General features: G+C 41.8%; 4 protein-coding genes and 1 long non-coding RNA gene across 5 annotated transcripts in view; 4 read left to right on the plus strand and 1 right to left on the minus strand.

Annotated features, from left to right (window-relative positions):
* Positions 1–24515: 24515 nt before the first annotated feature.
* On the plus strand, positions 24516–37111 carry LOC308378411 (cadherin-20-like; the record flags this gene model as incomplete). The annotated part of the gene is made up of 11 exons (XM_080855315.1): positions 24516–24728; positions 30065–30359; positions 30591–30710; positions 32514–32681; positions 33621–33808; positions 34100–34353; positions 34662–34798; positions 35070–35191; positions 35282–35399; positions 35648–35899; positions 36582–37111. The coding sequence occupies 11 exons, from the start codon at positions 24516–24518 to the stop codon at positions 37109–37111; spliced, it is 2397 nt and encodes a 798-aa protein (XP_080711441.1).
* Positions 37112–41557: 4446 nt separating this feature from the next.
* Positions 41558–61003, plus strand: LOC308378567 (uncharacterized protein; the record flags this gene model as incomplete). Its single annotated transcript, XM_080855506.1, has 15 exons — positions 41558–41561; positions 42720–43303; positions 43645–43740; positions 45035–45268; positions 47087–47246; positions 47352–47411; positions 48248–48318; positions 50449–50700; positions 54028–54082; positions 58102–58694; positions 59014–59109; positions 59190–59423; positions 59924–60083; positions 60191–60250; positions 60477–61003. The coding sequence occupies 15 exons, from the start codon at positions 41558–41560 to the stop codon at positions 61001–61003; spliced, it is 3186 nt and encodes a 1061-aa protein (XP_080711632.1).
* Positions 61004–105549: 44546 nt separating this feature from the next.
* Positions 105550–106485, plus strand: LOC308378568 (olfactory receptor 1496-like; the record flags this gene model as incomplete). The annotated part of the gene is made up of 1 exon (XM_080855507.1): positions 105550–106485. One exon carries the CDS (start codon positions 105550–105552, stop codon positions 106483–106485), a length of 936 nt encoding a protein of 311 aa, XP_080711633.1.
* Positions 106486–118327: 11842 nt separating this feature from the next.
* On the minus strand, positions 118328–119326 carry LOC308378370. The gene is made up of 3 exons (XR_013968973.1): positions 119268–119326; positions 118877–118964; positions 118328–118461 (listed from the first exon to the last, which is right to left on the minus strand). It is a non-coding gene; the product is annotated as an uncharacterized lncRNA (long non-coding RNA).
* Positions 119327–136106: 16780 nt separating this feature from the next.
* Positions 136107–144179, plus strand: part of LOC308378569 (olfactory receptor 1496-like) — a gene marked incomplete at both ends in the record, with an annotated part of 8762 nt that continues 689 nt past the window's right edge. The window contains 2 exon segments of the mRNA XM_080855508.1: positions 136107–136248; positions 136251–136252. Coding sequence (XP_080711634.1) covers positions 136107–136248; positions 136251–136252 — 144 coding nt within the window.

Consider the following 144179-nt stretch of genomic DNA (forward strand, 5'->3'; position numbering starts at 1 on the left):
CATTCCACTCAGTGTCAAACACTTAACCTTCTATTACAGAGACAAAGACAGCACAGGAGAACGCAACATACACTAGTCAGGGAGGTTTGTGTTGGAGGTTGTGTGTGTGTGTGTGTGTGCGTGTGTGTGTGTGTCTCTGTGTGTGTGTGTGTGTGTGTGTGTGAGAGAGAGACAGAAAGAGAGAGAGAGAGAGATATTGGAGGGATCAAAAGTTTGAAGCAACAAAAATGGCAGCAAATATCGAGCTAATAAGAAAGAAATAGTAGAATGCCCCTGTTAGAGTATGGGTTTGTCTGTGTGTGGAAAGGTCAACAGGTTTCTGCTTCTCCCACAGCTCTGTGGACTTAATTATATATAATCCATTTAACTCTGACCAAGAGGCAGTGAGGTGAGGGGCTGATCTCTCAGACACTCAGTCACAAACACACACACACACACACACACACACACACACACACACACACACACACACACACACACACACACACACACACACAGAGAGAACCCAGGAGTGGTTGTCATGAACAGCAGTCTGAAGACATAGAAGTGATGCACATAGAATGAACAATACACACACAACACACACACACACACACACACACACACACACACACACACAGACGTGTACACAGTGCTGCATGTACTTACCCTTGGTCAGCCCCTGTTTAATGTGAGCCCCTGCCAGTTTATGCAGATGGTGAAACCCTAAAGGGAGTCTTACGCTTCAACCTGTGAGCACAAGTATGTCCCTATGTGTGTGTGTGTGTGTGTGTGTGTGTGTGTGTGTGTCAGTGGAAGACTGAAAACCTGACCTGCATACCTCTGAAAAAGTTGTCCTTTTCCAGCAAGACTTCCAGTGTCAGTTTGTGAATCACCATTGTCACCACAATAACAACACCATTGTCATGATCAATAACGATTCCTAATGTAGTCAATAACCATTCTTCACAACTCAACAAACCTCAACTCTTTTTTTGCAAGTGCAGCTTGTTGCCACAGGACCATAAATGCACACGTTTTAGTTTTCTATTCAGTTTACTACAACATGCTGTACAGAGCTCCTCTTTCTGTGCCTGGTACATGTGAAGTCAGGTGATCAGGTACGTTTCAAGTAATGAGTAATTTGTTCTGAATAGAGGTGTCACCTGAGTATTACAATATTACTGTAAGTTTTGTGATACTGTATCGATTCTCAAAAACACTGCATTCATTTTGAATAAATAGTTTACATACAAAGACTTAAGGCTGATTCATGCTTCCTTACGTAAGCGTAAGCGCAAGCGCAAGAGGCCGCGCAAGCCCCTTGCGCGACCCTTGCGCGACTTCTTACGTCTTGCGTGCGTCGGCCCCTTTTTCTAGACTTGCGTCATTTTTTTACGTAAGCCCTTACGCGAGCCTCGCAGCCTGCATTCTATCAACGAATGATACGAGATGAGGTTACTAAAATATTCTGCATGTCTACTCAGTTTTACAGTGCTTCCCAAGTAAAGGTTTGAAAAGAACTTCAAGCTTCAGACTTTCTGTTAGGGAACCTGTTATCTATCTGCAGAGCAAATGTCAGGCTCATACAAAAACATTAACGTGAATTACTTGATGCTAATACATAGCGCGGTGTCTATAGGATTTTCCATATACGTTAGCATTAAGCTAACGTATTTTCTACCACAGTAAAACATGCAATACTATGTGATTGTTTTTAGAAAACGAATGTTAACGAGATGAGATTACTCAAATGTAGTCTGCATGTCTGCTCAGTTTAACAGTGCTACCCAAGCAAAGGTTTGAAAAGAACTTCAAGCTTCAGACTTTCTGTTAGGGAAACAGCTATCTATCTGCCAGGCAAATGGCAGGCTCATGACAACACGCGCAACCTTTGGGAGCATGAACTGCACCGAGTAAATTTTGCGCAACCGTTAACCCCCAACGCTGTAGCATGCAGCCGCTTTTAGGGCAGACAGTGGTTTATTTTGTGTTGTGTTTAAACCCCCAGCCACTCGATAGTACTGTTGTTCTGACTGCATAAGAAAGAACATTTTTGTTAGCCCATTTTTAAAAGGTCAATTTTATGGACAGTATATGGTGGAGTGTTCTAATATTAGATGTAAAACATTGATATATATTGCCTTGCTTACAATATCGCAATATATCGTCTTGCTTACAACATCGCAATGTATTGAATCGTAACCCCTGTGTCATTAAACGTATCATATCGCCAGAATCTTGTTCTGAGGTTGGGTTCTAAAATGAGTGAATGTGTACCGGACTGGGATGAGAGAGAGGAGAGGAGAGATGGGGTTGAGACTAAAAGCAGCATGCTCTGGACAACACTTCTATCAATGTAAGAGTGCTCTCAGGTAACATGAGCATCATATGAGAACACAATAAGAGATGCTGGATGCTTTGGCCAAGAAGACAAATGGAGTTGCTGCACAACAAGTACATATCCCATAGTTTTGAGCTCTGATTCAACCTCTTGAACGGGATAATAAATGATCCATCAAATCTAAAGAAGCTTCCCCCAGCTACATGTCTGCGAATACAAATATCAGAATTCAGAATTGATATAAACTGGCACACTGGTCTTTTACTTTCATTCCAAGTCACACTTGTTAAATGCGATGTTATTTGTGAATATCTCTATCCCAATATCTAAGTGTATATCTTATAGTGATATTTATACACATTCCATCACCTGTATCTAGGCAGAATGGCCTTTGTGGTATCACAGTAAAAGCTCCCATTCTGTCTACACCCAGTGACCAATTGAACCCATGGCTGTGGCATCGGTAACACTGTGTGACCCTGGAGTCAGGCCACTGAAAGGGCATATGGATGTATGGTGTGTGTGTGTGTGTGTGTGTGTGTGTGTGTGTGTGTGTGTGTGTGTGTGTGTGTGTGTGTGTGTGTGTGTGTGTGTGTGGGAGGGTGGATGGGGTTGTTGGTGTTGCCACAGTGCTTGTTTGTTGGGGCTGCTGTCCTCAGCAGAAAGCTGACACGATGATGGGGAGTAGGTAATTTAATGTGAGCTGCCCACTCTCATTCCCAAGATCCATGGGAGAATCTTCCAAAGTATGCCTTGGACTAGGACAGCTGCAAATACACACACACAGTAACACACATAAACACACACACGCACACAAACACACACACACACACACACACACACACACACACACACACACACACACACACGCACACAGTACTGGTGCAGCAGGTTAAAGCAGTGAATAAATGTTTGGTGATGGCTCATGGGGGCAGCACAGGAGAGGGTAATATATTCAGACAAGAGCATTCCCCTCGACCCCCTACTTTGTGTTTGTGTGTGTGTGTGTGTGTGTGTGTGTGTAAGGGAGAGAGAGACTCTGTGTGTGTGTGTGTGTGTGTGTGTGTGTGTGTGTGTGTCTGTCTGTGTGTGTGTGTGTGTGTGTGTGTGTGTGTGTGTGTGTGTGTGTGTGTGTGTGTGTGTGTGTGTGTGTGTGTGTGTGTTGAGGGAGAGAGAGACTGAGTGTGTGTGTGTGTGAACGCGTATGTTAAATTCAGGAAGACAGCAGCATATTCTCTTCCCCTCATCAGCTCTGACACAGCTGAGGATATGGCCACGGGTACAAAAACAACACACACCTGAGAGTATGCTTAGAGAGAGAGCTAGATAGAGGGAGGGAGGCAGGAGGAGAGAGAGAGTGGGAGGGAGGGATAGAAAGATCTTTAGAATCTTCCTCTGTATTGTACACCACCACCCCTCTCACACACACACAAATACACTCTCACAAACAGACGCACACACACGCAATCCCTCTTCATTCTAAGTGAACAAAAGGTCAGGTCACTTGTTCAACGGAATCAACAACAACAACAACAGGAAGAAGCAATGTGTTTTCCCTTTTCCCAGAGGCTCTGTGCCACTCTCAATCTAGCCTAATTACACACAGCCCAGCTCCTCAATTAATGCCTTTTCTACTTCTTGATCTTCTCCCTCTCTCTTTCTTTCTCTCTCTCTCTCTCTTTCTTTATCATCCTCATTTTTCTCTCTCCTCTACAGCATCTCTAGCCGCTCTCCTAAACCCAATCCCCCCAAATTTCAACACAATTCTCTCTAGTTTTCTATTTTTCCTTCCATACGGCTAGAGCACAGGAGAGCAACTGGATGAGAGACAGAGAGTAAGAAAGAGAGAGAGATAGAGAGAAAGTTCAGCCCCTGAATGCACTTCTCTCCTATCTTGTTCAGCCCTTCACCATACCTCTCTCTGATCTACCCCCCTTTTTCCTGTGCAATTACATAAATTGCCAGCCATGGCTTTTTCTGTTCCCCCCCTCTGAAAAGAAAGGGCACAAAAGAGAATTGAACAGTGCTATTTTCTGTCTCTTCGCACCCTGCACTCCTCGTGTTTTGTTCGAGTTCCTTGGTCCATTCTCAGATCGAAGGGAGATAGAGACGCTCAAGAATTAGCACAATTATCCCCGTGGACATCCAGGGCATCCAGTGAGAGTTTGTTGTGCAAGAACCTGCAACATGGAGAGAGTGAGAGAGAAAGAGAAAGAAGGAGAGAGAGAGAGAAAGAAGAAAGTTTTCTCAGAACAAAGATGACCACTCCAGCACAGTGCAACAGGGCTGGTTTAATTATCTGGACATATTTCTTTTGTAGTTTGTGTTTTATAAAGGAAAAGACATGCTGAGGCTCAATTAGGCAAAAACCAACATGGGCTCACTCTCCGAACACTTACCAGGAGGAGAGAAGGTTCAATGCGTATGGATTTAGCACTGCTTGTGTGTGTGTGTGTGTGTGTGTGTGTGTGTGTGTGTGTGTGTGTGTGTGTGTGAGTGTGTGTGTGTGTGTGTGTGTGTGCGTGCATGTCTGTGTGTGTGTCTGTGTGTGTGTGTGCGCGTGTGTGTGCATAGAACAAGACAAGAAGTGGACAAATTGCTTGCCTGGGCGCCCGGGACAAGCACATTTCGAGTCGGGGCTAATTACTTCATATTCCTAATTGCCTGGCGGACAAGTTGACAAATTTGTAAATAGCTACAATTGGAAATATAGACTCAGATCATCAGATGTCTGTCCTAGTTTCATCTGCTCTCTGTAAATCCAGTCAGTGACATCAATATCCAATTAAAAAGTAGGGGAGGGATGAGGGTCAAATGCAAGCCACAACATCAAAGAGTTTTTTATCTGTGGTGATGTGTACTGTAGTGATGTTAAACACCTACAGCCAATAAGAAATGCACAATGCTCGGATTGTGGACAAAGACAACAGATTAACACCATAACCAAATGATTAATGAAATGAATAAACAGAGATGTTATGAGGAAGGGGACAAATCACTGATGAGGAAATTAATGACGTACCGGGGTGGGAATACGTAAGGGATAATGTATAGAACGCAGGTCATTGTCGGGAAAATAAGCCCCGACAGGGCGAACAGCACCCCGACGCGAAGCGGAGGGGTGTTGATTCACCGTGAAGGGGCTTATTTTCCCGACAATGACCGGCGTTCTATACATTATCCTGCTTATTATACGGCTAAAACTAAAAAAAATTACTTAACACAGTGTGTCTTTTTACAATGTATTTGTTTTTGTTATTATACGTAGTGTTAAAAGGCAGAGAAATAGTTCGCCAAAGACGTTGAACTTCAAAGACAGTTGAACATTCTTTAGAACACAGCTGCTCAACCGTCCGCTGAAACTCCCTTGATAAGTTACCGTACTACTTGCGGAGTGCTACGAAAGATGTGAATCAGAGGCAAAAAGGCCACTTTCCTTGACAGCGGTCATTAACTGCATAGCAACGGTCAGTTATCGGAAAATAGTTGACCGCAGAACGTTGGGAAGCCCCATTCAAGTGAATGGAGCATTCTACAGCATTAAGAAGAGCCGTGTAATAAATAACGCTAAACATGGCGGATATGTAACTGGAAGTCCTGCCCTGTGTTGTAGACTGCCAATCACATTCCTTGAAATGGCATAACGGACGTTTTGCCTCAACTGAATGTTCTGTTCAATTCCTACCATAGCAATAGCAACGCCTACAAATTTGGTGCATGTTAAAGGTGCATTAAGGATTAATAGCTATTCGCTAAAGGTATGGTAGCAGCTAAAACTAACGAAATCTCTTGAAATATGCTGACTTTGACATTATGACAAACTAATTACTCAACGACTGTCCTTACACAGTCAAACATCAATCATGTGCGACACAAGACTAAGCAAGACGGCAAATAAGCTACTTACTAGATCGGCAGAAGGTAATCAAAGTCAGGTCGGCGGGCATCGGCAGGCAAAACTACAGAACGCAGTTATATGCCTATCGACCCTGCTATGCCATTGGCACGGACGCAATTCTCCATATTAAAAGTCATTGTAGCGCCCCAATTTTTTTTAAGCTGTTATTTTAAGGTTAAACTGCTTATCCTAACCCTAATCCTGAAGCATAATTGTTGCATATTGTGCCTTTAACACGAAGAATACAGTCCTTGTTTTGCCTTATTTGAACTTTTCACCCCATATGTCATATTTAAACACAGTTTCACGTGATGTACTTTATGTCTGTTTGACCATCCTATATGGAGCTACAGATCTCTCCCCATTCATTTTCACAGGAGCCCGATCTCTCCCCATTCATTTACACAGGAGCCTGATCTCTCCCCATTAATTTACACAGGAGCCTGATGTCTCCCCATTTATTTACACAGGAGCCTGATCTCTCCCCAATCATTTAGACAGGAGCCTGGTCTCTCCCCAATCATTTAAACAGGAGCCTGATCTCTTCTCATTAATTTAAACAGGAGCCGGATCTCTTCCCATTCATTTACACAGGAGCCTGATCTCTCCCCATTCATTTACACAGGAACCTGATCTCTCCCCATTCATTTACACAGGAACCTGATCTCTCCCCATTCATTTACACAGGAGCCTGATGTCTCCCCATTTATTTACACAGGAGCCTGATCTCTCCCCAATCATTTAGACAGGAGCCTGGTCTCTCCCCATTCATTTACACAGGAACCTGATCTCTCCCCATTCATTTACACAGGAGCCTGATGTCTCCCCATTTATTTACACAGGAGCCTGATCTCTCCCCAATCATTTAGACAGGAGCCTGGTCTCTCCCCATTCATTTACACAGGAACCTGATCTCTCCCCGTTCATTTACACAGGAAGCGGATCTCTCCCCATTCATTTACACAGAACCTGATCTTGTTTGCCTGAAATAGCTGCCCAGGGGCGTTGCCAAGATGGCTGCCAAGTGGTGAGACTTGGTATAAATAAATGGCATTACTAACTTATCTGGTATGTGTGACACACCTAGGGTTGAAGTGTCAATACAAAAGCGGACAGAGTAGGTTTCACCATGTCCAAAGATGGTCTTTATTAAAATCTCTTAGCGGTGCAATCATCCAAACAAACACGTTCGCAAAACGTCTGCGTCAATTCCAAATCACAACTAACAGAGACAAGTCAAAGACAAAGACAAAGACAAACAACTGAACAGTACAACACTCCGAGGCTGGCCAACACCAGTGGCTTAGGTAGTGTCTGCTGCAGGTCGAATCTCTCCTGAAGGAGGAGGAGCCAGATCTTTTATGGAGACAGGTGAACCTGGTGCACCCAATCAAGGCTCATCACCTCCAATCAGCAACTGCACAGACCAGAGGGCACAAACAGAGGGTTAATGGAACACATGGAATAATATGGAACGGCACAGGCCAGCAGGCCGTCACATATGTGTGAATATGTGTGTGTGTGTGTGTGTGTGTGTGTGTGTGTGTGCGTGTGTGCGTGTGTGGGCATGTGTGCGTTTGTGTGCGTGTGCGTGTGCGTGTGCGTGTGCGTGTGCGTGTGCGTGTGTGTGTGTGTGTGTGTGTGCGTGTGTGCGTGTGTGGGCATGTGTGCGTTTGTGTGTGTGTGAGTGTGAGTGTGCGTGTGCGTGTGTGTGAGTGTGAGTGTGCGTGTGCGTGTGTGTGTGTGTGTGTGTGTGTGTGTGTGTGTGTGTGTGTGTGTGTGTGTGTGTGTGTATGTATGTATGTTATTTCATTGAGCTATGGAGGACTGCGGTAATGAAGTGGGGCTGCCCATACATTCTCCTCTGAGCAGCCAGTATTACTGCCTCATTTTTATTTCATGACTATCAGGAGATGCCTCTCCACTCAGGGAACACGCCTGCTACAGAGTCTGCCTCCTCTCCATCACTGTTTCCTCAGCTAGACTACTGCTAGATAAAACCAACACCAACACAAACAATAACAAATAAACATTTGCACATTGTTTCCCTTCTGCCCAAATGTCCGAAGATACATAGCTGATCTCCATGATTGAATGGTGAAAAAATACTATAATTGAATGTGTAAAATTCACTCAATTATTATTGATATTGAAAAAAAATACCTACCATAGGACCTACTTAACTGCAACCTAATGTTAGGCTATTGTAATGTTAGCTAATGTATCTTTTTTGTTATCTTTATGTGGGCCCATTTAAGCAATGCTATGGAATGGAATCTAAGTGCATATGTACTTCTGTTCATCCACTTTATAATGTCTACTTAAGAAAAAAGCAAGAGAAACAAAAATGGAAGTGAAACATGTCATTGTTGTTTGATATATTAAAACAGGAATGCCTACATTTATGTGAACACGTATGTGTTCTTTTAATACACTAATTCAGAGTATATTATCTAAAATATGGGTAATGGGTTTAAGCGCAAAATTGAGGTTCAAGCATTAAGACATTATTTTGAGATAAGACGGTCAATTTAGAATTCGTTCACCCGTAGTACAATGCAAACACACACACACATGCACACATTCATACACACACACACACACACACACACACACACACACACACACACACACACCATTTACACAGGCCTGGATCCACATAGTCTTCTTCTAAATCTGTTTACCAGCAATCAGCTTTTTTGTTTTGTAATTCTCCCCCCACACCAGTTCAGTGACAGCTCTGTTTAATTGCATCAGACTTAAATGTGGCAAATTGAATTAATCATATTATCCTCCATCACCTCAGAGAGTGAAGGAAAAAAAATGTGCTCCCGGACAACCATCAAGTCTGCCTCATTTAACTCCCTGCTAATCATGATCAAATGAATCTTAATCATCTTCTAATGAGTCATGATTAAGTGTGTTTTTTCCTGCGTAGTGGAGGATGTGCGTTCTCTCTCACAGTTTGTACAGACTCCGCTGGGTGTAGCCCTGGTGCTGTCAAATTGGAGTTCAGTAGTTCTCTGACTTTTTGTGCACGTACTGGGCTGACTTTGCACATGAACACCAACACACACTCTCTCTCTCTCTCTCTCTCTCTCTCTCTCTCTCTCTCTCTCGCTCTCGCTCTCGCTCTCTCTCTCTCTCTCTCTCTTTCTCTGGCATACACACACACACCCACAAACACACACACACATGCACTCACACTCACCCTTGGAGACATAATTAATAGCAACGACTCCTAGAAGTTTCCGGACTTTGGGACTCAGTCTTTTGTAGCCGGGGCAACGCTTTGGAGTACAGAGGGGTTGATTGTTTGGCGTGTGTGTGAGTGCCTGTGTGTGTATATTTGTGTGTGTGTGTATGTGTGTGTGTGTGTATGTGTGTGTGTGTGTGTGTGTGTGTGTGTGTGTGTGTGTGTGTGTGTGTGTGTGTGTGTGTTTGTGTGTGTGTGTGTGTGTGTTTGTGTGTGTGTGTGTGTGTGTGTGTGTGTGTGTATGTGAATGTTTTTGCGTGTGTTTATGTGTGTAATCTGCACTAGCAACCCTTTCATTAACCAGCGGGAGAAACAGGTGGCAGAATGTATTTGTTTTTTTTCTTTCCTTCTTCCTTTCTTTGTTTCTCTTCTTTTTCTTTCTTTCTCATGTTCTGTTTCCTTGGGAAACATAAACCGAGATGTTTGCCATTTTTACGGCAAATTATCTCTCCCTTCAAAACATTCAAACATTAACTCGCACACATGCACACAGTGAGTACCTACTTTCTCTCGAAAGAATAATCACAGAAACGGCTAACATGATCTTAGGGGCAGTAACGGAATAAAGCCAGTGTGTGTCACCATGACTGGGCGCCATGGGGTGTTTGAGCTGGGGTGTGCTTTGGGCTGTTTAAGGTGTTAGGGTTTGGAACAGAGCGTGGTTCCTTAAAGACCCGGTGTAGACAGAACAATCGAGTCTAGACAGAATTCCGCTCACTTTTGAGTCTGCAAACAAAGTCTGAAGACAAGCTTTAGTTCCACAGTGGGGTTGTATGGCCCTTGGGACAGGAGAGGAGCCATGCCTATTTTAATCAACTCTTCAGTCCCCGTGGGGGAGACGTTGCAGTGAGCGTGTGCTCTAGTGCGCGGCAAACACTTTAACTTTTACAAGTCATGCTTGTGTTGTCCACGCTTCAATGAACCTTCACAGAGAGAGAGAAAGAGAGAGAGAGTGTGTGAGAGAGAGCAACTCCTGCCACCCCCATCCCCCCACACACCCCTCTAAAGATTACACCTCCCCAAAACTAGCTGGCTTTCTCTCTGGCTATTGCATACACAACAAGTGATTTAAAAAAAATAATAATCAAACTACATACATACACTTCCATCTCACTGTAAATGATCCTCTCAGCAAAGTGTAACACACACACTGACACTCACACACACACACTTATGGGTGTGCATACACCCCCCTGCAGACACACACCACACACACACACACACCCCTTGTCAATGATACACACAAGAAAGCTTAGTTAACCACTTGTGAGTTCACAGGTTGACCCCGGCCACCCGAATACCTCGATTTTAATGGAGCACGAAAACTCACACACACCCACGACAGAAGGCTGGATCCTCCTTCTCTTCATCCACACACACCCACACACACACACACAATAACACAGACAGATACAAGCTCACACACAAACATGCATACACACATTTGCCCACACATCCCCAGCAACGTTATGCACAGAGAATAACAAGAGTAGGATGAGAATTTCTATTTTCTATTTGAAGAGAGAAAACATGTTTGCTTCCTGGGGCTCTGGATAAAATGTCCGCTCATCTTCCCCCTGTTTGTGCTTTTCATCCTTGTGTTTTTCTTTCTTTTGTGTTTTCGTTTGATGTAAATAATTAAGTCTCAGCCGCCGCATGTATAATTCAGGTCATCTCCATGTTCGACGAACAGCGTCCGCTTCTAGCGTCTATTACATTGTATGTTTTCCAGTCACTAGCTATGCACAAGGCCTGTTGATGCTTTTTTAATGAAGGATTCTATGCTGTGGGAGTGCAGTTACTTCTGTTTACATGGTGCTTGGAAAAGGTTGCATTCAGAATGAGAGACAGAGAGAAGGGAAGAGTAAGTGCGAGATAGTGAGTGAGAGACAAAGGAACAGAGAGACAGAGAGAGAGAGAGAGGGTTGGGGGGGGCTCATTCATATAGTAATTTTGTGTGTTTTTTGTGATTTTGTGAATATATGAGTGTGTACTGTTGCAGTGTGCGCGTTTTTGTGTGTATTTATGTTTGTGTGTATGTGATCTGTGTGTGTATGTATCCGTGTTTGTGTGTATTTCTGTACATGCATTTGTGTGTCTGTGTGTGTGTGTGTGTGTGTGTGTGTGTGTGTGTGTGTGTGTGTGTGTGTCTGTGTATGTCTGTGTGTGTGAGAGAGAGAGTGTGTGTGCGTGTGTGTGTGTGTGTGTGTGTGTCTGTGTGTCTGTGTGTGTGAGAGAGAGTGTGTGTGTGTGCGTGTGTGTTTTAAGGCCGCATCCCTTCCCTGTCTCCTCACATCAGTGAGTCAGGAGTGAGCATTCGTGTAACCCAGTCGGGAGAATGCCATCAAATGGCCGCTGCCACCCGTCATTGCCGTGGCAACCCCTGCCACACGCTTTACAGGGAGCTGTAGCAGGTAGCGAGTTCGACGGGCAGATGGAAAAGTTTTCAAGTGGAAAAACCCGAAGTCAATAACCTGCTCTGCAATCTAAAGACTGGGCTGTCTAGATGCTTTTCCATAACGTTGTTCAAATGCAGAGCTGAAACTTAAAGTGGAATAAATGAATAAGTAATATAGTGTACAAATGGATGGCAATTGTGTGTGGCATCTAAAATAAACACAAGCATGTGCGTCATGAAATGGCTCAGTGTGTAAACAAATGCATCATTACCGCTCCTCTGTTACCATGCCAACGGCTAAATCCACCTGTCAGTCAGCTCTCAGATACTTGGGCACCTGTCAGTCAATTAATCAGAAGATTACAGGAGATGGAAGAACCGCTCTGCTGGATAACCATCATACCTGACAAAGCTCCTCTGCACTCCTCTCTCTCCCTATCACACGTCATCTCACTCTGTCTCTGTGTGTGTGTGTGTGTGTGTGTGTGTGTATGTGTGTGTGTGTGTGTGTGTGTGTGTAATTCTCTCTCATACCTGCTCTGTCTTACCCTCTGTAACCCAGTCATTCACTCAAGTTTCAGTTTGTCTTTTTTTCTTTCTCTGTCAGTGTGTTTTTCTCTCCGCTCTCTAACACAGTCTTATATATGGGCCATTCTACCGAATTCGTGTAATATGCAGTCCCTCAACAATAAAAACTATTTACAAAACAATTAGGTATTTAGGCATAGATATTTAATTAGAAAATGTTATGGTCTATATAAACCCAATGCATTTCATGAGATAGTGATAAGCTAAATATATACAAAATCATCATTTATAGGGTACTTTCTATTGGGAAGTAGCTGTCCCCAACCCTGACATCTAAATTTCAATGCCTTTAAATAACACTTTTCAATTTTTTTAGATTTGTTTCAATGATTTAATTTCAAAGATCTTTATGATTGGGTTGAAACAGAACTTGGAATATTTAGATTTATTGTGGGTTTAATTTTTAAATCAATTTTCTATACTCAAAAAATCATGTCCCTAGTTTTCATGTCACTACCGAAACACAAGAGTTTTAGTCCATTGGCTGAGCCTGTGTTTTAGCCACGACTCTGCATTTTTGACCATGCAGTGACACTGCATCTCTGACCCTCATAGTTGAATGGTGAGTAGCTAAATCCCATAGTTTTTATATAAATGTGTTCCAAAGTCTGAAAATCGACGTGTAACCTTAAGAATTGTCACTACCGAAACGCATGTTTTCTTCAATTAAATAAACCTTTTGGGGTTTCATGGAAAATCTTATGTTTGTATGTGTGTTCACCTCTTCAAAGATGTGTTTGCATGCCGTGTGCTTGTTAGAATTCTTTATTTATGCTTAAAGTTAGCTAGAATTGTCACTACCGAAACAGTCACTACCGAAACATATGGTAGTGACCTGATGATTTCAGTAGTGACAAAATTAAATGGCAAGTAGTTCAATCCCATAATTTTTAAATAAATGTGTTGTGTGGACTAAAGGGCGGCCCAGAGCACCTTTTGGAAGATTTTGGGAGAGAAATGAACATCCATCCAACAGTGCAGTCACTACCGAAACACTGGATGTCACTACCGAAACAGTGCAGCACTACCGAAACACAGGATGTTTTGTAAAAAATTAAGTATATTGAGTAATCAACTAAAATGTTATGATACTGATTGGATTAATGTATGTTCAATTTCATCAATTAACAACTCTGGAATCAATATGATCAGTATTTTGCATTTTACAAAGAAATATTGCACTTAGATTTTGATGAATTGTATAAATTGATCTTGAAAATTTGATAAAAAATTCATTTTTATGGATTTCATTGTGAAAACCTTCAAGAAATATTTGTAAAAATACTCTTCAGAGAAGGGAAGGAAACACAATCTGAACAGGTCAATAATAACACTTTTTTACTATAGTAAATGTGATGTTTCGGTAGTGACAATTTTTGGAAGAGGAAAAACATTCCAACACATTCTGAAAATACAATATAAAAATTGACTGTTCTTTTACTAGATAAGTGTACTTTAGATATGGTACAATATACATACGGACAAAGTTTTGGGAATAAAACATAAAAAAAATCCAAATATTTCCGACCTGACTTTGCACCAATTCGGTAGAATGGCCCATATATACACACACATAAACATGTGTTTGTCTCCTTCACACGCACACACACACACACACACACACACACACACACACACACACACACACACACACACATACACACACACACACACGCACGCACACACACACACACACACACACACACACACACACACACAGACACACACACACACACGCACACACAGACACAGACGTGCACACACAGACGTGCACACACACACACACACACACACACACGCACACACACACGCACACACACACACACACACACCAGGAACCCATCAGATGGAAGGTGGAAATGACAGCTTCCTCTCTCTCCTCCTTTAATTTCCCTTTGTTTCTGGTCTCCTCCTGGGATAGAGGGATGAAAAGGAAGACAGACGTCGCCCTCGGAGGCTGAGCGGCACTTTGTAGTTGGAGGCCTTTCATTTTCCTTCTTCCCTTCTTCCTCTTTTTTGACACGTCACGTTTAATATGGAGCGAGTGCAGAAGGCCTCACCTCTCATCTCTCAGGACTCGGGCTCTCGCTCGCTCTCTCTCTGTCTTTTTACTCCTCTCTTTTCCTCTTTACTTCAATCCCTCCATCTTTCAAACTCTCACTGCTACCAAGTAGTGTAGTATGTGTTTGGAACTTATGTCCCAGGCATGTGTGTATGTGTGTGTGTTTAGGTGTAGTTAAACTTAAATATTACACAGCATATTAGCATGTCTCTTACATTTTGAAACAGCTTCTTTTTAACATCACATTACATTCATTACACTACATTACATTATAATAATCTGAGTCCCTAGCACCTCTAATTCTCCCTCAGTATTTCATGCGTATCAGTTAAGGTTCTATCTCAAGGTCGAGGAGCTGCTGGTGTGATACCTTAAAGGGACATTAACCTGCCATCAACAGCAGCCGACGTGCTTAATGGCTCCATCAAACATGGCTCCACCAACTGTTCATTGTACTGACAGCGGTCTCATTGCCGTCGCCTCTGATGTTAAGTGTTACCTCCACCCGTGCTACTGAACTCACTGTGCTAATTAGAGCTTTGGCCTTGCACACGTGCATAGTGGCACTCGGGGGATGCGAGTTACCTCCTCACACTTAGTAGCACTAGGGCGTCTCATGGGCGCAGGGCAACCTGTGTCCCTTTAAAGAGCATATCCTCCGGAGCTGATTACGTTCCGGCACATTCTAACTCTCATGTTTGGCACCAAACTGTAGCTAATCTATTTCCCACGCCAGCTCCTACTCTTTTGTGTTTGAAGAAAAAAAAAAACGTCCTCCCCTCCCTCCCTCTCTCTCTCTTACTCTATGTCTTTCACTTTAGACCCCTTCAGGCTTGAAAGAGTTGGTCTGCCATAAGCTGTACATTTTGATTTGTTCTGCCAATTACCGTCTACTACGCCACCAGCTTCCCTCACACACACAGAAGCACACACGCAACCACACACACACACAGACACACACACACACACACACACACACACACACACACACACACACACACAGGAAGCCCAGGGGTTGCTGAAATAGAATGGCAGCAGTCACAGTCAGCCCATACCCCCACCTGCGCACCTCTCACACACACACACTCCTCTCCCAGCCCCTCATAACAAAAGCAAACGGCGTGGCCTTTTTGTGGCTCCAGTGAGGCATACTCTGACAGATTGGCTGGGGCGCTAACCAGCCAGGACCCCTTGACGGAGACAAAGAGGTGGAGAGGGATCACCCACAGAAGAATGGACTGCCAAATGCAAAAAAGACATACTGAAAAGGGGATGCAAAAGGGGGGGGGGGGGGGGGGGGCAAGAAGTAAAGTAAAATAGAGGGAGGTCTGGAGGGAGGGAGGCAGCAGAGTAAAAGAGAAAAAGAGAAAAAAGAAAATTACATTGAACTGATGAAGAGAGAGAGTGACGTGGACCATCTGCCTCGCTGGCCAGCCACAGTCTGTCATCTGTGGTGTTAGAGCCCTGTGTGTTAATTAAATGGATTTGTAAGTTTCAGATGGGGGGGGCATGGGTTTCTGTTTAAGTGTGTGTGTGTGTGTGTGTGTGTGTGTCAGCATGTGTCTTTGGTGGGGGCGGTCAGACAGAGGAGCACTAGTGTGTTGGAATTTTAAACCACCCATCATTCTTCCCAAGTCATCACCTATAGTGCTGTGCTTTGCACTAAAGGGAGACTGAAACACATTTTTCTAGCATGTGTTAATAGTCATCAACACTGTTGTGGTGCAGCGCTGAAATTCTGATCGAGCTTTGCAGCTCATCCCAAGTCTCCCTTCTGCCCGTGAGTTCCAATTACTTTTCAAGTGGCTGACCTGCTTGTATGACAAACTGAAGGTTAATAACCTCCCGCCCGCTCCATAATCCGGGTGATTGTGCTGACAAATCCTGCTGCTTTGCGAGCGAATCGAGCAGCAAAATGACCTGTTTAAATCCCGATTGCATGTGGGAAAATTGTGGGGGGAGACAAACATGCTTAGTAAACCCAGGCAAGGGTGAATAGAGTGAAATAGTATGTTTATCTTTACTGTTCACCAGGGTCGAAATTGGTCTTCGGGCTCACTAGACACGAAACAACAACATAAGAAGCAAACAGGCAGTTAATAAAAGAAATACAGGGATGAGGGATTTCTTAAATGCATTTTTAGTTGCCAGAGGGAATCTATAGCGCCCTCCGGAGTTTAAAGGCGATCTACCCAAAAATGTTGACATTCTAAATTGTTGTATGATGTTTGGAAGGAAAGAATGTTCCGGTGCACTGACTTGCCTCGGTTTTAAACAGTTTGAGTTCACAGGCGGAACAAGTGGGGATTCAAAAGCAATTTATCCTACATTGCCATCATCAATATTCAGCTTTGCCTCACGTTTGCTTGGGGCCACGCCATTCGCATTACCACTTTACCGTATTAATCTCCTCTCCGAGAGCATCCATTTCACTCAGTGGAAAGGCTTTTTAAAAATTCCTCAATTTTTCCCCCCCTCTCTCTCACAGAGTTGTAGCTCCGCAGAGTGATCAGATTTGCGTGACCACGACGAATCCACAGAATGTGCACTTAGCGCACTGCCGTGTAGCTCATTTTCAGAATCTTTACGCCAATTTGGAGAGCTAATTGCTTGTCTGGTGCATGTGGGCATACGGTGATGTATAATGTGGATTTAAGCTTCGTCTCTATGGCCATAAATACCGCCCGTGGTTGGTGACTTCCCGAAGTTCATTAAAATTCATGAGTCCAGGTGATCTCTTAGAGAGGAGACGACTTTCTCCCCTCTCCACTCCCACACCCCTCTCCTCCAGGCTCACCTCCTTCCCCTGTTTTCTCCTTCACTGCTCAAGGGAATCACTGCTCTCACACACACACATACACACACAGGATGCTTTAGTCACTTCCAGAAAGCTAATGATGAAAGGAAAGGCTTTTGTGGCAGGGTAACAGACCTGATACTGTACCCTCCCTCCCTCCCTCCCTCTCTCTCCCCCCTCTTCCACTTCTTTCTTGTGTGTGTGTGTGTGTGTGTGTGTGTGTGTGTGTGTGTGTGTGTGTGTGTGTGTGTGTGTGTGTGTGTGTGTGTGTGTGTGTGTGTGTGTGTGCATGTGTGCGTGTGTGTGTTTCCCGAAGTACCCCATCTCTTCAAGAACCTAATACTCCCGGCAAATGCGTCTTTACGAGTGTGTGTGTGTGTGTGTGTGTGTGGTTGTGTGTGTGTGTGTGTGCATATGTCTTTGTGTGTATTTATTTGAATGTGGTGTGGCAGCCGCACTCCACTGAGCTAACACATAGGTCACAGCATCCCTCTCTGATTGGCTGTGTCCCAGGAGGAAGGAGGAGGGAGGGAGGCAGGGAGGAGACGACGCTGGGGAAAGTTTGCAGGAGGAGCAAGGGCTAAGTCAGAAGCTGAAGGTGACTGCTGGAGAACAGAGGCACCCGAGCAGCCAGGGGATTTAGTGAGCGTGGAGAGGACAGGAGAGGACCCGAGGAGGCAGGACGTGACAGAAAGAAGGGGACACTGAAAAAGGAAGAAAAAAACAACACCAAAGACCCGAGGGAGAAACAGACGAGGAGGCCGAGGACAAGAGAGAGAGAGAGAGAGAGAGAGGAGGAAAAGGTAAGGAGTAGAATTCTAACAGGTCCTTTTTACTTGTGTGGTGGAGCAAAGGGTCTCCTTTTCAGCTTTAAAGTCTGTGTTAGAGTGGTGGCCTGTTTAAAGGGTTAGAATAACATCTGATGTTTAGAGATGAAGAACATAACAGCGTTGCAGAATCACAGTGGCTGTCGGCAGGTGTGCTGCCGGAGTCTTTGCTTGTTGTAATCAGCAGAGAAGCAGCCCAGGCAGACATGATGGGTTGTCAGAGCCACTGGTGCAGTTGAGCCTGCAGGGTGTTGTATTGGATTGTTTGTGTTTTTGTGCTGCAGAGATGAACTTTGTCAACTTTAGTTTTTCAGGAAAGTTTTAAGGTGTGTGTTGTTCAATGCTGTTTGCAGTTGAGAATATTGTGTGTGTGTTTGTGTGTGTGTGTGTGTTTGGCTCTATGGGAAAAAACGTGGGAGTTTTTATATTTCGGGGCCTCTTGTTTAACATTCAGATCCTCATTCAGCCGTCAGTCTCAAGGGTTTAATTTTTCAAGAATCTTCACCCTCTTATTTCCTTTGGTCCTCTCGTTTCTTCTCTCTCTCTCTCTCTCTCTCTCGCTCTCTCTCTCTCTCACTCTCTCTCTCTCTCTTTTTGTGTGTTTCTCGAGAGCCATTAAGCTGTCTCCTTTCTGGAGGGGAGAAAAAAAAATGAAAATAAGTGAGGAGATTGACAAGTACGCTCTCACAGGGCACAAAGACGTTCAGGCCATTATCGATGTCAGAGCTGGCGATTAACGACCCTCAAAATGACACGCATTATTCACATCGCCTGAACACAACAACGCCAGGCCTAAGGAGACTAGAGAGCAGAGGGGACAGTTGAGGAGAGGACAGGAGGAGAGATGAGTATAGGGAGGTGGAGGATATCCGATGGGAGGAGAGAAGTTAATGGCTAGTATAAGGAGGGAAGGAGACACAAGGAGAGGAGAGTAGTGAAGAGAGGAGAAGTGGGAAAAGCAGATGATAATGAAGGGGTGAATATTGTGTGTGGAAAATACAGGAGTGGAAAAAAGTGTTGAAAGCAAAAGAGAAAAGAAGAAAATAGGAGAGGAGAAGAAGGGCTGCTGTGGAGATGTACTTAAAACAAGACTGCTAAAGAGGGAGAGAGAAGAGAGGAGTGAGGAGTTGAGAGGACAGTGTTTGTCCTCTTCACAGCAATGTTTAAGCGCTGTCTTTAAGCGGAACCTGTAGCTGGTCAAACGTCCCTATCTGAGTTCTGCAGAAAACCCTCTTCACAAGCAAACAGACAGAGGAGGCCTTTTCAAAAAAGATCCACGCTTGCTCACACGAGGCTGGTTGTCCTGGAGACTAGAGAATTTGGCTTGCGGTTTGGTGACTCTGGTAGCCAACTTTCCAAACGAAATGCATGAAGGATGACATCAGTGCCACACACTACAGCTTCTGTGGATGAGAGAGAGTGTGATGGGGAATGATTTCACTTTTCCATAAAGGACAACCCTATTCTTAAAATAGTCAAAGACACAGAAAGGGGGGACAGTAAGAAAGAAAGAAAGAAGACAGAAAGAAAAAAAAAGAAAGTAAGATCATTTCTTGTATTGTGCAGATTGAAAACAAAGACAAAGTTAGGAAAATAAAGTTTAAGTATTGCAATATGGAGGGAGGGATAGATTGCAACGAGAGAACAGTGTTTGGGAAAGATAAAACGAAAGAATTACCGAAGGATTTCTGTAATTTCTCACAATATGCAAGAAGGGAAGGGAGAGCTTCTCACACCATCTTTAATGAGGATGAGAGAGATATATATAGAGAGGGAGAGAGCCAAGGCTCAAACCTATTAAAAGTGAAATCAGAGCTTAAAAAAGAGGATGAAGTCACTATCACAGGCATACATTCAGAGGAATCCACAAAGTTAGACAAATACCTTGCTGTGAGCCAAACACACATGTGCAGACACACACACACACACACACAAACACACTGATGTGACAGATGTGATATATGAGGCACCTCTAAAGACTTGCATACTCCTACCATGAGCTAACACAGGAGCCTGCGCTGTAGGCTAGTACACCAAGGTCGCTAAATCAATCCGGAGATAAACCTCACACAAAGGTAATCATTGCAACTGCTAGGGTTTGTAGACATTTCCTTCAGAAGTATTGAGCGCCTTACTTCCTGTGTCCACTCACAGAGGGTTCTGAAACAACATGATTGACAGGTAGTGCAGGGACAAACACAACGCTGCCATTGTGGAATGTCTGACTTGGAGGAAAGCCTCACAACTAGACTAAAAGAGGACCATGCTGTTTGGCAGGAAGCAATCTTCAGTTAACAACAGATTGAGCATTTATAAAGTGCTGTAGGGAACTAGCTTTACCACTACAGTAAACTACAGCTTACTTTGATGGTCACCGTTGGATAGTATACTGTATAATTTGAGCTCCCACACACAGGTATTTTTGAGGGGCGGGTGGGGAAGAGTGGGAACAACAAACAACACCATTTTGATTCTAACATTGGCAAAACAAAGCAGAATGGCAATCCACCCACTGTGTGATCAAAATGCAATTTAAGGACCTTTAGAAGACCATTCTCACAATCGCCTCCCAGTTCCTTCATCATATATTCCCTTTAGCAATCAAAGGAAAGAAATACAGCAACAACAACTAATTTTTTCACAAATGCATAATGCAGCCCGAAGGAGTAGTCAGAGTGGTAGTATGAATCATCCACTTTGTGTTTGCAATGTTTCTTAAGGAGAAATCATTCGAGATGTTTGTGGGTCACTCGGCTCATCTAGCTGGTGGCCTGGCCTAGCCATCCTGGCCGGTCTGCCTGAGAAGGAGCGTCTTCGACGGGGTCAAAGATATGAAGCGCCACCCTGGTGGCATTATTCCCCCTACCATGCAAATCAATTGAGGTTAACAAATTGGCCATGACGCTACGCTAGCCCCCCTGGCCACCCGAGCCGTAGCGTGGGATCCCAGACTAGGGTGCCTCTTCATGGATCCTCCCCCGTTTAACGGCCCTTTTGCGGGACAGAGAGTGGAGGACACGGACATGCCGAGTGTGACATCAAGCCTTCCTAATGTGCTAACGCAACAATGCACTAATACGCTCAGGCTAACAGGCTCGGCCACCCACAGAAGCAGGGTGAGATGGAGCTGGTGTCAACACTTCTCTGATTCCACAGTGGTTGTTGGGATTGTGTGTGTGTGTGTGTGTGTGTGTGTGTGTGTGTGTGTGTGTGTGTGTGTGTGTGTGTGTGTGTGTGTGTGTGTGCGCGCGTCTATGTTTAGGGAAGTGAAACGTAGTCAGCCACCTTTTTTACAAATACACATACACATACAGACTCATGTGTTCTCTCCTGAGGATGCAGCCAGGCTGAAAATGAGACGCCTTAACAATATGGTCTTTCAGCTCGCTCTTCTCAGCACAGCTCAGCTGCTCCTACACACTTATAGTCAAATATATGCCTAAATGTATACGCAAACTCCATGTAACACACACACACACGCACACGTGCACACACGCACACGGAGAAACGCACACACTCACACACACAAACACACACACACACACAGGCTTAAATCTCCCTCCATCTCCCCTCTGGTTCTCGTCCGCTCCTTCCCTTTCCCCCGGTGAAATCAGTCCAATCTTTCTCATGACTCCTCCATTTTCTTCCCTTTTTCCTGTGTTTTCCCCTCCTTCGCCACTCTCAATTCCTTCAATTCTGCAATCAAGGGCAGAGACGGGGAAAAGAAAAGGGGTGTAGAGTAGAAAGGCACTGCGGAGAGGCAGAGCTGGAGGCGCAGCTGCCCCCGCTAACAAGTGAAAAGCCATCAGATTAGCCGCTGAAAGCTGCGTGGAATGTTTTGCCAGCACAATCATGTAGCATGTCAGCTCATTAGGCACGACAAAATGGGAGCAAATGCACGGGGTGCACGGACTGACCCCTACCATGGCTGGAGGTGTTGGGCCGATTTTAGGGGGCAACCGTGAAGGATAGGTGGAGAGGGGTGGTGGTGGGGGTGTTGTGTGTGTTCGGAGGGGGGCGGGGGTGGGGGGCTAAGCTGGTAGCTAATTTGACTTCATAATGACAAAGGGCCGTTTGAGCGGAGAAGAAAGGAGTGGGAAGGGGCTGGCACGGATGCGTCGTTTTGTCAGGGAGGGGCTCCCATGGGGACTGGGAGCTCAAAAGTAAGAGTTAAGAGAGAACCACCCCCACACCCCCACACCCCCACACCCCCACACCCTCGCCCACCTAGCCCTCACACACACACACACACACACTCATACACACACACACACACACACACACACACACACACACACACTCACACAACAAACTCACACACACACATTCATACAAACACACCCCTCCAGCCGTCACCAACTTCTCCTCCTCCCACTGCAGCCCCTGCTTTGGGACCCCTGTTCACAATGCGGCTCCGCCTCTGGCCCTGGCCCCTCTTTTGTGGCCCTTGAGTGCTGATGAAGTGAGCCTGAGATTCAGATGGAGTCCACTAGCAAACAATGAGCTCCCTCTTCAAACCCATAATGGAGTCAGAGTCTCTCTTTTTCTCTGCACTCTTTCTTTGTCTCCACCACTCCATGTTTCACTAGGTGGCAGCCTCCCCCGCCCCCGCTCTCTTTCTCCCTAATTCTTCTCCCATCTCTCTTTTTTTTCCCCGCTTTGTTATTCTCTTCTTTCCGTCTCTGTTGCTTCCTGCTTTCCAAGCATAAGAAACCTGATGGTGGTGTTTTTTGTAGTTCCGTCTACATGTGGGAGAGGAGATGCTAAAGGCTAACAGATGTTTGCATCCCGCCGGATCGAAAAGCAACAACTCTGACAAAAAAAAAAGCTAAATTCATACAGGTTTCATCTCTCGCTTTTCAGCCCCCACACCAAACCTCAGACATTGATTAAATGTAGATCGTTAACTCGGGTCGATAATGTGTGTTAAAAATGTAAATGAGTAAACAGAGGGAGTGTAAAATCTGTCAGTCATCATCACAGGAGGTTTCTGTTTCATGGATAAGGAGCTGAAGTGAGCAGTGCTTACTTTCCATAGGTCATTAAACAAATGTACTGGGGCAGCAGATGCTAAACGAGAGGAAAGATACTGAGGAAAAAGTGGGAAAAACTGGGATCTCAGATGCTGATGTTGATTACACATTTGTGTGTACCTGTGTGTGTGCGCAGCGTGTGTGTGTGTGTGTGTGTGTGTGTGTGTGTGAGGAAAAGAAAGAGTGTGTGTGTGTGTGTGTGTGTGTGTATGTGTGCTGGTCACCCTGCCAAGTGCAAGCATGTTTAACATGGTTGCAGATTGTATCTTGTAGTTGGGGAGGTGTAGTACAAGCAGAACATCTCGTTTTGGACTGGTGTGTGTATGTGTATGTGTCTGCATGTGTGCATTTGCATAATTCATGTGTGAGAATTAGAGGGCAAAAGACACAGTGGGAGAATGAGGAAGAGAGGGAATGAGAGATAAGGATGAAAGATTATGGGGGGGGAGAGAAATGGAAAGAGCAAGATGGCTCTCTTCCAAATCTTACACTCTTGTGCAGCATCATGTCTCCCTGACACAAGAGGACACAGCAGGGTTTGTGTGGTGTGTGTATTTGCATATGTGTGTGTGTGTTTGTGTGTGTGTGTGTGTGTGTGTGTGTGTGTGTGTGTGTGTGTGTGCATTTGTGTGTGTGTGATACACACACCCCTTGTTAAATCATAATCCAGTATAAGAAAGCCGCTCAGTTGCAAGGTTGGGGTCTCATTCCCATTGTCGAAAATGTGAAGGATGTGTGTGTGTGTGTGTGTGTGTGTGTGTGTGTGTGGCAGCTTATCTACATCGCCCTACAAAAAGATGCGAGTGATGAGTGCGTGTCTGTTGCTGAGGAAGTCATGCGGCGTGATGAACGGGAGGTAAAAGCCTCACATCCCAGCCCAGCGCTTAACTGCCATTCAAACACAACCTGCACAAAGCTTCCCAGTGCAAACAAACAATCAGCCCCACAGTGAACTCTCTGACAGCAGACTCACACAAGCAATCAAGGATTGTTCTGTGAGTCGTCTTCCCTCCCCCCTCCCGCCTCCCCCTTATCAGGAAGAGGTGCAGTTGAGTGTTTTGGTCTGTAGTGTAGGTTTTTAATGCCAGCCAGACATATCTGTTGATCTGATCAAAAGGTAGCTGAACCAAACGTTTATGTATTTATTTCTTTAAATTGTTGCTCTGTTTTTTTTTTCTTTCTTTTTTTTTTCTCACAGGCACAGATACTTCCCAACTACTGTCAGAACAGAACTGGTAGAGCTCAAAACAGCGTGGTGAAGACATTAAAGAAAGACACACACAAAGAGAAGAAAGAGGGAGAGAAAAGAAACCCTGTACCTGACGTGCCCATCATGGCAGACATTTTGCTGGTGAGGGGGAGGACCCAAGCACTGGTCGCCCTGCTATTCACCCTGGCAGCGTTGGCAAAAGGGCTGATGGTCCGGCAGTTGCCAGGCGACGACGGCGTGAAAGAGCTCCTGAGGAGGGTTAAGAGGGGCTGGGTGTGGAATCAGTTCTTTGTCCTTGAGGAGTACACCGGCCTGGAGCCCCTCTACATAGGCAAGGTAAGGGACACATGAAGAACACCAAGTATCTATCCCCACTCTGTGTCCATAGCAGTATGCAGTATGCAGTATGTACATAGGGTGTGGGGAATTCAAAATTGTATTCTTTTTTTGTTACTTTATAACATAACAGTAAATATAAAAATATTCACTCCGTCTAAGAGGTTATACATGTCTCGTCACTGAAAGAGGGTCTTGCCTGTGAGCGGTTATGAAAGTTGCTGGTTTCACTTTGATGACTTTGATGACATGGAGTTAACAAGGTCATTAGCATCGTCTCATAGGGATGTATAGATGTAATCAGCAGTGGCATGTTCGAGTAGGCCCCTCTACAGGTTTTGCTGCTGGTATATCTGACTAATTAGCCACTGCATAAGATATCATGTAGATCTGTGCTCAGACGCTGTCGGTCAGACTCATACAATCTGACAGTGCCAAGAACTCCCTGTGAAGTGTGCTATATACAGTACCAGTTTCTAAGTAGCTGGCAAAGCTCTAAAAAGATGAAGCGGGAAAAAAAAAAGAAATACATCATTTGATTATTTATAATTAGACATTGAGACTCATGAAACCTTTTCATATCAGTTCAGAAAAGGCTGATGCTCCGGTCAAAGCATGCCACAAACGACATGAACCTAGATGATTCATCACTTGAAGGGCTTGAACAAGCTGAAATTAGTCTTTTGATGGAAAAAATCTTTTCAAACTCATGGCCCATGAAAGCCTTTAGCAGAGGTTTCTGTAAGCTAATACCATTTCTGCGCAGTGACAGCAGATTCTTTCTGTGCACACCCCTTCAAAGTTCAGATAAAACCACGCTAACATTACATATTCAGGGCTCGACATTTACGGTTCAAGCATTTCAAATTGAGACAAGTTGCAACCATTTCATTATCCCTGTTGGACCCATTATCCCCCTGTGGCAACCACATATTCGTTGTATATTTATGATATTGAATGAAAATAAACTACATTTCTCATCTAGGTCCCACTGCACAGCATTTCACACCTATTGTACGCTATTGTAAAAACAAAGCCTAGACCACTGTTTGATTAATGATATCAATGCAAACATGGACTCAGTGCAGTTTTTTTGGATGAGGTCATGTCTTCAGTTAGTCTATGCAATACAGCCATCTTTCACAAACAACAGGTCACCAACTTATAGCAAGATAGAATTTAACTAGCCTCTTAGGCATCTTAGCATCTTTCTTCTTTTATCTTACAAATGGTTATGTAAGCAATCAAACCGACGCTTTTGTTATCACCAACAGTTAAGGTGAATTACAGTCAGACTTTAGTCTCTCTCACATATAGAATCCGCAATAATGTCAGATTACAAGCAATTAGTTATCGATAACGAATTGCCATTCTCACGTGCTTTTTAAAGTTAATGTTGACCCCTGATATTGTGCAAAAAAAGGCTACATTAATCAGCTAAAAGGGAAGGGAATTATTGTGAAAGAGTCACATCTCGGCAGGTTCCATGGCACATCGACTGGCATCTTACTATCAGTCCCTGCCCCCCTCCACCATTAGTCCCTGCCCCCCCATCCACCATCTAACTCCTTCACTTTCACCATACTCATCTTGCTTTCTATTCACTAAAGAGCCCTAATATAGTGCCTACTCCTCCATCTCTCTCTCTCTTTCTCTCTATCTCCCTCCCTCCTCTCTGTGTCTATGACAGCCTAATCCCTCTGTCATATTACCAAGAGAGGCTTTGTGGGATATGACATGTCCCAGGGAAAGAGTTCGTCCTCCTCCCTGCCTCTCTCTTCCTCCCTCGCTCCTTCCCTCCTTCTCTTTGTCCTCTGTGTTCAAACAGTGTCCCCAGGTTCAGGCCTCAGCCATCTCTGTGAGAGAGAGGGGAGGCCAGTAATTGAAAGCCTGACTATCCTCCTCTGTCTCTCACTCTCAACCTCTCTGTGTGAAGACAGGGACACTCACTGCGGCTCTGCCCTCACAGGCCATGCCATGGAGGGATGGGGGAATAGAGGGATTGCAAGGAGAGGTACGAGAGGAGAATATAAGAGTCCAGAAACTGTATTTTAAGTGGCACACAGAGAGGAGGAGAGAGAGGTTGTCAGAGAGGGTGTGTATCTGACTAATTTGAGTTCTTTTGGATACAAAAGCATGTTTTTCGACGCAATACAAACCATGTTTGTAGGCCACACATGCAATCACATACGCATAAACACAAAGAGGAGAGCCCTACATCGGAGGTGCCCACTATCTCCTGGATGTAATTGTTCCTCGAACCCTTCTGCAATCAAACTCAGAGGACACACAAACACACCACTCCAAGCCAAACCAGTATGGAAGCAGTGGTCAAACTGATTGTAATTGCAATCACAAAATGATTCACTTTCCCTGTCCTTCATTGTTATGAAAAGACAAGAAAAGTAACATTATCTAGGGTTGTCACAGAAGCATTTATCCATTTACGAGATTGAATGCTCCAACACTGGGAGGCCATGACGCCCTCCACACCACTGTGGCTCTCAAAGAGGCTCAATATCCTTTAATTTCTGTCTAATCAATTTCCGTTGAGCAGCTTTTTTGTTCACATAAAGAGAATGCAAGGCAATTATGAGACTGCAATGGGCACATCGCCAAGGACAAGACCAGGATGGGGCTTGGATTGAAGGTCGGGAAGAAGGTCAGAGTTTGGGGTTTGGAGATGAAGCTGCTTTTGCAGAAGGAAGAATGGATGAACTCATCCCTCCACACTGTTGTGTGTGGCTGGAATCTTACCCCCTTTATGATGGAGCCATGGTCGTCAGAGTCGTAATGAAGTTTAATTACTGCGGTGAGAACATTCCAGCTTTAATTCTGAGGAAGGAAGGTAGGAAAGAAAGAAAGGACAGAAAGAAAGAAAGACAAAAAAGTGAATGTCTGACTGAGCTGTGGAGAGACTTGTGTAGGTGCTCTCAGCCTCCAAACCCTCGTTCCTGCTCTTTCTTCCCATTTCTCCAGACATCACTTGAACAGACCCTTGGCCTTTGCAACAAAGGCGGTAATTGTCTGTGTTCTCTCTGTGGTAATTCCACCATGATCAGAGTTTGCAGAGGCCTTGAGGGAAAATCACATCTTTTGGGCTGATGCATGATTGTACTCCTGAGTGCTCAAAGGGGAATCGCTAGTCTGATGCTCCAGATAGCAATCAACCCTTACCCCGCCCGCAAATCACTAAATGGAAACTCTTTCATAATCAAAACAACAAAGTGTGTGTATATGTGTGTTTTTTCTTGTTTGTCTGTGTTTGTGTGTGTGTGTGTGTGTGTGTGTGTGTGTGTGTGTGTGTGTGTGTGTCTGTGTGTGTGTGTGTGTGTGTGTGTGTGTGTGTGTGTGTGTGTGTGTGCGCATGTCTATGTGTATGTGTGTGCATTTAGTCTCATTCAGATGCTATATTAGCATCAGGTCCCTTAGGGAAGTCATCAATCACCATGGTGACGGCTCGAAATGCTTTAGCTGAAGGCTGAATGGAAAATGCAGCCAGAACCGATAGGTTTTGCCCAAAAGCCCCTCGGGTCTGCGCATAGCAGGACCGGTGGTGGCACCATGCCCCAGGTTCGGTGCTTGATTAGGGAGGCTGTCAAGCTAAAAAGGCACCGGATGCCTAAAAGAGCCCGGGTGATGTAATGTAACTCTTGAGTGACAGTTGCTATGCCAACGCCAATACGTCACCCGGGTCTTTATCGCTCATAACGCGATTTACTTCAGAGCATATTGCATTGAACTTCGCTACCTGAGACCGGCTTGCTTGTATTTGAGCTACAATAAACCAACCAAAACAACCATGTACTTGATGTTTGACTTTGGTAGGAAAGTTGTTGATTCGCTAGTTTATATAAATCAAATGTATGTATCAAAGTAAGCACATTCCATCAGCTAGCTAGCTCGTGCTAGTGTCTTGTTAGCTTGAAGCTATTCATCTGTTGTTGTGTTTAAATTAAGACACTCCTTAATGTGTTGTGATTTTTAGACATATCTGACGGCACCCACAGTTACATTTGAACAAAACAGGGCATTGTTTGCACAACATTTTACTAAAGAATAACGGGGGATTGCTAGCTTTGATATGCTAGCGGACATTGCTAACTTACAGAATACCATCAGGCAGGTGTAGCTAAAACTTTTTAGTCGCTTAATATTGTGCCTAAACGGACACTTTGTACCCCGACACTTTTTGGCTATCAGTCAGAGAGTCTCAAGAGTTGTTCGAAAGCCATCAGCTACTTTTTAGTCGCTTAATATTGTCGCACAAAAGGAGGAATTGCTTTTAGCAATATAGATGCGGGGTACGCGGTGACCGGCTTACGTAATGCTAACGTTGGCATAGAAACTGTCACTCAAGAATCAACATTACGTCACCCGGGCTCTTTTAGGCATCCGGTGCCTTCTTAGCCTGACAAGGCCATTCTTCCACTGAAGTGTTGCCGGACTCACTGGCTTTCTAGGAGACGTACAGAAGCTCTCACTAAAAGGTAATTAAAAGGCCCTGGAAGACACCCATGCAGACATGTTTCTGTATTACATGAGGGCTGTGCTGTGCTGGCCTGTTGGGCAAATCCTCAGCTTGTTCTGCTATGTGAAGTGGATCTAGTACACCAGTACACCAACAACAGGCTGAACTGGAAAGGAATGTATATTGTGGTTTGAAAACATTTGAGAAAAGATGGTTGTTTACCTGTGCAACAAACTTAAACTCTGTGTCTACCTGCTGAAAGCATTTGCTTCTGAGTGAATGACCTTCTGTGCCTGTTAGGGAAATCTGAGAGTTTCTTGACACTCCTGCCAGCTGGTTCCATCTGGGGTCCTCTGAGGAGAAACAGATTCTCACGACCAAAAAGGTCTCTGTGAGCTAAATGGACCTGTGTGTACATACTGCTCAGCCTGTCTCTTCCATTTCTATACCAACTCTGCTATGCTCAAGATTTTACCAGCATCTTCCGCCTTTTCAGGCTAAACAGACTGTCAGACTCTTACCACCAGATTCTGATCTCCACCTCAGCTTTGTCAAATTAGTTCCTGCCCTCTTTTTTCCATGATTAAGCAGAAAATAAAGATTGTAGCAAAACTATTAATTAACCGATTAAATGTATACCAGTACCTAAAATGTATAAATGTAATCAGTATACCTAATGTATACCTTAAATGTATACCTTTGCTGGTCCTTCTCCAGACAAGTCGTATTGTATAAAAATACTTTTATGTGATATAACCAATGTATGGACACAGTACATACACGGGACAGTTCTTAAGGTTTACACAAGTACTACAGATACAGGGAACGGTTTTTAAGAGTATATTGCTGAACTCTTTCTACACAGCTACACTCAGACATGGACCATGGCGACGGCGACATCCGCTACATCCTTTCAGGCGATGGCGCCAACTCCACCTTTACCATTGATGACAGCACGGGGGATATCCACGCCATCCAGAGGCTGGACAGGGAGGTCAAGGCCACATATTTGCTACGAGCCCAGGCCCGCCACCGGCTGACCGGCCAGCCCCTGGAGCCCGAGTCTGAGTTCATTGTCAAGATCCAGGACATCAATGACAACGAGCCCAAGTTCCTGGATGGACCCTACCAGGCCACCGTACCAGAGATGTCTTCTATAGGTAATTCAAAGTGAGGTTATAGTAGCTAAAGGTTGTTATTGAGATTCTTCTGTACTAAAATACTTTTCTAAAGGATTCTGTTTGGTGTGTGTATTTGTGTGTCTAGTGTGTGTGTGTGTGTGTGTCAAACCTGGTCTTAAAAGAAAGATGAATCAGACATTATAACCTTCTCTTCTTATCTTCTCTCTTTCTATTATTCCTTTATCATCCACCGCTCGCTTTGCTACTAAGGGACCTCTGTAATCCAGTTAACTGCGACCGATGCGGATGACCCCACGTATGGGAACAGCGCTCGAGTGGTTTACAGCATCCTGCAGGGCCAGCCCTACTTCTCTGTGGAGCCTAAAACAGGTGTGTATGTGTGTGTATGTGTGTGTGTGTGTGTGCGTGTGCGTGTGCAATCGCGTGTTCATGTGTGTGCGTGTGAGTGTGTGTCTGTCTCTCTCTCTTCGCGTTTGTGTGTGTGCATACTCTGACTCTCTATTCGCTAGGCTATAGAATATGTGAAACCTTCTGTCTGAAATTAGTTATGGAAATGCAGCCAGGCTGTGGATGCATCACCCCCTAGTGAATATATATGTGAACTGCATGACAGTTTAACCCCAACATTCTCTCAGTTCCCTCTATGAGCTAACTTTTATAGCTACACTACGTAATGCTAACATTGCGCAGTCTTTGCACAAAATAGATTCACCTTGATGGGACTCATTTAGTCCGTGTTTATTCTCCTGTTGATGCCACTGTTGTTAGAGCAAAGCTGTGAGAGTTAATGAGTTCCCTGTGTTCCCTCTAACCAATGCCATTTAATGAATTACTGGAAACCGATTGGAATGAACACCAGTTAACAAATCCCTGAGCAGTGACTAACAAACTGAATCCCGCTCGCCCCTTATCCGATGCTTGTTAACCCAAGGTCCTGTAAAGCCTCCCAAAGCGGAGGCCATGGCTTCTCAATCAATCAAATACACATTGATCAAGCACCAGTTAGGAACACAAACGGTCTGACCCTGGCGACCCCTATAGTGACCTGGTCTTCTCACCTTTCTGTCATATCAAAATCCATCATCTCCAATCACGTGCCAACCAGTGAGCTTTTAGTGACTGTTTCGCTAAGATATGGACTGTCCACTGCGGTCCAGCTCTGTGGGGCGTGGTATGGCCTCCCAGACCAACAATGGCTACACCGGGGAGTGTTGGTTAGCTGTGTTTTTCAGCTTTGGCCGGCCGTGTCATCATAGATCATGATGAATCTTTGGCTGTCGTGTGCAGGATCCTCACAAGGCTTTTAGTGTCACCAGGGAGGGACCGAAAGTGCTGACGAAGACAAAAAACCTGAAACCATGGCCAGTGTGTTTGTGTTTTCGTGGCTTTATGCCAGTGTGTGTGTGTGTGTGTTTTAGTACGGTCGTGTCTGTAAATGTGTGTATGGATGCGCATAACAAAGCACAATACAAAGATGTTAGTGTTAAAACTGGATGTCTGTTGGAGACAGTAAGAATGTGTGTTCTTTTAATCTAAAATCTGAGATATAAGGTGGATGTTAATGAGCCTGTAGGACTGGCAACAATGATTTGTTTATGCCAGACTGGTGGGTGTGCATTTGTGCGTGTGTGTATGCGTGTGTGTGTGCATGTGTGTGTGTGTGTGTGCACATGAAGGTCAGCTGCGGTTTAGTATGTCTGGGTTAAAAGGTTTAGTAGGACAAGAGGTTAGTTACCATAGATACTGTCTCCGTGGCAATTACAGCTTAATGTGCGAGTGTGGAGTGATCATTAATGGCCAACACTTCAACCTGTCATCTGAATTGCCTCTCCCTCCTCTGTCCCTCTTCTCCTGTCATCCCCCTCTTTTCAGCCATCCATCATTAGCCCCATGCTCTCGTCTTTCTTTTCTCAGTCGTTGTTGTCATCCTCGTGTGACGCCCCTTCTTCTCTTCCGCTGTCGTCCTCACTCCTCTCTGAGGGTTCTCATGTCCTGCTATTCCCTGCTCTACAAAATCAATTGGATCAATTGTAAATTAGGCCAGTCATAAGACTTGACAATACTTCATATTTTCAAACTTGAATTATTCATGTTCGTAGTTATGGAGACCATACCACACAGATAACAGCAATTACATCTGCCTTTCTCTCTATTTCTTTCTCTCTTTTTTAGGGATTGTACGTGTGTCCCTGGCAGATATGGACCGTGAGGTCAGGGATATGTACCAAGTGGTCATCCAGGCCAAAGACATGGGGGGACAGATGGGGGGCCTGGCTGGTACCACCACCGTCAACATCTCGCTCAGCGACGTCAACGACAACCCACCCAAATTCTCCCAGAGTAAGGACCTTTGTTTGTCTCTCTGTTCCAGTATTCTCGACCATTTTCCTCACTTATGTTTCTCATGTTTTTTTTTTTCAGTTTACCAATCCATGTGGGAATACTAGGTAGCATTTCAGTGCTGTGCAATGGTCTTAAACGGAATGTCATTGTCTGTGCAATTCCAGATAACTGATTCATTACCTACGCAAGCCTTAAATTCCTTTGGAATCTTCCTCCAGTTATGGACTGGCTTCACCCTCACAAATTCTATTATAATCACCCCCTCCCTTTCAGAATCACTCTCTACGCCCATCACCAGTCACCCCGTTCTACTCATTCCCCTACAGTTCATTGACAGCCCTGAGTGGTCACGTGGTCAGCTGGTTGTCCCACTGACGCTGTCAGTCTCTGACTGGTGGTCTTGTCCCCGAGCACTGGGGATCCCCAATTATTCTCATAATTCCTTAGCGAGTAGACACCACCAATACACTGGGCTAAGCCGAAGACCAACATGCCTCAGGGGCTTTCCTTAATGACCTCTCACTATGCTCAGTACCGCAAACAGGGCAGAGGCGACTGGTGTCTGTGTCAGGTGATTTGACCCGTCCACTAATGTGGCTGGTTCAGTCCAGACTAATGAAGACCCTATTAAGATGGCTCATGCTTCCTCTTGCATATTTGTGTAATGACTGCAGACTGGCAGGCTGCTGGGGGATACTCTGGCACCCTCTGCTGGGGAGTCTCGTATATGACTTGCTCTAGTTTTACTTGAGCTTCGAGGATCAGTGGGTTTTCCATGGGGATTCCAAGTAGACCCGTGTCTGAGTGCGAGTCATCTAGGGAAGATGTAGCCCAAATGAATGCTGACCTCCCACACTCTACCTCTCTTTCTCCATCTCTCTGTCTCTCCCTCCCACACTCTCCCTGTCTTTCTCCATCTCTCTGTTCCTCCCTCAGAGCTTTACCAGATGAGTGTTCCTGAATCTGCCCAGGCTGGGTCTGTAGTGGGTAGCATCCAGGCAAAGGACCGTGATGAGGGGGTTAACGCTGAAATGACCTACAGAATCATCGATGGTGATGGTCGAGACACCTTCAAAATCAGCAATGACCCCACCAACATGTTTGGCATCATCACCATCAAGAAGGTACCTACAAATACAGTCTCTATTGCAGATTATTTGACTCACCGGAATCCTATTAGATTCCTCTACAGACCAAGCAATTTTATACTAGTGTGTTCATATGAATAACATATATACAAATTATAAACAATATAAAATTAATTAATTCAATGTTAAAGACAGATGGCATTATCAGGGCAAGGAAAAGTATCCCAATGGGTCGCGATAGCTCCAGAGGCTCACTGCTGTGGACTTTTGGCAACTCCTCAAAACAAGAGAACGTTTCTAAGAGTGTGTTTGTGGGCTGTCTCTTAGAGTCTGGACTTTGAGAGCAAGCGGAGCTACACACTGAAGATTGAGGGCTCCAACACGCACCTTGACCCTCGCTACCTCAGCAAGGGCCCGTTCAGAGACGTCACCATCGTGCACATTAGCGTCGAGGATGTGGACGAACCACCAGAGTTCCGTGTGCCATTCTACTATGTGGAGGTTCCAGAGGACGTTGAGATTGGAACCATCTTCACCTCGGTGACCGCTCGAGACCCTGACATGGCCAACAACTCTATTAGGTACATACATGGAATGGATGCTTTCTGAGCAGAATAACTACTCTATACTAAACAAACAGAGTAGTTGTTCCCCTCAGAAAGTATGTTCGCGGCAAATTAAAAAGTTACTGTTATTGAACAGGCGATAACACTCAGGCCACTGAACCAGAATGTGACTGCTCAGGGGCTGATGCTGTTATAACAGCACAGGCATAGTTGTTCCATCAGGACCCTCACATCCACAACTGATGTTAGGGTTCCCCTTAGTGGACATTGTTGGAAATGCATATATATATAATTTATAGGCTATTTTTCTTTTGGTTTGCCAGGTACTCCATAGAGAGGATGAGTGATCCTGGGAAGTACTTCTACATTGACATCACATCCGGGTCACTGATGACAGTACTGCCATTGGACAGAGAGGAGATGGCCTGGCACAACATCAGTGTACTGGCCATGGAGATGAGTAAGTAGTCAATTTCACATATACATGCAAACAAACATGACCATGAGCAAAGGACAATCAGTTCTGAATCAAAAATGTGATCCATCTCAGAAGTTTGGTCACTGCCAAACAAACTACATCAGTATTTTACTTGTAGCAGTCCAATGTGATTGATCAAAGCTGTTGTGATATACATAGAGCAATGAAGAGGGAATAGGATGGAGATGTTTAAAACAACATTCTATTATTTTTATATCTGATCACTCAGTGTTTGTGTGCCTTCTCTACTCAGGTAATCCCAGCCAAATCGGAAGTGTGTCTGTGGCGATAAGGATCATGGACATTAACGACAATCCTCCTTCACTCACTCCGTACTATGAAGCCTTTGTGTGCGAGAATGCTAAAGCAGGACAGGTAAGACCTTGCATAGCCAAGAAACACACACACACACACACACACATTCAAGGAACAAATGTCTGATGTTCTGTTACTTGTCATTCTCAGTTGGTTCACACCCTCACGGCGACGGATGTGGACGACCCAATTGGAGGACAACATTTTTACTACAGTCTTGCCCCAGAGGCTGCAAAAAACCCCAACTTCACACTCAGAGATAACCAAGGTGTGCTTTGATAAACTGATCACTTGATTCATTGATTGATACTGAGAATTGACTGCTTGACTGATTGATTCAGTGAGAGAGTAAGTGAGTGAATGAGGCATTGAGTGATCGATTTTCTGTTAAGTTGGTTGGTTGGCTACAAGACGGATTGATTTGTTGATTCTTTTATCGGTTTGCTGGATATTTGGGTGATTAAATGATTAATTGATCAATTGATCTGACCAGCGTTTCCCCCCTCTCTGTGGCAGATAACTCGGCGTGGGTGCTGACGCGACGTGGCGGCTGGTCGCAGCAGGAGCAGAGCGTCTACCACCTGCCCATCCAGGTGTCGGACGGCGAGCTGCCAATGCAGAGCAGCACGGCCACACTCACCGTGCGCGTGTGCAGCTGCGATGCCGACGGCAACGTGCTCTCGTGCAGTGCTGAGGCCTACACCCTGCCCGCCAGCCTGAGCCGAGGGGCACTCATCGCCATCCTGGCATGCATCCTGGTCCTGCTAGGTAAGAAGGGATACAGATAACTACACACACATACACCTTGTTACAGGTTTAAGGGTGGGGCAGTGCAGTCTAACTGAGGAAACAATCACAATGGGAGATTAAAAGAAGGTTTTTAATTCGGTACTTCACTCAAAAGGCACAACTCAGGTAAACTCCAAAGCCCAACACCAAACACAAAATGTCCCTTTTCCCCTCTTCAGTCAGGGGCTTCCTCCGCTTAAACAATTGTCAAGTCTGCTAGTTACTTTCCTGTATGACTGTCAGTTCCCAGTTGGTCCGTCCAGCTCCTTCCAGTCTTTGGGGCTATCCTTCCCCCTTCCGATTTTGCTCTCTCAGGCTCTCTTGCCGAGGAATCTCTGTCCCTCGGTTTCTGCCGTTTGTGGGATCTCTGTCCCTCAGTTTCGCCCAGCGTTACACCAAGCTCAAGGTTCTCTTGTACAACAGGAACCACCGCTCTTAGGTACCATTACCATTATGTGACATAGCATTCCTGTTTTACATATGTGTGTCAAGTAAAGTTTCACATTTGAAGCGTCTGTCTGTTTCAATGTCCTTCTGAAAAACGGATTTATGGCCAACACTCTAACCACTGTAATTGTAATAAACTTCTTATCTCTCTCCCTCCTTCCCTCTCTCCCTCCTTCCATCTCTCCCTCGTTCCCTCTCTCCTTTTCCCCTCCAGTTATGATCCTGCTGATGCTCTCCCTGAGAAGCCAGCGCAAGAAGCCCTACCTGACGGACGAGGAGGAGAACGTGCACGAGAACATTGTGCGCTATGACGACGAGGGTGGTGGCGAGGAGGACACAGAGGCCTTTGACATCGCAGCGCTCTGGAACCCGCGCGAGGCCCAGCCACCTGGGCGCCACCCGGGCCGCCAGGACATGCAGCCTGAGATCCAGACCCTGTCACGCCACGTTCCGCAGGTCCCCGTGGGAACCGCTTTTGCCCTTGCCGCCGGCGGTGACGGCGTCCACGGCTATGTGCTGGCCAAGCTGTACGAGGCGGACCTGGACTTGTGCGCGCCGCCCTACGACTCTCTGCAGACGTATGCCTACGAAGGCGAGGGCTCAGTGGCCGAGTCGCTCAGCTCACTGCAGTCCAGCACCTCACACGCCGACCACGACTATGACTACCTTAGCGACTGGGGGCCGCGCTTCTGCAAGCTGGCCCAGATGTACGGGGCCGTGGAGGACGACAACTCCCTGTGGTAGCGTCCGAAGACTGAGGAGGAGAAGAATCCCCAGCCGGACTCTACAAGAATAAGCCCTGGAGAGGAGAGATAGAGAAGGGGCCGGGGGAGGAAGAAAGGCAAGCAGAGAGATGAGGATATAGAGAGGGAGTCAGACATGAAGAGGAATGACCCTCATTTTCACTGCTACTGTCATTGACAGCCTACATGACCGGCTTGTTATGGCCTAGCAATGAACTTCAAATCCTCAATGTGTTCATATGTGTTTATGAGAGAGAAAGAGAGAAAGAGAGAGAGAGAGAGAGAGAGAGAGAGAGAGAGAGAGAGCATTTTAGAGAAAAGGAAATAACAAGACGAACAAACATAGACAAAGATAAAAATACAGAAAAATGAGAATGATTTATCTGGAGAGAAAGCGTCAGCACTTCAGCACAAATGCTACAGCTAGTAACAGCCTATCAGCAAATCTACAGATCAGCATCAGAAAGAAGTGCATAAAGAAAAAGGCAAGAGAAAGAAAAAGAATCATGAATTTCTCTCTAGGAATCAGCCAAATGACTGTGACTGAATCTCTGAAATGCTGGTTCATATTGGATTGTTCTGGCAGTCATTTTCATTTTCATCTCATGCCAAACCATGGTGTTACGAACTGTGAAGCTGGTTATTTTCTGATGTTTTATTCTTATATTTGGTGAAACATTTCACTCAGTCATTTACTCAGCAGCTCCCTGTAAGATCGTTTTATTTATTCGCGCTGGTATTTATGTTTTAATTTTTCTAAATTATTATTTTCTAAAAGAAGCACTGGGTGTTGATCAAAAACTGAATGCAGTGGCCCAGCCGTTGATCCCACATGTCCTGGTCACTTATTTTTGACTTAATGTGAGGAGGAGTCAGAGAACTGTTATTCCTTTGGGATTTCGTTTAGTGTATTGACCCAGTTAGATGTGTGTACATTTATCCATGACTTTCATGGTGTTTCTCTTCATGTTAGGTTTGTTCGGTAGTCAGACGAAAACACGGTGGACAAGCTGGAAAGCCAGGGGATTATTGACACACGAAAAGCCATTTTGACAAACTGTGTTCATGTTTTCCTGAAAATACAAAGCCTTCATTCTCAAGGAAGTGGAGCTGGTAGAGCTGGAGGGGAGACACATACAAGTGCGCCGGTAACCCTCCTGGAGTGGAGAACACACCGCAGACGGACGTAAACACTTCACCAAACCACACCACAATCAGTTTCACCAGTGGCTTAATAAAATCACCAGAGTCCTTCCTTTCTTGGGAGTCTGAGAATCCGCATCAAGTGCCAAAATGTGACGAGAGTTCTCTTCAGAACACCAAATACACAAACCTGTGATGGGTGATGACAAAGAGAACCAGAGCGGACTGACAGTATGGGTGGAATCTACCTGAGAACTGTACACAGTTTCAGTCAAGCCAAGTGGTATTTGAATGTACAGATTTTTTGTATACTTGGTAATAAAAGACGATAAATCAGTCCTTGTTATGTTGATTTTTTCTCATATACAGTACTGTGCAAAAGTTTTAGGCAGGTGTGAAAAAATGCTATGAACTAAGAATGCTTTGAAAAATGTAAACAATTAATGTTTATTTTGTATCCATTTACATGGTAAGACTGAGCACAGCAACAAGACACAACGTAGTTATACTGCATCAGCAGGGTCTCTCCCAGACAAAGATTTCAAAGCAGACAGGGGTTTCAAAATGTGCAGTTCAAGCTCTTTTGAAGAAGATGTTGAGGATCGTAGACGCAGTGGTCAGCCAAGGAAACTTAATGCAGCTGATGAAAAACACATCAAGCTTATTAACCTTCGAAATCGGAAGATTTCAAGCAGTGGCATCAGCTCAGAACTGGCAGAAACCAGTGGTACCCAGGTACAGACATTTACTGTCCGGGGAAGTCTGGCCTGAAGTGGTCTTCATGGAAGAGTTGCAGCCAAAAAGCTCTACCCCGACAAGGAAACAAGGCCAAGTGACTGAACTAAGCACAAAAACATAGAAACTGGGGTGCAGAAACATGGCAGAAGGTGCTCTGGACTGATGAGTCAAAATTAGAAATATTTGGCTGTAGACAAAGGCAGTTTGTTCGCCGAAGGGCTGGAGAAAGGTACAATAATGAGAGTCTGCAGGCAACAGTGAAGCATGGTAGAGGTTCCTTACCAGTTTGGGGCTGCATTTCTGCAAGTGGAGTTGGAGATTTGGTCAGGATGAATGGTGTCCTCAATGCTGAGAAATACAGGCAGATACTAATCCATCATGCAATACCATCAGGGAGGCGTATGATTGGCACCAAATGTATTCTGCAGCAGGAACATAACCCCAAACATACAGCCAATGTCATTAACAACTATCTTCAGCTTAAAGAAGAACAGAAAGTCCTGCAAGTGATGGTATGACCCCCACAGAGCCCTGATCTCTACATCATCGAGTCTGTCTGGGCTTACATGAGGAGACAGAAGAATTTTAGGAAGCCTACATCCACAGAAGATCTGTGGTTAGTTCTCCAAGATGTTTGGAACAATTTACCAGCCGAGTTCCTTCAAAAACTGTGCGCAAGTGTATCTGGAAGAATTGATGCTATTTTGAAGGCAAAGGGTGGTCATACCAAATATTGATTTAATTTTGAATTTTCTTCTGTTCCTTCACTGCATTTTGTTCATTTATGAAGAATTGATGAAAATAAACTGTTAACACTTCCATTTCTGAAAGCATTCTCAGTTTACAGCATTTTTTCACACCTGCCTAAAACTTTTGCACAGTACTGTATATATACACTAAAGGGTAAAATCATGTTGGTTGAACAGCCTGGTCAGCTGTGACATTAGTAGAAAGACACATGGTTCTAGTGGACTACTCATGATAACAATGAAGTACTGAAATGTCTGAAGTGGATTCAAGACAACAAAAAACAGTAGAACTTTGCAGAACTGTGAACTGTGGAAGTTTTGTGTGATGTTGTGGCACTGCCACAGATAAAGTAGGACATAGTTCACTCCCTCACACACACACACCAGTTAAGTAACAAAGTGTACGTTAAACTGTTGAGGTAGGAGTGAGGGAGGCTAGATAAAGTCCTAAAAAGGGAAATCTTCTATATACTTACTTTACTGGTAAATGGTGACATTGTATTCTTTATTTATTTTCCTGTATAATTACATGCTTTATTTACTTTCCTGTGTATAATTGCTATCAGGACTTTTACTGATTCTAACAGGAAATGGGTGTTTTAAGGTCAAACGAAAAGCACACCTGAGGAAGCAGGAAAGAGTGCATGTGTGGGACAAGGGGGTGCAACGGCGGTCTCTTGAACGTCCGCACAGGAGGCCATTTTTAGGACGGAATAGCTTCCGGGAGGGATCAGTGGTACGTTAGGTAGCGTCAGTGATCTTCACAATCGTTTACACTCTTATCTCGCGGAAATGTTGACGGATTTACAAATGACTTGATTTACAATCGTCATTACCTTGGTAATAATTCTGGATGCTTGAACATGTTGAAATGGGCAGCTTAATTGTGTATCACGGCTATTGTGTATCAGTCATTTTACATCAATTGGCGAGGCATAATTGTTCTTTCTTTTCAATATAACTTAAGTTGCACATAATAAAACTGATGTTGCACATGATTTCCAATCGGGTTGGTTTGTTAAACATCTTACATTATGATTTCGACAGGAAATTGCTGACTTTATTGCCAATGAAGATGCCATAATTTTGTGTAGCCTGCTCTATTGAACGCTCCCTTGAGACGAGACCTGTCAGAGACCTGTCAATGTTATTTTCATATATAACCCATGTTTATAATTCTTCATAAGTATGTAGTGCCATAAGAAATATCTTACGTTTATAACAAATCAACCCGTTTGAAAATCGGTTGAAAATTGAGCAAGTTCTGGTTATTTAAAAAGGTACCACTACCAACACAATGTTAAGGGGGAGTGAGCTATACCGTCCTCAAAATGGCCGAAATGTGCGGACATTCGACTCCGTCGGCCAGAAACGCAGGCAGGATATCTAGCCTTTATATAGATATCTATGGTGTGGGACACCTGGAAGACCTTCCTAGCAGGTGGAGATATAGATATAATATATAAAGGCTAGATGTCTTACGGTGGAGTCTAGAACGTCCGCACAGGTCGGCCATCTTGAGTCAGGGAAGCTTTCTGGCAGGATCAGTGGTACCTGTGGAAAAGTCAGTGATCTGCACAAACACTAATACTCTTATCTCGCTGAAATCATGACGGATTTACAAATGGTTTGGTTTCTTACAAACATTATTAGCGTGGTTATAATTCTGGATTTGGAAATTTTTAAGGAAATAACATAAATATACAGTGTCATAACTACATCTCTCATGTTTATGGCAAACCAAACCGGCTAAAAATCGGTTGAAAATTGAGCAAGTTATGGTTTAAAAAAGTATATACCACTACCAACACAATGTTATGGGTGAGCGAGCTGCCCTGCTTCAAGATGGCCGCCATGTGCGGACTTTAGACTCAAACGCGGGCGAGACATCCAGCCTTTATATTTGATATCTATGGATGGAGGAGCCATTGCGTGTGCCAAATAAAAGAAACTGAAGGATTTCTGTAAGGAGCCTGTGGCCAGATAATGGAGTATATCCTCTCTTGCTTGCCTGTTTGGGGATCATTAGAATATAGGGTGCTTTGATTATTGGATCCTTTTTTGCAAAAGAAGTGGAGTTTATATTTGGGTGAGACCAATCATTTGTTGCTTAACTACACTGTAAACCCGAACAAGTTCAGAGAACTCAAAACTTTTGATGTAACCGATTACATAAGAAAATTTGAGTACATATATTATTTTTTTTAAGTAAACTTAACTCAAAAATTATAGATGAAGGAATGAAAATGTATAATTTTTGAGTTAAGTGTACTTAAAAAAAAAAATATATGTACCCAAATTTTCTTATGTAATCGGTTACATCAAAAGTTTTGAGTTCTCTGAACTTGTTCGGGTTTACAGTGTAGGGCTGGATACTGTTTGAAGGCCTACTTTTTCTTTTTGGGCTCTCCTTCGTTAAACCTCATAATGGACTAAAGCATCAAGAGACTTAATGCATGGCTTTCTATGTATAATCTCTTTGTTACTTAGTTTTTTCAGAATTATTGCCATGTGTATTTCTTGATGATTTTCCTTAAATTTTGAGTGAGGAAAAAAGTGAGGAAATTGTCTTGCGTTATTTATTGTTGAAAATGTATACCCCTACAGTGTCTCAAAACTTTATGAGTTTCTCGAAAGAAGCCGATTTGTTATAATCTGAACCTACTGCTTGCCTTTCTATGTGATATTTTCCCTATTTGCTCTGTTTCCATAATCCAACTCTTGGGTTAATATGAGGTAGTGTTGTTAATTTGTGCTCTCTGCACTGCAGCCCCTCCCACTTCCTCCCACTCTCACAGACTTAGGAAGCCACCCCCACCCCTCAGTGCTCAGCCCTTTCCAGAGAAACGAAACCAGTGAAACGAAACTCAGTTCTTCCTCTTACTTGACTGTTAGGAAGATATCACAACAACTAACGACAGGAACTGAGAGAGAGAGGAAAATACACAGAGACAGACAGAGAGTAACCCAAAATCGCAGAGGCCAGTGTTTTATGGGGTCAGGACCAGTTTAGCTGTCCAATCTGTCTTGATCTACTGAAGGATCCAGTGACTATCAACTGTGGACACAGTTTCTGTATGGATTGTATCAAGGGCTGTTGGGATCAGGAAGATATGAAGGGAGTCCACAGCTGTCCACAGTGCAGACAGACCTTCACTCCAAGGCCAGTTCTGGGCAGAAACACCATGCTGGCTGAAGTGGTGGAGAAGCTGAGGATTGTGGGACTCCAGGCTGCTCCACCTGCTCACTGTTATGCTGGACCTGGACATGTGGAGTGTGACGTCTGCATTGGGAGAAAACGAAAGGCAATCAGGTCCTGTCTGGTTTGTCTGGCCTCTTACTGTGAAACTCATTTCAGAGTTCATAATGATCTCAACCCAGGGAAGAAACACAAAGTGATTGAAGCGGCTGGTAAACTAGAAGATCTGATCTGCTCTCATCATGATAGACTACTAGAAGTCTTCTGTCGCACTGATGAGAGATGCATTTGTATGCTGTGTGCCATGGATGAACATAAAGGACATGAAACCGTTTCAGTCGCAGCAGAGAGAACTGAGAAACAGGTGAGACTCGCTTAGCCGATACTCCTGATACTGACAAAGGCAGCTAAAATGTTATTGTTCACTGATAAACACGTGAATGTCAATAACAGCAGCATTCTGTGACTTTATTCTCAGTTTTTGATCCTAGGGTTAATTCCTTGATTTCAATCCCACATTTGATACATCAACATATATAGGGTTCATGGTTATAGTTAAAAGAAAACAGTAGAAGTGTGGATGATGATGACTTTGAGTTCAAACCTTTTTAATCATGAAAGTGATTTTATCAGCACTAATACATGATATGTTTTTTTATTTTAATACGTTAAATACACAACTCTGAAAGATTTACCTGTTCACAGAAACTGTTGGGTGATACTCATAGTAAATCCCAATGGATAATCCAGGAAAAAGAGAATGAACTGCAGGACCTGAGACAGTCTGTGAAAACTCTTCGGGTAAGTTGTATCAACCAGGGGCCGTATTCACAAAGAATCTTAGGGCTAAAAGTAGCTCATAAGTGGCGAATTTAGGAGAAACTCCTAAAAATAATGGGCGTGTCAGTCTTAAATGTAGGACTCCTAATTTTTTTTACTAAGAGCAATTCACAAAATATTTTATCCCTAAAAGTAGCACCTAAGTCTAGGACAGCTTAAAACTCCTCATGAGGACTCCTAAGTCACTAAGACCTATTCACAAAAAATCGTAAGATGGCTGCAGCCGACTTGGAATTGATAAAAGACTTGATCAAATTGCTTAAACCGTGAAGGTATTAATATTGTCGTAGAATTAGCGCGGGATGCAATGACGCCTTTAAACAACGATGTGTCCCGAAGTGAAATGTTTGGAAACATAAAGATAGGCTATTTGGCTTCGCGGAAAACGCAAATGACGACACTGGGGATCATCATTCAGCCGTTTAATTCATCAAACTATCAACGCACTGTAGACCCCACATCATCCAACAGTTGGATGTACCGATGACTTGTGCATTTCAACGCAGAGCGGTCTGCAGCAGGTTTTTGAGAACTTACCAGCTGGATGCCGCTGGGGTGACAGTGGCTATTGGTCCTGGGACTATACGTTTCACGTTCGTTTCGCTTTGATCAATTAAGATTGGAGGGCTTAAAGGGCCGCATGTGCTGATATTTGAAGTGGTCAAGGGCTGGAAATATAATAGACTTACAGTTTGCTGGGTGCTTTAATTATTACTGCCTTGATTAGGCTACATGCAATTGCCATATTTTATATTGATCGCTTTATATTTCTCTTAACGTGCAAAGTGTCATTCCCGTTGGATGCACAAACTTGTCATCATGCGTGTGCATTCTGCTAACTGCACTGTCCATAACTATTTAATATGACTTAATTTGAAGCCTAGGTTATTCTCTTATTTTCAGTCGATATAGTGGGATTGTTAGAGAGACGTCACGAATGAGTTTTTAATGAGAGAGCCTGTCAACAACCAATCACCGTCCTCCCCCCTTCTAAACTCGTGCATGAGAAGCGACGTCATCCATAGCAACGGAGTTTTTATCTTAAGCTTAGGAGTTGGTATTATCCTTAGTATGAGTAGGTCTCAGAGCCGTTGTGAATCACTTTTAAGAAATTACTCCTACGTAAAAGGTTTTAGCGCGAGTTAGGAGCACTCCTAGTGGTAAGATAAAAGGCTTTGTGAATACGGCCCCAGAGGAAAAAACAAGATACTGCTGTAGCAATTCATGTCCCGTGTCTTGTCTTGTGTCCAAACAGAGTTCAGCACAGGCGGCAGTGGAGGACAGTGACAGGATCTTTACTGAAATGAACCGCTCCATTGAGAGAAGACGCTCTGAGGTGACAGAGCTGATCAGAGATCAGGAGAGGGCTGAGGTTAGTCGAGCTGAAGAACTCATGGAGAATCTGGAGCAGGAGATTACTGAGCTGAAGAAGAGAGATGCTGAGTTGGAGCAGTTTTCACACACTGACAACCACATTTGTTTCCTTCAGGTACTGTCACGACTCAGATATGATGCATTATCACAGAAGAGATTAGTTTATTTATGCAGTTCTGTAAAAAGTCCCTGTTAAGACCGCTCTACCTGTCAGTCAAAACATCAGTTTCGTGTTCAGGTGCTCTTTGGTAATATGGTAATAATAATAGAGAGGAAAAGGTAACCAAGACACTCTTCTTTATTTACACAATGTCCAGTGCAAAATTATTGTGGTTGTTATATCGTTTAGATATTACATTTACAACACCTAACCTAAATGCCGTTTTGCATTGCATCTGATCTGACTAGATTCCAGATTGGACCAGACTGGAGCTGGACATGTCAGAGTGGCATGGTCTTTAATCGCCTGCACCTCAATTGATATACTAAAAATTACCAGTGCCTCACTTTCACTCCAATTCAGGGGCCGTATTCACAAAGAATCTTAGGGCTAAAAGTAGGTCATAAGTGGCGAATTTAGGAGAAACTCCTAAAAATAATGGGCGTGTCAGTCTTAAATGTAGGACTCCTAATTTTTTTTACTAAGAGCAATTCAGAAAATATTTTATCCCTAAAAGTAGCACCTAAGTCTAGGACAGCTTACAACTCCTCATGAGGACTCCTAAATCACTAAGACCTATTCACAAAAAATCGTAAGATGGCTGCAGCCGACTTGGAATTGATAAAAGACATTGCTTAAACCGTGAAGGTATTAATAATGTCGTAGAATTAGCGCGGGATGCAATGACGCCTTTAAACAACGATGTGTCCCGAAGTGAAATGTTTGGAAACATAAAGATTTTTGTTTGGCTTCGCGGAAAACGCAACTGACGACACTGGGAATCATCAGTCAGCCGTTTAATTCACCCCACATCATCCAACAGTTTATCCAGACAATCGCTTATTACACAATATATCAAAGTAAATTCCATGGCGATCGCAGGAATGTCCAGTGACGGGACACACATTACAATAATTCGTCCACCGTGGCCTGGATGTACCGATGACTGGTGCATTTCAACGGAGAGCGGTCGCAGGTTTTTGAGAACTTACCAGCTGGATGCCGCTGGGGTGACAGTGGCTATTGGGACCAGTAGGCTTTCGCCTAGGCTACGGTTCACGTTCGTTTCGCTTTGATCAATTAAGATTGGAGGGCTTGAAGGGCCGTATGTGCTGATATTTGAAGTGGTCAAGGGCTGGAAATATAATATCCTAACAGTTTGCTGGGTGCTTTAATTATTACTGCCTTGATTACATGCAATTGCCATATTTTATATTGATCGCTTTATATTTCTCTTAACGTGCTAAGTGTCATTCCCGTTGGATGCACAAACTTGTCATCATGCGTGTGCATTCTGCTAACTGCACTGTCCATAACTATTTAATATGACTTAATTTGAAGCCTAGGTTATTCTCTTATTTTCAGTCGATATAGTGGGATTGTTAGAGAGACGTCACGAATGAGTTTTTAATGAGAGAGCCTGTCAACAACCAATCACCGTCCTCACCCCTTCTAAACTCGTGCATGAGAAGCGACGTCATCCATAGCAACGGAGTTTTTATTTTAAGCTTAGGAGTTGGTATTATCCTTAGTATGAGTAGGTCTCAGAGCCGTTGTGAATCACTTTTAAGAAATTACTCCTACGTAAAAGGTTTTAGCGCGAGTTAGGAGCACTCCTAGTGGTAAGATAAAAGGCTTTGTGAATACGGCCCCTGGTGTCTATCTATATACATGATGCCAGGCACTGGATGACTTCCAAAATGCTCCAGTAGGGCTTGGAGGAAGGTTTATGTTTGTTAAATTACATTTGGCTCATTTTCTGTCTCATTGTAGAGTTTCCAGTCTCTCTGTTCCTCCTCTGCTCCTGACAACTCATCCAGACACACAGTCCACACAGATCTGTCTTTTGATGAAGTAAAAGAAAGAATTTCTCAGCTCAGGGAGAAACTAGAGGATGCACTCCAGCAGGGACTAAAGGACATTTCTAAAACTGGTATGAGACGCATTAGTACCATGACTGAAAACATCACTTCTGAATACAATGTTGATGTGACCCAGAAAGTTGTGGTTGTTGATAGGTGTCTTTTTGTCTTTACAGCAGAGCTTGTTAGCTTTCTATCACTGCCTGAGCCCACGACCAGAGAGGATTTCCTGGCGTGTAAGTTTACGATACACATATATGTACTGCATACAAATACTAGTGCTGTCAAACGATTAAAATATTTAATCGCGATTAATCGCATTTTTGTCATATAACTCAAAATGAATCGCGATTAATCGCAAATTTTTATATATTCTAAATGTCGCTTCAATCATTTTTTTTAATGCTCTTATCAACGTGGAAAAGTGGATTGGCTTGCTTTATGCAATGTTTTATTTTATTGAAAAACAACATTGCCAAACAGGGCGGTACAAAATACAATTATAAAATGCACATTTCAGATAAACAAGGACTCAGCCTATAGTGCAGTTAAACCATGGCTTAATATTTTCTTTTTTTCAAGTTTGCTGTCAACATAGAAGTCAGGCCTCTTATTTCAAAAACAATGAACCGTAACAGTTAGGTTACCAATAAAAGGTAAGCCTATACTTCTGTGCTTTCAGCCAGCTGCCTGTTGACATTTTCAGACAACAGTGAAGCTCGCTTTTTTTGCAAAACAACTTTTAAAGGTTAACTTTCTATTCAGAAGCTTTAAACGTAACATTAGCCTACTACACAGTTTGGGAGAGCAAAAAGAACGTTAATCAACCCGTTAATCGCGCAATAAAAAAATGAACGCCGTCAAAATGCGCTTGCGTTAACGCCGTTAATAACGCGTTAAACTGACAGCACTAACAAATACATAAACACACATACAAGATACGAACACACATATACAAGAGGAGAGCATAGTGCCCTGCTCTATCTGGTAATGCACATGATAATTCATTAATAGTAATAATTTAAACCATTATGTCCCTAATCACCACTGCTTTTTTTTTATCCTCCCTCAGATGCCTTCCAGCTAACCCTGGATCCCAACACTGCTCATAATGACCTCACACTGTCTGAGGGAAACAGAGTTGTAGAAAGGTGCCTTAATGTGAAACATTCACATCCTGACCATCCAGACAGATTTCATTTAGTGGGTCAGGTGCTGTGTAGAGAAGCTGTATCGAAACACTGCTACTGGGAGGTTGAGTGGTCAGGATTAAATGTTTTAATTGCTGTATCAAACAAAGGGCTCACAAGGAAAGGAGGGGCTAGTGTTTGTTTACTAGGATACAATAACAAGTCTTGGAGTTTGGACTGCTCTTCATCTGGCTACACATTCATACATGATAATAATAAAATGTCACTCCCTCATAAGCCCACCTCCACCTCTAGAATAGGAGTGTATGTTGATCACAAGGCAGGAACTCTGTCTTTCTACAGTGTCTCTGAAACAATGACTCTTATGCACAAAATACACACCACATTCACTGAGCCACTATATCCTGGCTTTTGGCTCAGAACTGGCGGCAAAATCAAATTGTGTCAGTGACTACATACCAGCAGAATCAAAACATTAATTTCAATTCAATTTGAATGTATAGAGCATAGAGTTTCTATCTTCTTTCAGCCCTTATAGCCTTGCTTTTGGGTTGCATTTGAGTTGCTAAATTGTACAGAACAATGAACAGTGATTGTGGATAAACATCACTTGCTTTAAGGTTGTGAGGACAGGACAATTTGTGCCGTTATCTACACAGAAAGTGTATTACCGCAGAAACTTACTTCATGCTGTAACATAATGTGGTAGATGCACATGGTCAAATGCGGCGGAACATAAAAAAAGCACAAGCTTACTTTTCATCTACATTATTAGTACTAAAACATTCATCTTACCTCAGAAGTGTTTGTGGGAGGGTTGTCGCTCCAAAATATATTTAAAATAAATACATTAGTACTTAATTAACTGTCATACAATATATTGTCACCATACACCCTATGATCAAATTTTTTCTCCCACAGACACTTTCTCTGTCACCTTCTAACACTATAGTGACGCTCTCATCGCACCCATGTTCACACATCCACTTCTCTCCCCTAGAATCCTCTCTTTTGTGATAAATGTAGTTATTCATTACTGTTTGTATTATTTGCAATGAACTAAAATGTTTTAAATCTGTAAATCTTGTCGTCAATCTTTGCAGTCAAAAACATCAGACTGTAACATAACAAAATCATGGGCGGATGTGAAACCTAGTTGTAACAGGTGAAAAGAATACCCGACCTATTTTGGTGATTCACAAAGAATGGTTCCTCCAGAATCAGTCAGTGTGTGCATATTCATATTCAAGAAACAATGGACACTTTGACTTTCTTCAACAACTAGATTGATGAACTTAGCCATAAGAATTAGCAAATGATTGTGTAATGCAATGTTAGTTAGTGGTCATATTTATATAGCCACTTGTGTAACTATTGACATAAGGCAGTGGTTGTTCCAGGAGTGCAAACGCTGCCAAGTTGCAAAAGATTCTGGGCCAGCACCAAGAGTTGCATCCTGCGTCTAGGCCAGTGTTTCCCAAACTGGGACACACAAAGGGATGTAAGGGGTACGCAAGGGGAAAAAAATTATTTTTAAAAGTGACCAGACCATTACATTTTCAAACTGACCTATAAATAGACATGAAAAAAATATATATATATATATATGAGCGTGGGGGGGTAAGTAGCTGGAGATTGAATGTCTGAAGGGGTAAGTGACTGTAAATAGTTTGGGAATCACTGGTCTAGGCCAAAATATTTCTTACTATATATATATATCACATTTTGGAGCCATGAAGAATGGATTACAGAATGTCCTTATCATGACTGGCGTGTTCACCAAATACACAGTTGCTGTCCCTACTTGTGGTCAGCGGGCTTCTACCGTGGCCCAGGACCTTCTTACAGCATAGATTGTCAAGTTCTGAGTTCCGAGCTGTATTCACTCGGACCAAGGTAGGAGCTCTGAGAGCCCTTTACACCTACAGCTCCGCTGCTTGCATGGGATAGGGACGTCACTTACCACCCTGCAGTGCAAGCATTTAAATAGAACTCCACACCCTGCTACGCACACTGCTGGCATCGTGGAAGCAGGATTGGGCCCCCTGTCTCTCGCAGGTGCTTTTCGGCTATAATACCAAACCTTATCAAGGCACTGGTGAATTCCCCTTTTTCCCTGTAGGCTTTCTCCTGCGTCGAGTACAGGACTGTGGTCGAGCACCAGGCCAGACTCAAGGTGGCTTTTAAGGGTTGTTGGCTGCTGCTGGTCACCAGAAGGAGCGGCACGATCAGCAGGTCCATGATGTGCCTCTGCAGGTGGGCTAGTTGGATCCAGATCCAGGACATATGCAGCTCAGTAGTCTACCACATACTGAAAGCTCCTCTCAGTGAAGGAGCGGTTTGTACCACTGCCCATGTGGATGACTTGCTCAAGGTAAAGGCCATAGATCTTGCGCTTGCCTGCTCTCATTTAACATGGGCATTTTTGTTTTGTTGAACTTATTATTTTAAGGTTCAAGGTCTTTTTCAGTAGCTGTAGCCAGAAAGACCCAACTGTTCTTAGATGCTTGCTGAAAGCTTATCAAATGCACTCATTTAATTAAAAACTGAGCCTGAAATTATAGTTGATCCCTTTTAACTTGTTCCATGTTCTTTAGAATGCACCATCTGAAATTCATTTCTTAAAAACTTTGAATTACTACATAAAAAAAAACACTTGCCTATTTGTGGTGGACATGAGTATATCATTGAAACACTGATGCAGGGTACTTACAAATATAGCCCATTTTATGGAGCATTTGCCTCTGGTATAACCAATGGCAGCATGTTACACACATACAGCTTATCAGTTCAAAATAAAGCAGACATTTGACTAAAGGTGGCTTCTTATGAACTTGGTTTGTGCCAAATAAAGAAATTCTACCTCCTGAACATGCCAACTTTCTCCACTAATACTGTAATCAATTTGCTTCTCAACAGCAGGACAAAATTCCCATGTTATACATGGATAGCCTGCCTTTTGCACCTCAATTCCATTCAGTTTTAGCAGGAGGTTAAAAGGTTTAGTCAAGAAATTAAGGAAATGCTAAACTAGAGAAAATCTTTTTATTGTTTTAACCACAATGTAAAGTGAATCCTAGAAATCCATTCAGGTTGGTTCAGGGCCTGAAAAGACAAACAAAATGAGAAAAGGAAGACTCCCTCCTACATGAAACACAGAATTTGAGTGCAAAATGTACCGTATACCTCCATGGCAGGGATCAACTGGGCAAATCTATCCTTTCCTGAAGAGAAAGAAACACATTAGAATTCAAACACTCACTTACATCCACAGACATATAGAAACACCCAGGCCTACCTTGAAGGAGTGTAGTCTACAGTTTGGTCAGTCTGGGCTTCATGTCCAGGAAAACTGGGGACAGGAGTATGCTTAGCAGCACCATCACTTGGGGGAACGTCCAGTGGGATGTAGGTGGTTTGGGAAAAGACAATTTTTCCACGCACGTAACGATTGAAGGATTTAACCACGTAGCGCGTTTGAAAACCTGATGGCTTTAGCTGATTGCAATTGCTGTGTGTGTGGTCAGGTGTGAGCTTCCATTCAACACTGTGAGAAGTGTTGACATTACTGACAATGTTCACTGCCACAGGAAAAGCAGCACCATTATTCGGCCTAAATGAGCAGCACATTTGTTGTAGTGATACCAGTTTATTAGTCTAATTCTCAGTAAGGCGTTGATGAGCTAGTTGCCAGCTTCAACTCAGCGTGTACCTCAGATCTTGACTTATGCTGCTTGCTTATGCAATTGACCCTTCCGCGACCACTCCCCAAAACGGTAACTGATCAATCATAGCATAGCAACGGTCACTAAGCTCGGGACCTCAGTCAAACAAGCCATTTTGATGAATGGAAGTCAATGAGAGAGACGTCTGCTCGAGAAGAGAAAATAAAACGTTGCGCTTATGGAGTGTGTAATTCTGACAGCCGATATCCAAAAAGGCTGGAGGGAGGGGAAACATTTTATCCCTTCCCGAAACCCAGAGAGAGAAATGCCTGCTGTGGATCAAACAATGTGGACGACCCCCCCCATCAGCTGAATGTCAGCAACGTAAACAGAAGCACCTACTTTGTTCCAAGAAGCTATGTCGCTAAAATCTGCCCACTGCATCGAAAACGTGAGAAAACCCTTGCTTAAAATACGATTCAGTTTTACCACCTTACATGTTTGCGTAGCGGCGACTGTGTAGATAATAGAACAAATAAACATAGCTGGAATGAACCTGTTAGCCTTAGCATTTGTCTGTCTACAAACACGGCATGTTACATGTAATGTCGTGGTTGTAGCCTATATAAGCATATTGCAGACCCTTTTGCCTGCTTCGATCTGAGATCTTGCTGTTTTTCCAAAAAATGCTTATGATTTATTTGGGTAGAGCTGAAATTGACACGGTTGAAAACATGTTACCACCCCATTCATACCAATGCTGAGAACCTGGGAAACGTGAATGCTTGACTGATATACCAAACGTTGCTAAGGGGGGCGGAGTTTGCGGAAGGGTCAATTGGGTTAGCAACGGCCCACTTTGACAGGTGACTGCAGCACCTGACCTAGAAGAGCTAATTAAACCAGTCTAGATGCGTCACTCATGAGAGAAGTTGGCCAGGCATGCAGCCAAAAGGTTTTTTGACCGCAGCAAGGGCTACGTTTGGAACTTTGAAAATCAATTGATCCACAGCTGTTTCGCACCTCCAGGTTAATTGAACCATCTCAATTCAAGGTACATAATTCATGTTCATATTTGCTGCAATAAATCCCCTCCCAACCACGAACCATCCGACTATCGATACAGTGCTTAAAGCGTGTCAACCTGAGGCTGGACTATGAAATTGGTTTTACAATAATAATAATAAACTTTGTATAGCACCTTTCATACAAAACAATGATATGCTAATGGTGCAAAATGGTTGTGTAGAGTGTGTGAGGTGACAAAGAAGAGAGTATCTTTTAATAGGATTGGATCAGTCACTCTTGACTGACTGAGCAGAATCCCAGTGAACATACTGTAACAGATATAGTCAAGCATTTTGACATCAGGGTGTAGACATTTTTTCAAATTTGAAGGGTTTTGAAGTTGGTGATGGAGTTGGGTGATGGTGAGTTGTACTTGTCTGTGTTGAAGCCTTTTAAAGTCTTTAGAAATTCTATACAGAAAAACTTTTTACAGGGATTTTTCCCCTTGTCACATACACTGTGTGCCAGGGCATTTAGGCCTTGTGTAGTAAAGCACTTTCAAGTAACACTATGCAACAATTTGACACTTTTTGATGTATGGTTTTATGGGCAGATAGTTTTTGATACCATCCTCAAATTCATTTTGATAGCATATGGTCATGTGAAGGACAGATAAACCACCTGTGTCTTTCTCACTAGCCATCCAGGATATGCCATATGTAGTTATGTGTTCCGGGCTGGACCACCCTGCAAAAATGGAAGAAAAGCTTTCACAGTATGACATTGCCAGCAATACTGCCAAAAGACACCAGTTGTGTTGGAAAGCTTCTATCAGTGACAACTTGGCTTTACGTGGCGCATACCTAGTTTTGGAACAGAACTCCTTATTGCTGCTTTAGAACATGGTGCAATTTACATGAGATCAATTTCAAGAATGCAATTGAGAAACTCCTGAGCTGATTTTGGTGGGGACTGCTGAACGAATTTCCTTATCTTATGTTAAGCCTGGTTGCTTGTGTTGTTTGCAGGAGGATAAGCCTGCAGAGAAACCTAATGAAGAGAAGAAAGATGAGAAACCAGCAGGTGAATGAGTCTGGACTTAAGCCTCATGTCATAATTGTGACTGTGATGACTCGTGTATACAAGCTTTTCTCTTGTGCGTGATCTGTTAATTTCTCTTATGAGCAACTACAGAAATGACTTAATCGTCAGCAAAATAAACATAGCTGGAATGAACCTGTTAGCCTTAGCATTTGTCTGCCTACAAACACGGCATGTAATGTCGTGGTTGTAGCCTATATAAGCATATTGCAGACCCTTTGGCCTGCTTCGATCTGAGATCTTGCCGTTTTTCCAAAAAATGCTTGTGATTTCTTTGGGTAGAGCTGAAATTGACACGGTTGAAAACATGTTGCCACGCCATTCATACCAATGCTGAGAACCTGGGAAACGTGAATGCTTGACTGATATAGCAAGCGTTGCTAAGGGGGGTGGAGTTTGCGGAAGGGTCCATTGCTGTGTGTGTGGTCAGGTGTGAACTTCCATTCAACACTGTGAGAAGTGTGACATTACTGCCAATATTTACTGCCACTTTGCCATTAAAATACAAGAAGGATTAGCAGCACCATTGTTAGGCCTAAATTAGCAGCACATTTGTTGTAGAGATACCTGTTTATTAGTGTAATTCTCAGTCAGGCGTTGATGAGTTAGTTTCACTTCAGTTCTTGACATTATGGCGCTTATAAGGGAGTGTAGACCCAAAGCTCATTCTCAGCCCTGGCTTAATGACAATATGCACATTGAGAGAAATATTGAGCAGGACTGAACGCAAATGGAAAAATGATGTCTTATGATGTCACACATGATTGCACTATTAACTATCACAATGCTTTCAAAAAATGAAATGACTACCTGGCAAATATTGTCACAGAACCACCATTGACCTTATGTCATGTTTAATATCATCAAAACCCTCCAAACTGCCCCCAATGTAGTGATTAGAAAAATAATTTTGTGGAAAAAATGATTGGGATCAGCTTCAGCCAACCCAGCCAATTTCAGTGTTGCGGCAGCAATTCACATAAATGACACAAATGACACAAATAACGCACACAATGAGGTAGGTAAAAAGATAGAACCAAGAATAACAATATACATATATTGTTGTTGTTTAGGGGGTATGGAGTGTTGTATATTATGTTGAGCAGCTTGCGTAACATCCTTCTCTCTACACCCAACTCCAGGGGCTCCAGTTCAGTCCCCAGCACAGAGCCAGCCTTCTTTATCATTCTGTTGAGTTCCTTACAGTCTCTGGCTCTGAGGCCACTACCTCAACAGATGGCTGCAAAGAAAAGTGCACTTGCCACAACAGACTGGCAGAAGACATATGTTACTTCTTGCAGCAAACATTAAATGACCTAAGCTTCCTCATAAAGTAGAGTCTGCTCTGTGGCGTCGTTGACATAAAGGTTTGAAAAGTTAACTTAGGTTGAACGTTTGTTGTTTTGGAATGCTGCTCATAAAGAACAAGATATGGCACTAAATCAAGTCCTTGCAGGTATAAAGAGATTCAGGGGAAAGAGACAAACAACTTCCTGTGCACATACCACACAATCAAGCCAGAATTACTATATTGAAGTAATGGGGGGAAACATGTTAACTGCTGTAGCCAAGGATAAGCTAAACATTCAGCTTAAGAAACAAGTCAGCACATACACACACAAATACAAGTTACAGTTTATAGTTAAAAAAAGGCAGTTTTCTGTTGAATAAGTGAACACATGTTATTGTCACACCGTATTAGTTTGAAGAGGAATAGATCTAAACCTACCTCTCTGTTTTTGAGAAATTTGTTTGTTATTAACCTAATTTGATTTGTCTGTTTATATTTGCTAAAACTCAGTGAAGCCATGTTGTAAAGGCCAGGCACACATTAGGTTGGTTTTGCCTTTTGACCACCAGAGGGTGATCTTACATCATCCATAGGCACTCTCATTGGAGCATTTTCTGAAGATGTGCAGATGAGAATATTCATTTGATGGTTAATACAACCAAATTACACACATTAACAGCTGTTTGTTTTTTAATATATACCAGTAACCAGTAGAGATGGCATTGAAAACATTTTGAAAGGCAAAAAACTGCACATTACCAAGACATTTGTGCAACTGGAGGAGGACAGAGCACAGCAGAGCAAACCTCCTCTCACCTTTGGACACACACATTGCCAGCATCATTAGTTATACAGGTCTCTCTGATATCACTGAACATGGAGACTGTGACATTGTACCCACTGAACAAGCTGGGCCATCGAACATCCATATTGTCGGCAAAAGAAACAAACCATGTATGGAGTGAAACATTAGCTAGTTTACTAATATAAAAGAAATAGCCTATCCTTCATCATTGCCAGAGAACACATATTTAACATGTTTCATACAATTGCCTTACTACGGACGCTATACCAGGTTACTGTTTTGAATGTTTCCTACAGATAATGGTGTAATGATCATTGCTTTGTCTTACCAAGTTGTATGCTGACAATTCAAAACATAGCCACTAGCATGACCCGTAACAAAATCCACATTAAATCTCTGCTTATTCAACCTATATGGGACAGTGAAGATTTCCTCTACCCCTTACACGGTATGGGTGGAATCTACCTGAGAACTGTATACAGTGTCAGTCAAGCCAAGTGGTATTTGAATGTACAGATTGATTGTATACTTGGTAATAAAAGATGATAAATCAGTCCTTGTCCTGTTGATTCATTATTATATACATATTAATGACAAAATCATGTTGGTTGAATAGCCTGATCAGTTCTGACATTAGTGCAAAGACACATGGTTCTACTGGACTACTCATGATAACAATGAAGGACTGAAGGTCTGAAGTTGATTCAAGACAACAAAAAACAGAACAGTGCAGAACTGTGGACACGTTTTGTTTGATGTTGTGGCACTGCCACAAATTAAGAAGGATGTACTTCACACCACATTCACCCAAGTAAATTAACAAAGTGTATGTTAAACTGTTAAGGTAGTAGTGAGGGAGGCTAGATAAAGTCCCAAAGGGAAATCTACTATTTACTTACTTAAGTTACTGGTAAATGGTGACATTGTATTCTTTATTTATTTTCCTGTATAATGATTTACTTTATTTACTTTCCTGTGTATAGTTGCTATCAGGACTTTTACTGATTCTAACAGGAAGTGGGACTTTTAAGTTTTCTAGTAAAAAGCACAACTGAGGAAGCAGGAAAGAAGTGCATGTTTGCAGCTACAGGGACACTTGGAAGTCCTTCCTAGCAGGTAGAGAAGCCATTGCCTGTGCCTAACAAATAAAACTGGAGGATATCTGTAAGGAGCCTGTGGCCAGATAATAGAGTATATCCACTCTTTCTTCCCGGTTTGGGGATCATTGGAAAATACGGTACTTTTATTTTTAGATCCTTTCTGCAGGAGAAGTGGAGTTTATTTTTAGATGAGACCAATCTTTTTGTTTGTTGCTGAACCAGGGCTGGATATTGTTTGAAGGCCTACTTTTTCTTTTTGGGCTCTCCTTTGTTCAACCTCATGAATAAAGCATCAAGAGACTTAATGCATGGCTTGCTATGTATAATCTCTTTGTTATTTAGTTTTTTCAGAATTATTGCCATGTCAATTTCTTGATGATGGTCCTTACATTTTGAGTGAGGAAAAAAAGGGAGGAAATTGTCTTGCTTTATTTATTGTTGAAAATGTGCACCCCTACAGTGTCACAAAAACATTATGAATAATATGAGTTTCTAGATAGAAGCCGATTTGTTATACTATAATATTATGAACCTACTGCTTGCCTTTCTATGTGATATTTTCCCTATGCGTCCTGTTTACCTCATGTTAACCCAAGAGAAGGATTACGTTAATGTGGTTATCTTGTGCTCTCTGCACTGCGGCCCCTTCCACTCTCTTAGGAAGCCTCTGCCACCCCTCAGTGCTTGGCCCTTTCCAGAGAAACGAAATTCAGTTCTGCCTGTAACCTGACTATCAGGATGAGATCACAACAGTAAACGACAGGAGAGAGAGGGAAACACACAGAGACAGACAGAGAGTGACCTAAAATGGCAGAGGCCAGTGTTGTATTGAGTCAGGACCAGTTAAGCTGTCCCATCTGTCTTGATCTACTGAAGGATCCTGTGACTATTAATTGTGGACACAGTTTCTGTATGGATTGTATTACGGGCTGTTTGGATCAGGAAGATATGAAGGGAGTCCACAGCTGCCCACAGTGCAGACAGACCTTCACTCCGAGGCCAGTTCTGGGCAGAAACACCATGCTGGCTGAAGTGGTGGAGAAGCTGAGGATTGTTGGACACCATTCTGCTCCACCTGCTCACTTTTATGCTGGACCTGGAGATGTGGAGTGTGACGTCTGCATTGGGAGAAAACGAAAGGTAGTCAAGTCCTGTCTGGTGTGTCTGTCCTCTTACTGTGAAACTCACTTCAGAGTTCATAATGATCTCAATCCAGGGAAGAAACACAAAGTGATTGAAGCTGCTGGAAAATTAGAAGATCTGATCTGCTTTCATCATGATAAACTACTAGAGGTCTTCTGTCGCACTGATCAGAGATGCATATGTGTGCTGTGTGTCATGGATGAACATAAAGGACATGATACAGTTTCAGCTGCAGCAGAGAGAACCAATAAACAGGTACGACTCGTTCAACCGGTACTCCTGATTCTGACTGCTTCCATCTAAAATGTGTTATTGAATAGCAGCTGTATTCTCTGATTTTATTCTCAGTTTTTTTTTCGTCCTCAGACTCATTTCTTGATTTCAATCCCACATTTGATACATCAACATATATAGGGTTATGGTTAAAATAAAATAGTCAAAGTCTATGTTGATGACTTTGAGTTTAAACCTTTTTAATCATGAAAGTGATTTTATATGTACTAATACATCACATTGGTTTATTCTTTCAATACATTTAAATACATAACACTAATATAGATCTACATGTTCACAGAAACTGTTCAGTGATACTCAGAGAAAATCTCAACGGATAATCCAGGAAAAAGGGACTGAACTGCAGGACCTGAGACAGGCTGTGAAAACTCTTCAGGTGAGTTGTATCAACCAGAGGAAATAACAAGAGACTGCTGTAGCAATTCATGTCCCGTGTCTTGTCTTGTGTCCAAACAGAGTTCTGCACAGGCAGCAGTGGAGGACAGTGAGAGGATCTTTACTGAAATGAACCGCTCCATTGAGAGAAGACGCTCTGAGGTGACAGAACTGATCAGAGATCAGGAGAGGGCTAAAGTGAGTCAAGCAGAAGAACTCATGGAGAAACTGGAGCAGGATATTGCTGAACTGAAGAAGAGAGATGCTGAGCTGGAGCAGCTTTCACACACCGACAACCACATTTGTTTCCTTCAGGTACTGTCACGACTCAGATATGATGCATCATCACAGAAGAAATTAGTTTACTTATGCAGTTTTGTAAAAAGTCACAGTTAAGACCACTCTACCTGTCAGTCAAAATGTCAGTTTCCTATTCAGGTGCTCTTGGTAATTAGGTTAACATAATAGAGATGAAAAGGTAACCAAGGCAACTCCTCTTTATTTACACAATGCCCCATACAGAAAAATAATACATCCGCAACCCCTTACATCAGTGCCATTAAGCATTAGATCTGATCTGAATAGGACTAGACTGGAGCTGGATGTGTCAGAGTGGAAGTGGTCTTTAAAAGTCTCCTGCACCTTAATTGTTTAATAAAATATGACCAGTACCTAATTTTCACAGAAATTCCGGTGTCTTTATTTATGATGCAGGGCACTGGATGACTTGGTCTGTGCCAAAATGCTTCAGTAGGGCCTGGAGGAAGGTTTATGTTTGTTAAATGACATTTGGCTCATTTTCTGTCTCATTGTAGTGTTTCCAGTCTCTCTGTTCCTCCTCTGCTCTGGACAACTCACCCAGACACATGGTCCACACAGATCTGTCTTTTGATGAAGTAAAAGAAAGACTTTCTCAGCTCAGGGAGAAACTAGAGAATGCACTCCAGCAGGGACTAAAGGACATTTCTAAAACTGGTATGAGACGCATTTGTACCATGACTTTGAAAACATCACTTCTGAATACAATGTTGATGTGACTCAGAAAGTTGTGGTTGTTGATAGGTGTCTCTTTGTCTCTACAGCAGAGCTGGTTAGCTTTCTATCACTGCCTGAACCCACGACCAGAGAGGATTTTCTGGCGTGTAAGGATGCGATTCACATATATGTACTGCAGGTTAAAATACAGTACATAAACACACATACAAAATACACACACGCATATACAAGAGGGGAGCCCTGCTCTATCTGGTAGTGCACATGATAACTAATAAATTAATGAATGAATGAATTACTTAATAGTCGTAATCATTTAAATCATTATGCCCCTAATCACCACTGCTCAATGAGTCATGTTTTATCCTCCCTCAGATGCCTGTCAGCTTACCCTGGATCCCAACACTGCTAATAATGTCCTCACTCTGTCTGAGGGAAACAGAGTTGTAGAATGGTGCCCTAATGCAAAACATGCATATCCTGACCATCCAGACAGATTTGATCCATTGAATCAGGTGCTGTGTAGAGAAGCTGTATCTAAACACTCCTACTGGGAGGTTGAGTGGTCAGGAAATGTTTACATTGCTGTATCATACAAAGGGCTCACAAGGAAAGGAGGGGCTAAATATTGTGGACTAGGACACAATAACAAGTCTTGGAGTTTGTGGTGCTATTCATCTGGCTACACATTCAAACATGATAATAAACACATGTCACTCCCTCATAAGCCCACCTCCACCTTTAGAATAGGAGTGTATGTTGATCACAAGACAGGAACTCTGGCTTTCTACAGTGTCTCTGATACTATGACTCTTCTGCACAAAATACACACCACATTCACTGAGCCGCTGTATCCTGGCTTTACGCTCAGCAGTGGAAACAAAATCAAATTGGTTCAGTGACAACATACCAACAGAATCAAACATTCATGTTTCATTTTAAGGGATAGACGTCCCTGACAGTTTTTCTTCTTTCAGCCCTTATAGCCTTGCTTTTGGGTTGCATTTGAGTTGCTAAATGGTACAGAACAATGAACAGTGATTGTGCATGAACATCACTTGCTTTATTGTCGTGAAGACAGGACAATTTTAGTCGTTATCTACACAGAAAGTTTATTACCACAGAAACATACTTAATGTGGTAGCATTATGTGGTAGATGAACATGGTAACATGATGACCGAAGATAACTAAAGCATGTCTCGTACTAAAACATTAATTTTGTCTCATAAGTGTTTGTGGGAAGGTTGTCGCTTCTATTTGGCAAAGTTCCGTAATATTTCAGTTAGGAATAAATTATATCTTGATAGCCCAAGTATATTTAAATAGAATCTATTGTCACTATAAACCATATTATCACCTTTTTCCTCAAGCATACACTTTCTCTGTTTCCCTCCAATACTCGAGGGATGCTCTCATCGCACATATGCTCACACATTCACTTCTCTCCCCTATAATTCTCTTTCTATTCTAATAACTTCAGTTATTCATTAATGTCTTTATTATTTGCAATAAACACAAATCTTTAAAAATGATAACTCTTGTTGTCAATCTAAGCAGTCAAAAATGTCTGACTGTTACATATCAAAATCAGAGATTTTGTTGATTTACAATTGATGGCTCCTCCAGAATCAGAGTCAGTGTGTGCAGATTCACATGCAATCAACAATGTACAATTTTCTTCAACAACTAAATTGATGGACTAAGCCATAAGAAGGTGCAAATGATTGTAATAAAATGTTAGTTAGAGGTAATATTTAAATAGCCACTGGTGTAACTATTGACAGGGTGGGGCACCAGGGACACGCCCTTCCCAACACTATGGTCCCAATGCCCCTCCAGCAAGTCTCATGCCTGGACTTAATGATATCTGTGACTCAGTCCGTGGCATCTGTCTTTCTGTGCCATCCTCTCTCTGACATGTGTTCTGTGCATGAGGCAAGGTATGATCCTGAAGGATGTCTTGGTATACAGGAGGAAACAGGTCAGGCTCACCCCAGGTGAGGGACGACGGGTCCCCAGACCTATTGTGTCAATGTGACCGTCTGATGTGAGTGAGGGAAATTTCCATCCTGCCTGTAGTTCTCAAAAAGTAGACACTTGAACATGGCCACCAAGGCATTGAGTGGATCACTGAAATGGTATGAAAGCGCCGTCACCCGTCAAGGATTTCTTCAGGTATAAAGCAGTGGTTGTGCTAAGAGTGCAATCGTTGCCAAGTTGCAAAAGATTCTGGGCCAGCACCACAGTTTAATGGGTCACTTGCGTCTAGACCAAAAGAGATCTTACCATGGATATCCCAGTGTTGGAGCCATCCAAGAATGGATTACAGAATATCCCCATCATGACTGGTGTGTTCACCAAATACACCGTGGCATTCCTTACTACTGTGGCCAGGGTCCTTCTGACAGCATGGATTTTCAAGTTCTGGGTTCAAAGCTGTATTCACTCAGGCCAAGGTAGGAGATCTGAGAGTCCTTTACTCCACCAGCTCCACTGCTTGTCAGGGATAGGATAGTCCCTTACTAACCTGTACCACCCTGAAGTGCAAGCATTCCAATAGAACTCTCCACACCCTGCTACACACTCTCTGCATAGTGGAAGCAGGATTGGGCCCCCTGTCTCTCGCAGGTGCTTCTCTGCTATAATACCAAACCTTATCAAGGCACTGGTGAATTCCCCTTTTGTCCCCGGCTTTCTCCTCGGTCGGTTATAGGATTGTGTGGTAGAGCACCTGGCCAGACTCAAGGTGGCTTTTGAGGGCTGTTGGCTGCTGCTGGTCACCAGAAGGAGCGGCACGATCAGCGGGTCCATGATGTGCCTCTGCAGGTTGGCTAGTTGTATCCAGATCCAGGACATAAACAGCTTAGTAGTCTACCATAAACTGAAAGCTCCTCTCAGTGAAGGAGCGGTTTATACCACTGCCCCTGAGGATGACTTGCTGAAGCCTGCCCTCATTTTACATTGGCATTTTTGTTTTATTTTATTGAACTTAAAACTTTAAAATATTATTTAAAGTTAAATGAAAAAAATCAATACCATATAATTAAAAGGGTTATTAGAAGATAAAATAAAAACAAAAATCAAGCAAAGATAACAAGGGGCTCACCCCCAAGCCTCTATATCAGGGTCCAAACGGTAATACCGATATGACCGATAAATCTCTGTAGTGCCTTGATGACATTTTTTCGAATAATTTTTATATATTTAAAACAGAATTGAACTGAAGAGTGTAACTGGCACCCTAGTACAAGAACTCACAGCTGCTCTGTAATCCTAGATGATGAATAAGAGTAAGACTACTATTTGCGCAATGCACAATTGTATAGGTAGATAGGCAAACAGTACCGAATTGCAATCTTTAGAAAAGCAGTGGCCGTATGTCTGTGTTGCAGTAATAGTTCATGACAAGGTTACAGTTCATGAGAGGTTAATCAGGAATAAAGAAAATGTGTTTGTAGACCCAGTAGAGGTACATTTGTTTTTGTCATTCAAAAGACCTGTTAAAGATGATTGGTAATAGCTGTTTTCTTAATCCTGAGACTATAGATTTTTATTAGGCCACTTTCTTCTATTAGGCAACATTTACATTGCATGTATTGTATAAAGTTAAAACATTGTAAAGAGGGTGGCAAGGCCAATAAATATAAATGCTAAGTTACTGTCTTATAAATACAGCACTTGGAAACCCAATCAGTTGGGGGCTTGTATTGATAGCTTATAGGTTGCTTGCTCCATTTGTATAAAACAAAGCCCATATGTTATAGCCTTGAGTATTATAAATATCAATGCCATATGGAGAAAGTGGCTTAATGAGTAATGTTACATTTCATAACATATTCTAATGTCATCAATAATGACCTAGAGTCCTAGACTTTACATTAACCTGGCTATTCGATGCGGTTGTAGAAGATGACATCATCTTACATCATCACCCTAGGTTGGAAAGGGGGGAGTGAGAGAGTGCTATTCAATTGGTTGCAACCTCACCGTTAGATGCCACTAAAAACTACACACAGTTATGATTTCAAAATAGTGTGCCACAGCATTACCCTATCAAATGTATAAAGCACTGTATAGAGGAATTTTATTCTGTCTTTTGTTTATGAGATTAGCCTGGCACACCCCATTTAACAAATATTTTGTCATGTAATATGTTATGTAAGCACTTTCCCCCCCTAACTTAACAGCCATAGTGCTTGTTTCTATTTACAACATTCAACTAGCAAGACGTGAAGCATGAAACTTACATTTATTTTATTACGATTTAAGTTTCTTAGGGTCTCAACCACTTAAAACCTAAGAATGTAAGGTTGCAAAATGGATGAACTTTTCTAAATGAACCCTATCAAACACACACATATGTCCTGTAGCCTACAGGGTAGGAGAGTGGATAAACACATTCCTTTTTGAACGCAGTCTTCCCTTGAAATGAAGCTTGTTAAATTACAAAATAATTTAGTAATTCTATCGATTGGGTCATTTCAATTCGTTTATATTTCCAATAACGTCATGGATAAGATAGTTACGACGAGAAATCTTTATTTTGTTGACCAGAAAGAAGAAGAAAATATAACTGTTACAAGAACATAATTCTTACAATGTGATCATTTTGTGTACCTTATATTCCCTTTTTTATTATGGTCATTAGCAGTAGCACTACAAGCATTATTACATTAAATTAGCAGTTGATACATTTAGCCAATAACTTTTTTAAACTGTGATATTGCTGTAGAGTTTCTGTTATTGCGGTTTTATACTGTACAATGGGATAACTAGTTTGCTAATATTGTTGCAATGTAGTGGACAAATTTCAAATAATCACTTACATATGCATTGCATTCCTACTGCCAGAAGACTTGCACCATATTGTAAACACCAGCATTAATGTACATCTATGTTTAAGTGTCTTTAACATTATTCTTTCTTTATTTGTTCTACGTGTAGTGACCTTTTCACATAACTTCAGAAAATTGTTTTACATATATTAATTTCTTTGTCATAAAATTGTGTCAGAAACAAATTCCACATGATATCAAGGTTGTTGTCAGTAGCTGTAGCCAGCAAGACTCCGCTGTTCTAAGATGCTTGCTGTAAGCTGATCAAATGCACTAATTTAATTTTAAACTGACCCAGAAATGATAGTTTATCCCTTTTGGCTTTTGTATTGTTCCATGTTCTTTAGAATACACCATCTGAAATGTATTTAAGAACTTTGAATTGAAGAAACGATTGAAGGATTTAACCACGTAGCTTGTTTGAAAACCTGATGGCTCTGTGATCACAAGGTAGCGCTCTTGCCCTGATGAGGGACCCTCAGCATCACCACCATTAGAAGTGGTTTCCTCACTGACATCCATGGAGGAGCTGTCAAGACCACCTAAAGGGTTGGATTGGGTAATTTGAGGCTGGGGCATCTCAACTGTTTTTGAAGCCATCTGGGCCTGCAATTGGGGCTTCTTGGCTGCCTGGCTCACTGGGGCTGGGTGCATCTGGACCAATGATGGGGATATCTGCACCTGGGGCATCATGGCTGCCTGGCTCACTGAGGGCGAGGACATCTGGGTCCATGCCATCTTGGCTGCCTGGCCTACAGACTGCTGACCCTGGCCCTCCTGAGCAGGGGTGAAGGGAGTCCACACAGAGTTCACCAGGCCATCTCGGCTTACCGTAGACCATTCCTGGTTTGATGGCATTTGGATCTGGCTTGCTGGGGCATTAGGAGTCTCTGCTTTGCTTACTTTCCTTTCCTTAGAAGGTTCATTGTAACTTGGAACCACTTGACCTTTGATTGAGCTGAAGTCATTCATGGAAGGTACAGAGCCAATGCCAGGAGGCCTGGGTCAGAAGCTAGAGTATCCAGAACTCTGGGGTACTTCCAACCCTAGAACAAAACAGTTTCAGTTAAGATATACTTAACATGCAACTTAAAAAAGCACCAACTCATAACTTGTTGAAGTTGTTGACCGCATATTTCACTTACAGTACCTTGCATAAGTATTCACCCCCTTGGATGTTTTACCCTTTTATGGCTTTTATAAATCAGTCATGGTCAATATAAGTTGGCTTTTTGGACAAAAAAAATCACAAAATAGCTCTCTTTAATGTCAAAGTGAAAATATATTTCTACACAGTTATGTAAATTAAATACAAATATGTAATGAAAATAAGTGATTGCATAAGTATTGAACAGAATTTCAGGGGATGTTAAGTGCCTTGGACATTTTTTTTTATCCTTCCCCTGACCTGTACTTTTCAATAACCTTTTCTCTGAGTTTCTTAGGGTGATCTGTGGTCTTCATGATGTAACAGTAGCCAGGAATACTGATAACTGAATACTGACCAGTGAATAGACCTTCCAGACACAGGTGTCGTTATACTACAATCACTTGAGACACATTCACTGCACACTGATCCCCATTTCACTAATTGTGAGACTTCTAGCACCAATTGGCTGGACCTCTGTTGAATTAGGTCAGTCTATATAAAGGGGGTGATAAAGGGGGTGAATACTTATGCAATCACTTATTTTCATTACATATTTGTATTTAATTTACATAACTGTGTAGAAATATATTTTCACTTTGACATTAAAGAGAGCTATTTTGTGATTTTTTTTGTCCAAAAAGCCAACTTATATTGACCATGACTGATTTATAAAAGCCATAAAAGGGTAAAACATCCAAGGGGGTGAATACTTACGCAAGGTACTGTATGAAGTAAAGGCAAATCCAAGGCAACCTGCAGAATACACTTTGTTTACACCAGGTAGGAGAGAGAAAAAGACAACCTAAAGACAAACAATTGAATGTGTACCTGAACATCATGCCAAGAGTCATCATTAACTTTAATGGTTTGAATTTACGACCCAAACGTAGCACTCTTCTCCTCAGCACTGCAACAGCAACACTCCAGCTTTGACTCCCAAACAACCAAGCTTGTCTTTTATAGGCACAGCTCCTCTGTCTGAATCCTAATTAACCAACTGGCTTTAGCTGATTGCAATTGCTGTGTGTGTGGTCAGGTGTGAACTTCCATTCAACACTGTGAGAAGTATTGACATTACTGACAATATTCACTGCCACTTTGCCATTACAATACAAAAAGGAAAAGCAGCACCATTGTTTGGCCTAAATGTGCAGAACATGTGTTGTAGTGATACCTGTTTATTAGTCTAATTCTCAGTCAGGCGTTGATGAGCTAGTTGTTAACTCGGCCTGTATCTCGGTTCTTGACACTATTGCGCCTATGGCGGAGTGTAGACTCAAAACTCATTCTCAGCCCTGGCTTAATGACAATTCATGCACATTGAGAGAAATATTGAGCAGGACTGAAAGGAAATGAAAAAATTATGTCTTATGAGGTCGAACATGATTGCACTGTTTGGCTGTTTTCTCCAGTCAGATGATATCCTTTCAGACACTATACAGTTTTTTCTATTCAAGCTCTTCTGTATTCTTCAAATGCAGTTACACACAAAATAACTGATACCACATACTTTAAAAAAAAAATGTAAATTGCCAACATGTTTCATATTTTACTTAGTTACTAAGTGACTTTAAAGTTGTATGTTTTCATGTATATTTCAAACGTATTACATTTCAATTTAAAAAGACTAAATATTGAACCTAAAACAGCAATTAAAAAACATTTTTTGAAATAAATGTATTTCTGGTTGTTCAGGTCTTGAAATAGCTCATTCTAGAATACTACTACTGTAGGCAATCGTTGACCCTCTTTGCTGAAATTTGTCCTGGCAGCATACATTTCAAACTCAATACCTCATATTTAGATTACATGAGGATGGCATATTATCACCTGGTAGAAAAGGCCTAACAACTTTAAACTATCTGAGAAATCCATCTTATTTGGTGAAGTTTATGATCTGTATTCTAGCAGCCCCTGATAGCCAGACATTAGCCATGAGATTTTTAAGCTTTCACTATGATGGAATTATATAACTAAATGAAATGTCTACTTTGTAGAAATGTGTTGAAGAGTATCTAATGTTGCAAAATCAATTTATAAATCAGTGTCCATGCATCTGAACACAATTCAGTGTGAACATCAACTCTAGGCTTACTCACAATAAGTCACTGATGACACAACAAACAGTCTTTCAACACCAGACAACATTTGCATCATACAGATGCTCCTGTTGCTCAACTGGTGGCGCAAGGTGCAAAACAAAAACCACAAACAGTAAACATGAGTTCAGTTCATAGGAAGCATAGATACAGAAACAATGTGCATCTACAGTGTACTGCTTGATTTGTAGGCATGTCTGCAAAATTAATCAATGGGGAATGTGAATATACCATTAAAATAATACCTGCCAGCACTGATGAAGATAGTATCAATACAAAAGCCATGGTATCCTTGAGCCCCCTTGAGCTTACTCTGTCCGTGACATTGGTGACTCCACAGGGAGATTATTAGGCGATAAATGTAACCCCCCTGACACTGTCCACCTTGGGCAGCAGGTGTGTGACCTGTTGATCCAATCTCCTCAGGATGTTTTTAGCCAGTCCATGGGGTCTCAGGTGTGGCAGAACTAATTGCTCCCCGGGGAATGCCCTAAGTGGATTGATGACCTCTAAAAACATGTTTATCCTTTCACTGACTTAACCAGTTGCCCAGAGGCTAAAACAGTCTGGGGCGTATTTCCTTTATCTTTTACGTGACCTCTTTGGCAGCAACCAAAACAGAACAAATAGGTTCTATTTGGATTTGAGAAACGAATCTGAAAAGCATACTTGATGCCTTCTTCAAGGACATCCTAGTCCATAGCTATATCCACTTTCTCGCAAATTATATCCTCATTCTCTCACCTTTCACCCTGCTTGTAGTTGTTCTGCTATGGCCTTAAACATCACAAATTCCCTAACCTCTACTTACTCTTCAGATGCTGGAGTGGATCAAATTAACTTATACGTATGTTTACACTAGAGGTGGCAATTCACAGTCAAAACTGTTTGAGTGACAGGACAATTAGACTGCTATTGTAGTGTAATTCAGTGTTACTTGAGATCCACACAGATGACTTCACAGAATAAAGACAAACGTGTGAGTAGCAGCTCTTTAGTCTGCTCTCACAAAGACACCCTTTTGGTACGACCAGTGAATTCCAGATTTGTGAAACAAGGAATTGAACGCAAACTAGAAAACCAAGTATAAGGTTTTCAGGTAAATAGAGGTTGTTCTTAAATATTCTTTAAATTCTCCCAACTTTATTCAAATAAAAGCCATATGATAACCAATCAGTTCAGCGTGTGATGTGTTTAGTGGTGATAGTATTTAGATTCATACCATATATTGGAAACTCAGTCTCGGATTTGTCAGTCATGATCCAGGTTTAATCTTTTACAATGATGGCCACCATTGTGAGACAGAGCTTGAAGTCCAACTCGCCCAGAGCTTCACCTCAAGATAATCTCACTATCCCTTAAGGGACAGGGTGTTATATATTGTACATTAAGTTTAGGGCCATCTATTCAAATAGGCCCCTTTGTCTCGACCTGGGGGGAGGTGAGAGCAATCTCACACCTCTCTCCCAGGTCACGTCCAAGTAAGTATATTCACCCAGGAAATGCTTACATGCTGGTAAAATACAAATAAAAGTAACATTTATAACTATAGGTATAAGAACATTGACTTATTGACTATGGCATATCCTTATTAACTATGAATCTCAAATGACCGGTCCCTTCAGTGGTTTGGTGTGTGAAATCATCATTTACTGCTCACATATCAAGGAAACGTAAACAGCATTTGCATTAGTGACGTGTACGGAAAAATTATTTATCAGTCCTCTGTCACTGCATCACGCAAGGTCTTTCCCACAGCTTCGACAGTGCAACAAATGAAAGTACTGAATTGCCACAGAATGTCAGTAAAAGCTTTCTTAGGAATGTGCGTTTATTCTAGCCTACCTAAAATTGCAAGGGCAGCTCTACTCCTCCTTCCAGCTTCAGCAATACAGACAATCGATCGAAGAGATGCAAAATGCACATGAGTTGGGGCAGGATTACACTTTCAATAAACTGCATTCACTTTTGATGACATGAGACTGACAGATGATGCTTTTGCTTGAATAAGTGATTCTGTTAAAGGCACCCAGTGCAACTTTCGATGCAAAAATAAACATTCAATTTTTTAGTCTTTTTTACACGTAGAAAGTTTCAATAACTCCATACCATTACATATTGACATTCAAGGAGCAAAGATGAGACGTCGTTGTGTGGTGAGAACTGATAGAAAATCGTAAACAACAACAATCTTTATTTATTGGTGTCACCAATAAATAAAGCAGGATTCCCGTCGGCAATTCTCTGAGTTTTCCGAACGCGTGACTTCACTATTTGCGAGCGCATGGTTCTATTTCATGATGGCGGATCTAAGTTGTTCCGAGACGAAGACGAAGAGAAAGCGTGGTCGACCTCGTGTTTTCACGACACCACAGAAAAAACAGAAGTTTCATAAGAAGCATATGGGTGTCGTGTGCTCTTGGGCGACACATTTGACGAATGTACACAGTAAAATTCAAAGTGTTAAAATCACAGTGTAAACTTTAACTTACACTTATAGAGTAGATTCCTCTACAGGTAAAGTTACATTTGCACTGAAGCCTTTGTTAAAATCCTGAGTTAAAACCATTGGTGTAAAAAAAAAGCTCCACCCCTTTTGAAACGGCCAGCCAGACCACTGAAGTCAGCGCCATTTTGAAGAGGCTGTTACAGAAAGGTGGGTATCTGAAACAATTTAAAATAATGTTGACGTTTTCCATCTGTTGTTTATTCATCCTCACGTTAATGCAGTGGTGCGCTGTGATTTAGTATGAGTCTAAACTAGGTCCAACCCTGGTCTAACTGTATATTACATCGAACGTTAGCTCTCGCTAGCATCATTAATCTGGTTAGCCTCGTCAGGAAAGTTCTGGTACATTATGAGCATTCACTAGAAAGAGTCAAGAAATGAGAAATATATAAATGACTACTTGATCTTTTAATCATTTGTTATGTCAGACAATTGATTGTCAGCGAACCATTGCATTGAGGCTATTTTTGTTAGAGTTCTAGCTATGCCACTCATGATATCGTAGACAAGTGAAGTTGATTATCCAGGTTAGCTAGCAGTGGTCATAGCTAGCTGTCGCAAGTTTTTTTGAGCACAGCGGTCGTTATTTGCCAGTCTTATGCTTATTTAGTGAGGACCCATTGTGGACATTTGAAGTTTATTTTCCCATGCATACTTTTTTGGGGGCGAAAAGGGCTACTTTGTGTAGTTGTGCATGGTGAAAAACGGTTGACTTTATTGCTGAAGAGCTTGTTCTAAACTGAGGTAGCTAACCGCCACGTGTTCAGTAGGCTATCTGCTCAGCGCAAATGCATTGCAAAGTCATGAGACAGTTATGCATGGAATAGTGTGGTTCTAGTGCTATCCTGGAAATCAAGTTTAGTTTTATTCCCTTACGTTTGCTTTGTTTGAAATCCCTCCTTCCAGGAAAACATACCATATTGGTCAAAGTTAAGGCGATCAAAATTTTTAAAACTACAGCGACGAATGAGTTGTACCCATTTTCTGAGTATGCACTGAGAATCATGTGTTGCAAAGAGGGCTAGGATTTTCCAAATTATAAACATGCAGTTTCTCTCTCTCTCTTACTATGCAAGTGATGTTTGCCTCTTGGTCCTTTCTTCTTTATCAACATAAAATAGCCTTATGTGGACCTTGTTCAACATGCCTCTATTGGTCTGTTACCTCATAACTAATGTTGTTGCCATCAGTCAATGACTAAAATGGTACACGCTTAAGAAATAAATTGCTCATAATGCTTGTATTGACCATAGCATTCCAGAAGTTTGGCATCCCCCTCAGCCAATTGTCTAATGCGAAGCGCTTTGATGACTCCAAAACTGAGGTTGACGAGGAGGTGTTTGGTGAAGTGACAATACTGGCGTTTATGAGCTATCCATTGATGGTTTGTATTGCCTAATCAATTGCATTTTTTTTAAACTGATAAAGATTATTACAGGACATGTATGTAGAACAGTTGATAAACACATTCGTTATTTTTAGGAGACCTTGGAGGTGCTCTTACCTGTTTGGATGAAAATGGTTATCAAATGCTTTACTCCTTAGCTATACTTAAAATCATGTCATTTCAATATGAAGTAGTGCAATCTTCGGTCATATACCCCCTACACTTGATTTGAGAGTAAACAAGTGTCTTTTGTTTGTGTGTCATCCAAAGACAGGAACCAGTATACAGCAGCACCTTGATTCCATCCAAGAGAGAAGACAGCCCTATCTTCTTGCCACCAGTACCAAGAACAGTCGCATCCATGGATACTACATCATACTGGACAAGCAAGCCATAGCTTGTCAGGCTGTGAGTGCTGTTGGTGCTGTTGGGGGTCTCTGTCAATATGTTGTGTGTCCTTTGTAATGAATGCTTTGATGGGGCGAATGTTCTTGTTAGACACCTTAATTGTCTTCACGGTTTATTGCCTGGGAAAACACTCTCCCTTAAATGTGGAGTCAGGTTTGATAACAGCACGTCTCCGTTTCAATGTGTTTGAGCTGTCGCGACATGTCAACAGCTGGGTAATCGTTTAATACAATGGTCAATATGGCTGCATGTGATTGGTTAATCATTTTCTTACGCCAGTATAACAGCGGGTTATTGGTTTGACTGATTTAGTAGGCAACTGTGTTTGACATGTCACTGCTGCTGTAACAGCTCCAACACATTGAAACGGAGACGTGCTGTAAGTAATAATTTGATCAGTATTAGGCCGTTTTAAAACGTTCATTAAACTTGCCAGAGAAAAGGTAAATAAGGTATTAACATATAGCATAGCTAACAGTAAGCAAGGCTATATAGTCCAAACTACTCCTCGTTAGCGAACTAAAACTATTTACACCATCACTCACGTATGAAAAAGACGGTTTAGAAAACAAACATGTTTTAAAACGGCCTAATACTGATCAAATTATTACTTACAGCACGTCAATGTGTTGGAGCTGTTGCGGCAACAGTGACATGTCAACAGCTGAGTAATCGTTAAAACAAGGGTCAATATGGCTGCATGTGATTGGTTAAAAAAATTCTTACGCCAGTATAACAGCGGGTTATTGATTCGACTGATTTAATAGGCAACTGTGTTTGCCGGCGAGGTTAGCCCAAATGTGAATGATATTTGATATGTTACATCCAGCAGTACAACTATTGCATTGGCAATTTGATCTGATGCTATTGTGTTATCCAGTAAGGCCTTCAATAACAATATGTTACAGCATATATTTACGTGGTACATACATTAGCCTATGTAGGATGAGGGATATGTAAAATGTAAATGCATTGCATATTATTACACAGATTGTTAAACTATATTAAATCAATTAGATATACTGCACCAGGAACACAAACTAGTGTTACATTGGATTTTTATTAGGGCCGGGACTCGATTAAAAAAATGTATCTAATTAATTAGAGGCTTTGTAATTAATTAATCGCATTTTAATCGCATATAAATAAATGACCTGAGAACAGTGAGAAGTAATTTTTTTCACATGGATTTTTAGTATACCATTGAATAATGACTGAATACATAAGCTTAAGCAAGACAAATATTGTTTATTTTTGTTCAAGTCCAACAGCAGTGCAATGTTTGCCATTAAGTGTAGCAAGCAATACCATATTTAGAAATATAGTACTTTTCAGAAATTCAGGTAGCCTATAGATAGGTAGACCTTCTGTAAACTATAATACTTTGGGTTTTTTAAGTAAAACACAATACTTTCAAGTACATTCAGAACATTGGAAACCCTGACTATTAGAGAACATCTCTGGTGGAGTGTGGGTTGTACCCGGAGTGAGTCAGTCTTAACGTCCACGCTAGCTGCTATATGTTTTGCATTGAGGTGATACTCGATGTGCTGCGGTGATATGCGAATTCCTTGTTGCATAGTTTGCACACAACCATGTTCTTATCGACGCTTCCATTTGTTCGTTTTTTTGTAACAAAATGTCCCATTCACTGTGTCTCATCAGCTTCTTTGTTCATGTTCACTGTGCCACTGTGTTTGTTGTTGTTCAACTTGTCTGAACTTATCCGCGATAGTTGGTGCGCCAGTATAATCAGTCCGCAGGGTTTAAAGCAAAAAAAAATCCTGTGCCTGAACTTTTTTTGAATGTGGTTGAGTGCGAGGGGGTGTGTGGTCCGGTGGTGCACACATTTACAGGGTCAAAAAAAAAAAAAAAAAACATTTAGAAATGAATGATGGCAGATTATGGTGGGACTTTTGAAACTGCAATCCCAAGAAGGTCAGCAATAGTACTCCACCTCACTACAATATGGTACTAACACATGTAGCATTTACGATTTCTCTTGATATCAAGTTTTGCTGCTAAGCTTTGTCCTTGGAAGATTTCAAGATGACCTACAATCATAAGGTGACATGTTATAAGGGTATGTGAAATTCAGTCAGTGGAAGAAGATTTGATTTGCAACCATTTCATTGAGGATCTATGAAAAAGGACAGTGATCCACTTTTTAAACCGTTGAAGTGCAACAGTGTAGATAATACACGTAGATAATACAGATTTATATTGCAACAGTTCCATAATTACTTTGTTCAAAAGAAATAATCGTAAATTAAAATGTACATATTTTATTCTAGCAGTAAGTGCTGAGGCATTGGCTATATTCATGTTCCTGCCTGGCAAGTGTTACGTTTTGAATGCATTGTCATCTTCATCCAAAAAACGAACGAGGACATTGTCTATGTTGTTGTTGGTGAATTTGTCGACATTTAAGAAAAACATGCCGTTTTTTCGCTTTTCCGAAATACGTCTTTTGGACTCTGGTGTTATACCATGTGTTAAAATAGCTGGCATGCTGATTGGATATTGACAGTTTATTCAAAGCAATTTTGACTTCAGCGATTTTTTTTGGCATATATTCAACAGGGGTTGGGCGAGCCTGGAAGACAGATTGTGTTCTGCGATGAACGTACACAAGCGTATTTCAGGGCACATTAACGGTCAGTTATTGATGCTGGTACATCAGATGTGGTTGTAAAAGCGTTGTGTGTTGGATAGCGCGAACTGCTCTATGAGCGGGTGATGAAGTGGAAGCACTGGAAGCACTTTTCCCCCGCTAGTTGCATACAGAAGCTTTCTTGAGCTCAAGAGAGCACCTGCTTCTCTTAACTTCTTACACCGGCTACCAAAAGGCTTACCGTCCTTCCCCATCTCTTCTATCCATGCCCAGCGCCATGTATTTTTCAATCCTTTATCAACTAGGAGGGCATCATCCCAAGGATTCTTGAATTTACTCTGCTTCGGTGTGACAGTATCTCTACGTTTGTCTCTACGTAGCATAAGGCAGAGCCATATAGAAAAGCCGGTGCTGAAAGCACATTTTCACAAGACCCGCCCCAATCTACTTCTGATTGGCTAATAATGTTATTTTGAGCGCCTGAAAGTTGTGCTCCTTTCATATCATTGGCAGACGAACTCATAAACTCGAAAGTAATGGTGATGAAATCGAGACGTGTGTTAAAATATATATATATATATATATATATATAATTATATTAGACTTTTTTTCCGCAGCCAAACGCCACACGCCGGAAATCCGGCACGGTGCCGGAATGCTTTAATCCCTGAGTCCGTCTGAAACTCATCAAGTGAGAAACGTTCCGCGGTGCAAAAATACATACGATTAAAATGCGTCAATTTTTTTAAAGCGTTAATTTTTGTGTAATTAATTAATCGTAATTAACGCGTTAAAGTCCCGGCCCTAATTTTTATATTATCCAATTTATTTGACAGAACGTGAGGCTCAGTGATGAGCAGTGCTATGCTTTTCAAGCTGTTGGCTTGCTCATATATAAATTAACATGAACCTGAAATGTAATTTGGAGTACCCATGTACTTAAAAAATCATGTAATTTCAATATGAAGGTAGTGCAGTCTTAGGTCATATACCCCCTGTTATGTCTAGTACACTTGATTTGAAAGTAAACAAATGTCTTTTGTTTGTGTGTCATCCAAAGACAGGCACCAGTATACAGGAGCACCTTGATTCCATTGAAGAGAAAAGACAACCCTATCTTCTTGCCACCGGTACCAAGAACAGTCGCATCCATGGATACTACATCATACTGGACAAGCAAGCCATAGCTTGTCAGGCTGTGAGTGCAATCGGAGCATTTGATGAACTTTTCAAAGCTCACTTTGTTTTTGGCACATCTTACAACGCAGCGCTGTACAAAATGTACACTTTTATTCAAACTACAATTTACGAAATAGACATAGGCAAGGTTAGAGAGACTCCTCGGGTCGCTGATCTAAGAGCAAGATTGCTCCACTAAATTAGCTGTTAACTCTGCGTTGTAGGTTGTGTGTCCTGTGTAGTGATTTTTTTTGATGGAGGTTTCAAACTCTCTTTGTGTTTAAAGGTGCATTAAGGATTAATAGCTATTCGCTAAAGGTATGCTAGCAGCTAAAACTAACGAAATCTCTTGAAATGTGCTGACTTTGACATTATGACAAACTAATTACTCAACGACTGTCCTTACAGTCAAACATCAATCATGTGCAACACAAGACTAAGCAAGACGGCAAATAAGCTACTTACTAGATCGGCAGAAGGTAATCAAAGTCAGGTCGGCGGGCATCGACAGGCAAAACTACAGAAGGCAGTTATATGCCTATCGACCCTGCTATGCCATTGGCACGGACGCAATTTTCCATATTAAAAGTCATTGTAGCGCCCCAATTTTTTTTAAGCTGTTATTTTAAGGTTAAACTGCTTATCCTAACCCTAATCCTTAAGCATAATTGTTGCATATTGTGCCTTTAAGTTTGCTGAGAGTAAAGGTATAAACAATTGTAACAGCCAAATAGTCAACCCTTTATTCGTTCCTATAAAAGTGGCATCAAGTATTTTATATACTGTATGTAAAAATATAAATGATTCAGAGGTTTGAAGGAAAAGGTTTCCCAATATGACTGCACATTCTGTACTTCTTGTGTGTGTTTTAGGACTTTTGTTTAAGTCGATTATATTGTTACAGCCCTGAAGAAATGTAAAACAATACGTTCAAATGCCTGAAGCACAGACTGAAGAGTTGTTTGGTGTACATGATTATGCAGCAAAATAAGTGTCCTTTGTAGTGATTTTTTTTTGGGTGAATGTTCTTGTCTTCATGTTTTATTGCTGCCAATAATGTCTCAATGGTGATTTATGTTTTAGCGATGTGGCTGATGATGTTGATGATTGATGATGTGGCTACCTCCTCAGTCCAAACTGCTGATTTGTCAGTGACAAATAATAACCACAAGGATGCTATCTTCAATAAAACCTTTACTCAAACTGAATTATTGAAAATGTGTTTTATTATAATTTAACACCTAAAAGAGTAAAAACAACAATGAATAATGCAATGAACCAATGATGGAAGAATTTTCCTTTAACTATAAAGAAGTGTTGAAACAACACTATAATTGTGGAAATATGAGTAGTGTTAAGTTTGAGTTACACTTGTCAGTGTAAAGTGTGACACAATAAGTGTTATTTTTTTTTATTTTCCTTCAACTAAAGTAGTGATGAAACAACACTATAATTGTGGAAATATGAGTAGTGTTAAGTTTGAGTTACACTTGTCAGTGTAACGTGTGACACAAACACTATTGGGAATGGGACCATATATTATCTTTAACAGTGTTAAATTCAACTCTATAAGCGTTATTTTAACACTATTAACACTTCCAACACTAAGGCCTTTTTTGACTCTGTTAAAGGTGCATTAAGGATTAATAGCTATTTGCTAAAGGTATGCTAGCAGCTAAAACTAATGAAATCTCTTGAAATGTGCTGACTTTGACATTATGACAAACTAATTACTCAACGACTGTCCTTACACAGTCAAACATCAATCATGTGCAACACAAGACTAAGCAAGACGGCAAATAAGCTACTTACTAGATCGGCAGAAGGTAATCAAAGTCAGGTCGGCGGGCATCGGCAGGCAAAACTACAGAAGGCAGTTATATGCCTATCGACCCTGCTATGCCATTGGCACGGACGCAATTCTCCATATTAAAAGTCATTGTAGCGCCCCAATTTTTTTTAAGCTGTTATTTTAAGGTTAAACTGCTTATCCTAACCCTAATCCTGAAGCATAATTGTTGCATATTGTGCCTTTAACACTAAAAGGTCTATATCCCTCGTCCGGGATATTTTTATTTTTGAGTTTTCGTCTTAGAGACATAAAAAGACCGACCACGGAAACATTGAACCCTTTTCTAATATTATTGCTGAGGTCTTCTAGAATAGAATCATATATTCCATTTGTGCATCAATGTTTTTAGTTAAGCAAAATGTACAAAAACATCAAGGCATGTCAGACAACTTAGAAAAGTCTAAAAGGCCTTGGACCTTAGAGTATTCTGCCATGCCTGATATTTTTGTATATTTCACCCAACTAAAAACCAAAGTGGCATTTATGATTATATTCTAGAACACCTCAGCAAAAAATGAATGACAGGCATGAAAGTACTAACAACTGTATTCATACATGGGCCACATTTGCGGAATATCATTGTGTAACATTCAGCAAATACCTTAGAACAGACAGCACTGCCTTGCGTGTAAGAATCTCCGGAAGCGTTCGGGACTCATCGGAAAACTCAGAGAATTGCCGACGGGAATCCTGCTTTATTTATTGGTGGCACCAATAAATAAAGATTGTTGTTGTTTACGATTTTCTATCAGTTCTCACCACACAACGACTTCTCATCTTTGCTCCTTGAATGTCGATATGTAATGGTATGGAGTTATTGAAACTTACTACGTGTAAAAAAGACTAGAAATTGAATGTTTATTATTGCCTCGAAAGTTGCACTGGGTGCCTTTAAGGATTCAGAGCTATTCTCTATGTCCGTGGAGGCAATAATAAACATTCAATTTCTAGTCCTTGGGTTGCGACCCAAATTTCAAAAGTATCAACATTTAAAACGTTGCTGTACTGCGCGAGGATCTACTCATGACATGACATGTCTAGACTAGAGTAAACTAGAAATAGATACATTTCTTAAAGTCAACAGCAAATCTTTGTTTAAACAGGGTAACAGCTCAGATATGTATTTTTCTGAGGAACCAAAGAGGAAATATTTACAGGCCTGTGACCTAGTTATCTGAAATATGAATTTATGTATTGCGTGAAGAATGGTGAGCACAGGTCGTTGTGCGTGCTATGCAACGAAACACTAGCAAATGAAAGCCTGAAGCCTTTGAATTTGCAGAGACATTTGGAAACAAAGCACGCCAACTATAAAGATAATTTTTGTTTTTAAACGCATGAGCCAAAACCTCGAAGCACCCCAAAAGACATGAACGTGCCATCACTGTTCAGGAATGGAGCAAAAAAGGTTGAGCACCACTGCTCTATGTCATCATAAATTGTTTAGTCATATAAGGACTTTTATTTTGAAATGAGAGACACACCGTTAACTCATTTAGCTTCCAGTTAGATAAACAGCATGAAAAGTTTGCGTGTGAGCTTATCGACAACTAATTGTTGTTAGTTATTTGAAGGCATTCCACGTAAGTGTAAACATATTATATTAGTAAATGTTCATGTTAAGTAATTGCAGTTTGACCTGGGAAATGTCAATAATTAAGATATATAAGTAAATACATTTCTGATAAATGCAAACATTTCGGTTGCTAGATACACTGTAAGGAGGCTATGTGCCTCGTAGTGATGTGTCGTTCGTGAACAATTTGTTCATTTTGAACGAATCCTTACAAGGACTCGAGAGTAACGAGTCCTCTCAAAAAGAGATTTGTTCTTTTTCTCATGACCGCGCATCGGGACTGTTGCATAGGCTAAACCAAGGAAACAGAAATGATTTGTTGAATGCAGGTCACGTGAAAAATTATCCAAAGACTCGTATTCGAAGACCCTGTCGCTGCCCTATCAGAGTAGGCTGCCCTATCTGAGTCGCGCATGTGTAGTAGTTACCGGATCGTAGTAGCTTGCTTCACTTTGCGACACTGTTACAACGAGCCAGGTAATCCACCAAGGTTTATGGTGTTAAGCTTCATGTTTATTGAATTATTAGTTAAGCAGTGCATTCATTACTAGTAGGGGTGTAAATCTCTCATGACAAAAACGATTTGATTCGTATCTCGATACATGGGCACGATACGATAAGATGCATGTTGATAAAAAACGATTCGGTACGATACGATACGATACGATGTGATGCCGTTCAATTATTGAAAACACTAAGGGCCTGATTTACTAACAGGATTGCGCCCATTTCTGGCGTAAAATAGCGGTCGTAAACATAAAACGGTATTTACTAAGGGGGCGCATTTGAGTAGAGTCGCATATTAACGCTTTGGGAGTGTGTACCTGCCAACAGGTGGGATGGCACGAAACGTGTGGTAACGTGGGCGTAAAGCGCTATTTAATGGGAGGAGTGCGCCTAATGATGTATTGCGTGGTATTTACTAAACTGCCTGGCGAGCGCACGTCCCTGATTTGCGGGCTAATTCTCCGCCTCATAAAAGCACGTCTTAACCAGGAAGCGCATTTCCATTGAGTCTGAAAACGTGATATGGCAGCAGTTATAAGAGCAAGGCGAAGAAAGACAGCGCGCACAGAAAGAGACAGCGCACAGAAATCATTTTTTCAACTCGTATAACACATTTTCAGTAAAGTGAACCACAAATCATTAGACGGTACAGTTTAACCAGCCACGCAATACTTCAATTACAGGACCAGATCAGAGAGACATCTAACCCTCCACCCGGCGATCACATTCCATTCCATCAGTTGTTAAAACTATTTAGCAAATATTGGCCTCCGGATAATTTCAACCAGTTATAGCATCTATCTCACCCTTTACTCAGCCAAATATTCACCCAGGTGCTTGACGCATTGCTACGGCGCACTGGTCAATACATTTCCCCACTGCCATAGCTAAAATTAGAGACATCAAACAGGACTTTTTTTGAAATCGCAAACTTTCCGAACGTAATCGGAACCATTGATTGCACTCACGTCCATATATATTGTAGTGAACCCATGTCCCTTGTAGAAATTATTAATCTCGCCATGTACACATCTATATTGTTATAATAGACGGTTTATGCATTAATGCCACCAATAGCATATTCTTTATAATCGTGTTCTTTTAAACATCTCGCTGTAGGTGATGGCGGGCAGAACAACAATATAGCAGCGAACACATTGAATCAGGTTCAGTGATTGAGCGAACATGAACCAATATATATACACTGTATCTCCACTTCTCTGAACCTTCATTTTCTCTTCCTAAATAAATACCACGGAAAATGCGCAAAAACGCAGTGCGTTAATGTAAGTAAGTAAGTAAGTAAGTAAGACTTTATTTATATAGCACATTTATAGCAAGATTTGCAATTCAAAGTGCTTTACATAAAATCAATAAAAGCAAGCAGCAGGAGCAATACATGGAGTAAAAGATAAATACAAAATGATCAACATCGTATCAGAACCTGGTGTTCTGATACTAAAATCATGATAAAAGAAATATAAAACCCTTAAAACAGTTTAAAAGAGAAATAGTAAAAATAGTGCAAGTTACAGAGAAATCAATAGTGCCAGATAAAATTAATAAAATGCTTTGGTAAAAAGAAAGGTTTTAAGCTGCTTTTTAAAGGTGTCTAGCGTGTTTGCTTCCCTAATATTAATGGGTAATGTGTTCCATAATTTTGTGGCGTAGTTGACAAAGGCTGCGTCACCAATCTTCTTATGACTGCTTCTGGTGACCTGTAACAGACCTGTATCTGATGATCGCAGTGTTCTAGCTGGTGTGTAGTTAGTAAGAGAGTTAGCAATGTAGCTAGGGCCTTGTCCATTTAGAGCTTTGTATGTGAGGAGGAGGACTTTAAAGTCAATTCTAAAGGTAACAGGAAGCCAGTGTAAAGTAGCTAGGACAGGACTAATGTGTTCTCTCCTTTTAGTTTTGGTTAATAGTCTAGCTGCAAGTTTTTCTTCCGGGACAACGTTGTACTTTGCCTGGCTGAGGTTTGTAAAAGACCATAAGGATTGAAAAAGCGGACTGGAGGTTCTTCTAAGTTCGTCTTCTCTGATGAGTCCGATTTCACAGTAGGTGCAAGACTCTCTGGCTTGTAGGCCTCTCCAGGTCTCCGTCTAACCATCAGACGACCATGTGTTGGGCAAAGCTGAAAATTGGACTCATCAGAGAAGACGAACTAGAAGACCCTCCAGTCCGCTTTTTTCAATCCTTATGGTCTTTTACAAACCTCAGCCAGGCAAAGTACAACGTTGTCCCGGAAGAAAAACTTGCTTCCTTTTGCTCTGACAATGTTCCCCAACTCTGAGAAGTGTTTTTTCCAGCAGGGCAATGCTCTATGCCACACAGCCAGGCCAGTAAAGGTGTGGATGGAGTACCACCAGATCAGGACCCTGTCATGGCCAGCCCAATTTCGAGACCTGAATCCCATAAAAAACCTCTGAAATGTGATCAAGAGGAAGATGGATGGTCACAAGCCATGAAAAGAAGCCGAGCTGCTTGAATTCTTGCGCCAGGAGTAGCATAAAGTCACCCAACGGCAATGTGAAAGACTGGTGGAGAGCATGCCAAGACACATGAAAGTTGTGATTTTAAATCAAGGTTATTCCACCAAATATTGATTTCTGAACTCTTCCTAAGTGTAAGCATTAGTATTGTGCAGTTTAAAAATGAATATGAGCTTGTTTTCTTTGCATTATTCGAGATCTGAAGACACTGCATCTTTTTTGCTATTTTGACCAATTGTCATTTTTCTGCAAATAAATGATCTAAATGACAATATTTTTATTTGAAATTTGGTAGGAATGTTGCCAGTAGGTTATAGAATAAAACTAAAATGTACATTTTACTTTAACACATACCAATAAATAGTAAAACCAGAGAAACTGATAATTTTGAAGTGGTCTCTTAATTTTTTCCGCGGCTGTATGTTTTGATCCAGTTCAATACACAGTCAGAGAACCCAATAAGATTTTCAAGTCTATTGATTAGGATGTCGTGATCAATGGTATCAAATGCTGCACTAAGATCTAACAGGATAAGGATAGAAACTTTATTTGCATCAGAGTTTTGTCTGAGGTCGCTAATTATTTTGGTGAGAGCGGTTTCAGTACTGTGATATTTTCTGAAACCTGACTGAAAGACTTCCAATATGTTATTTTGTTCCAGAAAGGAACTTATTTGGACTAATACTATCTTTTTAGTTTTAATTTGGGTTTCTTTAATAGGGGCTTTACAACAGCTGTTTTGAAGGCATCTGGGAAAACGCCAGTTCTCAGGGATGTGTTTATGATGTCAAGGACCGGACCTGAGACACTATCAAACACTCGCTTAAAGAATGCAGTGGGAATAGGATCAATATCTGAGGTTGTAGATTTACATTCAATGATGATTTTGGAGAGTTCACTTAGTGTGATACATGTAAAACTGCTCATGGTTAAGTTGCAAGATCTATGGGTGTCAATTTCACCTCCAGTAGTAGTGATACTAGATCTGATCGATGTTATTTTGTTCTTGAAGAACTGAGCAAACTCTTCGCATTTAGCTGCTGAGGATAGTGGGGGGGCAGGGACAGTGTTTAGCAGCCGGTCAATGGTGGAGAACAGAACTCTGGAATTTCCGGCATTTTCTGTAATAATGTGGGAAAAATAACCTTTCCTTGCTAGACGGATGGTTTTGTTATAGGTAGTTAGTGCATCTTTGTAGATACCGTGGTGGATAGTGGTCTTTGTTTTTCTCCATTTTCTCTCTGCTACGCGACATTTTCTTTTTATTTCACTAACATTTTTATTTCTTAGCCATGGGGAGGTCCTACTTGTAAACTTCTTTTTAGTTTTAAGTGGGGCTACAGAGTCCAACACAGATGATAATGCATCATTTAGGTTCTCTACCATTTCATTCAGAGATCAGTCATGACTAGTTGGCTCATATAGAGCAATCTGCTCAGAAAATCTCTCCGTAGCTTCATCGTCTAGATGTCTTTTATGGACTAAGAATTCTTTTGTGGTTTTTGGTAAGATGATTTCCACATCAAAAAGTATACAATGATGGTCAGAGAGCGGTAGATCAGTTATTGAAATATTATTGATGTTTAATCCAGTTGTTATTACTAGATCTAGTGTGTTTCCGTGCTGGTGTGTTGGATCCGTTATGTGCTGAGTTATATCAAAACTGGTGAGGAGATTTAAAAGCTCAATAGTTCTTTGGTCTGCTTTTTTATTAACGTGGATGTTAAGGTCTCCATTAAGGACTATTTTGTCATATCTGGTGACACATAGTGATAATAGTTCAGAGAATTCTTGTATGAATATTGGTGAGTGCTTGGGTGGCCGATATATAATAACAAACAGTACTGATTCAGTTTTGAGCGCTATAGCAAGATATTCCATTGATGTAAATTCACTTAGCTCAGTGATTTTGAACAACAGTTTAGATGAGAAAATAGCTGCGACTCCTCCACCTCTTTTTGATTTCCTAGAAACTTGGTGGAAGCTGTAATCAGGCGGACACGCTTCTATCAAAGTTGCTGTTGCTGTGTCATCGTTTAGCCAAGTTTCTGTTAGACAGATACAATCTAAGTTGTTTTCTTTAATCAGATCGTTGACCAGAAAGGTTTTGTTATTTAGTGATCTGACATTTAGAAGGGCCAGTTTCATCTGTGGGGTATTAACAGGTAAAACTGGGGGAGATATATTTGTAGGAAGAACATGGATAGTTTTCAACCTTCTAGGACGAGTTTCGGGTTTATAACCATGCATTTTACCATGCCATTTGCTGTTATGATGACCGGTATGTTTGATGAAATAGCATGGTGGCTGTCCTATTGTTGTTTTTCGGGCTGACAGTCCATATTACTGAGTTCATGGGCCTTCACAGCCTCCCCCACAAGGTGGTTTAATCCAGGGGAATTCTTTGGGGTGGTGGAGGTCTGTGCAGGGCCCGTGTCCTTGGAGGAGGCTGTTTGAATGTTCTGTTCTGTTCTGTTCCATGGGAGGAGGTTTGGGGTGTGTCAGTCTTAGGCACAGCAGGAATAGGGAGTGAGGCTTGATTATGGCTGTTTGAGGTCTTCAAGAGCGCGTGGCTGATGTTTGCTGTAAGTAATCTAGACCCTCTACGGTTTGGGTGGAGTCCATCGGCTTGAAAACGGTCCCCACAATTCCCAAAAACATTGAAATTGTCAATAAATCTCCGGTTGTGTGCAAGACAGACAGATGCCAGCCATGTGATGAAAGATAGGAGTCAACTGAAGATTTAATTTCCTCTGCGAAAACATGCAATCGGTCCACTGATAGACACATCTTGATGTTTGTTTAGAGTGTTCAGTAGCTGGGTGAAATGTTTTTTAAGTATCTCGCTGCCAGTTTTTTTGTGCAGGATATCAAATGAGCCAGTGTGGATGATAATCTTTGCATTGTTTGGTTTATTCTTGAGGATTGTTTGTATCTCTGACGACAGTTCCTCGACTGATGTGTTGCTAAGGCAAAGATTTTCTGTCCTTGCAAGTTTGACATGTTCTGTCATGGCATCTCCAACCAAGATCGTGGCCATCTGTGGCGTCGTGTTTGCATTCCACACAATTGCTTTATCAGTAGTTATGGGGCCAGTTCTTGGGTTGTTTGGGTAAACAGTATTAGCTACAAGGCTAGTGCTAACAGCGTTAGCTCCTCTGAGTGAAGGCTCGGCACTAGTGCTAGTGGTGTTAGCATACCTTAGTCTTCGGCGATCTTGTGGTAGTGGTTGAGTAGCGCCCCGAGTAGTCCGAGAGGGGCTTAGGGTGAAATGGGGGACTCCCGAGTGCAGAAGATGAGGACCATCATGATGTGTAGGGGATCCGGGCCCTTTATGCTTGTTAGCAGCACGGATAGCACTCCTGTGCCTTTTGGCCTTGGGTGTGGAGAATTGCTCCCCTTGAAGAGTTTCCAGTGGTGAAAAACTATTTCTGAGCGCAACAGGAGGAGAGGTTTTTTCGTTGGAGGTAGAAGCGGCGCTAGGCCTCTTTGGATTTGTGCCAAGAGCAGGCCATGGCTCATCAGATAGTGACAAGTCCAGGTGAGAGCAAGGTTTGTCGGCGAGGCTTGGCTGAGCAGCAATCCCGTCCAGAAATCGCTCATCATCATATATCTGGTACAGGACAGAAACCCGAGTCTCCAACTCCGTGATCTTCTTTTTCAAGTTGAGACAGCTTACACAGTCTGGAGAGTCTTCGAGTGTCATGGTGCTGAGTGGCTAAGCTAAGCTAGGTTAACTTAAATGTGCGATAGCAGTTTAAGCAGCGGTCGCAGTGTTAGTAAATCAGGCCCTATATAGGGTGGAGTAAACACAGATTGCCCAGCTCGATCTGGTTTGATAAATACCACGGGAAATGCGCAAAAACACTGTGCGTTAATGTGCGAACGCAGATTAAGCAGCGGTCGCATGTTAGTAAGTCAGACATCCCAACCTGCAAAAAATCATTTCAGGGAGGCCTACGTATTTCTGTTGTGGTCCCTAAAAGTTATAAAAGCATAATATCATTCTATAGGCTATAGTCCTATGCAATTCTTTGTTAATTATGTTTAAATATGTAGATTACTTTTACTATTTATTATATGCTGCTAACACTATCCTATTTATGTTATAACTGCTTTTATTTGTATTCCATTGCAACTTTAAACAAGTCTAAAGAGCTTGTTGTTTTATGTAGCCCTGGCAACTAGCTGGCATGAATAATATGCACATGAAATGAAACTTGTTGAACTCACCTCAACATGTCTATTACAGTAATTTAACCCACCATGGGCAATGCTGAAATCACTGTAACAGATAGTACAGCGTGCAAGACGGTCATTGTGATTTACTTTTATAAGACAGGGGTACAACTTTGTATAGTCTGTTGCAAAATGTCTTATATTTTCTTTTGGGGGGGCACTGTCCCTGTGCCATGGTGCCCCTGTTCCTAGATACACTGAACTGATTAATTTGGTTCGGCAGAAGAGATAAAAGCCCGTCCACACTGAAAATTGATTTGTTGACTTACCGAAACAGGCTAATCAGGATGCTGATGAGGCACACACGCACACTGCCTCTCACACACACGCACAGTCTCTAGGTCCCTCTCCCTCTCTGTCGTGCACGCGCTACACAAATGCTAACGCGGTTTTGAGCAGGTCTGTCTCGTGTGCGTGGTGTTGTTCGCTCGCTCGCTCCTGAGATTTTAAGTAATTTGCGGGCATCAGGGAGTCAATATGTGGGAGACTCCCGGAACTTCCGGGAGACTTGAAATGTCTGCACTGGCATTTGCACTGTTCATACAGTGCTTATAGTTATGTAAGGACATCATGATGGCTCGGTTTCGGAATCATGACTAAATGTTAAACATAATTGTTAACGATACAAAAATTCTCCTATTTATTATTTTATAATTTTTTTAATCCGAAGATGTCTGTAGAAACACACAATCAACAACGATGTATCTTCCTTGGCTGAAGTAGCTAGCATAGCATCGGCCATTGAAAATGAATAGCGAAGCTACCAGCCCCATATGTTGACGTTGAGCCTTATGCTGTTAACTGTTTACAAAATTATAAAACATTACGTTAAATAAACCTACATTATGCGTTAAGACAAGCCAGATATGTTGATATTGAGCCTTCTGCCGTAAACCGTTTGTGTTTGAGCATGCGCAATGTGTGGGACTCAGATAGGGCAGCCTACTACGATAGGGCAGCGACATACCCAGTCGGAAAAAGAAACTAATTATTTCTGTTTCCTCTACCAGTACTGAGCCTATGCAGGTCACGTGGAAAAAAGGATCCAAAGACCCGTATCCGGCAGATGAACGAAACATAGATCCGAAGACTCGGTTGGCAGAAGAACGAAACATAGATCCGAAGACTCGATTGGCAGAAGAACGAAACATAGATCCGAAGACTCGGTTGGCAGAAGAACGAAACATTGATCCAAAGACACGGTTGGGAGGTGAACGATTCGTTCATCTGCCGGATACAAGTCTTTGATCATTTTTCACGTGACCTGCATAGGCTCAACATGGGAACCTAGAGAAAACAGAAATGATTTGTTCATTTTGACTGGGTCTTCGGATACGGGACTTTGGATAATTTTTATCGTAACCTGCATATGCTTAGCCTGGATACCACACCGAACCCCGCCCACAAGATTTTTTGGTCTGGAAGTTCGGTCTGGCGCTGCTCCGCAATTCTCTGAGTTTTCCGAACGCGTGACTTCAGGAGGAGGAAGCTAAGCGAGAAGCTCAGGCTGCAGAGGGACAGCGAACTTGCGCGTGTGCTGTTGGACAGGTAATAATAATAATAATTAATTTTGTAAGTACTAACAACTGTATTCAATTACAGGCATGAAAGTACTAACAACTGTATTCAATGCATGGGCCACATTTGCACAACTTAGATCCGCCATCATGAAATAGAACCATGCGCTCGCTAATAGTGAAGTCACGCGTTCGGAAAACTCAGAGAATTGCCGACGGGAATCCTGCTTTATTTATTGGTGGCACCATTAAATAAAGATTTGAAAAAAAGATGGCCACGATTGTTGTTGTTTACGATTTTCTATCAGTTCTCACCACACAACAACGTCTCATCTTTGCTCTTTGAATATCGATATGTAATGGTATGGAGTTATTGAAACTTACTACGTGTAAAAAAAGACTAGAAATTGAATGTTTATTTTTGCCTCAAAAGTTGCACTGGGTGCCTGTAACTGAAGCTCTCTAGACCATTATTTTTAGGTGAGTGCTAACGCTTACACCAAAAATCCATTGAAACACATAGTAGCTAGCTAGCCTCGCTGCTAATAAGTATAAGGTGAGCAAGCATATCTCACAGATATTGACGGCCCATTCATTTTGAAAGAGGAACAGAGAAACGCGATTAAGGCATTTGTCGATCGAAAAGATGCTTTTTTAAAAGTTTAATGTATTAGATGGTCACACTACGTTGCTCTGATTGGTTCTAGGTATCCAATTGAGCGAAGAGGCATTTTTTTCCTGGTTTGTTGAAGTACGCCCCCATAATGCACAGCTCAATGAAGCAGTATCAGACTCTGAGTAGAATTATGAGTATGACATCGTCAGGTTAGCATATGCTCAGAAGAGAAAACAGAAAGGACTTCGTCCTCGTTCACTTTCGCGTGACTAGGTTTAGTAACAGCTCACTCACATTGTTGCGTTGGAATGCGTTGATGCGTCAGGGTTAACGCATCCCCATTCACTTTGAATGGGGTGACGTCATCCTTTGCCGAACTGAATTGTGGCTCCGTTTGGTTCACGTGCGTTGCGTTTCATGCTTTGCTTGCGACAAGAGTTGAAGAATGTTGAACTTTTCGAGAGGCAATGCATGCGTAAGCCAATCGTATTGCCTTTCATGCATAACTGACAGCACAGGCGCTAGCCAATCATATCATGTAAAAATGTGAGTCATAAATAAATAAAATGACTTAAAATCAGTGGTGGAAGAAGTACTGATGTTTAGTACTTAAGTAAAAGTACAAGTACCCAGGAAAATGAAAGTAAAAGTAAAAGTACTACATCAACAATCCTACTTAAGTAAAAAGTACTCACTTTTAAATTTACTGTAATTTAAGTAAAAGTACTCACGCAATGGGTTGTCTCTCAATGTCTAGGCTGTGCCATTTTGATAAAGTAATAGCGACTGGTAATAAATGCCTCTACATATGTCACTACTAGTAATAATTATAAGCAACAACATTTGTTAATTGGAAAGGTTGGTGTACTTATTGGGCCTATTGTCTGTAATACTGTTCACACTCTATCTTACAATTCTGCGGATGACAATTTATCTACCAGGGATTATTTGCAAAGTTAATACCATTAAGCCAAACCAATAAAGACACAATTTTATATCTTTGAATCTTTTATTCAATTGTAAACGTGTAAAAAATGGAAATATGAAACATGAAAAACAAATGGAGTTGTTAAACTGGTCAATGCCAGAGTTTTATGCTGTATTGATTGCAGAAAAGGAAAAAAAACATATTGAGTAACCCAAAAATTTAGTTTGCATGCCAGGCAATAACCAGGTTAGCTTGACATTGCTAAACTACCAGCTTTATCTTACCACTACGTTAAATAAATAATCAAGGTACAATCGTGTTATTTTGATGCTATTGCTGTATGTCAACATGTATTTTGCTAGATAACAGTATAAAAACATGTCAGTAACCGCATACGATATGCAAAAGTCATAGACATTAGCTTAGCATAGCAAGAACTCTGCATAACTCGACCTGTTTCTCCAAATTCGAAGGCGAATTTTGAAGTCTAGCAACTCCTTTTTTGAGGTAGACAGGAAACGCACTGAAACCTCCACAAGTTATTCTTGGGGCCTCTGAACTTGAACATGTCCTCAGATGAGGCTGACTCTGGATCCATGCTGAAAAGTTGTTTGTTAGTCTGGCTGTTTGTCGAATGTTTAAGCAAAACAGGCAAGGCTACCGTAGTGCTGCTGCCAAATACACACTCTGCTGTCATTGGAGCTGATAGAGCCACCTGATTGGTTGAAACGTCCTAAAGCAACGCAATCCAAATTTTGTGTAGGCAACAGTTTGGCGAAACTGTTCATAAAATGTAACGAATGACACATATTGTAGAAATGTAGCGTAAAGTATAGATAATAGCTGCAAAATGTAACGAAGTAAAAGTAAAAAGTATGCACTATTATTTTTACTTTAGTAAAGTACAGATACGTAAAAATGTAACGAAGTACAGTAACGAAGTAAAAATACTTCGTTACATTCCACCACTGCTTAAAATGCACCACAGAAAAGCATTAGAAAAAATATATCATGCAGTTATGTGAATTGAAATGGAAAATGAGTCCTTTTTATTTACTGTTACTGTCACGACTTGACACCCTGTGTCACCAGTTGGGACCTCCGGGCCTCTAGAGGCCGCCAACTCGAGTTCTACTTGTGTGCCCATGTGCTTTTGTGTTTGTTTGCCTGTACATGTGCTTTTGGTTTACTTCCTGTGTCTTGTCATTGTGTTTCCTGACATGCTCCCTTGTTGTCTCTCCTTCCCTCACCTGTTCCCAATATCACCCTGTTTGTTAGTTTGATTTGTTTCACCTGTCCCCTGTGCTATTTAAGTTCAGTGTTTCCTGTGTCCTTTGTCGGGTCGTTACCCAATGTCAGTCCAAGTCTTGTGTTCCCAGTTTCGAGTAGCATGGTGAGAGATTTTGTTAAATGTATTCCTTCTCTGCCTAGCTTCCTTGTTGTGTCTCTTTGCCGTTTTTTCGAGTCTTGCCATTTTTGATCTTCTGAGTTTTTGCTTTGGATCTTCTGTGCGTTAACCTTTTTGGAAATAAAAGCCTGAGTTCAACTGTATCTGGTCTGCCATTGGATCCTTTCCTGCCTAAACCCTGACAGTTACATTTATTTACGCTTACATTAATTCCCAAATGAATATCTTCCTCCTTTTATTTTTCTATTTATTTACACATTTTTTGCCATACTATTTCCCGTATCGTATTTATTTCTTCTTGCACCTTTTTGCATTTCTTTCTCCTACATTTACATTTCTGGGCTATCATTGGCCGGTGCGCTGGCCAATGATAGCCCAGCTCATTTGCATACCAAGAAAAGAATGAATACAGAAATAAATGCAGCCAGAAATGTAAATGTAGGAGAAAGAAATGCAAAAAGGCGTGAAGAAATAAATACGGTACGGGAAATAGTACGGTAAAAAAATGTGTAAATAAATAGAAAAATAAAAGGAGGAAGAAATTCATTTGGGAATTAATGTAAGCGTAAATAAATGTAAGAGTAAATAAAAAGGACTCATTTTCCATTTCAATTCACATAACTGCATGATGTATTTTTTCTAATGCTTTTCTGTGGTGCATTTTTAGTCATTTTATTTATTTATGACTCACATTTTTACATACGTATTTATTTTTAATTGTCATTTTTGGCTTTCCATACGTATATGCTCACGTCTACAGAGCGGTAAACTCGAATAAAAAAAAGATGGCTGCCAAACTCCGTAGCTGGTCGTATTTGTACCTACAAGTTGTTTGTTTGACTTTTTTTTTGGTTAGATTTTTAAAAAGTAACCGAGAAATAGACACTGTACAATGTAAAAAAAACCTTTATTGTAACTGAAAAATGCGTATCATAGGATCTGCGAGGTGTCTGAGCACCCTGTCTAATGATAGCATGCTACTACTCACGGGGTAAAAGCTTGCTAGTGACGTGATTGGTTTGTTGACCTGTCAATCTCACTATAACGTCTCCGGTATCAACAGAACCCCATGCGCCAGACTCCTCCTCCGCCTTCCGTTGGATCAACGCATTCCAACGCAACAATGTGAGTGAGCTGTAAGACGTGAATGATATTCGTTCACAAGTAATAATTACAGGTTTCGTTATTTTATCCTGTGCATTTGTATTCATTTGTACTTAATTGTAATTGATGTATTTATCTGTATCTCAGTTTCACAGCGTTCACATGATAACACTTCACCCTCGGTACCAAGGCTTATTGGGTGTGGTGTTTAACTTACTGGATAGCTGAACGAGGAAACTCAGTGAGGCCAGTACACCTTTTGTGAAGCAAACATTGAATAGTTTATAGAGTTATTGGTGACGTAAGTGATGGACAAAGTCCAGCCAGTTCTTCATTGAAAATACAGAATGCCTGAAGCTTCTGTACCAAGATGCTTTTGAAATCGTTAATCCCATCGGGTCTGCTATGAAAAAACACAAAGATGTTGCAGTCTATCTTCCTGTGGCAAATGCAGTTGCGGTTCAATACTGATCAAATGTGCCTTGTCTAACTGTGTGACCTAATCACTTTGGAAGTGCTACGGTTTTATCTGATATGTTATCAAAGAGTCAAGGATGCTTTGTATTGTTTTGCTGGTGATTAATTTGGGCTCACACAGCATTGGTGGGTTTACTGAACTTTAGTCATTCTCAGTACTTTTGCAGATACTGTGAAATCATACGAAGGGAGTTTCAGAGTGATGATCCAAATGTTTGCAGTCCACAGCCCAACCCTGAAAGTTACAACCCTGCTGTTGGTGATCTACTCTACAAGCTGGAGCCAGTCAATGCATCAAAGGAATAAAGGTAAACTCTGCTTTCAATGCTTTGAAATATTTGTATGTATGCCAACCTGGTCTCCAACCTTGTCATATTTAATGGTGTCTTGGAATATGATGTTGCACTCTACTTGAAGTATTTCATTAAGAAAAGAAAAGGGTTTACATATTCAGATGTGAACCGGTGAATCAAGCAATTTAAGTACAAAGGATCTGATAACAAATCCATGTGCAGTCAACTCTGAGGTGCCCAGACTTTCCGGTCAAGCCATTCAGAAGTGGAATTTCTTGAGGTTGCTGCCTGGGGACAAAGTGCATAATTGGTGATGAAGTGCAAAATCCAGAAGATGATGTGTAGCAGTTAACTCAAGCTTAAAGATATTGATATGATTTGTGCACAACATATGTAGTTGTAACGCATATAACATCAAGACATCAAAGAGATGGTGCTGCTTCTGCTACAGAGGACTCATGCCTGGCAGGACAGGTGCAGATGGACCAAGTTCCCTTGACCCCCACTGTTCTTGTGTGTGGTAAGTTAGCTATTTTTAGTCCCTAAAACCACTTGTGTCACAGGTCGACAGGGACGTGCAGTCATAGGAGGCAGGGGAGGCAGAGCCTCACCTGTCATTTTGAAAAGTAAAAAAAAAATATATAAAAAAAATATATATATATTTTTTATAATAATCATATATATTTATGTATTATAAAATAAATATTCATATTTCTCTAGTTATCTGTGTTACGAGTGTCATTTCTGCATGATTCCGATCATTTCGAGCATTTTTATTATCAAAATCGCTGAATTTGAGCATTTCCGGTTCCCAGTGATCAGCCAATGAACATTGGACGTGCGGTCAAGGGAGGCAGATGCATTGCAGTCTATGGGCAGGGTAGGCAGTGCCTCCCCTAGGATTGCGAAATCACTCCAAACTGGGTTTTACGCATGCGTGCGCAAGCGTAGAACCGTTTGAGTTGAGCTGAAAACGCATTGAAAAATATTGCAAGGGAGGCACGCACTACCACGGATTCAAGAAGGGTGGCGAGCGAGAGGGCACTTGTTGGGTATATAATCTGACGTTGGACTTTCTTCTTCACTTCTCTACTTGAGTTTGACAGCGAAAATGGAAGATTGCATTGCTAACCTGAAGCTGTTCTCAAAACTGAACTTTCAGTCCAAACAAGACTGGAGGCATGTTGAATTAACTAAGAACGTTTAAGTATTTTAAGTTAACACAGTAGTATTACACATTTGCATTGGAGTATTTCACGTTTCCCAACGGGACTACATATTCATGCGCAACACGAACCTAAAGAAGCTAAAGGCTGTTGATGCAGGAAAGTTGCCTTGAAGTTGTGAGCAGACTAGGTAGGTGCTAATCCTGAGCTAAACTAGCCACTGACTGCATTCACTCAAGAAGAGGACAACGGATTTCCACTGATCTATACTGATAATCGTGAGTGGATTAATTTTGTTTCACCTCAAACTGGCGGTTATGAGCTCCAACGAAAGTGCACCAACTTTAAATTATACTGGCCTGTAGAACATTTTGGTATTGTGTGCTATGTATGCGGTGTTTAACTGTTTACATGTTAATATGTTGTTTAAATAAATATGGAATTGTTTTTTCGAAGCTGTCCGAGTTGGTTAAATGGTCATTTAAATTAGCATCCCACCACCGTAGTTATATTTTCTCCAGACAAAATGAAATGAGCCATATCATTGGTGGGAGGGCTACATACACTAGCTTGCAACTATTAATATGTTATTAATAACTCATCATAATACAATAAAAAAACAATCGTTTGAAAATAATGGTATTAGACAATAAAACAACGTTTTTTCAGTTCTGATCAGATGACAATTTTAAAACCATAGACATATATACATGTATATATTATATATATAGTTTAAACTAGAGCTCAAAATGACGTAATCACTTCCGGTTTCTGTGCCTCACCAGCTCCGAACCTCACTGCACGTCCCTGCAGGTCGATCATGAGATCTAGCCCTCTGAACAGCTTTCACAACTACTGCAGAGGCTTTTGTGCGGGGAGATGCTCCCTTCTTTCGATGTATTGTGTTACAAGTGCCTTTTTTCAGCTACTCCAGGAACACCCTCCTCTTGTTCTGCTGACGAGGCATCCAGGTATGGTTGATCTCTCTTCATATCACAAAGGCAATGTAGGAGGAAACATCAATGATGTGGAAGATGACCCGGGGCCAGCGGGCAGTCTTCCTTCTGCAGCTGTAGGTTCCAATCACCCTATCTCAATTCAATTAAATTTTATTTATATAGCGCCACAACAATACAATTGCCTCTAGGCGCTTTACAGAGCCCAGAGCCTGAACCCCCTTAGTGCAAGCACAATGGCAACAGGGGCAAGGAAAAACTCCCTGTTAGGCAGGAAGAAACCTTAAGCAGAACCACGGCACATGAGGTCAGAATCTATCTACCCACATCCCCTGGTTCTACTCTGGGCCTCCACTTGTCGGCTTCCTTGTGTAGTCTTGCATTTTCCAAGCATAGCTGGGCTTGGCGTCCCAGGCCACCAATGACTTGATCCCAGATTTGACTGGCTTGCTGGTTGTGATACTGCTGGAAAGGACAAAGACCTTTGGACAGAACAGATAAGCAGCCGTTATTAGTATCAGAGCCACATAAATCAATAGTGAAAATCACTTTTATGATACAAAAATAAACATTTACCTCTGAATGGAACCAGTTGGTCATCCACTGTAACGTCAGGCTCTGGGTTGTAGAGGTATGGCAGCCGCTCCACCAGCTTGTCCCAGACCTCTGTTCTTAAAACTAGTGACAAGCATTGTGACAAGGTGAATGAACCATGATGCTCATACAGAGGGCAAGAATTCTCCTGAACATTTTTAGTTCCAAACCACTGAGGTCAGGGGAAAAACAGGTGGATTCAGCATGCAACATTGCTTACATCATCACAACGTTGATGAGCCATGCTCCTCGTCTGATGACAGAGATACAGTGCTCAAATTCAGACTGCAGTAAGATAAACTGACCGATATTGACTCACCTTTAGGATGAGCTCAGCCGACAGTGGATAACGCGGTTGTGGCGATGTCAAGCCCTCCTCAGCTGGAAAGCCGTTGTGTTATGCTGACATCACACAGACGTTGTGTTATGCTGATGGCACACAGATGCATAGGCAGTAGAGCATGGATTGGGACACATTTTTCTGTCCGAGCCCGACCCGTGTCTGACAGCCATTCAATTTTTTTTTTTTTTTTTTCAAACCCGATCCGAGCCCGACGGAATCAATTTCTCAACTGTTTATACTAATGCCACATTTACGCACTTTTTTTATGAATAGCCGGGCCTTATCAAACTCGGGCATCAACAGATAAATGCTCGCTCACACAAAAAAGCACTGTTAAATGCACAAGAAGGCCATTAAGCATATTTAAATTAAATGATTGACAAGAACGTGTTATGAAGTGGTGAAGCTCTGAAGCGCACGTACAGGGTGGGTGTGGTAGAGCTAGAAAGAGAGAATGGGGATGCTTATGAATAGTTTGGATGTAGCGTGTGTGAAGAATAAATCCTCAGAAAAAATTACAGTGGGCAGTTATTTACGAACCAGTTGCAGATGGAAAGGAAAGGGAATTAACCACGTACAGCACGCCAAAGCTGATACCAAAAGTGTTCAATTGGGTTGAGGTCTCAACTCATGGCAGGCCATTCCATTCTCTCCCTGATGGTGTATTAAATGAATAAAGTGTACAATTGCCAATATCTCTTGTTTGTTCCCTGTTACTGATCGAGAGTTCAATCATCCAATCCAACAAACAACTCAACAAAAGTGAATACCAACAGGAGAATAGGAGAATTTTGGCACATTTTTCATGGGCACAACCCACATACTCAGCTGTGCTGCTCATCCCACAAAGGCATGTTCCTTACAAATGTAAAAGGGAACTAAACAGGCTTTCCAAAGGTATAAGATTTATTGCCGAGAAGCATTGTTACAACAAAGAAATAATCTACCAAACACAAATTTCCTTCCTTTTTGTGCTTTTTGTTTAATTAACACAACAAAACATAGCCATCGGCACATTCAATTGCGAAATTACATTCCACTGAATAAAACAATAATAAATTGTAGGCTGGCCTATAATCTTTTAGGCCTATCATCAATGTATATGCTATAGCCTCTCAACAAGTGAGACAGGCACCCCAGCAGAGCAATGAAATAACTAATATCAAGTTAAATCCAATATTATAGACCTATATGTTTGTTATACATTTATATGTACCACAATACCATAGGCCCTACCGAGAAAGTGGTTAAATGAGTAACATTAACTTCAGTAACATCATTCTCATGTCCTCATTAATGCATTAAATTACCTACAATGAAAAGCAGACTGTGGGTAACTTTAAAGCTTTTACAATAACTTTGGGGACTAGCTCTGGGTACTGTTCGGCGTAGCTCGCTAAGCGGTTTAGCGAGCTAGATTCCAGGCTAAAAAAAGAAAACGCCCTTTTTTGGGTTCGGCGAAGCAACTTCTGATAAATTACCATAGTAACATATCTCTTAGCACTAACCTGCTCCAGGGCAGGCTAAAATAACCCTCGGGCTATTCCAGTTCTGGACCATGCCCTTTGGTCTTCACGGAGCGCCAGGCAGCTTCCAGCGGTTGATGGGCCGCATACTTCAGGACTGTAGTGCTGCCTATTTAGACGATGTGGTCATCTTTAGCAACACCTGGCCTCAACATCTACAGCATCTACACCGTGTCTTGGGAAGAATCTAGGCAGCTGGTCTCACCCTGAACGTGCAGAAGTGCGAGTGGGCCAAGCAGGAGACCAAGTACCTGGGCTATCAGCTGGGAAAAGGAACCATCAGGCCGCAAGTGGACAAGGTACAAGCCATCAGAGATAGTGCCCGACCAACAACCAAGACTCGGGTAAAATCGTTTCTGGGCCTGATTGGATGGTACAGAAGGTTTATACTGCAATGTGCGTCCATTGCCACACCATTAACAGACTTAACAAAGAAATCTGCCGATAACCCGGTAGTTTGGAGTAACGAATGTGAAGTAGCATTTAATGCTTTGAAGAATTGTCTGTGTGCCTTCCCGGTGCTCCAGACTCCAGATTTCCGTAGGCGTTTCCTTGTGGAGGTAGATGTCTCAGGAACCGGACTTGGAGCAGTCCTTGCACAGGGACAGCGAGGAGAAGAGAGACCCGTCCTGTACCTGAGCCGGAAACTACTGCCACGAGAGACGAGGTATTCGACTATTGAAAAGGAATGCCTGGCAATAAAGTGGGCATTGGATAGTCTGCGGTACTACCTGTTGGGCAGGGAGTTTGACCTTCACACAGACCACCGTGCATTGACCTGGATGAATACGAATACGAAGAACAAGAATTCTCGGGTGACAAGATGGTACCTGGAGCTGCAGCCTCTCCAGTTCTGTGTCCGTCACAAGCGAGGCCAGCAGAATGTAGTCGCTGACTACCTGTCAAGGCTGCAGGGTAATGTCACCCTTGCAGAGGAAGGGGGTAATGTCATGGAGACCTCTGCCGTGTGAGAGGCACGAACTGATGCGGACATATTGATACGGTTGGAGCGGCCGCTGAACTGACTTTACGGGTGCACACGAGGTTAGTTGTAGCGATAGTATCGAACGTACTTTCAAGACGCATCTGCCATGTTTATACACACTGGTCATGGGACAAAATCAGCACACACACACAGAGGTTGTATGGGGTTAGGGTTTTATTTACTTATCTTTGTTCAGTTCACAGGTTCCGTGGGGACTTGTTTGTTGCAGTGGGACTTCCTGGTTGCCGGTTCAAAGGACCCGAACTGAGGAAGCTGGGGTGGCTTTGGAGTGCCAGCCTCGGGCACGAGCTGGGACTCGTGCATGGATTGCGGTGGTTTCTCCCAATTTAGATGAATTATGTGCCATGTAAATTATGTATGTATTTTTGCAATGTAATGTTTTGTATTGCTGATTATGATATCCATTGTTACCATAGGACCTGAAATTGTTAATGAAATGTGTGGTCTCTGGGATGTTTAGCGTGAACGTGAATAGTTGGGCTCTTCTAGTGGGTGGGGATAACTTGTATATTTAGCCCGCTGAAGAGATGTACAAGGAGAGTGGAGTAGACACAAGTCAGAGTGGAGGCATGGTGAAGTACTTGTTAATCAAAGACTGTGTGACTATAGGTTAGAAGGCAACATTGCCCTGTTTATTTTTGTTGAGAGGATTTTGTTGATAAATTGAAATACGGTTTTCTTGATAAACTGAAATACGTTTTTGTTAGTAGACTTTTTAGTTTTGTTACACTTTGGAAGCCGGACAAATAAAAAAGACCAAAACTGAAGTGATTGCTGGGCCGTGTCCATCATTGTGCGTCACGAAGCAGAACCTACGTGACAAGAGTACCTGGATTAAGTTTGCCACCCCCCCCCCTCCCCCCGGCAAAAGGAACAAAGTTCTTGTATGAGCGCTACCGATTCAGCTGACAAGTAATAAATAATTCACAAGACCTTCTCGAGTCATTTATTGCAAACACCACAGTCGAACATTGAATGTCTTGTGCTTTTTTGTGTGTGGATGTATAACGTCTTTGATCCCAGGAAATTTGAGCACATAACCCATCTCCCTCACGGAGATATCGGCGAAAGTTGTTTAACCTACCTAAGATCTTGATTTTATCATGTCCCTTCTACAATGACGATGTTATTAACCATACGTCATCAACAAATGCAACTTACATAATTGCAAACGTATCTAGTTTTTGTGCAGTAGTGAATAAAGTACTCTGTCTACTACACCATAGCATATAATTTTTGTAGAAAATGATTAAGGTGGATGCATGATAAGAAGAGAGAAATACACGCAATATATTTTCATTGCTTCAATTTATTGAATTTCTTATTAATACATTTACATTAAGCAGGCGCTTTTATTCAAAGCGATTTACAAGGAGATGTAAAACTACAATTACTACGGAGGTGAGGGGGGTCAAACCAGCGATGTGTTGCATGCAAACCATGAACTCTACCCACTGCACCAAAGTCACATATTCGACACAGGAAAAGATACCACGTCTTTCTTATATTGCTGTCGCAGCGACGGCAGTGTTGGATTTTGACATGATTATGGTCTTGAATTCTTCATAACATGTTCATTGTCATCTCCTGCCTTAGCGGAGAAAAAAAATAGTCTTTTTCTTTGAGTTTAGACTATTGTACCGTAAAAAAAAATCATGGTTTTGGTGATCGACCTCTCCTGCCTTTTGAAGCAGGACGTGCACGCGCAATTTAGCTGAAAGTTAACATAAGCTTCACGATTAAGAGGTTAGTCACCCGTCGGCAGACCGGCATAGCCTGTTCTCATTTAGTGAGCTAAACTTTACGCGCTAAAATGACAATTGATTAACTTAGCTTCAGTTCTACGACGAACAGGGCCCAGGTCCATGAGACAGAAGAGTGGCATTAATGCCCAGAATTATTTATTTTTCTTGGAAGAATGAAAGATTTAGACCACATTTACACATAGCCAGGTATTTACAGAAACGAATATTTCTGCCCCTCCGTTTTCAAAAATAACGCCGTAAACACAAGGTCGTTTTAAAAAAAGTTTCTGTTTACATGAACCCGCATATATGCCCCCAAGCGCCATCATAACCATGCCAAACCTGTAGGTTCGCATAAGTAGGCTTATCCATTACATTGGCTATGAGTCCCAGATATTTAAGTGTATTTAATCTGGGCTACTACAACAGGTAGACAAGATGGAATGGAAAACTCGTCCACTGGTGGAAGTGCGGGGGATACCATTGTTAAAGCCAATAGTCACACACTGGGAAACGGTTGAGATTCCGTTAGGCTATAGGGTTGAAAGAATGCAATCCTGCGTTTGCCTTAACGTATAAATGAGCACTACCTAAATACCATCCATGATCAGTAAGCAAACTAACTGTAAACAAGCGGGAATAAGTTAGCCGGACGTTCGATATTCGACAGATATTCGTTTTCGAAAGACGTGTTCGCATTGTCATTGCATATATATTCTCATTTTGATTGCTGTAGTAGTTGCCAGTGGAAGGCAACTACATACTACAGGGGAAATCTTACTGATATCTGCCATCATTGTGAAACAGCATGCATTTCAATATTTAAAATATGCACCAAAACTCAACCGAAAGATATTTTCTCATTCCGATTGCTGTAGTAGTTGCCAATAATAGGCGTTGACTTACTACAGCCTGTAATTTTAAATTCCATAGTTCATTGACTAACTAAGGTTTTTTTAGTGTTTCCTAGAATGATTGTATATATGTGTTGTGTTTTTGATTGTATAAATACCAATGTCTGTTTTAATGATAGCTTGCAAGAATGTTTTCTTAATGTTGTTTGATGATAAAAAGATAATAAATTGAATTCTAGCCTTTTTGTTTGAAAAACGAATCAATCCCTTCACATTAGAAGCAGAAAAAGAGCCCCTTTAGTGTAATACTGCATTTAGTGTAATACTGCATGTGAGGGCGATATGAATATAGATGCTTTTGAAAATATGACCATTGACCGCACACAAGGGCTCCCCCTCCTCACAAAAGCCAATTTAACCACTGACTACAGGTGACATTTTATTGATATCCACCATCGTAGTAAAGCAATATAAATTTGAATGTTTAAATATTCACCAAAAATCAACAAAAATATTATTTTTCATTCTGATTGCTGTAGTAGTTGCCAATGGTAGGCAGCTACTTACTACAGGTGAAATTTTGCTGATATCTGGCATAATAGTGAAACGGTATGAAATTGAGTTTTTTAAATATTCACCAAAAATCAATTAAAAGATATTTTTTCATTCTGATTGCTGTAGTAGTTTACAATGGTAAGCAGCTACTTACTACAGGTAAAATGTGGCTGATATCTGGCATAGTGAAACAGTATGAAATTGAGTTTTTTAAATATTCACCAAAAATCAATAAAAAGATATTTTTTCATTCTGATTGCTGTAGTAGTTGACAATGGTAAGCAGCTACTTACTACAGGTGAAATGTGGCTGATATAGTAGTAGTAGCTCCCCATTGGCAACTACTACAGCAATCAGAATGAGGAACTGTCTTTCGGTTGAGTGTTGGTGCATATTTTAAACATTCAAATGCATAACGTTGCCAGATAGCAGCCAAATTCCACCTGTAGTAAGTAGCTGCTTACCATTGGCAACTACTACAGCAATCAGAATGAGAAAATGTCTTTTAATTGATTTTTGGTGAATATTTAAAAAACTCAATTTCATACGGTGTCACTATAATGCCAGATATCAGCCAAATTTCACCTGTAGTAAGTAGCTGCTTACCATTGTCAACTACTACAGCAATCAGAATGAAAAAATATCTTTTTATTGATTTTTTGTGAATATTATATTTTTATTGATTTTTGGTGAATATTTAAAAAACTCAATTTCATACCGTTTCACTATTATGCCAGATATCAGCAAATTTTCACCTGTAGTAAGTAGCTGCCTACCATTGGCAACTACTACAGCAATCAGAATGAAAAAATATATTTTTGGTTGGTTTTTGGTGAATATTTTAAACATTCAAATATATATTGCTTCACTACGATGGTGGATATCAATAAAATGTCACCTGTAGTAAGTAAACGCCTATTATTGGCAACTACTTCAGCAATCGGAATGAGAAAATATCTTTCGGTTGAGTTTTGGTGCATATTTTAAATATTTAAATGCAGTAAAGGTGATACACTATGTACAAAGGTGTTTCACTATGATGGCAGATATCAGGAAGATTTCACCTGTAGTATGTAGTTGCCTACCACTGGCAACTACTACAGCAATCAAAATGAGAATATATATGCAATCAGATTGCTAACACGTCTTTCGAAAACGAATATCTGTCGAATATCGACCGTCCGGCTAACTTATTCCCGCTCTGTAAACATAGTAGGCTCACATGACGTGATGTATTTTTAGTCGCATACTATGGCGTTTGAGAAACTAAAACTCCGTTTGACCCAGTGCACATGCAAATGCAAAAACTGAGTTTTCAGAAATCTCCACTTTGGCCGGAGTTTTTTGAAATTATCGTTTTCCGTGATTAAACCTCCGTTTTTGTGTAAATGAAAGGCCAAACCGCATTCCACCGTGTAAACGGGGTCTTAATGTCATGAATTTACATAGTCCACAGGGGTTTATGCTGCGCATGCCCTGTTAACGGCTCTTCCCATTTTTGCAAATACATATTTGCACACCCTGTCTGACCTTCACCACATGCTGTTATTCTCTGGCCAGAGAACAGCTCTGATGAGCACAGAATACAATTGTAACTCTTATATGTTATTGATGCTTAGAAAGTGCTGTAGAAAACCTGTTTCATTTGAATTTTCAAGGAAGATTATAGCATTGCTGTTGGTAAGACAAACATTGGTACATTTAAACTAAATATATATATATATACAGCCGCGGAAAAAATTAAGAGACCACTTCAAAATTATCAGTTTATCTGGTTTTACTATTTATTGGTATGTGTTAAAGTAAAATGTACATTTTAGTTTTATTCTATAACCTACTGGCAACATTCCTACCAAATTTCAAATAAAAATATTGTCATTTAGATCATTTATTTGCAGAAAAATGACAATTGGTCAAAATAGCAAAAATGATGCAGTGTCTTCAGATCTCGAATAATGCAAAGAAAACAAGCTCATATTCATTTTTAAACTACACAATACTAATGCTTACACTTAGGAAGAGTTCAGAAATCAATATTTGGTGGAATAACCTTGATTTAAAATCACAACTTTCATGTGTCTTGGAATGCTCTCCACCAGTCTTTCACATTGCCGTTGGGTGACTTTATGCTACTCCTGGCGCAAGAATTCAAGCAGCTCGGCTTCTTTTCATGGCTTGTGACCATCCATCTTCCTCTTGATCACATTTCAGAGGTTTTTTATGGGATTCAGGTCTCGAAATTGGGCTGGCCATGACAGGGTCCTGATCTGGTGGTACTCCATCCACACCTTTACTGGCCTGGCTGTGTGGCATGGAGCATTGCCCTGCTGGAAAAAACACTTCTCAGAGTTGGGGAACATTGTCAGAGCAAAAGGAAGCAAGTTTTTCTTCCGGGACAACGTTGCACTTTGCCTGGCTGAGGTTTGTAAAAGACCATAAGGATTGAAAAAGCGGACTGGAGGTTCTTCTAAGTTCGTCTTCTCTGATGAGTCCGATTTCACAGTAGGTGCAAGACTCTCTGGCTTGTAGGCCTCTCCAGGTCTCCGTCTAACCATCAGACGACCATGTGTTGGGCAAAGCTGAAAATTGGACTCATCAGAGAAGACGAACTAGAAGACCCTCCAGTCCGCTTTTTTCAATCCTTATGGTCTTTTACAAACCTCAGCCAGGCAAAGTACAACGTTGTCCCGGAAGAAAAACTTGCTTCCTTTAGCTCTGACAATGTTCCCCAACTCTGAGAAAGGTTTTTTCCAGCAGGGCAATGCTCCATGCCACACAGCCAGGCCAGTAAAGGTGTGGATGGAGTACCACCAGATCAGGACCCTGTCATGGCCAGCCCAATTTCGAGACCTGAATCCCATAAAAAACCTCTGAAATGTGATCAAGAGGAAGATGGATGGTCACAAGCCATGAAAAGAAGCCGAGCTGCTTGAATTCTTGCGCCAGGAGTAGCATAAAGTCACCCAACGGCAATGTGAAAGACTGGTGGAGAGCATGCCAAGACACATGAAAGTTGTGATTTTAAATCAAGGTTATTCCACCAAATATTGATTTCTGAACTCTTCCTAAGTGTAAGCATTAGTATTGTGTAGTTTAAAAATGAATATGAGCTTGTTTTCTTTGCATTATTCGAGATCTGAAGACACTGCATCATTTTTGCTATTTTGACCAATTGTCATTTTTCTGCAAATAAATGATCTAAATGACAATATTTTTATTTGAAATTTGGTAGGAATGTTGCCAGTAGGTTATAGAATAAAACTAAAATGTACATTTTACTTTAACACATACCAATAAATAGTAAAACCAGATAAACTGATAATTTTGAAGTGGTCTCTTAATTTTTTCCGCGGCTGTATATATAGTATTTGAGGCCAATTTCACACAATTGAATTGCCACTAATGTTTGCAGCCATGCAATGACAGATGTGCTTTAGATTGTGTTATGGTGTTTTCTGATTATATAATTATTATTAATAATAATGACACTCATGACTTATTTGTAGGCTATCATGGAGAATGCATCTTCTTTTACAACCTTTATACTGATGAATTATGAGTCAATGGACCAACAGAAATACTTGTATTTCGCAATTTTTCTACTGCCATACATTTTAACCATCGTCTTGAATGGTTGCTTACTTACAGTAGTTTATAAACAAAGCACCCTACATGAACCTATGTATATTTTCATTTGCAATTTAGCATTTAATGGAATATACGGAAGCACAGCTTTGTTGCCACATATTATGTCTAAGCTTGCCACACAGTCATACAAGATCCCTTTAGCAAACTGCCTTATTCAGATATTTTGTTTGCACACATTTGGTATTGTTGAACTGATGACGCTGGCTATAATGGGATACGACAGATATGCTGCCATATGCACCCCATTACACTATCATGACAAGATGTCTCCAAGAAAGGTTAAAATTCTCATTGCAATAGCCTGGCTTTTTCCGTTCTGCTCATTTGCAATGTATTTATCACTGACAATTCGGCTGTCATTTTGTGGCAATGTCATTCACAAAACTCATTGCACAAATTTTGATCTAATTAAACTTTCCTGCAATGACACTTCTCTAAACAACATTGTTGGGATCCTTCTCATGGGTGTGTATATGTTCCCGCAGTTTCTTGTGATTTTGTTCTCATATGCTCAGATTCTGAGGATCTGTATACACGCATCCAAAGAGTGTCAAAAGAAGGCACTTCAAACATGCATACCACATTTGTTGACAGTTATAAACTATTTTTTTGGCTGTTGTTTTGAATTAATCCAAGTGCGTATTAAGGCAAACCAGACACCATATGGGGTAGCAGTATTTATGTCTCTTTATTTTTTGATTTTGTCACCCCTGTTAAATCCTGTTATATATGGTTCTAGTGCCTTCAAAAAACATGTCTGTCAATTTATCCAGAGGAGGAAGTTATCACCAGGATCATGATTAACAGCGTTGGCATTTGAATATATATATATATATACACCAAAAAAATCAGCTCTCATGCAGGAGAACAATTTAGTCTTTCAAATAACTGCAAAGCTCCCATATTTTGACAGTAGTGGAACATCAGTTGTTCATTTTCTGTTTTTCATTCAACAGTATATTTCACACACATCTCTTTTTTTTTTTTATGTAAATGGACGTGTTTCTGTCTACACCGTTTCTGTCTACACCTTTTGACCAGCTACATAAGCGGTGTTGCTGCACTTTTTAATTTCTAAATAAAATAAAAACATTCATAGATTAATAGGATATGCATTAGTTTAGTCATTGGTCAGATTTATTTACGGATGTAAACAAAACATTTTGTAGTTGTGTGGCCTAAAGGTAAAACTGAGTAGAGTATTACTTGAGTTTGAAAACATGCTGACATTCAAGTTAAGTTCATTTCAGGTTTATCTTTGTAACCAAGCTTTGTATTAATTTAACTGAATAGACCATCTTGGATCAACAATGCTTACCCCATGTAACTCATCATTGGCTGTTTAATGATCACTAATAGTTGCCTATCCTATGTGCATAGAGGTTTTTATACTGGGTATTTTATGTGATGTATGTCCTGTTTCAACAGATGAAGAAGTGATGTTGTAGCATCTCAAATGCCAAATATAACACAATGAGGCAAAATTCAACACCGCCACCGCTGTGAGAGCAAGGCAAGAAACGTTGTGTGAGGATGTCTTTTGGCTGATATCTTTGTATGAATGTGAAACGGAACGTGTTATCTGGGACAGAGGTTTACGCTGCCGGTTAGAAACTGAAAGATTGCTGGTTCGATTGCCCTCACTTCCTACATTGGTGTAGTTTTATATTTCCTTGCAAGTCGCTTTGAATAAAAGAGTCTGTTAAATGACTAAATGTAAATGTATTAATAACAAATGCAATAAATTGAAGCAGTGAAAATAAAGTGTGTGTATTTCTCTCTATTCTTATCACGAGTCCACTTTAATCATTTTCTACAATAATGATATGCTATGGTGTACTAATAACACTGTCATATCATTATGAGTGCTTTGTTTGCTGCATCGCCGACACTAATAAATGTACTACTCGCAATAATGCGCAAGACAGTCAATGTTTGACTTTGGTGTTTGAAATAATGACTCGAGAAGGTCTTGTAAATAAAATATTCCTTGTCGGCTGAATCGGTACCGCTCATACAAGAACTCATCATGATGGAATAATGGATCTTGACGATCGCAAAGAACTCTCTCCCTACGCTATTCTAACTATCTTATATAAGTCAATGGGATTCCTCCTTTTTCTGGGGGTGTGTCAAGCTTATCCAGCTATACTTAGGTTAACCTGCGATGTAGCAGGTTAGTGCTAATTGATATAGTTACTATGGTGATTTATCGAAAGTTGCTTCCACAAACCAAAAAGAGGGGCGTTTTTTATTTTAGCCTGAAAATTAGCTTGCTAAACTGCTTAGCGAGCTTCGCTGTTCCCTGCTAAAATCCACGACAATAATAAATACAATAAGTAATACATACTAATTTCTCTATCACTATGTTTAAATTGTTCCAAACGTACTGTTCAACTTGAAAATTGTGATTTATGAAATTATTTTACTCTGTATATTAGTGTAACATAAACAAGCAAAACATTCAGTTCCAGGGAGACCAGTGAATGAGTAAGAGTTAGGATGTTGGTCCAGAACTCCTGTGTACCGTGTGAAATAATGTAAAGCTAATGTCATTCAAATTGATCTCATTGCAGTATCAGTAGCTAAAGCTAAGTATTTTATTGAGCAGTGGTCCCCAACCACCGGGCTACAGCCCGATACCGGTCCGTGAGGCATTTGTTACCGGGCTGCCCAGAAAGAATAAATAATTTATAAAATTTCCGTTGTATTAATTATTAGAGTCTGAAAGGTGTTTTATTTTGAAAAACAACAGGATTTTCACCAATGTAACTTTTGGCTGTGCCTCTTGACACATCAAGGCGCTTCTCTCCGTAACGTGATACATTACTCAAAAAATAAACCCGCAATCTAGCGAAAATGAGTTAAAGCCTACTACCTCAAAGAAAAAGAAAGTTCCTTTTAACAGACAATACCAGGAATCATACATAAAATACAGGTTTATCGCAACAGGTGACTCTCACGCACCAAATCCACTCTGCATAATATGTGGCAACAAGCTAGCAAACGAGGCAATGAAGCCTTCAAAACTGCTTTGGCACATGGAGACCAAGCACCCTGGATTTAAATATAAGCCTTTGGAGTTTTTAAAAAAAGAAACAAACGTGAGCAAGAAGGACATTATGGTGAGTTCAGGGGCGTTTCTAGGATTCAAAGAAAGGGGGGGCTTAGCCCTAAGGGGAGTGGCATGTTTGCACACAGCAATTTTTTTTAAAGGCCTCTCTGGGGCCGCGGATATCCATCGTTTTAGACAGTTCATAGATTGGTTTAATCAGAAAGAGAGTGATTTTGCTCTGTAGTTTTGCTTGCATTCAGTATATGATAACACAAGAGATAGAGGGTCATAGTGAAATTTGACAACACAAATATGAACTTTTCTCAAATAAAGAGGAAATCATTTTCTCTAATTTTATTTTAAAGGATTGCAATGTACAGAGAAAAACACTATAGGACTAGATCCAGGATAGTATTAGAGGCAGAAAAAAAATACACAAAAATACATTAAAATTATTTTAAAAAGAATCCAATGCACAGGAGATTTCAGACAATTGGGACGGGATGGTATGGAATCACAGGTTAATGATTATTTAGTGGGTGGAAGCTTCAAAGAATGCCTTCTGTTTTTGAGGGTGGCTAATCGGTCTATCAGTGTGTTGTAACTAGGGATGAGAACCGATAAGATTTTAACGATTCCGGTTCCTTATCGATTCCTGCTTATCGAACCGATTCCTTATCGATTCTCTTAATGATTCTTATAATTTGGTAAGGGGCGAAAAAAGAGCACAAACTGTTTTTTTTACATTAATGTTCTTTTATATAAATTTCTAGAATGTTTACATACACATTTAAATAAAACTTACATAACTTAAATAAAATGTGTTCTGTTTAATATAAACGTTCATACAAATAACAATGCTCCTTCCTTACAGAAGACGTACTAACTGCAGCCTGTAACGATGACAGACTAGCAGCCTCTGAGCCCGTCTGATTTAGAACCTCATCATCAGCTTAATTGGATGGAAATGGAGATTATTTATAGCGCGAACGCTGGTTTGCACAATGAAAAAAATGGCACTAACAAAATCGCTGAATTTTCTGATCTGACATACAGCCCTTGTTATTGAGGTAAAGGACTATATTTTCTTGTAGGTTGCTTGGTTGTATTGCTAATAGCGAACTATTATGCTAAACGCTTCTAATAGCAATGTAGAGTCCACTACAAACACAATAACGTACTGAAACATAATTACTTGTATCATGTACAAACTAGGCACTCAGTATATTTAACACTTAGCTATTGCTGCCACTGAATTGGCTACGAGAAACTTATCCATATCGAACTGTCAAACTGAGGGAGCTGCATGCGTTGCTTGCTTATTAACGGAGTCTTTTGTACAGCCTAACCCTACCCTAGGACCAACAGAGGGGAGGCAAGCACTGCCCCTGCCTCTAGCCAACGGTTGAAAATAGAAGATTAGACAGTTAAGCTAGCCTAGTTATGTAAGTTATAATATATGACAATGTCCAACATCGCCCATTCTGTTAAGCAATTCAATGCTAAGTTTAGTTATGGTTAACACCAAAACGCAAACGTTTGCTGATAACACACGAGTAACACCGTTATGACTTATGATAAAACATTTTGAGGAGTTTACCTTGGCAAGTAAGGGATGAAGCGCCGACGTTAGTTGAGCTGCTGCTGGCATCGAAAACATGACATTCTTGTAATTTTATACCATGTGTGCTCAAGTGCTTATTCATGGTAGATGTACTTCCTCCCTTTGAGGAAATACATTTTTTACAGAGGTTACAAGTGACCGTGTTCGCATCCGTTCGGGTGAAATAAAGCCACACTTTAGATCGCTTCTGTCGAGTTGCCATTTCTGCTGCGTTCTGACTTTATTATAAGAGTTCGCGCATGCGCAAATGGCACAGAGACCCGTTAACAGACCTGGTTATGAATTTGGCTAACGATTCCAAAGATTCGGCTCATTGGGAACCGGTTCTCAACAAGACCCGGTTCTTGGTTCCCATCCCTAGTTGTAACTCAGTCCCCCTAGAATGTCACTTTCAATTGTCATGGCTGCAAGACAGTGCAGCCGATGCAGTGCACTGAAGGACCTCTCACATGAGCAGGCACTGTTAAAGGCACAATATGCAAATATTATGCTTCAGGATTAGGGTTAGGATAAGCAGTTTAACCTTAAAATAACAGCTTAAAAAAAATTGGGGCGCTACAATGACTTTTAATATGGAGAATTGCGTCCGTGCCAATGGCATAGCAGGGTCGATAGGCATATAACTGCCTTCTGTAGTTTTGCCTGCCGATGCCCGCCGACCTGACTTTGATTACCTTCTGCCGATCTAGTAAGTAGCTTATTTGCCGTCTTGCTTAGTCTTGTGTTGCACATGATTGATGTTTGACTGTGTAAGGACAGTCGTTGAGTAATTTGTTTGTCATAATGTCAAAGTCAGCACATTTCAAGAGATTTCGTTAGTTTTAGCTGCTAGCATACCTTTAGCGAATAGCTATTAATCCTTAATGCACCTTTAAGCGGCTAAAAAGTACCTGATGGCTTTCGAACGACTCTTGATACTCTCTGACTGATAGCCAGAAAGTGTCAGGGTACATAGTGTCCGTTAAGGCTAAATATTAAGCGACTAAAAAGTAGCTGATGGCTTTCAAATGACTCTTGAGACTCTCTGACTGATAGCCAAAAAGTGCCCGGGCTATGTGGCGTCCGGGTAACATAATGCTATCGTTGGTATAGCAACTGTCACTCAAGAGTCGTTTCGAAACTCAACATTACGTCACCCAGGCTCTTTTTGGCACCCGGTCACTTTTAAGCATGACACTGTCATTAACCCTCCCATCAACAGTTGAACGGAGGCATGACCAAACTCTCTGTGAAGTTTCACTAGCATCTTTTGTTTTTCAGCTTTGCTCATGTTTTCATCGACAGCCAGTATTTCCTGATCGCTGTGTTCATTAGAAGCACCACCTCCAGTGGCTACAAGGACACAGTCATCACTTTTAGAGGGTTCGCCCCCAGTGTCCATAATGTTCACACAATAATGCCCAGTGCTTGCAAAGTCCAAATTGTACTGCACTGTCATTTTCCATGTTTAGAACAGTAGCCTACTTGCCTTATTCATGGACGACTTGCTTAAAAGCAGAGGAATCTTTGCAGGAACAACTTCAGTCTCAATGTTGCACTTTGTTTGGCCAATCTTTGCAGGAATTTTCAGTCTTCTGGTGGAGTGGACCACTTTTACATCACCAAACTTGAATGGTCGATTGCTGCGTTGCTCTGTCTTTTTCATCTTCACTGATTCACTTTTGCTTAGTCCTGTGATATAGCTATCTAGCCATTCTCAGTGCGTGTGCATGCAGTGTCTTATTGCAGAGCTAAAACATTCTGTAAAAAATATTTCTGCATCAGTGTGTGACTGTTTTGTAAAGAGAGTGATGTAAGACTCATCTATGTCTAGAGGTAATGGTACTTGCTCACCCTTGTGTGAGCAGTCCTTAGCCCAGTGGAATATACTTTGGCAAATAGCACATTTTGATCGGCGTTTGTGCTTGTCTAAAGGGTTAGTGCCTGGCAGGGGTGTGTTTGACTGTTCACCTTCTGGCCACGACGGTCTGCTCCTTTGGCGCCTCTGTTCAGTAGTGACGTAGGCAAAGTCTTGCTTTATTCCCATTGTTTGAGCAGACATCATCCCTCCAAAAATCCTTCTCAGCGCCTACTTCAACTTAATTTACGCAAACGTTGAGTCGGCTTGGGAAGAACAACAGGCACGGAGGAGCAAGATACCCAACAGGAGAAAGAAGCCGCTTGTATGCTACCAGGCCGCTGGTTGATTCCGGTGCTCCCTGTACAACGTCGGATTAGGGATTACCCGGTTCGCATAATAAGACGTCACACTATTGTCACGGAACAGAACGCGGACCACGTAGGTTTCGGTAAACGGAGTTTATTGCAGACGGGTTACAGCACAGCAAACACATGATGCAGAAAGCACAGCAGACACAGGGTGCAGAAAGCGGAGCAAACACAGGTGCAGAAAGCACAGCTGACACGGGATGCAGAAAAACAGCAGGGAGCGTTCGTCCCGGGTCGACTGCTCAGCCCAGGAGGGGCGCAGGCTCGAGGCACTGCCTCAACTAAAGGGCGAGTTCACAAGAACACTAAAACAAAACTAAGAGGCAACCTCTGTAAGAAAGACACAATAAACTATAAACACTGTAAGGGCAAACAAAATGCGAGTCAAACTCGGAAAAGGGATTAACTAAACTGAAACTGAGATGTAACACGAAACGGGAACAAAGGCGAAGATCAAACCAGAACAAACTATGACTGAAACGGCAGTAATCTAAATGGGAGTCAGGCTGCGGGATTTCTCTGGTTTGTGTATCCGTTGAAGTGCGTGACACCAAACAATACCCGACACCGACTGCAGGGAGTGTGCATGTGCTCCAGGGGCATACCTATAAACAACGCAGCCAGCGTGGAAGGGTTGTAGGCAAAGCAGACCCTGCTTTCAAAAATGTTCCGAACATATTGATGCCAAAGTGTCGCTAGTATAATGCGACAGTGATCAAGGATGAATTTTTAGACTATCAAGGATATATTCCCTCAATGGCAAACCTGGCTCTGTCATGGTTTTCATAGTTTTTAGGGGGAAGTAGTCAGTAGCAATCTATAACACGCCAGGTAGACTCAGAGCAGCCCTCTCAAAACTGAAAGATTCAAGTGCCCTTACTGCAGTAACAAGGGATATATCACCTTGCTGCAAAACCGCGCTAGTTGCTTGAAATCTGGATAATATTGTGTCCCAAAACTTTGCCATGAACGTCATCTCCAATTGTGCACAGAGCGCAGCACTTTCAGAGCGTCTGTCCCTTTTTTCTCTGTCATCCACAGACAAAGTCCTGAGCCTCTCTTGTATTCTCTGGTAATTTTCCCACAGTGCTTTGGTTGAATCAGCACGGCAGCTCCAGCGTGTAGTGGACAGAGATTTCAGGGTGAGATTGATGCGCACCATCTACAAATACTGTGCCCCAGCGATGCATGGAGGCGGAGGTGAAAGTATAAAGAGACTGCAACAAGTCAAAATATTTGCCAACTACATGGCTACAGGCTTCAATACTGTTGAACTGAAACAGACAGTTGTGAAAACCAATCAGATGTACACGGGCCTTCAATGTGAATTCTGAAGGCCTCAGGGAAGATTTCTGTTCTCGGGGAAGATTTCAAGGAGCGTGGCAACACATGATAGCGGAAATATGATTGGATGAAAGCTCTAACATAAATGAACAACGCTGGAAGCATGAAATGAAGATAATGGACTATGGGGAATCATTTAATACATATTTATGAAAAGAAAATATTAAAATTAAATTTATTTTATTACATTTATTTTCTGATGATGTTTAGGCCAGCAGAGAAGGCCTTGAAGGCCCTGACGGACCACCACTGCCTAATAGAGGCTGGATAATTTGCACACCGATTGTGGAACACTTTAACTCCTCTATCTATGAGAAATGCTTTGGCCCGCTTACCGTGAGTGTTCCCCCACAAAGCTGGGTCAGTTACAGTTTCAAACCAAGCTTCGCCCTGATCCTGCTCTCCTTCAGAAGGCTGTATCTTATCTTCCATGATGCTTACGGTCTGCAGAGTCAACGCATGTTGGCGTTGTTGACCTTCTTCTATAGCACCACCAGTCTCCTCCTCACCAACCACCAGTGACCTCTGTGCCAGTGATACAGCATCACCCGCCGGTGCCAACAGTAGCCGCAGTGGTGCAGCACTAGCAGTGCTGCTACCAGGCTGTTCCTCCTTCCCCTCCTCCTCACCACCACCTCCTCCCATGTTGGGCTTGAGAGCGCCCGCCGCAATGCTCTGGTGCTCATCCTTATTTTGAAAAAAAAAAATCGAAATGCGAGGAACTTGATGGACAATATCTGCTTGCCTTGCTTCTTTTTCTTTCCTTATCTTTCGTTTAGCTGCTCCACTTAGTGTGCGACTGTTGTCAATTTTTCTTGTGCTCTTCTCAAGATTGATTGACTTTAACGAGTTTAACCCCTTGGTGCCGCCCGTGTTAATATCGTTCCTTTTGGAACAATGACGTTTTGGTGTCATGACAACGGAAAATAACATATTTTTGAAAAAAAAATGTTTTACATCTCCTCAAGACCCATCCAATCTTTGCTTTTTAAATCCATTTTATTGATTGGCTAGTCGCACAGAGCTTGTCAAATCAAGCTACGCGAGTGATGTGACTTTGAGGTTAAAAAAATGCGACACCTTTCACACGGACTGTGATTTTTAACTCCCGTTAACTGAATACTCGATTACAAAAATATTCGAGAGTTGTAACCCTAGAGTGTACATTTGTAGCACACACAACCCTCTCTCTTTCCTGAAAAATGACCATCATAGGCTTAATAATATTACATCTTCAATAAATAAGGCATCATTTTTCCTAGAGATAATATACCAGCTATGTCGCATCGTGCCATATCATCATATCAATACAAAGTTAATAACAGCGACGTCACGCAGAGGCTCTGGCTCAGGGGCCCCTGGTGCCGGTAGGCCCGTTCGGTAATCAATCCCTGAGTAGGACTATTGGGGCCCTGTTACTGACATGAATGACTTAAGCCTAGCATATACTGGCAACGGCGCATCAGGTCAAATCATCATATCAATACAAAGTTAATAACAGCGACGTCACGCGGAGGCTCTAGCTCAGGGGCCCCCTGAGCTCATGGGCCCTTGGACCTGGGCCCGGTAGGCCCGTTCGTTAATCCATCCCAGGGTGTATCTATATGTGTGATTGCAGGAGTGCCGCTGGTGAACGTGCAGATTGGGGAGAGTGAGTGAGCTAAAGGGGGCGTGGCCGGAGCAGAGCTCCGCGAGGACCTGACAACTATGGTGCTGATTATGACGTCCAACGGTTACACACAATTTTAGCTGTAAATTCGAGGCCATTTCAGAAGTTGCACAGATCGCTTAGATCAGTGCAGTTGTTGTAATTTCCTTTGAGTGAAGTGCAGTGGTTTTCATTTCTGTTGTGATTTCTTTCATAACAAAAACAAAAAACACTAGTAATCGGTTTCACCTGCTGGACATTCCCTGTGGAAGCATGTCTACCTGTTCCGTTTAAGACCGGGAAGCACACCTGCTGTTTGATAAGTGCGCACCAAGTTGTCCTGAAAAAGTTGACGTCTGCAATGGAGATGGAAACGATGGTATGACTAGGCATACGGACTCAGTACATTTATCTATTGATTTGGGAAGATACATGTTTCTGAACCACATTTACAGGGGGCAGGTCCTTTGAAAAATGTACATGAAGAAAATGTTAATGATATGAACTTATTCACTCATATTTACAGAGGTTAAATTCCCCAAGGGGTATGATGATCTGGATACGGAAGAGGAGGAAATCTGGAACTCCCCAGATCTGTGAGTATGAAAGTGAAGAGCTATATGAACTGAATAAAGTATATCCTTACGGAAGGCAAAACACAGGTGAGACACAAATATACAAGGCTAATGTTATGATTTGTGTGCATCTCTAGGAGCCTGGATGAGAAGAGAGACTTGGTGGAGCAACTACAGAGCAACAACCGCCAGATGAAGATCAATGCTGATCTGCAGGAGGCTTTCAATGCACGTGAGGACTCAAATGCTGACCTGGAAATTCAAAACATTGCTCTAAGGGACCACATCAAAAGGTATGAATGCAATTAGTACTTTAAAAAGATGTATTTAGCAATGTTTTCCACAATGACAAAAGGTAGCACTAATATAAAGAATCCCTTCATTTTGTTTGGATCATCTTATAACAAATTTCGTTAATTGAAACAGAAACTCATCACATTTCGCATTTTCACATCTTTTTATCGGGATATCAGTATTAAACGCCAATAGGCTAAAGAAACATAACAGAAGCACATACACAGTAATCATACAGTACATATTGTCTTTGTTCGTGGTAATGAGTGTGTGCTTATTTATCCAACAAAAAACAATGATCCGTGATCAAATCCAAACGTGAGAACCAGAGTCTGGCAAGGCCGCAGTGTCGGCCTGCTTCCTCGATAGTCTTTAAAATGCAGGCTATCCAAAAAAGGTAAGTACGTAGTAACAGTCCCAAGGAGTAAAACATTACTCTTCAAAACCGAAAATACCAATTCATTCCCGCAGTAAAAACCAGGAACAAAATACCGCTTATCTCACCAGATCCCGAGCTGGAAGGAAACTTTCTCCGTATTCCTGTTATCCCGCTTTGATGATCAGCCCAGAGAAAGCAGTTGGTGGAATGTAGCCTACACACAATAATAATAATAATAATAATAATAAACAAAAGATCGCAATAACAAACTGGCATTTGGCTGTCTAAGTCGTATTTCTGATTCAAACTTTGCTTGCCGCCACTTCTCCATACAACACTCCACCCCGTGAGAAAACAAGACCTCCTCGTTTTATACGTTCACCTTTTCCTACAATAGGTGGTGGGCTGGACCCCCGAATTGTGAATTTAATACTTACCGTCCAGCTGTGAAGGCCATTTTTTAAGGATGGATTCATAAAAATACACCAAACTGTATTTGCTTTGTTTCCACCTTCGTTTCGTGCACATTTGGCGAACATATCGTTGTAAAGTCTCTGTTTTTTGATCGGGCGAATTTTCAGGGCAACTATTTGAGACCGTGCGTTTCAATGACAACAAGACGTAAGCAACCTCGGTTGTCGCTGTCTGGAGAAATAATCCATAATCAATTCTTGCTGAACCTTACCAAATACTCTTCTCTCCAGGGGAGATTGCAACTGGAGTGACATATTTTAGATAAGGCACATTATCTATAATATGTAATACATTACAATACTTACTTGTACTAGTAATACATTACTTGTAATACATTACAATACTTATTGCTTTTCTAAAACTGTTACTACACATATTTGATATGGTTTCAAAAGGCATAGCCTTAGTTCAGACCAGAGCCAACTTAATCTATTGATAAAAACACAAGCACACAAAATTCACTTGACAAAATTGAATTTATTTATTAAATGGGAACTTAATTTGCATTATCATACATTAAGAAAGTAATTGACTTTTTAACCATAAGGCTATGCCTACTCTAACATGATGGGTGGTCCTATCCCTTAAACAATGTAACAACATGAATTCATAACATGTATTGCATACACGAGGGAATGCTAGCAGTAGCAAAATGGGACAAAATTAAGTGCTGTATACATTTAGTGCCTGGAGAAAAAACACCTGTAGTACAATTTTCAAATATAAGTTGGTCAAAGTTCCTGCAGTGTGCCATTCATGGCTGAACCTGCAACCCTGCAAAGAGGGGGAAGTGGCCAGAAATGCCCTAGAGGCTTTAAATCTGGAAGAAGACCAGGGATTGCCAGCTAATATGGCAATAGGATACCACCGCAAATGTTACATGCTGTTCACCAAAGCACACATTGAAAGAGCACAAAAGAAGAAAGAAAAGGCAGCCAAGGACAGTGAAGGTTTACTCAGAGTATGATTTCCTTTTCGCCTGTATTATATGAGGTCTGTGTACCCAACAGGGTTTGAGCAAGTAACTCAAAGACATTGACATGACAGAGAAATGGTGTAGATGAAACTCCTTCATTACTGAGACATTAAGGTCCATGGCTTCCACACTGACACTGCTTGATCACCTCAGGGGGGAGGTTTCTGGATTTCCCCACTCAGCTGCAATGTTTTTGTTCCTGAACGTAAAGGACTTCGTTAAAAATATACTATAATATAGCAGGGGATTACAACAGGGGTGAGGAACAATTCATTTTAAATGTCATTTCAATTTTTTTATAAAGCCCCAAGGGCCGTACTATGGATACAAAAGGATTTCCCCCCAGCACTTTAGGCCTATATTGAACGTGGTCACCCAACAGACCTCACCTTCACTAAATCCCTTGAAAATAACTTCGTTGTATTGCAACTGCAATTTCAAACATTGCTTTACAAACCATGTCATATTACATGTGAAACTGCATCACAGTAAATGCATTATGTTGGCATGAGTTTGTTGTCTACATGTTGTCTGTGTTGCCATGTGGTTTACTCCCAGCTGGTTGCCTCATATGCATGAACAAAAATAAACAATTAAAATATGAAATAGCCTACCGAGAGTAAGTGGCATATATTGCACCAGTCAGATGGGCGAGGGATCTGATGGATGTCATGTTTTTTTTCTTGTAGCCTAAGATGCTACCTGTAGAGATATTATTTGACATAAGTTAGTTCACAGAAGTGCTACGCAGTTGTCAATGTTTAAATTGTATGACTGTTGTAATTAAGCTCGTCGTTTGGACTAACGGGAGGAGAGACTTTGTTCAGTAGACGCCTATGGCCATGTTCATATGAGGAGAGGGGATCTCGCTTCACGTCTATTGTAATCAATGTTTCACACCCTATACTGACGAAATTAACAACATGTAGCATTAAACAGGTTTCATTTATGACAAGAAAAATAGTCATGTGTTGAAATATCCACTCGAAGTTAAACAATTCTTACCTCAAAGCTGTATCTCAGCTATTTTCCAGTGGGATATGAAGTCGATGTGCATTTCCTGGTGTGACGATGCGACACCGAGAAACGCAATTGGTTGAAATACCCCAATCCGCGGTTTTGATTGGACGTCACGCCGGAAAACTTTTGATGACATTTTTGAGAACTTAATCGTAAAATACTATTAAATGTGCAACTTCCCGCGTTGGAAACAAACGGCTATATGTTTTTTATTATCTGGTTCAGCTTCCTTCAAAAAATTAGCTTCACAGCTGCAGGGTAACTATCAACTCGAGAACTAAGCAAGATAGACGGTCTCAGCCCACTGACTACAACCCAGGTGCGTACTTATTTAAAGTGATAGGCCTACATATCAGGAGGCTAAGGTCATATGCACACGAAGTCTAGGGCCCCCGAATCGGATTTACTTTTCACACCAATCGAATCTTTTAATTTCGTAAATACGGAGGCTGGCAACGAGAGATTTGCGTAAAAACGGAGCCACCAGATTGTGTTGAACGGGCTGTAGTACATACCTCACGCCTGTGGGTGGCGCTTTACACAACTGAAAAAACCTAGAAGAAGAGTCTTAAAAAGCACGAGGATAAACACATTACACAAGACATTCAAGCTCCAATTAACAACATTACATTATGATGGTTAATAAAATCAGTGGTTAGACTAAAGGATATGCGAAAATGAATAATTTTTTCTATTGATAATAAAGAGTTTGGAACAGTACAACATGACATGTCTGTCATCCCATTTCCCATGATGCTTTGCTCCGTCCATTTTACATACATTTATGAATAAAAAAGCAAATTAAAATCGCTGGCCAATTAATATTTGTGTCAGGGCCGGTGAGGCCAGGTAAAAGAAGTGAACTCAACAGCAGACAAAGGAACGTTAGAGGAGTATTTAATGAGGAGCAGCAGGCAACAGAAAAGTCAAAAGGGAATGCAAAAATCCAAACTTCACAGCAGAGGTACAGGTAAGGTTCAGGCAAAATCCAGTCGTCAAAAACAGGCAGAGAGGTGGGTACGCAGGTAGGCAAAAACACAGGCAGTGGTACAAAAGGGACTTGACTTGACTCACGTGGTATTACAAAAGAGGTTAGCAACAGATAGGCAGATGGGCAAAAGTCTCCAAAACACTAGGCAAAGAACAGAGTCCAAAAACAGGCATGGGTCGAGAACAGGCTTGGTTGATAGTCCAGTGGTAGTCTCTCCAACAAGGCTCAGGATAACGACGCGACAATCTGACACTGAATGTCAGTCCTGGTGTGCTTTTAAAGCCGTGCAAACGAGAGGAGTGGAGTCAGGTGTGGCAGAGCATTCACCAGTGATTGGGTGCCTCGCTTGTCAGTCAGGAGACAGGGCAGAGGGAAAACCTGGCACGGAGCACCTGGAACAGCACTGATACAGATCACAGAGGGCGTGAACCAGGACGGGCCGTGACAATTTGTGGTCATGAAAGTTATGTTACGTCTGAATAAGAAGAATTAGATAAAGATAGGAGGCTAGTCAAAAATCAGAAGACTGGGTTAATGTTAGTGAATTCGAGGCCCACCACGAGTGAGATTTTGAGGGAGAACAAGTTGTATATATAGTTGTTGGAGATCACGAAAAGATCACGTGGGGCAATGACGTCATCAGGTTGCGTGAAACCGTGCAGACGAACACCAGCCCCCGTACCGATTCAAATCTACTCACCTTTCTAACCCAGACTGCGATCGTTGCGGAAACCGTGTGCGGATAGAGAGTGTTCGTCTTTATGATAGGGCTATCGGTATTATGAACAGATCGGATGCAAACAAACTAGACTTCGTGTGCACGACGCTTAAGTGATCGCTAAAACTATCCCATACATATTTTTGTCAGCGGGATAATGTAAACATAGCCCATAATTGACTCTTTTTAAGCACCTATGTTTCATAACAGTCATATTATGTGAACATCACAATCTAGTTTTAATCAGTCTGTTCTGGATTGATGATATTCACGCTGCACTTGCTGAGAAGGAGAGGGACACTATCAGCCTTACAGTGAGCATCAGAAAGCTGGTGAGTTCCCTCAAATATAACCATCTACAGTAGGCAAGGCAAGGCAAGGCAAGGCAAGGCAAATTTATTTATAGAGCACATTTCGTACATTATGCAATTCAATGTGCTTTACATAAACAAACAGTAATAACATTTAAATTGAAACACAGTAAAAGAAACTTAAATAAAAATAAAAATAATTATGAAAATAAATAAATAAATAAAACATTAAAATCAATAAATTGCAGGTAAGAGACATTATGATTAGCAGCACTAAGAAGCAGCATACCGTAATAAATAGAGAATTTCACATATAGGCTAAGGAGAATAGGTTTGTTTTTAGTCTTGTCTTGAAACTGTACAGTAGAGAAGTGTGTGTGTGTGTGTGTGTGTGTGTGTGTGTGTGTTTGAAATGAGTTTAAATGAAATTCATGTATTTCCTGTCGTAAAATATCGTATTCCACAGGAAAAGGAGAAAAAAGCCAAGACTGACCAGATCACATCCATCAACAATGAGGTATGAGGAAGGAATATCTTCCACAACATAACATTACTTTAATGGAATTTTATATGTATATATACACCTTCATTCTCATCTTGACCCCCTTTCATGTTTCAGATGTCTGTTCTTTTGCCAAAGAGAGAAAAAAGATAACTGATATGAGTCAAGTGGTTCAGGCTTTGGAGGTACTTCTGCCACTCAGTCAACACTCGGTTTAAGATCCTTTCAGTAAATGTCTGATGTTATAATAAGAGTAATAGTGTTATAAAAAAAATGTTTTTTTAAAGGGAGTTTGAAAAGTCTTTAAATATTCTGTTGAAAGTGGTTCAAGTCAAGTAGTAAAGTAAATTATATTGTGTTTGTGTTGTTTGTAGCAAGCGATAGAGGAGGTGAGAGTGCAGCTTGCTGAAACAGATGAAATAATTCACCAAGTAAGTGTTCATAGGCTATGAATCATAACTCCGGTCTGACCTAGCATTCTTGTTGGTTGTTTACCACATGAGGTTAAATACATGTAATGAAGTTAAATCTCGTCATGCTGTCATTGCATTTTATTTTTCAGAGAGACTTCATGATCAATCATCAAAAAGCTTCCCTGAAGGAGTACAACACAACTACTGAGGTATTTGCAAAAAACATTCTTTCAAAATGTTAATATTTATCGTACATTTTTTCATCCAGACGTCACACTTCTGCAAACATCTAATCATGATTTTGTCTTTCCATCCTGAATTTCCTTGCCATAGCAACTGAAAGTGGAGGTTAGGGACCTGCCGGCCCAGTTGAAATTTGCATTGGTGAATGTACTTCATCTTTCTCACTGTGTTTCTTTGTTAGTCTTGTGTCTAGAAAAATGGTCTCAAATGTCTTTATTACGTTATATTCTGCCCCTCACTGAAGTGACAGCTGGCTGGGTGAGGCCTGGCGGAGCTTCAAAAGAGGGGCCTTGGTTGGTGCTGCTGTTGGTCTGGGTGTTCTGCTGCCCCTGAGCCTCCTCAGTTTGGCTACAACCTCCTGCTCCACCATCCCTGGCCTAGACTGTGCGGATGTCCTGTGGACCACCGCCCGCCATGTCAACAAGCCGTACTGCAATCTACACTATGTGGGCATGCCACCATTTTAGCTCTGGGCTGAAGAGTATAATCATGTTGACACTATTTGACATGACAGCTTTGGAAACTTGAAGAGAGAAGAGAGACATGTAGACACGTTGCTTATAGTGTTGACACTATTTGAAGAGTGAGGAGCCTGAAGCAGTAGTGACTGGACTATGACTGGTGCCCTCTCAACAGACCTGACACAATCCATCTTTCTGCTTTAAGATGCAGATGGAAAAAGAAAAAGTGGCTTGAAAATAAAGTTCTGCCAAACAGAAAATTCATATTGACTGATTGTTGATTCGTGGATTGACTGAGTGATTTATTCATTCATCCATCATTTTATTAACCTTTAAATGTTTTCACTGGCCACAGACCTTGATGAATCTTCACCAAATGTAGCACAGATCATCTTCAGACAAACCCTCAAAAGTTAACTGAGTGATTTTTCTGGTTTCAAAACCATTCATCCGTTACAGCAGTGTTTCTCAAACCTTTTCAGACCAAGGACCACTTAGCCAATAAAAAAAAAACTCGCGGACCATCTAACTATATAGAAAATCCCCGGAACAACATGACCTGGCGCCAGACAATTATTAGCGGCACATGAATTTCGCGGGTGGGCTCTCCTTTTTTTTACGTACCGGTAGGCTGGTTATAGATATGACAATGCGCAAGGCAAAGCATCTGGAACCCTGCTCCATGCGGGACTTGGTTATGTTACATACTATAGTTCGCTCACAGCCTCATACTCCCATCACACATTCAGACAGGCCAATGTATCACAAAACACAACGATGTGCATACCGACTGTATGAGCCATATTCATTGTCCTTTCATTTGGTGTGATTTTGCCCCGTGCCACTAGGGGGCTGTATTTGCTGTGCGGCTTAGTTGACCTCGGGTCAGCCAAGCTAGGCCATTTAAACCTAGTGAAATCCAAACACAGGTGTTGCTGATTTGGGAAGCAAACAGTTTTTCGACTGTGCCTAGGTGCAATGTGGTGTATCAGATTTGAATGTAAGCAATTCGGTTTTGTTGTTTTGGTTACGAGTATTATGAGTTAAAGTTGGTGATGGGCAGATGAAGCTTTGGCGAAGCATTGAACCATTAGGCACATTGCTTCAAAAATCGGTTCATTACTTGAAGCTTCAGTAACAGCGACCTCTCCTGGTGAAGTGCCAAGGTTGCAACTAAATGAACCCAGCTAGACAGTGGCAGGAGGTATTAAGACAATGACAATCTAGTGTACAGTGCACGCACCAAATCCCCCCCCCCCCCCACTATGTTTGTGTGTGTGTTTGTACACACATGCACCCGTAAACAAAGATTGTGATATATAAATATATTTTTGCAAATAAAGATTCATTATTTTTTGTATATTGTGTTATTGGGGAGAGTGCTTGGGGAAAGGATGTGCTTGGGGATTCGGATGTGCCTCGAAAATATGGCACAGGTTGGGTGTGCTTGTGTAACAACAAGTTATGGTCGATAGGGAACAGTCAGGGAAGTTTTTATGCTTTGAAGGCGCCTCTATTCGGACTCTTGCTAGTTGGTGGCGGCACCTGACTGGTCCGTGTGATGCGCTATGAACCACTCAGCTGGTTCATTCAGAGAATGAAGCAGTTGCTGGTTCGCACGTCATATGTCACATGATTTTTCCGTACCAAAGCAACCTTCGAAGCAGTGGTTTGATGGATTCCAAGACCTATCCTATAGAAAATGGTACACCGCAAGGAAGTGTATGTAGTCCAGTGCTATTCAATTTAATGATCAGTGACATTTTTGAACAAATAAAAGATCTAAGAGTCAACAAAGCTTTATATGCAAATGATGGAGCTCTGTGGATAAGAGGGAGAAACATTGGAAACATTACGGACAAAATGCAACAAGCAATAAACAAGGTTGAGAAATGGTCACTTGAGTGGGGTTTTCATTTATCAGTTGAAAAAACACAAATCATCTGTTTTTCAAAGAAAAGAATTAAGCCTGATGTACAAATTAAGCTCTACGGTCAAGCGTTGAAGCAAGTCGACACAATTAGGTACCTGGGAGTGTGGTTCGACAGTAAGTTGAATTTTAAGGAACACATTAAGAAGGTAATTGAGAAGTGACAGAAGGGGGTGAATGTAATGAAATGCTTAGCGGGGTACAACTGGGGAGCATCAGGGACATCTCTAAAGAGAATTTATATAGCTCTGATAAGATCAGTGTTTGACTATGGATGTATTGTGTACAGATCCACATCAAAGACACACCTTAAAGTACTGGATAGAATGCAAGCCAAAAGTCTCAGAGTATGTTGTGGTGCATTTAGAACGTCTCCCGTACCAGCACTGCAAGTAGAGACAGGAGAAATGCCATTACACCTCAGGCGTCTGAAACTGAGTTTGGGCTATTGGGTCAATTTAAAAGGACATAGTCTATCTCATCCTACGAAAAAGGTCCTTAAAGAATGTTGGGAATATGGCAGGTCTCAGATCAGTAGTTTTGGATGGGATGCTAACAGATTAGCTAGCCAGTTGGGGATAGAGGAAATAGAATGCAGTAAGACCTTGCATCTGTCAACAACCTCACCTTGGCTATTTGGTTCCCCTAGGGTGATAATAGAAACAAAAGACAATGTAGGGCAGTATCTAGGGAATATGTGCTACGACACTACAGAAATGTATACAGATGCATCAAAAGATGGTGAGGGTAAGACTGGCATTGGGGTATTTATAACAGAAACCGAAATATACATTAAAAAGAGGACTACGGATCATTTATCCATTTTTTCAGCTGAAATGGCAGCCATCATCATTGCGTTACAGTGGCTAGAAGAGGCTAGGCTCCCTAAGGCAATCATCTGTTCTGATTCCATGTCATCTCTCACAGCTATACAGAATGTGTCATCTCTCACAGCTATACAGATTCAGCATGTAGACAGGATTTATTGGATGAGGTCAATCTAAACATATTTTCAATCAGTCAACAAGGAAGGACAGTCCAGTTTGTGTGGGTTCCTGCTCATAAAGGTGTGAAAGGAAATGAGGAAGCAGACAAACTGGCAAAAGAGGCAACGAAAGAAGAGGAGGTTCAATTAAACATTACACTCAGTAAAGCGGAGATTAAGGTACTCATCAAACAAAAAATGAATTCAATGTGGCAGGCTGAATGGGATAAGGAGGAAAAGGGGAGACATCTTTACAACATTCAAAAAGAGATTGCATGGAAAAAGATCAGTTAGCCTACATAAACAGACAGGAGGAGGTATGGTTTAACAGACTGAGAATAGGGCACACTGCTCTAAACAGCAATTTATACATCATTAACAAACATACATCAGGAAATTGTGAGGGTTGTGGAGTAAAAGAGGATGTTAAACATGTTTTGTTAAGTTGTGAGAGATTCTCTAGACAGAGGGAAAAAATGAAAAGGACTGTTAGTGCAGCAAAGCAAGTCTTTTCATTGGAGACGTTATTGGGTGAGCCTAGAACAGGAAATATTACAAATTCGGTAATATCATATATTAAAGAAACACAATTAGCTAACAGGATTTAGAATTATTGTTTTGTTTTATTTTATTTAGTTTTAATTGTTTTGTTTTATTTTTTATTTTTATGATTTCGTTAAGTTTTCTTTAACGACCCCAATGAACTACATCTCGGCCCAGAAGGTGGCGGTAATGCACATTGAATGTAAACCGCCATAAAACTTTACAGAAGAAGAAGAAGAAGAAGAAGAAGTGGCTTGATGGTTGGTGTAGTTTATGGTTTGAATCACGTTCCGGCGCTTCAGTGTCAGACTGCCATCACTAGTTAATGTCATTGCTGCTGTATCAAATGGAAAATAAATGCGAGATAATTGCATCACTGAACTTTTCGTTTTATTAAGGGCAAACGCGCCGGGCGCACGTCGGAAACTAAACAAGCTATCAGCAACCAGTACTAGACTTAGTTTAGGACTTCGTCAGTACAATTAGGTCGAAAAACTGCTTCAATTGGGATTACCGTTCATCAAGAGGACGCGGACTTGTTACATTGTGGAATTACGTTTCGTTTGGAAACCGCGGATGTGAGGTGGGCAAATGTTTGGAGTTGCCAATTGCTTATTGGAGCTCTACTGGGGCGAGCTACACGGCCAGCGGAGTACCAGCTTCATCACACCGGGACATCATTCATCAAAGCCGGCCAACGCTCGATTGGGGTATGTTTTGATCAGCGCTGATATTATGAATGGCCATGGTAATTTGTGTGCACACGTTCGTGTAAACCCAATGCATTGGTAACAGACTCGCAACCGTCTAAAAATAACTGCTCGTCGAGACAGTTGTTACAAACAATTTTGCGGACTAAATAAGACAATTGACTGTGCGTGGTCATTATGGCTGAAGAGCAAAAAGGCCAACTTGGCCATGAGACTGAACTTGATGTGTGTGCAGATGGAAAATCTGTAACTGAAAAACGTGTGGTTAAATTAACACCTAAAGCTTTGTTGGAAAAAAATAAGCCGTTTAGAAAAGGAAAGGAAGTCTAACTTTGGTAAACAGTCAAAGGTAAAAAAAAAAAAATACATTGCTAAATTGATGGGTGGCAAAGAGCATGTGAACGAGGTTGAAAATCAGTTAAAAATGTTCAATGAGTTGTGCGACAAAACACAGCAGGTGCATGTATCTTTATTGGGTTTATTGCCTGCTGATGAAGCAAGCAAACATGAAATATGGTATCAAGCTAAAATGTTGAATGTGAATGAGTTTATTGTGGGTACAAATCAATGGTTATCTGACACTAAATCTGGTCCAGCTACCAAGGTGGGTGATGATCATAATAATGAAGTTAATGATGATTTGCTGGGTCAAACTGAACAATCTCAAACTGTCCAAGGTGAAAATGAAATTGGACCAACAGAAACGCACATGGTTGTTGACAACGCTTTAAAGGAACATGAAAGGGATGATCCTCAAACTGTTGATATCAATGCTGGAAATGGAGCTGCTGTTGGAAATGATGAGGACGAGATTCGACCTCAAGACAGCATTTCAAATGTCCAGTGGAGGCACCATGGCTCAATTAGCAGATCTTCAATCAGCAGATCTTCCACTTCTTCAGCAAGACGCAAGGCTGAGGCGGAACAGGCCGCGCTCTTTGCTCGAGCTGACGTTTTACAGGAAAAACATGCACTGGAGGAACAGGAGCTCATCTTGAAGAGAAAAAAAGAGTTGGACACTGAGATAGCTGCCACTTCTGCTAAGCTAGCAGTGCTACAGGTAGGGAGCAGCGTCCATTCAAGGCAATCTGATGGAATGGCTTCCTACTTCAGAAAAGGGGCTAGACCTAAGCTCCTGCTCACCTCTCTCGATCCACTGGCCTCCATGTGTGTGGCTCCATCCTCACAGCAGCCTGCATCTCTACCACTGCAGAGCAATGCTTCACCATTGGTAATGCCAACTACCATGCCAAATTTGGGGAAAAAACAAGTTGCCGTTTCATCATCTTTACCCACTCATTTTGCATCACAACCAAAGCCAACTGTCAGTCAACGCTCTCAACCCCCTCAGTTACAATCAAAGACAACCTTCAGTCAAAGCTTTCAACCCACTCTAAGCCAACAAGTGCAGCAACCCCTGCAAGGCCAACATCAGACAGCAGGTCTCTACAATCTGCTGCAACAACAGAAGGACATAACAGCTCTCCTTGTTCAAATGCAAACGTCGCAATTGCTGCCGCGCCGAGAAATTCCAACATACGATGGAGATCCTCTGCAGTTCAACACATTTATGAAGGCGTTTGAGCACTGCGTGGAAGCGAAGACCAGCTGTAAAGGAGACTGTTTGTACTATCTTCAACAATTCACAAGGGGGCAGCCAAGAGATATTGTACGCAGTTGCCTTCATATGACTGCAGATAAAGGATTTGCTGTTGCCAAACGGTTGCTCAAGGAGCACTTTGGAAATGAGTTTAAGATAACAGCAGCCTACATGGAGAACGTCACAGGATGGCCAGGTATCAAAGCTGAGGACACCAAAGCGCTCAAAGCTTATGGACTTTTCCTCTGTGAGTGTTCCAACGCTATGGAAGACCTTCAGTACTTGGAGGAACTTAACATGCCAGCAAACTTAAAGATTCTGAGTCAGAAGCTTCCATACAAACTCAGAGACAAGTGGAGAGCAAAGGCATGTGATATACTGGAGAAAACTGGTCGACGGGCGCGATTCTCAGACCTTGTGAAGTTCATCGAGCGCCAGGTCAGAATCATTTCAGATCCAGTCTTTGGTGAAATACAGGATACTTCACCTGTTATCAAAGGTGCTACAAAAGCAAGCAAGTTGGAAGTGAAACCACAGCTGAGAAGAAACAGCTTTGCAACACATGTGGTCATTGAGGATGGATGCAAAGCAGAAGCTCACAAGAATGAGGATCGATACAGCAAACCAGATGGTGACAAGAAGGAAAAAGCTCAGAACAAAGTGACATCCTCTACCAAGACTGATTGTATTTCCTGCCAGTATTGTGCTACTGGTGGTCATGTTTTGGAACAGTGTTTTAAACTGGGAAGAAAGCCACACAGGGAGAAACTGGACTATCTAAAGGAGAAAGGTCTGTGTTTCAGTTGCTTGTGCACAGGACACTTGAGCAAAAATTGCGACAGGCGCATCACTTGCAAAAAGTGCAACCGAACGCACCCCAGTGTTTTGCACATTGAACAGAAGGAATGGGTCACTCTGAAGGAGCAGAAGAATGGTGAGCAGTCAAAGACTTCTGACAGCTGTACAAAATCATCTGCTTGTGGTCTTACAGGGGCTGGCCACTGCAATGGAATTCTTCCCATTTTGCCTGTTAAGGTGAAGTGCTCAAAGGGAAACAAGGTTATTGAAACCTATGCTTTTCTGGACCCAGGGAGTACAGGAACTTTCTGCACCAGGAAGCTCATTGACAGGTTGAACATGGAAGGACGCAAATTCAAGATTCATATCCGCACCTTGGGACATAGTAACTCAGTAGAAAGCTCTGTTGTTGATTTCTGGATTTTCTGGTGAGTGCTTCTATCCGCTTCCCAAAGTGTGTACCCAAACAGAGATGCCCGTCTCTACAGCCAACATAATCAGTGAAAGGGAGCTGAGAGAATGGCCTAATTTAGAGGATGTAAACATTCCACACATAAATGCTGATGTTGATCTGTTAATTGGCACAAACGCCTCCAAGTTGATGGAGCCTTGGGAGGTGATTAACAGTCGAGAAGGTGAAGATGGACCCTATGCGATCAGAACCCTACTGGGGTGGGTAATAAATGGTCCGTTACGGGGAAGTAGCGATTGTGGAAGTGACCACCCTTTTTTTGACCACCCCGTTTTTGCCAACAGAATCGCCATTGACAAAATTGAAGAACTGAAAAGTACAAACAGAACTGGGAGGGAAGAGTCCCGCTGCCAAACAAATTAAAGCGCTCATTGCTGTATTAAGGGAAAGAGATACATCAATGCATGAGGACAACGAGGAGTACTTAAAACGCATAGCTGAGCTAGAGGTTGAGCTGGACGAAAAGATTGCTGCCCTACAAGACAAAGAAGCAGAAAAAATCCAATCAGTGATCAGGGTGATTAAACAACAGGACGAAATTAACCAACTGAAGGACAGGTTATCTAGAGCCAGAAATGATTCTTCCAAAAAGATAAATGCAATAGAAACTGAGCTGGACAAGAAGCGCCAAGAGATTGATAGGATGAAAGCTGAAGACTGTGGAGTTGGCATACGGAAGGAAGAAATTGAAGTCATGGAAAGAGCAGCCAGAGATTTGGAGTCCAAACTGAAACAGCTCAGACAGTCCTCAGAAAAAGAGATTGCTGACTTGATGAACCACCTTAAGATGAAGGAGGAGGAGCTCAAAGCCAGTAGTGAGAAGCTGGGAAGTTTAGACAAAGAAAACGGGGCACTGATTGTAAAAGACCATTAAAATGCAGGATAAAATGGATCAACTCTTAAGTGAGAAGAAAGACCTGAAACAGAGAATGGCAGAGGAAGTTGATGACCTCAAGAAACAGCTCAGTATAAAGGAAGAGGAAAATGCCAAAATAAAAGCCAAAAACAATGCCTTGGAGAAATCTAAACAGGAAGTAATCGACAGCTGTTCCACAATTAAGGAACAATACACAGATCTGAAGACAACAGTGACAGAAAACATGAGACAAATCGAAGACGTTCCCAAATTAATTCTTAGGATCAGCATGCTGAGCAGTGAAATTGAGAGACTGAAGAGAGCCATAGGGGGCAAAACTGGAGATGAGACAGAACTGAAGAAGGAACCAGGAGAAGAGGAGTTTTGTACCTGGAGACCTGGTCATGGTTGCAGACTCCACAGCACCACGTGGGTCATGGATGCTAGGAAGAGTCCTGGAAACCTTCCCTGATAAGAGAGGTCTGGTATGTGTGGTTCGTTTAAAGACCAAAACAAACATCATTGAACGACCCATAACCAAAATATGCTTGCTTAATGAAGCTAAAGAGCAATTGGTTACCTTTTAAAATGGACTATACATATTTTTGTATTCATTTGTATCCCCTCTGTATTAATGGCTCATTTCAAATGTGGTGTAATTGCTCTGGCAGATGCAATTATGGGCTGGAGTGTATGAGCCATATTCATTGTCCTTTCATTTGGTGTGATTTTGCCCCGTGCCACTAGGGGGCTGTATTTGCTGTGCGGCTTAGTTGACCTCGGGTCAGCCAAGCTAGGCCATTTAAACCTAGTGAAATCCAAACGCAGGTGTTGCTGATTTGGGAAGCAAAGAGTTTTTCGACTGTGCCTAGGTGCAATGTGGTGTATCAGATTTGAATGTAAGCAATTCGGTTTTGTTGTTTTGGTTACGAGTATTATGAGTTAAAGTTATTGCTGCTGTATCAAATGGAAAATAAATGCGAGATAATTGCATCACTGAACTTTTCGTTTTATGCAGCTCCCTGTTTGAATGCGGCTCCGCGGCGGGATAGCCTAATGCCCATTAAGGCTGAACCATCTCGTCATTGCACCTTTTCATTGTCTGTGTCGGAGGCGCTCTCATTTAATTTTCTTTTCATAGTCCCTGTCTTAAGCCACCAATCCATGACCTTGTTAATAGATTAGGCAACTCTTTATAAGTTAAGGCTACTGGCTGTCGTCGCGGACCATTACGGGGCCGGGCACTGGCAGACCACCAGTGGTCCGTGGACCACACTTTGAGAACGACTGCGTTACAGCCTATCAAATCTGCCAGCAAAGCCGTCAACCAGGAAATGCAACAAAAAGTTTGACATGTACTTTATTTAAATACCACGAAATATGGTATGTTCTATACAGCCAGTTCATGACTTGTACACCAGATGTTACTTTGAATACATTTCAGTCATGGGTTATTTGTGATTGCCTCTCTCGTGTACAGGGATCCCGTTTGCTTATCGTCTTTCAGACTGAAGAAGTTCCTCCCATCTTTGGAACTATAAGAACTGTCACCAAATAGTGTTGTCTTCTGTTCATTGAGCCACACTAAACCTTATGCACCTGAGGTCGGGTAAATATTATATTTAAAGCATGGGCGGAGTTTCTGGGGGGGCAGGGTGGTGGCTGAAACATGTAATGACATGAAGTCAAGGAAATGGCAAAATATAAATGTAAAAAATGTATACGTACTGATATTTTAAGGTTTTGATTAAAATACATGGTAGTAGTATGAAATGAATACTGGTTCAAATACCTTGGCACAGAGATCGACCAACGTCTGTCCTTTAGCCAGCATGCAGATGGGGTTTACAAGAAGGGACAACAACGTATGTATCTCCTGAGGAAACTAGACACCTTCAATGTCAGTAAAGACATTTTGTCAACTGCCTACCAATCTCTGGTGGAATCCATCATCACTTGCAACATTACATCCTGGTACGGCTTCCTCACAAACGCAAGCAAAAGCAGACTTAATAGATTAACTGCAAGCAAGCAAGCTAATAGGAATACACCAGAAAGCGCTGGAGGATCTGTATATCCAGGCAGTGGGAAGGAAGACCAACTCCATCCTCTTTGATCCCTCCCACCCACGCTCACAAAATCATTCATCCCCATAGCTATACACACACAGAACACTCATTCCTCAAAGAACTCACACAAATAACACACACACACACCTCCAAGCCTTCAGTCAAAAGACAATTTTCTAGTATGGCAACATACTAGACAATAAAGCTTTTTGAATCTTGAATCTTGAATCTTGAATCCTAGCACATTTTTGTAATATATTTATTTTTCAGTAATCATGTGACATAGTGACGTTGACTATTGTTTCCGTCCGCTACTTGGTTTCCCGCTCTCAGTATCAATCTCGCTAGCCAGAATGTAATAGCATAACAATTACAGTTGTAGCCTGATGTAAGTAAGTGCAAACTGCAAATGGATATTCGACGTTTTTTAAAACGTCCCATGACCTCGGCCAACACTCGGCAAGAAGTCGAACCAGAGCCAGTAATTCTACAAACAAATGCTGATGACCTGGAAACACCTTGAACCAGCTCGGCAAACCCAGCTAGTGCTAGCTCACCATCGGATCTTGCTGGGCTGTCGTCTGGGTCAGTTAGCTTGCCTAGCAGCACTAGCTCACAGCAACTACCAAATGATCTTGGCGACAAGCACTGCTGTCCTAAGCAGCCTATTCTTCCGGATTTACCTTCAAGGTTGTTTGGAAAGACTAAACGAGCCTTCTCCACGTCCTACTACAACAAGTACTGTTGGCTTGAATACTCGGTTTTAAAGGATGCTGTCTTCTGTTTCGCCTGCCGCCACTTCCAGACTGACAGCAGTGTGGAGGAATCGTTCCGAAAGGGCGTAAGTGACTGGAAAAAACTAAGCAGCAAACTGGAAAAACATGTAAATTCACTGGCCCATCAGAACTGTATGGTTAAATGGGACAACTTCAAACAGAGCACATCTGGAGGTGGATCGATAGCTGCCAAATTGTCGGAGAGCCACAACGCTACTGTTGAGAAGAACAGATCTTATCTTTGTAAAGTTGTGGATATCGTGAGATTGCTGTCTGCACTTGGATTGCCTTTCCGTGGACACAGGGAGGCTATCGATTCAGAGTCTTGTGGGAATTATCTTGAGGTTTGCAAATTTTTCTCAAAATATGATCCCGACTTTCAAAGTATGCAGTCTAATTATTTCAATGCTACAAGTCCAGATTTTCAGAACGAAATAATTGAGATATGCGCAAATTTGGTTCATGCGGAAATTGCAGAGAAAGTGCAGGACACTGGGTTTTTTGCTGTAATCGCAGATGAGGCCAGGTCATCCCACACTGAGCAGCTGTCAGTCTGTTTAAGATATACAGAGCAGCTTGAAATCAAGGAGCGTTTATTTGTTTTTTATTGATTGTTCAGCATCTCGAAATGCAGCTGGGATCGTCGACGCCATAAACACTGGATTTGGAGATCTGTGGACTGAAAAACATCCCTATTGTTGCCCAGAGCTACGATGGCGCCTCTGTAATGTCCGGCCAAGTGTCTGTAGCGCAGCAGCGCATTAAAGAGACGCATCCATACGCAGTATGCATACACTGCTTGGCTCACAAACTGAATCTCGTGCTTGTGGACTGCTGCACGGTGAACCGCAGTGTCAAAACGTTACTGAATGTCATCGGCAAACTGTACTCAGTATTTGCAGAGCCGACAAACCACTGGATATGGCTGGATATGAAGCCAACCAAAATTGCACAGCCCAGCGAAACGCGCTGGGCATGCAAGTGGAGTTCTCTGCATGCCGTTAAAACACACTACTCTGCGATTACACAGTGCCTGAGAGAAATGAGTGATGAGGGAGACAAGTGGTCAGTGGAGGCCACTGGCCTATGTGAGAATATGGGCAGGTTGTCATTCATTACATGTCTCATTGTACTTGAAGACATACTGCGTGTGATTCATGTCACACACAAAGCCCTTCAGTCCTCCAGTCTCGCACTTTCCGAAGCGGCTGTGCTTACAGACAACCTGAAAGCGCACTTTGTGTCACAGAGACAGACTGACAAATGGAATGATGTATGGGGATCAGTGAAACAGTTCTGCCGAGACAACAACGTCTCCGTACCCGAGGATGCGAACATTCAGAGTCAGACACCTGCTGGTCCTGGACCACTACCGAAAAGAAAACGGGCCACAAAACCCCCCACCTTCCTCAACAATTTCCTGAAAACAACGACTTTGGGCCACAGAGAAGAAAATTATGTAAATACTTTACAAATGTCCCAGAGTGAGACCCCTGGATTCCAACAGCACCTGTATTTCCCAGTGCTGGATACCATCATTGGCGAACTGGACAGACGATTCACGGGAGAGGCTGTTGAACTCGCACAGGCCTGTGTAGCAGTGTTAAGATGCGACAAAAGTGGAATTGAACCTCTCGTACAAAAGTATGCACAGCCTCTTAAAAATCAACCCCCACCTTGTTGGGGCAGAGATGGACCTTGTTAAAGCCTCTACTGTCGGATCTGTGTCACGTGAACATCTTCAAAAAACTGTGACAAGGGCCGTATACCCAAATCTATACAATCTACTACAGTTGGCCCTGACTCTACCCGTTGGATCTGCCACTTCCGAGAGGAGTTTCTCTGCAATAAGAAGGATTCGCAACTGGCTACGCTTAACAACAGGAGCTGCACGGTTTTCATCCCTTGCTGTGCTTCACATCGAGTGCGACATCACTGCCAGGCTGTCACCTGAGACGGTTGTGGACGTTTACGCAGGACGCAAAAAAAGACGCTTACTTCTGCACTAGGTCAGACTATTTTCTTTAAATGAATACTCCTAGCAACCACGTTGTAATGTAACAACTGGTGTTGAACCTCATCTAAACTTGTGCCATCATGCGAAATGCGCTTTGTGTGTGTGTGTGTGTGTGTGTGTGTGTGTGTGTGTGTGTGTGTGTGCGTGTGTGTTCGTGCGTGCGTGCGTGCGTGCGTGCGCGTGCAAACATGTTCGTGTGAAAAAAATAGTTTTGCCCCCCCTGATGCAAAAGTGAAACTCCGCCTATGATTTAAAGTGTCTTCTATACTTGTCATTTTCCAGAAAACCAAGGATTTAAAGTTTGTATTGGCAGATGGTATTGATACTTGGTGCTGTTATACATGGACAGGGGTGTTGAAGAATGTTACAAACCATTTTGCTGAGTTGCATTACATTTGTCATTTCTTTCATAAATATTTGCAGAGAACCATGGATAACATAACTTCTGACACAACTTTCATTCTGAAGACGTTTGATAAAATGAACCTTCATAAATATTTATATTTCACTGTTTTTCTTATATCCTACGTTTTAACCATTTCCTTGAATACACTTTTAATTGAAGAGCCCTGCATGTGTCAGGGAACAGAACGAACTCCACGTTGTGGTTTCGGAAAACAGGGTTTATTGCAGATGGATCAAGCCAGCGACAAACAGAACAGCAATACAGGATGCAGATAGACACGACAGGGAATGTTTGTCCTAAATGGACTGCTCAGCCCACGGAGGGGCGCAGGCTCGAGGCACTGCCTATAACTTAAACACTGATTCCCAAGAACTCAGAAATCAAAACGGAGAGGCAACCTCTGTATAAATAAACTGAAAACTATAAACGCCGTAGCGGTGTGGTCTACCTCTAGTCCGGGGTGCTGGTCGGAGTGGGTGGTCTCTGTGGAATTCGGCGAGGAAGGCGGGGTCCAGAATGACGTTCCGGGGCACCCACGCTCTTTCCTCTGGACCATACCCCTCCCAGTCTATGAGGTATTCGAGGCGACCCTGACGACGTCGTGAGTCCAGGATTTCTCGGATGGCATAGACCGGCCTCTTCAAGCAGGAGCGGGGGTACGTGACGTCGACGTTAGGCTGTGAAGAAGAGGAGTGAGAGGTGATCGGTGGGTGATATGGTTTAAATAAAGACACATGAAAAACAGGGTGAAAACGGTAGTGAGGGGGAAGTTCCAGTTTGAATGACACGTTGTTGATTTGTGAAATGATGACAAAGGGGCCAATGAAGCGAGGACTTTACTTGCGGGAGGGCAGTTGCATCCGGATGTCCCGGAGTGGAGAGCCACACCTTCTGTCCAACGGTGTAGGCGGGATTAGATCTCCTCCGGACATCCGCGTGATGCTGATGCCGTCGGACTGCCCTCTGGAGGTGACGGTGTGCCTCGCTCCAGACCCTCTCACTCTGCTGGAACCAGTGATTAACTGCGGGAACCGTGGAAAGTTCCCCAGACCAGGGAAACAGGGGCGGTTGGTACCCAAACACGCACTGACCGAGGAGCCCTGTCATGGCCTGACGGAGGGAGTTTTGGGCGTACTCGGCCCAGGCGAGGAACTGGCTCCAGCTGAGCTGGTGGCCATGGCAGAAGGTTCGCAGGAACCGGCTAATCCCTTGGACCTTCCTCTCGGTCTGCCCATTCGTCTGCGGGTGGTAACCCGAGGATAGGCTGACCGTCACACCTAGGCATTACAGAAAGGCTTTCCAGAAGCGTAAGATGAATTGTGGACCCCGATCTGAGACCACGTCCTCCGGGATGCCAAAGTGCCAGAAGACATGGTCGAACAGGGCCGTCGTGGATTCAGCTGCTGTGGGAAGATGCAGCATGGGGATTCATTTGCATGACTTAGAGAACCGGTCCACAACTATAAAAATACACGTATATCCATCGAGGCGAGCAGGTTCGTGATAAAATCAATGCCTAGGTGTGACCATGGTCTCTGGGGAATGGGCAGCGGTTGCAGTTTCCCTGCTGGTAGCTGTCGTGGAGTCTTCGCCATGGCGCAGACTGTGCATCCAGCCACGAACCTACAAACCATCTCCGCCATGCCACGCCACCAGAAACGCTCCTGGAGGAGCGAGAGGGTCAGGTTGACCCCGGGTGACCTGTTCCCAGTGAGGTGTGGGTAGATTCGATGACTTGTTCCCGCAGGGAGGTGGGGAGGTATGTCTTTCCGGCGGGGGTGCCCGGCGGAGCAGGATCCTGTAGCTGTGCTTGGCAAATCTCTTCCTCCAGGGCCCACATGACCGGGGCGACAATTAAGGCCTCAGGCAGAATCTTCTCAGGCTCCTCCTTGCTGATCTCTACCTCGTGGAGTCAAAACAGCGCGTCAGCCTGGATGTTCTTCGACCCAGGCTGGAAGAGAGCGAGAAGTCAAACCGGGTGAAGAACAGCGCCCACCTGGCCTGTCTTGGATTCAGTCTGCGCCCTGTAAGCAAAATGACATCCCCTCGACGTCCTGTAATGGTCTTTCTGAACGTTCTAAAAACATAAATGTGTATGGTTCCCTTGACAACTCTAGGACGTTTTGCACGACGTTCCAAGACCGTCCCGAGGACGTTGCGGTGACAATTGGGAAACGTTTTCTATAGGTCCTGGGGACGTTCTGCAGGACGTTGCAAGAACGTCCCTAGGACATTGCGGTGACGTCTGGAAAACGTGTTTTAGACGTCCTGGGGACGTTATTCAAGGACGCACCACGGACGTAGCAGGCAGGGTGGGGGTAATGACCGTTTTTGCTGAGCTAAATGAAAAAAATTAAAAAATTATAGATTGTGGAGCCGTCATTTTGCTTACAGGGCACACACACACACACACACGTTCAAGTTTATTTATATAGCACATTTCATATGATATACATAGACACACACACACAGACCTACGCGCTTACAAACTTGAAGACATCAGAAACTGTATGGCCAACAACTTCCTCCAGTTAAATGGTGACAAGACAGAAGTCATCATTTTTGGCCCCCCCAAGGCAAGATGCACTGCTCTAAATAATTTAGGTTACCTCACTCCATTTGTCACACCCTACGCCAGAAACCTGGGTGTCATCCTTGACTCTGAACTCTGTCTTGACAAACAGATTAGTAATGTGGTCAAAACTAGTTTCTACCAACTAGCCTCAAAACCTTCCTATCTCATAAAGACCTGGAGATAGTAATTCATGCCTTTATTACATCACGGCTGGATTATTGCAATTCCCTCTCCCTCGGCCTCCCCCAATCCTCACTCAGACGTCTACAGCTGGTTCAAAATGCAGCTGCACGTTTTTTAACTGGCACCAAGAGGCGTGAGCACATCACCCCCATTCTGGCCTCCTTGCACTGGCTCCCCATTCATTTTAGGATACAGTTTAAAGTTTTATTATTTGTTTTTAAGGCACTCAATGGGCTGGCCCCAGCCTACATCACTGACCTTGTACAGCCCCAGTCAGTCCAAAGGTCCCTCAGATCCTCTAGCAAAGGGCTTCTGAATGTGCCACGCTCACGGCTCAAGCAGAAAGGTGACAGGGCCTTTACTGTCGCCGCTCCACGTCTGTGGAACCAGCTCCCTCAGGACATTAGATCCGCCCCCTCCATTTCTGCCTTCAAGTCTAGGCTAAAAACCCACTTTTACTCCCCGGCCTTCCTTTCCCCCTAACTGTTAACCCCCTGTTCTTGTCTATGTGGGGTGTCCTGTTATTGAATGTTATTGCACTTTGTATTGGATATTAGGATTTATGGTCAATTTGTATTGTTATATTGTATTATTTGCCTTTTATTGTCATTGTACAGCACTTTGGTCAGTTTATGCTGTATTTAAATGTGCTCTATAAATAAAACTTACTTACTTATTGCGAGGCTTGGGAATTGAACCGTTAACCTTCCTTAAACCACTTCTCTACCTACTGTACTACCACTGTCTGGTTATTATTTTGTCCCTTTAACACGTTTATCACAGTGTGAGACAGCCAACAAACTTAGTAATTTTTTCCGAGGGTTTGAGGAAAAGCATATTGTAGCGATCTCAGTCACTACGCATTGAGGGTTTTCCGTAATGATTCCTTTTTTAATTAACATCCATGGCACGTCACGGACGTGCGGGCAGGGAGGCAGAATAACTAACCAAACTAATAATGATGAAATAAATATTAATGCTTCTCTACTGATCTGTGCTATCTATGTAATTCCTGCATGATTCCAATACAATATACAGCGCATTAGAGATGGGCATAAATACATCAAACTGTATTTTGATACAAAATACCCTTCAAATAAATGTATCAAAATAAAATACAAAATACTGTTGCCAGAAAATGTAACAAAATACAATACATGTATTTTGTATTTTTAAAATACAGGAATGACTTTTTCTGAATTTTCAGTTTTCTCTCAATTTGGTATAACAGAACATTCAGGTTCGGGCTATTCAGTGGCGTAACATAGTTATCACGGGCCCAGGTGCAGGCTGTTATGACGGGCCCTTGTCAGTGTTGTAAGGCAGTGGTTCCCAAACATTTGAGTCTTGTATCCTTTCTTTCATGTCTGTAACAGCCGCCACCACGCCCCTGCCCCTGCACACATATTCCGCTTATTACACCTGTCAGTGTAATTTTTTCGCTGAATATAGGTATACATCAGTATTTTTGGCAATGTGACTTGGCTATTCAGACTATTTAGATTGACATAAACATGTCTATGGGCCCTGGCTACGGGGATATGTAATGTACACAAAGCTCTGGTAAACCCAGTAAAAAAGGAAGAACAGTCACAGAATGTCAGTGTAACTAAGCAAAGCAATTAAAAGACAACAACTTGATTGATTTTGTATATATATTTTTTTGCAGGCAGCAGCTGTGTGACTTTCATGTTTTCACAAAACAGGGCTCTCATTTTCAATCTCTATGGCTTCCGGGAGGGCTATCCCCACCATGCTTTCGTCATACGTAATTGCGTATAAGGTAGTGCTGTCAGTTTAACGCGTTATTAACGGCGTTAACGCGAACCCATTTTAACGCCGTTAATTTTTTTTATCGCGCGATTAACGCGATGTAAAAAAAAAACAATTTTTTATTTTTATTTTTTTAGATTAACGTTTTTTTGCCCTCCCAAACTTTGTAGTAGGCTAACGTCACGTTTGAGTGAATGATGAGCGCGATACAGCGAAATGGATGATAAAAAGCTTCTGAATAGAAAATTTACCTTTAAAAGTTGTGTTGTGTAAAAGAAGCGAGCTTCACTGTTGTCTGAAAATGTCTACAGGTAGCTGGCAGCAAAAAATATTAAGCCATGGTTTAACTGCACTATAGGCTGAGGCCATGTTTGTCCTAAATGTGCACTTTATAATTTTATTTTGTACCGCCCTGTTTGGCAATGTTGTTTTTCAATAAAATAAAACATTGCTTAAAGCAAGCCAATCCACTTTTCCATGTTGATAACATCATTAAAATAAAATAAAAATGATGAAGGGGCATTTAGAATAGATATAATTTGCGATCGCGATTAATTTTGATTAATTTAATCACGATTAATTTTGAGTTAACTATGACAAAAATGCGATTAATCGCGATTAAATATTTTAATCGTTTGACAGCACTAGTATAAGGACATCATACAGCTTTGTCAGTCACATTCTGTCAAGAAGGCTAACGTTCAGTGCAACAACTCGATTCGCTCTTTGAAAGAACCTCCTTTTAGTCGGTGTACTAATGAAGAAAAATTGACAAGAAATCAAGACAGCTATCTAAGTTTTCGACCTGAGCCCTGTTTTGTGGGGGGAAAAAATGGATTTAACATGAGAGTCAATGAAAGAGATCTGGGGTGATTTCCTTTTCGCCCCAAAAAGGGGCAGGCCATAAGAAGCACCACTTTTGGCAAATTGACTGATGCCTGATTCGACAATGACATTCAGAGGCAATTCAGATGGTCTAGTGGTAGAATCCGACAGAAAAAAATCTCCTTCTGCCTAAACACTGGAGAAAGTATTTTGAGTATTTTAAATACAAAATTACTCCACTCTAAAGTATTTTGTTACAAATTACATTCGATTTTTTATCGGCCCTATCAAATACAAATTACAAAATACTCAAAAGTAAATTAACTAGTATTTCAAATACAAGTAATTGAAATACTGCCCATCTCTGAGCGCATACATAGGAAGGTCTGTGTATAATATCAAGTCTCTAGCTTTAAAGGCACCCAGTGCAACTTTATATAAACATTCAATGAAAAAAAGACTAGAAATTGAATGTTTATTTTTAAGCCTCGAAAGTTGCACTGGGTGCCTTTTAACATTGAGCTTTCCACAGGCCGTCAAAGATGCTGCAACAGAACGTAGAGTACATTTTTTGCGCAAATACAAGCACCCCGAATACTATGATATATCCAAGCCACACCCTTGGCACATGGCATAGTTTCTAAAACATCTTTTTGTGACCGTGGGCAGGGACCGGCAATAGAACTGGCTAAATCCATCCGTCTTTAGGTCTGGTATTCTGTCACGGAACGGAATGAACTACACGTTGTGGTTTCGGAAAACAGGGTTTATTGCAGATGGATCAAGCAAGCGACACACAGAACAGCAATACAGGATGCAGATAGACACGACAGGGAATGTTCGTCCTGAGTGGACTGCTCAGCCCACGGAGGGGCGCAGGCTCGAGGCACTGCCTAAACACTGGTTCACAAGAACTCAGAAAATCAAAACGGAGCGGCAACCTCCATAAATAAACTGAAAACTATAAATGACGTAAAGGCAAGCAAAACACGAGTCAAACTCTGAAAGAGGAGCGCTACACTAAAACAGGGGTAAACAAACTGAAACGGAGACTATGAGCCAAAACAAAGACTAAGGAATACGTAGATACTGTTTCTTACTTGAACTCAGGCTATGGAGTAAGTAGTAAGTAAGTTAGTAAGTTTTATTTATAGAGCACATTTATATACAGCATAAACTGACCAAAGTGCTTTACAATGACACTAAAAGGCAAATAATACAGTATAACAATAATACAATAACAGGACACCCCACATAGGCAAGAACAGGGGGTTAACAGTTCAGGGGGAAAGGAAGGCCAGGGAGTAAAAGTGGGTTTTTAGCCTAGACTTGAAGGCAGAAATAGAGGGGGCGGATCTAATGTCCTGAGGGAGCTGGTTCCACAGACGTGGAGCGGCGACAGCAAAGGCCCTGTCTCCTTTCTGTTTGAGCCGTGAGCGTGGCACATGCAGAAACCCTTTGGTAGAGGATCTGAGGGACCTTTGGACTGAATGTGGCTGTACAAGGTCAGTGATGTAGGCTGGGGCCAGCCCATTGAGTGCCTTAAAAACAAATAATAAAACTTTAAACTGTATCCTAAAATGAATGGGGAGCCAGTGCAAGGAGGCCAGAATGGGGGTGATGTGCTCATGCCTCTTGGTGCCAGTTAAAAGACGTGCAGCTGCATTTTGGACCAGCTGTAGACGTCTGAGTGAGGAATGGGGGAGGCCGAGGTAGAGGGAATTGCAATAATCCAGCCGTGATGTTATAATGGCATGAATTACTATCTCCAGGTCTTTATGAGATAGGAAGGTTTTGAGGCGGGAAATCACTCTAAGTTGGTAAAAACTAGTTTTGACCACATCTGTTTGTCAAGACAGAGTTCAGAGTCAAGGATGACACCCAGGTTTCTGGCGAAGGGTGTGACAAATGAAGTGAGGTAACCTAAATTATTTAGAGTAGTGCATCTTGCCTTGGGGAGGCCAAAAATGATTACTTCTGTCTTGTCACCATTTAACTGGAGGAAGTTGTTGGCCATCCAGTTTCAAATGTCTTCAAGACAGACCAGGAGAGATTGGATGGAGTCCCTAGATTTTAATGGCAGGTAAAGCTGTGAATCGTCTGCATAGAGGTGAAAAGAGATGTTATGCTTTCTTATAATGTCACCCAGTGGGAGCATATACAGGCTGAATAGTATGGAACCCAGTATGGACCCCTGAGGGACCCCATAAGAGACAGGGGCAGATGATGAAGAGAACGGGCCTATAGAGACAGAGAAAGTCCTATGTTGATGGAGATACTGAGACGTCTGCTATCCTGGGAAGTGCGATACCAGGGTACTGTTCGGCGACGCTCGCTAAGCGGTTTAGCAAGCTAAATTCCAGGCTAAAAAAAGACAACACCGCTTTAGCCAGTTCGGCGTACCAACTTTTGCTCAATAACCATGGTAATTAATCGCTTAGCACTAACCTGCTCCAGGGCAGGCTAACCAAAGTTTAGCTGGCTTAACTTGCCACACCCACGCCAAAAGGAGGGATCCCATTGACAAGGAGTCATATTATAGTTTGATTAGCATAGGAAGAGTTCTTTGCGATCGCCAAGAAGATCCATTTCTCCATCTTGATGAGTTATTGTATGAGCGCTACCGATCCACCCGACAAGGAATACATAATTTAAAAGACCTTCTCGAGTCATTTATTGCATACAACCACCGTCGAACATTGAATGTCTTCACTTTCTTGCGAGTGCCTTCATTTTTGTA

Source organism: Sprattus sprattus, assembly GCF_963457725.1.
Source record: "Sprattus sprattus genome assembly, chromosome: 17".
Lineage (NCBI taxonomy): Eukaryota > Metazoa > Chordata > Actinopteri > Clupeiformes > Clupeidae > Sprattus > Sprattus sprattus.